Here is a 144,179-nt window from a genome sequence, read left to right as displayed (position 1 = left end):
TTTACACAAATTGTTTCCGTAAGTTAAAAACATTCCTGTTCAAAGAATAGACTTCATCATCAAATGTACTAAACATATTATTATGTAGAACTTGACAAGACTCCACTTTCATAGCTCGTACCTACTAAAGACAAACTCTGTCCAAAATACCTGAGGTATATCCACATTAGGTCGTGCACCTCAGCGATATATCGCAGTGAAGACATTGCAATACGTTTGTTTGTTCCGGACCGTATCTTCCTTTTTATAAGATGTCTCTAGCCCACGAGTTACGACACCGTACACCTTGTAAAGTTCTGACCTGTTTAAGAGCTCTTATATTGGCTTTAACTTCTAGTATATATACTTGGTTTTTATAATACTAGACTACAATATTATTAATGTCAGATGTTAGTAAATAAATAACGCCAAAACTTTAAAAAAGAATATGGTTCACGGATAGATTATGAACTGAATTCAAGCAGTCGACAGCAGAGACAGTTCGGTTGTTATCAATGGAGAATAAAATGCTAAATTTGTGATGCTTTTTACACGATCATACCGAAGCTACTGAACAGGTTTTGTTTGATATATTTGGTTTATAGAGAGCTTATGTATTCGTAACTTGTATTACGATTTTCTGCAATCAGTAGTTAAAGTTTGACATTTAAAATGAACTGCAATAATATTTTCACCCGTGAGAGGCCCTAATCAAATTTCCAACAAAATATTTTGGAAGCTGTTTGTCGAAAGCCGGTAACAGTAGAGAATAGCGCTACTTGAAAAACACATAGGATACTTTTTACCCGGCAGAATCTTGTACAAACGGATATTTTCTTCAAAAATATATCTGAAAAAAGTTACAATCTCTTGCGTCATTTTACAAAAGATTATATTATGAGATACTAAACTCCATAAGATATTATATTTCTTGCCAGTCATTGTTGTAGCATTAGCATTTATCTACACGTGGTTAGTAATAAGTATTATGTCATCTGCGTATTGGTAATATTTTGCGCATTGTAATCATGCATTTTTACCCGTATTTAGATTGTAGATACTAAACTAAACTGCTTTTAGACTTAATTGTCGATTAAAACTAAACGTTTTTGACGTACAGAGGTCTTGCAATCAATAGACATTGTAAAGCGGTAAGACCAATGGACTGAAACTGAAAATTCTTTTTACTCTTAAAATTGTGCAGCTGCTGCTAGAATTTGGTAGATTAAACACTATAGCAATGTTTAAAGTGGGAATTGCTAAGAAAAACCAAAACAAATAAAATATCTATTGCTAAAATCTATACTAATATTATAAAGCTGAAGAGTTTGTTTGTTTGTTTGTTTGAACGCGCTAATCTCAGGAACTACTGGTCCGATTTGAAAAATTCTTTCAGTGTTAGATAGCCCGTTTACCGAGGAAGGTCATAGGCTATACATCATCACGACCAATAGGAGCAGAGCAGCAGCAAAAAATGTTACAAAAACGGGGAAAATTTTGACCCATTCTCTCTTATGTGACGCAAGTGAAGTTGCGCGGGTCAGCTAGTGTATCATAAATACCTTTTAGTCTAATAAATACCTACATAACAACAAAATAATACAAACTAAATGACCCCAACAATATTAGTACGCTTATTTATTGTTAATTGGTCGTAGTTTCAAATAATAATGAACCTCGACAATACTAAGTCCATTCACAAATAATGCATTATGAATCGGTATTAGTACCATTACTGTAGATATTACAGATAATTATACATATGTTTCGTATTTGAATTTTAATGATAGAGATCTTTAAGCCAATTATGATTCTACACTAGCCGCAATTCTCTACTACTATCGACTATCGACTAATCGGCTAACGAGAATTTTTGTATAGAAATCTGATCGGTGCCTCAAGCAGGCGCTGTAAGAACTATTTTTTGCAGTACTTCAGTCCAACTCTCGATTCTCGATAGTACCGACTAGAAAATCACGGTACTGTAGTGCAATTCTTTACCACTATTGACTAGTGACAACCGGCTAGCTTACTCGAATTATCGTATAAAAATCTGATCATATTCTTTTTTAGATAGCGATGCAACAACTGCTGTTTGTCTGTACCGATTTAAAAGAGAACTTTGTCAGAATTTTGATTTTATATTCATACAGTTAATGATCTGATAAAAATAAATAGATACACAACATATTACATTTTCGAAATGAAATACGTAAATAATTTTAACATTTTGGTATGCCAGAAAATAATCTAAATACGAAGATAAAATAAACGTAGCAAAGTAAACTAACGTACTGGACGTTTAGTAAATAACTATAAACATACCGAAGCTCTATCTAAAATTTTATGATCGTGGAGAAGCTTTTATTTACACTGTCAAGGAGACAAAGACATTAAACTATACCCTATGTAGGGACAAATAGAATAAAATTTTATTCCCGTCTGGTGGTGAAATGTCAATAGGGTGATCACGAATCACTTGCAATTCTGCCATCAAAAGAAACAATATTTGGGAAATTTGGAGAGGGAGGGTTTCCTACTATTATTGCCTAGCGAAGATGTATGAAAATGAAGCAAGAGAACATTGCAAGGATTGTACCAAGTGACGTTCTTTGTTTTCTGGTTATAGGAAAAAGGCGTGATTTTGTGTATTTATGAATCGTCTAGCTCGCTATCCAGAGGCTACGTATAAATTTTATGTGTAACATAGATAATCGCCTTTGTGTATTTTGAACTAATATTAAATGTTAAGTACTGGAAACGATTACTCGATGTGATAGAATATCTCACGTAAAGAGCTTATTCTGAATTAAGTTCGAATACACTATTAATTAGCGAGATAAATTATTAATTTACTACACAGATCATAACAACGATGTCTTGCAAAAAGGTCAGGTGCATAGAACTCGTAACCGGCGGTCCTGTTTGACAAAATGTGATGAGGTGAGAGAAGTTTTTTAGAATCGTTCCAAGTGGGGTTCTTTGGTCTCAGCCTACCCCTTAGGGAAAAAGGCGTTATATTATGGCGTAATGACGGTCATTTTATTTTATTCTTCTATAAAGTACTTACGAATCAACTGATATTTAATGATCATCACCGTTTAGAACGTAACACAAGCATTCACATGTAACTAATAGGTACTTTAGATATTATATTCAAGCATTACATTACAATGAAGACATACATATACTACACGTCTACATACATCACTCGCTTCATAGTTCGACGGTACGCTTCCACGATTCCTCACATTGCACTGACAATACCACGAACATGAATTCGAATGACATTCGAACTACAGGTCATTCGCTTCTTCGGTGCAGTTACGACGTTTTACTCCAGTGCATTTTGTACACCCAGGGACAAAAGGCGCAAGTGGAATTAACTCCCTTTAGAGGAAAGCCAAAACACTGTATAATCACATACATTTTTTATGCTTCTGATATTTGATATACGTATATAATTTACGTAGATCAGGTACATTTTAATACTAGTGTACATGTGCCTATTGGTTTATCAAATTCTTTAATTGACAAATTTATGAATTAAGTGACGCAAGTAATCAATTTGTATGAACCCTTTATTTTACGTTAGAATTTAACAAGAAAATGTAATTGTATCTTTACTAGTATTCACTCAAGACTGCAATAAAATAAATGACGTATTTATACTTACGCCCTTTTTACACTGGGTGCACAATTTTATGAACTGCTTTAAAATGCTTAGGGATTTAACATGCATTTGTTTTGACGGTCGTTGAATATAACATGCTAGGTTTTCATTGTTTTGAGTCGTGTAAGTACGTATCTTTATTATTTCTGTCTGGAAAGAAAGATGGACTTTCGAGTGGCATTTAGAGTGAATGAGATACATTCTGGTTTTAAAAAACATGTTGTTAGATGTCTTGTTTTATAGATCTTTTTGTTTTGTATGTTATTACTACTTTAAATTTGTGAAGTGAGCATATTTTCCTACGTTTAATTTACTGCTAATGTTGTGTTTCCTACTACTGATTATGTTGAGTAAAATATCAATAAGTTTTCCTATTATGAGATTCTTAGAAGCGATCGAGGATTTGGAATGTACCAGCAAATGGCTTCCCTTTCTCTTAATGAAATAAGACTTAAACCAAAGGTATATAGAGAAGATTTAATTTTAATATCTGACTCCATCTTGCATGTCACTTCTGAAATTATGAATGTAGAATTATGGATATAAATAAATCATGTTATCTTACCAAATATTTGAGGAGAAAACATGTTGATTTTGAACGTAGATAATAAGATAATGCAAACATTTATAAGTCTGAATAAGTCTAAACAATGACAATAGTAAGAAGCAAATATAAATAAACTCCGGGTAATAATTAACTAGAACTAACTTGATATAACAGAAAATTTCAAACATTACATGAGATACACTCTTTTCACGCTTTTCCTTTGTTTTAAACCTACCAGAATCCAAAATCTTGTGAAGTTATCTTTTTATACGTGGATATTAAAGGTGAACTCGGATCTGAAAAATTGTGACGCATTCTCAGCCAGAATAACTAAATTTTCTGTTATATAGCATGGACTAAAAATAGCGTTGTATACTTACCTCGCATATGTTCAACTAACGCTTACCATCTATACTAGCATTATAAAGCTGAAGAGTTTGTTTGTTTGAACCCGCTAATCTCAGGAACTACTAGTCCGATTTTTTTTTTTTTTTCAGTTTAAGAAAGCCCATTTATTAAGGAAGGCTATAGGCTATATATCATCACGCTAGTACCAATAGGAGCAGAGTACCAGTAAAGAATGTTACAAGAACGGGGAAAATTTTGACCCATTATCTATTACGTGACGCAAGTGAAGTTGCGCGAGTCAGCTAGTCTCATATACATCTCAGGGCAACAAAATCATCACGACGATCAAAACAGTTTACATTATCTTCAAAAATGTTCGTGGATTTTTAATATCTCTTGTATTTCAAGCCTTATAAGAATGCATAAATAGTCGGGCAGGTTGCCGTCGTCCCTTCCATCGCAATAATAGACCTCTTCCCTCACTTGACCGCTGCAGCCTGCGCGGAATAACAAGTAGCTAAGCACATTAATATTATGTTGACCTCTCTCTCCTTCTACGATTTTAAAACAAAAAATGGCTTTGGCTACGATTGTCTGAGCATTTTTGGTATAGCGTATTACAATATTGTTACAAGTATTTATTTTTGCAACAAAATTTCAGGTTTGATTCTGCTGAGGGATAATTTATTTCCTATTTCGTTGTGAGTTTTCGAAAGAAATACTATTGTTACTGGACAGAAAGGCGATATTCTACCACTATCATCTATCGACAATCGAATAATTACGGAAATCTTGTATGAAAATCTGATCAGCGCCTCTAGCGTGCTCCATTGGAACTAATTTGTAAGTAAATTTTTAATATCATACTGCGATAGAACATGCGGTAACATAACGCGAGCAGATAGAAATTTTAAAACATACTTGTACATTGTAATAAAGCGACAATAATCCAGAGTATCAAAAATGATCCAAGTTACTCATAATATGTTGTTAATTTTATTTCTAGTCGAAGATTTTAATATGCAGTACCTACAATTTAAAATAAAAGCAAACAAAATATTTAATAAACAGTGATTGTTTGTGTAATTGTTCAAAGCGCTTGTAATTATCTTTGCAATATACATGACAAATTAACAAAAGCGAATAAAGAAATGAATAAGACCTAAACAAAAAATATAAATACACGAACTAACTATGACCCAAATAGAAAACCTCCCCTTACACATCACATACTCCCAAAAATAATAAGCAATAAATTACAACACTGTCCACTGATTACCAATAAAGAGGCTATTAAGAAAGTAATTTCTGATCGTCTGTCACTCTTGTAAGTGTGACGAGACGATGGGCTCAATGTCACGATAAATAGCCGGTAATATACTTACCGCGACGAGGATACCGTAATAGCTAGGGGCGTAACGTGATTTGCTAGTTCTCTATTACCTTAATGTTCCACAAGTATCCCAACAAAGGAGGGATCTTAATATAATATCGAAGGCTCGTGTGTGCGTAATTTGAATTTGAATGAAGTAACAATTTGTAGGTGTATCGAACAGACTTACACAAGTTTGTGTTCCCCTTCTCTTGTGTTGTGAAGATCAAATTCGCGTTGTAATTTGTGATGTTCGTGAATATGTTACTAAACTACTTAAGATTTGATAGTTGTGTAGATGGTTTTTGACTTCCCCCTGCTTCCTTTTTGATCATGTGGCAACAAGGAAGCCAAGTTCTTCGTGGAAATAAAGTATTTTTGTTGTAGTAAAGTGCCAACAAAAAACTTATTTATTGATCTTGTTTTCTTACCTACCTAAATACAAAAACTTAAATAGCAGAAATCGGCTGCAATTTATAACTTAAGGTTTTACTTTTTGTAAATACAAAAATAATAGTGCTTCATAAACATCATAAATTCATCTGTAGGTACGACTTACGTTTTAAATATTACTTTTATCACTTATCGCATCGGCTTAATACAAGTAAAACTAACTACTGTAAATCTTTTTAACCTCGGTATATGGCTATTCGATATAACAATGGCCATTTACAACATCGTCTGATGGGATTTAACTAACAAGTTATGAGAGGCCAGCTCTTTATAGCTGTATGAAGTTAGTCTTAGCCTTCCAAGTTATACCTCCAGTACATACCTTCTACGTAGTGCTAACTATTGTGAATTCACCCACTCTAGGGTAAAACTAGCAAACTAAGCTAGGTGAATAGCGTTTAATATGAAATGATGACCCTAATTCTAAAGGACTGTAATTTTAGTAATAGTATTATACTATTTGATAACAAAAAACGGAAAGCAATGTTATGAGTAGCATATTTTAATATTTTTAACGTCTGTGACAAATAGTCCATAAAGTATAACTGAGGAGTAGGATTATATGAGTGCGAGAAACGAAATTTAAGACTTCTTCTTCTTCTTATCATATGGTTAGTGGTCAACCTGGTGTCAAAGTTGTTCAAGCCGCCCGAAGGCCTTTGACGTGGCTTAACGACTGTTATCTCAATTGACAATAACCGGGACCGACCGCTTACGTGCCCTCCGAAGCACGGCGACGCCTATTTAAGACTTGTAAAGATAGAAATAATTTTTAGGAAAGATTGCAGGAGTTTATGACCTTTGTTCCATCTGCAAAACCATACTACGGACTTCCACAAGAGTTAGTGACCACAATTCCTATAAAATAGTTTCCAAAAACACGGTCAAATTTAATTGATATCTCGTAAGGCAATGTTTTACCACACTGTACCCACTCTTTTGTATTACTGCCAGAACATATTCTCGGAAAATAATATTAATACAGCCTTCCCAAAGCCTACGTGTGCCTATTTCGACCATTTCATCGGAATATCGAAACAGGCCTTACAGATTGTCCGCCTACGCCACTACGAGGCAATTACAGGTCAGTTATTGATATACTTCACTTGTCTACCTACGTTTTAGTGAATACTCAATTTTATTCACGGAAATAGTATATATTTGAGTCTTTGTATGGATGTAAACTAGAAAATTATAATACAGTTTGCCAAAATGAGATACGCTATGACGTACTTGTACCAAATTTTTTGACAGCACTAAAATCTTTTAAAATATTACGGATAGGCATAGACATTCAACTACCTTAAATTAAACATGCATGCTTCTGAAATAAAAATAAAAATAAATCGCCTTAATTTATTTATTATTTCAGACTAAAATATATATTGTAACCTATGTAATAAGTTACTGGTTCTATATTCTGAATTACCTTAAAATTGCACTCAAAATCTAATTATTTTTTGTTTTCTTAGTCTCATATACGAAATATTTCTATGAAACTTTGATAATGGCAGAAAAAAATCGACCGGGCTTTAGTAGCCACTACTTCCTAAAACAGGCACGCACACATCACCACATATGTACACAGCACATGCTTAGCTTAATATCATGGCTGGATCTATCAGGCGGACGATCGCCGTCTTAAGTGCACTCTACAGCGTCGTCACTCAAAACCATGTAACGCCCCTGATATTGCCACCAAAATGCATTATCGTTATGATACTTGTTATCTACCAAGTACGTTCTAAGGGATTCTGCGGTTGTTAAATTTTAAGGCTCGCTCGTAAATATTTGAGCCAGGTGCCGTATAGATTTGTTGATTGGGATTTTATGGGAAAAATAGTAATGAGATTTCGTGATTGAGACGCGGGAGTAGAGTTATTGAAGTAATTTTGATTCAAATGAATCAAGTCATATCGTCTATGCATTATCAAGAAACGACCCTTATTTTCTTAACCGTAAACCAGAAAAAAATCTTCCGTTATGGATTCTTGGATTCTGTTTTAATCACTAGATTTCAAGGGCTACAAAAGCTGTTTTAGATGAGAGGCCTCTCCTGTCATTTCCTTGAATAACTAAATACCGTGGCCTACATAACAAGTTACAAGATACCGTCACTATACACGGAATGTATATTTCAATATTGATACACGAACTCAATAATATTACATAAAAAGTTCCAACGAAATCAGTGACGTCATACCAAAAGAATTTTTCATATTCCTTGTTTTTCGCACAGTTCATAAAACCGAATGTTATTGTGAAGTTGTGTTCTTCTTATCTCCACATTTGGTACATTACTGTAGGTAATGAATATACAAAATATTGAAACATTACCCTGTAATATTCCATTTCGTTCGAGGAAAGGGTATTAACCCGAGCTACTTAGCACTGAGGATAAAAATTGAAAAAACGAAAACGAAGTACGACTATAATATTATTATATAATAAGTACGAGTATTTTTGTATAACAGAAGATAACTAGGTTTAACCTACAGCTTTATCCGTTTGTTATACTCGCAATTTTGTTCCGCGTTGAAAGATTTCCCGGAATAAAAGTAATCTGTGTGTTACAGACATTTTATGTTAAAATTCTGGTCTGGTAACAAACAATACATCCAATGTACATACCGATACTTTGAAGTTAATATAAAAGTAATACAAGTATTAGTTTAGATCGTTTGTTTGTCACTCTGACTAACTTAAAGTGAGTTGGTAATGCCGTAGGGAGTGGTGTGTAAGAGCTATGAGAGACTGCAGCCGCAAAGGCGATTCTTGACCATTTTGATTGGAGCGTTATTGCTCCATATCTACTAAGTAACGTGGTTTGTAATCTGACTGATATCGAACAGGATTGTTTAAAATTTTTCTGCTAAATTTATTTTTAAAATCATTATCAGGGATTTAATCGTTGTTTGCCTAAAACAACGATTAAATCCCTAATAATGAGCAACGATCTTACCAGATGATATGAATTTAATACAATTAAGTATAGGGTAATCTTATTGTGAAATTACTTCTAGTAATTTTGATTATGTTACATAATTAATCATTATTAGAATTAAGAAAGCTTTAGGTAGTGTATTTTTAGGACATCTAAAAAGAAAAAGTTTTAAGAATTCCTAAAAATAAATTTTAAAGATTTATTAACAAAATTGAAATGACCTTTCAAAGTATATAACCATTACTTTTCAAGTCACATTACTAATTAATGTTGTGAAATACTAAGCTCTATTGAATACTAATTATAAGTTTTAGTTAATTCTAAGTCATGAGACAATTGGAGTATTCATCGCATCACGTCCACCTAACCACGCAACGCAAACAAACTGACCACCCACATAGTTGAGAACCGATCTATTCTAAACGTTACATTTATATGTCAACTAACACTTCCATATACACATGTAGACGAAGTTCATGTATTGACTTGACAGCGGCGCGGACGGGCGGGGCAGTAACGTGATTTCCCAAATCGGACAGCTCTCGCTTTGAGTGCTCTTCAAACGTTCACTCGGTAAAAGGCATATCTCCGATGCGCACTCAGCTACCGCCCCTTGAAAACGTGATACTCGTATGTACACCTATACACAACCTTATAAAGTTAATTACAACCGAAACGTAAAAAGTAAAGGTTTTGGATAGCGGTTTAAATCGAGAGCGTAACGAAAGCGGGTTGCTATATTATTTCTTAGTTTACTAGGAAAGGTTGTTAAATGGAATTAGAAGTCTAAGAAAATATTCTTTGAAAACAAAGTTTATTTATACCTATGTTTTATATGATTACAGCTGTATTCCTTGAAAGGAGCTGAAGATTCAACGTGGATTCTAAGAATACTTCTTAAATTAACCAACATGCTATGGAAGTTTTTGAATTGTTAGTTATGTACCTTAGAAATATAGTCATAGAAAAATGATAGTAAAAAAATACTCGACACCAACCTTCTATGGCGCTGATCTTCATAAATCATGCATTAAATCAATTGCTATGCATGATTGTTTGTTCATTACATTGAAGTTTTAAACTAACTTTCTATCACGGCTTTTCTAAATTGCAAAATAATTAAGCTTAAGTAAACAATATGTGTTATATAGCTCGATAGTAATGATTTTCATTAAGAAAAGTGTACAAAATTTCAAAGACGGATAAGCAGTTTCCTTGTCCTCAATTTATACAGTAGTAGAACGAGATGCAGTATTTTTAGCGAAAAAGGAAATCTTCCGGTTAGGCAAGGATTTACGCTTGACGGATTGCGGTCCAATAAATTGGCAAGTTGCGCGTATATATTTTAGCTCTTTGTAGAAAATCTCGAGAAAGTCAACTGCCACCTTTTAAGGGTATATATTAGTCACCTTATTGCTGGCCAGTATTTTCGAATCAAAATACTCCCCCAGAACCTTAGTTTGATATCATTTTTTAATAGTATCGAATAATGTGCTGTTAAATTTATAGCAACATTTACTCTAATTAAAACTATCTGTTGTTCGAGAATCAATATTTTCCTCTTCTTAACATAAAATTGATTAACAAGCATTTGATGTTTTTAAATTTTCTACTTCAGGCACAGTGTCTTTGTTTGTTACTTTAAGACTGGTGGTCAACTTTGTAACAGAATTGTTAAAGCCGCCTTTGATTTGGCTTGATGGCTGAGCTGTCTTAATTGACAACAACCGCACCGAGGTGCTGGTAGCTGAAATGCGTCTAAGTTTATATATACCTGAAGACAAGATTTCCTACCATTGTAGAGCCTGTTAACAAGATTAGGTATGTAAATTGCATTAGGTATATGCATTCTGAAGTTATTTTAAATGTTAAGTAATTGAGGCGTAGAAGACACTATGACTAAGGAATCGCTTTACTGTAGCCCAATTCTCTATGGTAAGTACTGTCTAGTATCAAGAGTTTGACATTTAAAATGTACTACCAAAATAGTTCCTATGAAGCCCGCTAGAGGCGCTAATCAGATTTTTGCGCAAAATTCGCTAGCCGGTTGTCGATACTTGATAGTTGTACAGAATCGCGCAACGGCTCGTCCGCCAATTTAACTATCGTGCATTGCTTACCTTGCTAATAATTTGCAAATTGACAAATGCAAAACCTATATTACAACAATCAAATTATTACATTTTAGGCTAGAATAAAACTAGCATTGTTTCCACAAAGTAAACACAATTTGTTTTGTTAAATCGACTGTACCGATGCACACTTTAAAACACAAAATGTAAACACTAATCAATTGATAAGCGATAGTAAATGTAAACATAATTATCACGTATTGAAACTAGTTGGTTAATGCAGCTTCCCTTGAATGCAATATTAACAAAAAGCACATCATTACATTGAAACCTGTGTTTACAGTTGCGTCTTATTTAGGTATGTTTCTTTGCAAATAATGAATGCCTCTTTTTTAATCCAGATCAAAACTATCTCTTTGCAAATATTTATCAAAATACTTGAGCAGTTTAGCTATTCTTGCGTACCAGACGTTTACATCTCTAATATCAATAAGAATTACGTTTAATTAATGAATAACCCACACAATTCACCCACCTAAGAACTTCAGTGCCACAGACAGACACACAGACTGACGGACGGATAGACACACGGGCACTCATTGCCGTCAAACATTAAACACCTCTCTTGTTTGCCGAGGCTTTAAAAAGTAGTCCAAATCACACCGGCAATTCCTATCAACAAAGTGTTCAAGTCTTGATACTTTATCTACTCTATCTCCTTAACATAACAAAAGATAGCTTAGTGTTGCGTTAAAGTCTAACCCTCTTATTCATAAACACACTACAAACCTATATTAGTTAAAAAAACTACTACAATAAGCTTTCTCTTTTTCATTTCGCTAAGGAGTGAAAGAAACAAAACACTTTATAAGCTTTTCATAACTACATATATTTTTATGAATAAGAGGCAAGACTGCAGTATTCTGTTGACATTTGAACTATTTTGACTGCAAGCCCAAATAAATGGGTTAATGAAGGAGAAAATGACGTGATCCATCTTATTTGTGTTCCTCCCTGCATCGCTCTGCCGGGCTTAATTCACTTCATTAAAGTATTTTTGTCCCATTTTCTTCTCAAAAAACAAAGATAAGCAAAATTTTCATAAAAGACTTCTGTATTACAATGTATTTGAAATTGTACAATAAAAATATTTTCTTTTGTGAAAAAGTAGATTTATGTTATACTTTATTAGGGCACGAAGTTTCAGACTACTGATAACTATTATCTAAGTCCTAGTTCACAGTCTAGTGGCTTTGAAAAGTTTACTTAGAAAGTAATGAGTGTTAAAAATATATAAAAAATAAGAAAACCCAACTTTTATTTATAGTAAGTTTCTATTGTTTATACTCGTAATGTATCGTAATTCTTGAGTATTGGTTACTGTCCTGACTAATAAAAGTGAGATAGTAATATGGCTCTTACTAATCAGTAGGTATTACAATTATACAGAATAGTAACTATCGTGGGAGCGCTTTACACAAAATCAATGGAAAAATACGTTCTGAAAAACATATGGACACTGATCAGTTTTACAAACAACATTAAAATTTGTTAATAGTCGGTAGTGGTATAAAATTTCCCTTCTGCTTCTTCACATTTCTAAACGATTGATGGCCTGTATTATACTTGTAACTAGAAATGCTTTATGAATATTATAACGTTTTAATTTGTTTTATGTACAATAACAAATAATCTGATAGTCGGTAGGTAAGTGTTTACTACTAGGTAGTAGATAACTTGTAAGTTGTATAACGGGTCGTCTTACGAGAATAGTTACTTAGTTGAAATTCCAAGGAACCTTGCAGAGGTGTTTGTTGCTGTTTGCCGAGTTTCTGATGTGTCTGATCGAATTACTCGAAGGGATTAACATTAACTGATGATAGTACATACTTTGAATACACAGAATAAAACATTTTTCGATATGTTTTACCTTTAGCTTTGTTGCTTTCTGTTATATTTAGATTCAGCGATTATAGATAATTTAATCAACCTCTACTCAATAAAGAGCAGCACCTTACTTAGCTTTAAATTAAAAAATAAATATAGAAAAAATCTTGTTTTGGTTTTCTTATAGGAGATAACATTTACGGAGTAACTTTGTTTCATAACAGTAATTATTTTTTGCCTTTCGTTACAATCGCTGTAATCCATACTAATATTATAAATGCGAAAGTAACTCTGTCTGTCTGTCTGTCTGTCTGTCTGTCTGTCTGTCTGTCTGTCTGCTACTCAATCACGCCTAAACTACTGAACCAATTTGCATGAAATTTGGTATGGAGATATTTTGATACCCGAGAAAGGACATAGGCTACTTTTTACCCCGGGAAAATGACGCATTTCCCGGGAAAATTCAGGTGGCGAACGAAGTCGCGAATATTCAATATTAAAATGACACTGAATTAACAAAATTCCGTTGTCATAGCAACTGTTTTAATGGCGGATATGCCTTAGCGCGATTTCGTCATATTATGAGATATAAATAATTTTGAGAATATTTTTCGTGAAAAAAAAGCGTATTTTATATCATCACGCTACGACCAATGGGAGCAGAGTAACAGTAAAAAGTGTTACAAAAACGTGGAAAATTCTGACCCATTCTCACTTATGTGACGCAAGCGAAGTTGCGCGGGTCAGCTAGTGAAATATAAATACACACGTTGCTTTTATGTCGTTAATAGGCTACGATTTACTTATTAACTTACTGTCTTATACAATAGACTACAGTCATTTCCTATCATTGTCATGAGATCACAAAATCAAGATGCCTCTAACTCAAGCAACGCATAATATTAGCATACCTGATAACTTGTAAAGGCTTACGTTGTTTGAACTTAACGCTTTTGTCATCTGGTTGAATGACAAGCTAACTATTTTGATTAGCAAATGAATCACCTCCTAATATCTGTGAAGGTTTAATAGTGAATAACGTCTGAGAGAGGAGACTGCTCATTTATAATTAAGTTGAGTTTAGTGAATAGGAAGGAAAAGGGTGCTTACGAAGTCTCAGATTCTAAAAATCACTTAAAGACTACTTATAAAAATACTGTTTCGACCAATTAGATTGGTTAGGGACCCCAAAATCATGCGTCACCAATCATGTGCAATTTATTGGGTTAATATAGAATGAATATGGAATAGAAAAGTGGTTTTTCCATGATGTAGCTAATTCTAATCCTTTGAGCTAGTTTGTATTTTACAAATAACCCTGTATAGTTGAAAGAATAACTGTTAATAATCGGCTTTCAAAGTCATACGAATGTAAATATATTGTTGTGTATGGCATTATTTCTAAGCAACTAGCTGACACGCGCAACTTCGCTTGCGTCACCTAAGAGAATGGATCAAAATTTTCCCCGTTTTTGTAACATTCTTCGTTGCTACTCCGCTCCCAATGACCGTAGCGTGATGTTATATAGCCTATAGCCTTCCTCGATAAATGGGCTATCTAACACTGAAAGAATTTTTCAAATCGGACCAGTAGCACCTGAGATTAGCGCGTTCAAACAAACAAACAAACAAACAAACTCTTCAGCTTTATAATATTAGTATAGATTAGTATAGATAAATTATTGATTTGACAGACAAAAACAAACCATTTAATCTGTCATAAAAATAATATTGCGACTGTTTCGTTTAATCTCAGTTCCTAGTAAAACATACTAGTGCATTAACAGACTATTTTCCGCGTCGTGACGTCAACTATTTCTAAATCTACGTAATCAGTTCCGTACCTGTGAAGTCGGCTTAGATTAGCTAAGCCGTGTGGTCTAGTTAAAAATAGAACACTCAGTCAATTACAGCTCGTGTCAGCGCATAGGCTTACAAAAGGAAAATAAGACGAATCGAGAACAGATTGCTTCGTATTGACGTCATTAAGCCAATCACTGAGGTAAGGACTATTTTTTCTCAAATGTGAAGCCTTTCTCAGTGATAAAGCAGTTTGTAGAAAAATAACTCAAATTTAAATATTAATAGTGTAGTTGCCGTGATTAAAACGTGCCTTGATTTTTCATTTATGAACATTATTACGAAACAGTTAGTATGTAAGTTAAACGTAAGTCCTGTGAAATGAAAATATTTCAGAGACAAAAGGTAACGATTTCAATGAAAAAATACTTGACTACCAGTTATTAATTTTTATTCAACAACAAACAACAACAGCTAAAATGCAATAACACTCATTCACTGATTCTCTTCGCGAACTGTAAAAGTACTTCAAACTATTCGTAGAACAATTCATCACATGACCGGTACAAGCAATTCACAACGACATATTCATCAATAGTCGTCCCAAGATCCACAAGGTAGTGCAAGGTGACGGAGCGTGGACGGGACGTAAAGCGACGGTCGGCTATCACGACGTTATATATGGAGGCCTGCTGCGATCACAACACACTAAGGGCGTGGCTTCTCGCAATAAACTGAGTGACCCACACAAGATCTTTGCTACTGTGGACGTTTGCATATGCTTGAGACAACCCTAATAAAAGCCTAGCTGGTGATCGGATATCGTGTGATAGTTTTGATGAGCGAGTGGATTCATTTATGGTACAGCAATATTTATGGATAAAAAAATGTGTGGGCTGCATACTTTTTCATGAAATATTTTTAGAACAAGGGATTTTTTTGGAATATTTTTGTTGTCAGTTGACTGATACATCGTATAGTAATAGAATGTAGAATTTTTAACTTCAGACTAATAAATATGCGATGTGTTCTTCTACTAAACTAAGACAATTCAGTAGAACGCTACTCTCTACTACAGTGTTCTCCATTTTTATAATAAAATCTGATACAAAAGCTCTTCAAACCTGTTCAAAATGCAACAAACATAACATGCATTCCAAGAACACTGTTATTACTTATCAATGAATATTCAACGCGTAAGCTGAACATAGTTCGTTAACGTCCAAACATCTCGGCAAGGCACTTATCCGTACATTCTGACGCCTGCCGCTCGCGTTATCTCACTGGGCATGCAGATGCCAAACTAGTGTTGCCACTTTGCTATGATACCCGCATCCAGATGTGAACATTGTATACAACCAAAAATAGGTAAACATCGGCGGGTTTGTTTTGAACGGTAGCGTGTTTCTGTAGCTCAATTCTCTATTACTATCGAGTACCGACAACAGACCTGTCATCGACAAATTTTGTATGAATTCGGTAGTCGATAGTAATACAGAATTGAGCTACAGTAGCGCGATTCTGTACTGTCGGTACTGTCGAGTATTGAAAGTTTGACATTTAGAATGTACTGCCAAAATAATTCCTAAGACGCTCGTCAGAGGCGCTGATCTGTAGCTCGATTCTCTAGTACTATCGACTACCGACAACCGACCTGTCATCGAGAAATGTTGTATGAAAATCTGTACCTCGATTCTGTTCCACTATCGACTACCGACAACCGGCCAGCTATCGAAATTTTGACATTTGGAATGTACTGCCAAAAGGTTTCCTACGACACCCGTCAGAGGCGCTGATCAGATTTTCATACAAAATTTCTCGATGACAGTTCGGTTGTCGGTAGTCGATAGTAGTAGAGAATCGAGGCACTGATCAGCGCCTCTGACGGGTGTCGTAGGAAACATTTTAGCAGTACATTCTAAATGTCAAATGTCGATAGCTAGCCGGTTGTCGGTAGTCGATAGTGGTAGAGAATCGAGGTACTGGATTTTAATACAAATTTCTCGATGACAAGCCGGTTGTCGGTAAGCGATAGTAGGAGAAAAACGAGTTTCGGATATCATAACATTGTGAACTAATTTGATTGAACATTGACCTACAAAATGTTGCATTTACAACATGTAAAATGTAAAAAAGTGAATACAGGAAATGCCTATGAGATGTAGAGATCTGATAAAAATTTAAAATCATAGTTTTAGGGAAAATTAAAATTGCTATCAAACGTTTTTTTTGTTGAAAACTAGTACTGCTGTACTTACGAAAATATTGCAAAAATTTTAAATGTAGTAATTTTTTTACGTTACTCAATTACCTACGTTTTATCAATTTCATTCTGGTACCTAGTCAATAGTTAGGAAATGGAAAAATATATATATTTTTAATTATTTTAACTAAGCCGGGTACAGTTAAATTTTATGTGTAGGTACTCAAATTCTAATAATAGTTACTAAGTATTTTCATTCATACACAAATTACACAATGATGGTCTTAAAAATAGGTACAAGTTTTTGGCATTGATGTGGGTCTATCGGATTTAAATAGACTGTTATCTGCGCCTATCTAAAAATAAATGTGAAGAAATACCTATTTATGTTCTTGTATTTACTGTTCCCACTTTTTACTGTATACTGCAAAAATAAATTAAAGCGTAGGTTGTTTTCACCAACCTTACTTTGTTTTAAATTGAGTTAAATTGGCCTTGACCAGGTTTCAGAAAACACTCAATAAGACTAACAATGAGTGGAGTAAAGATCAGTTTCTTATGAGAACAAACCCACACTTAATAATGCATGTAATATTAGAAATTCGAGCGTCATCAAAAATTCGGGACATCCCGCGTTGCAGGTAGCACGCTTTGGGTCACAACACCCTTGAATTGGGACGTTTCTGCCTAAAATGGGGCGAACCGACAGCACTATGCAAAACGACCTTTATTTTGCAATCTCTCAACGTTTGGGACGCTAGTTTGTATCAAGAACGCAATATCAAGTTGTATCAGATAGCAAAAATAGTTTCAGCAAGATTTCTAGCTCCATTGGAACTGACGGGTCGTCGGATGTCGAGATAAGTATGTCTATTAGATCTCTTTTTCCATCGACGGTTTTTTTTCAATTAACCTAAAAACCTTTCGCAGACTGAAGCTGCTAAAAAATTTAAAAAATAAATGTAGTGTTACTATAAAGGCAGGTGGAAATAAAAATAGAATATTTCGCATCGTCGGTTTTCCGTAAACTACGCAAATTAACTTGAAATATTTTGAAAACTATTGTTTGGGCAACATACACTCGAGCTAAAATAAAATGTAAAATGGTAAAAATATTACACGCAACGTTTTGAAATCACTTGCAAAAAACCTTTTTAAAGCAATTTATTAATACACCATCTATTACTATTCAATTTCATTCCAACAACTAATACTGGGTAGTCAAATTTACAAAAATAGTGTTGAAACTACAATAAAATACTTTAAAACGCGAACAGTTACACTAAAAACTATTCCGGTACAAAAGTCTGCCGTGAAAGATAATGCTCGGACGATTCTATCACGGTGTATGCCCGATATCGCTAATCCGATTTCAAGGCGTAGCCGTCCGGTCGGAACATTCGTACAAAGAACTTCCATTAACTGACAAAAAACCCTTGAAACGTTTTACCTTAACGCCTTTCGTTGGCACCGCCACATCTCACCTAGTCTGTAACAATAAAGCTTATCGATGCAAGCGCTGTATAACTGAACTGTTATTTTTAAATGCGGTTTTTACGCCACTACTGCCAAAGAAGAATGGAAATATTTTTTACACATGTTTTTGCTATGTTCGGCTGTTGAGACTATAGCGAATAGCGAATGAGTTAGCGTCAACTCATGCTCGTGCATCACAATAATATTTCTTCAGTATGTGTTATGAGTTAGTAAAAATGTCGTTTACCTATCAATACGGTGTAGTGTAGGTACTAATGATTGCCTAGTAGTATATGTGTAACAAAAAATGCAGCTATATTATCGGATGGAAAGATAATTTTCCGATGGAACTTTTCACTTACAGCTAATTATAATAAGATTAAAATATGTATACGACATTTTTCATTAAAGCAGAGAAAAGAAAATTGAACTCATAAACGGCATAATGTAATGAATAGCTACATTTTATACCAGTATTTTGTATCGGAGTATATGATTTTATTTTACACAATGCACGGTAAATTTTAATTAAAAATGCCTTAAATTTTAATTATAATTAAGGCGATTAAAATATGCCCACAAAGGATATTTAAATGTTAATGCAAAATATTCCAAGAAATTTTTATATCAAAAATTTGCAACTGTTAGTACAACAGGTGAACATGTGCGACGTCATAATTGGCTATATTGCTCTTAAATGTATTTGCTTTTAAAAATAGCCGTGATTTCATTTAACAGCTATTTTTATAGGGCTACATGCGATGTTTCCCTGCGTGTGGTCAGTTCAAAAGGGAGATTTTTGACCACTATCAACTACGAAGTACTGCCAAGTAGTTTTCGAGAACTATTGTAAGAAAACCCGATCAGTGACTAGCGTGTCCCGAAGCGACTATACTTTTCAAGTATATTCTACCGGCCAAACTGTCAAAGCGAAAGTAGTACGATAGTAGCAAGTGTACAAAATCGCGCTACGGACACTGTATTTTACGTATTTTTACCAACGATTACTGCAGACTAGAGTCAACGCATGTCGACTTTATACATTTCAGTTTCCTGAATAACTTCTCCATCTTGAGTTTAAGAAACAGAAAATATGTCTGTATATTATGTTCTCTACGTAACGATTAAAACATGCTATGAATTTTATACATGTCGTTATATCAGATCACATCAGATCTCTAAAGCTAGCAAAATACTCTATAGTTTCAGCTGAACTACGCGAAATAGTCCGGTGACAAAAATTCTGGGAACAATTAATCGACATTAAACTTATATCACAAAGGAGCGATCTAAAAATTGAAGTCATTTTATATGAGCTGCGATCATTGTACTGTGCAAGCGGCTGCCGTTCCGAGATTTTCGGATAATATGGATAATCCACGCCGCTCGAAATGAAGCTACCCAGAGATCCTTTGCCGTTCATCCGAGTCGAAAATTATTTATTCATTGCCCTGTTTATGACTATGATTATGTTGTTATATTAATACCATAATAACCGCAATGTTCAGCATGCTTTACCGTTAATGAGAACGAGTTACGTTATTGTTCTTCTGATGTGTACACTTAAGCTTAACTAAGTATAAAACGTAAGTGGAGGTTGCATTGTTGCCGGCTTCCGCGTATTTTCTTCTCGAGAAACAATAACGGAAATAAAGTTTTTGATTACTCTTCAATAAATATTCTCTCGTGGGAACAACTGTTGTGAAGTCTGTGTGGCGGCTAATCGATCTACGGATAAATAATATCGTTGCGGTCAGGATTGAATTGACGATTGTTGTTTATGTAACTCTCTGGGGCTTTAATCAAAATAATAAACAAATGTGGTCGGTACCAAATGCCATTCCAACTTAAGCAAAACTTTATAAACGTTTACAATTATTAATCAATTGTTTTAGTACACAACATTTTGAGAAGATTTAATCAAAAGCCAAATTAAGTTGAAGAAAAATAAAACTCTAAAGTAGCATTGTAGTTTAAACTTTGTAACCAATAGATACAACACACGATTCTCCGCCGAGCTCGATAGCTTCGTCCTACATGACCAATAGCAAAGTACTTGAAAACCCCGAGCACGAAAACACACAGTCACAATTGGAACTCATAATGATAAGTGGGCAAAGCAAACGGATCGAGTCCGCAGCGTTCTATCACGAACAGAAGCAATAATATTGAACTCTCACAAGTACCGATTCACAATATCTACTTATTATATTCCTTTTTGTTCTTGTCTTTGGATCTGAACATTTATTACTGTCTTATTGCTTGTGGAGTGCTTGAGGCCGCGGGGCCAGCAGTCAACAAGAGGTTATTATGTTGGGACTGGCGAAAAATGAGCAAGGAAAAGATTTTTGCATTCTGCACCGCCACGAACATTTTAAATTTCCAATCCGCATAACGATTAAACAAACATTTTTTTCTCGTCTTTAATACCTATTTTCTCTAAAACTGCTGGAGTTTTTTCGTTGCGGATGCCAATTTCCTTTAGTAGTATTCGTAACTGAAATACACCACATGTTTAAGGTTGGCAGAAATTTATTTGATGTCACTTGGCTGTTAGCCAAGGCAATAATAATTGTTGTCATTTATTTTACAATACAGTATGTTAATGTAAGATTGTGTTTAATGGCGCGTAATATTTTGTGCACATGTTTTTTAGAAGTAGTACTGGAATAATGAATGGATCGCGACAGTTGGCACAGAATATACTTGAGGCTGCTAACTAATACTCAAATGGTAAAATATTTCTGCTAACTTTTTCTTATACGCAACTGTTTTGCTTTCGGCTCTCATTTTAAATTGTGAAGCTGGCTAAGTACCGGATTTGCAGCATTGAGCTAACTTTAGAAAACATTAAATTTCTTCCTAGCCTGACAATAATAATTTTATGGGGATTTGTTATATTACATTATATTTGGATATTTTTTTAAGTGTCATGCGTCCATGTACCCCTTAACGATTGGCATAATTGTGTATGACAGCTAATGAAGGAAGCCCTTGACAAGCTGAGGTATGTTTTATATTAAATCACCTATCTATGCCTTACTGCGACTGTTCAACTACGCGAATGCTACAAACTAAACGATCTCTTTGCTTGTCCGCCCGCTAGTGATTTCAAACTAAATATAACTTCGTTAACTGACAAAAGAAACTAAGGATTCTGTTTATATAAATGCCTCAATCGATAGTAGCATTAAAATATTATCTGTGATATTTGCTTCAACGTAATGCCATTTATATATTGGCATTACGTTGAAGCAAAAATGGCTAGCCTAGGCATTTTTATATGTAATTGTAAAATGCAACTTGTTATAGTATATTTTTGTATAATAGATATTTTTGTATAATAGGCTGACAATAAAATAAAATTTAAATAAATATGAAATTCGCTAGAACTCACTCATACGAAAAAATAAAAATTAATTGAATACCTGTAATTTTTTACTAGAGCTCGTATTAGTTTATTTGTAAAGTGTAACTGATTTTTACACAGATTTGATTATATTATCAATAATTTTATTCAATTTTTGCAGAAATATATCAGTTGTGAATAAGTGCACTATCGATAATTCAATATTGAACATCAAAGTAAAACGAATGAGTGATCTTTTATTACGTACACTTTTTAAATAAAATCCAATATCAATTTTGCCAACGACTTACAGCTGATTACCACAAATAATATTTTATAGGCTTTTAAGACACCGCAATAGAAAAAGTATTAAATTATAGAGTTAAAACTGTGTGCTTTAAAAACTGTGTAAATGTTATTCTACAGACATATCGCAAACCACAAACCCAACGTTGAGAATCTGTTCACTTCATCAATTTGCCGACGCAACAAATTTACCGACAAAATGCATCTATTCACAATCACTACATGTAAGGAAACCAATAAACAAGAGGAGATACCATTTATTTGTTTGGTTAAAAAGTATTGTGCGGCAAAAAAGAATCCTCGGTGTTATGGCATAATGCGTACAAAGGTACATTTGGTGTGGATTTATGGAGAAGGCCTCGCTTGGTTTATGATGACAATGCCGCGCCGGAGCGCCGACACCACCACCTCATTTCCTCACTGAAAGTTATAAAAACATATTGAAAATGAGATTCCCGCAGTGGAAGACCTAGCGAATGTTATCTTGTTTTGTGATTTGCCTGTTTTTATGTACGTCTCCGAGGAAAATAAACGTATTTTAGACGAAGACCTTTAGAATGTCGAGTTGCGAGTAAATTTTGCCTTATATGGCCCCACGGTTTTTTGTCCCGCCTTGAAATATGTTGCAGGTGTTTGTTAAGAGTTTTAAGTATACTTTCTGTGTCATTATAATTAATTAAAATTACTCAAGTACGAACGTGAATGTCGTATAATTTAGTTAACAAGTTTGTTACGTGTACTTGCCATTTAGCTAAAGCCCGCCGGAGTCTGGATCTAATTATATCATGTAAGTGAACCAAACTTGTGTAATTTTAGGCTTTTAGCAGCATGCTATCACATTCTGTATCACGAAAATTATGCAGGAAGTTTCGAGCACTTTTAATAACCCTGTAAGTTGCATGCAAGTTCTACGGACATGAAATATTCAGGTGCTAACTCTATCCCTATGGGTCGCACCAGAATAGTTTCAGTTCTTTGAAACTTTGCTATGATAAAAACAATTAAAACTTGGGACACTAAGACCTAAAGTGAAAATGAGAAAGAGATTCTAACTTAATTTAAAAGTGAGAAAAACGGTGCCAATTAACAATATGACACTAGAGTAAGTTAAAAAGAGCGGGCGGAAGACAAAGCTCCCGTTACGCCCGTTATCCGTGTGAAAGCTCACAAGTTGCTGTTGTCTGTTGAGGGCCACTATGTACAGGCAAAGATTGTCTTGTCAAGAGCCGCCGCGCTCAGTGCTACGCGCCCCTTCGCTCTGGGCGGACGCTACGCCGCGTGCGCCCGTAGCGTACCTCTCGTACTCTCGTAGCGCATACGGACACTTCTACGAAAACTTTGGATCTTCAATCATAACTTTCTAAATACATGAACATTAGTTGCCATTTCTAAAGTTAAATTTAGTTTGTTTTGCAACAGTATTCAAGTGATAAATATTATTGAACATATTTTACGCAAGTGGGAACTTTTTTCTATTAGAATTCGTAAGTACTTTTACTATAATTTATAAAATTTTAAAATCAACTTAACGAGATTTATTGAATTAAGTGTATGTTTGATTTTATTTATTTATAAACTAATTTAAGTGTGACCCAGATTTTTTTACCATACCTGTAATCATACGTCTTATCATAATTCGTTAATTAACTACACTATAATAGCTATCCACTAAGTATGTAGGTCGTTATGGTCGATATTTTAATTAAGTAGTTCGGCATAGTCTTAAATGTAAACTAAAACCTGAGGAGGTTATCTTAAATATTTAGGTAACCTACTCGCTTAGTTTCCTTACTAAGTACTTATCACGTTATAATAATTAACAAGATAGTAACAAATCCTAAGAACCTGTATAATAAACAAAGAGAACGTTCGACGGCTCGAGCCGCACAATTTTATTCAAGCATCCTTTGTTGCGTCCCATTCACGTTGCTTTTGTCAAAATCGCTTTACCTCACCAGTTAGTAGGAGATGAAAGGAAAAATAATTAGTACAACGCTTTGTGGACTTAGAAGAATCTGCGTGTATTTTTCAAGGCTTTATGTCGTCGCGTTTCGACAGGCATGAATTATTTGAGTGTAAATAATACTTGAGTACAATGAAGTACTATTGATGGAGTACTATAATGGTCGAATACAATCGGGAACGTCTCGTATGTTTATTCGGGAAGAAAGGCATTGTGAGGCCTTTTCTCCTTGGTTTCGTCGTCACTTAGGTATTCATGGTTATAACGAGAATTGGTTGAACTATATTGATTACTGTTAGTTAGGTAAATTTTGCTGTTTAATAATTTTACCACGAATAACACTCTTAATCATTACAAAACGCTCTGGAAAGTTTTTTTTTTCTACCGTCTAACGTTTAGACCATCCACAGATTTGGTCACAAGCAAGCGGCACTGGCTTTTTTTGTAATACAGATCTTTTTCTCAGTATACTTTGTAGTATACTCGTACTGTCCGTAAAAGTGTATCTTCTATTTGCCTGAAAAATTTAACTTCTTAGTAAAAGTATATTTTTCAGTTAAAATAAATAAAGTAAGATAAAATCATTGTTCCAGCCTAAAAACTAACTACAGTGATATGTGATCAAAACTACCTAATAAGTTTCTATAAAAATATTGTAATAAATAAGATATTCAAATTAAAGTATGAAAAAAATTGAACTTGGAGGGGAGTTGATTGTTAATCCTTTTCTGAGAACCACATCTTAATAGCTCGTATTAATTTTAAAAATCTTTCCAAGCAAAAAATAACTTTGGAAATAGCAAATGAAAATTTCAATATTGAACATAATCCTCTAAACTGACAAACAAATATTAAATTAATGAAAATAATTTACTATATTTAGTGGAATTTCAGCACATAATCAAATTAATTACGAACCACAAACACAGTCATTGGATATTTTTATCTGTAAATGTTTATATTTTGAGTAATTAGAGTGAATTTTGTTAGTAGTTCGTTTGTTATTGAAACTAGTCGGAGTTTTGTTTGTCTGTTTGTAATGTACACAAACCACAAAGGACACTTTGCACATTAATGACTAACGGTTCGCATTTGAAAACTAAATTTTGCATAGAATACAACATTTTACATTCAAATATTAATTAAGCTTTGTAACTTTTATTTGTTTAAAGGATATATGTAAGTAGATATGTTCTGGATTGGAGTAAATTCTGACGTAAATCTGTAAAGATATCGCTAGTTTTATTAGTCTTACACTAAGGTTCACAGTGGAATTTTTTCATGTCACAGAATTTCTATTGAAAGATGAGCAATTTTTAATAATGAATTATGCCATTTTTTTTGTTTGATCCATGACAGTCAAACTGTTACGCATAGATCTCCTTTCTAACGAGAGGCTAGACTTTGAGTCCACCTCACTAACCAAGTGCCTGTTGGGTTAATTCCATTGATTCGAAATACTTTCATTAGGGCTTTAAATATCTATAAGTCCTTATAGTACCCACTAAATTACCCATTATAGATAACCTCAAACTAAAATAAAACTATCGCATAAAATCCCTATCTTCATCAGCAAAAACCGCACACGCCTAACATAACACAGCCGTCATCATAATACATATTATCCAACCATTACTCATCAATTATAACAGTACACTAAATACTACCGAACAGATACAAAAGCTGAATCAGGATTAAAACGACCCGTTACTCATCGTTCTCCCTTAATGCTGACTAAACATGTAAGATATATCTAAAACACCCATTTCAATATGGGCGTAAGTTAGAATACGGCTTCTTTTTCATTGCAGTTGTAAGCTTAGAAGTAAGGATTAATTAAGGTATTTTTTTTTGTTGAATTCTACCACAAAATGAAGGTTTTATATCTTAAAATAATGATACTAGAGAGGTCCCATAATTTTTATATTTTGTCGAGTGAAGAAGTGGATAAATCAACATACGCAAAAAAAACTTTCTTAACGTATAAATATTTGAGTATTTTTTAACACATAACACAGTATCAGAGAATCAAAATCATAAAAGATATATCTTTTTAAACAGTTTCACTACGAGACGAGTTTTTTTCGAGGCGTCCGTTGCTAGTTGCGCTCAGCGGTCGGTAAACGATCTGTGGGTTAAGTGACCCTTGGCGCGGTTATTCTAAAGATGGATGACCACATACTGGTATTTGAGCTGAGCGTCTCCGTGCTTCGAAGGGCACGTAAAAAGTCGGTCCTGGCTGTTGTCTACTAAGATTAGCATTAGATTAACAGCCGTTAAGCCATGTCAAAGGCCTCTCGGCGGCTTGAACAACTTTGACACTAGGTTGACCACTATCCATACGACAAACAAACAACAGTTTTGTTATTCTGTAAAGCGAGTATATTCCACTTATGCCTTTATATCTCATTATGTGCGATAACATTCAAGGTACACACAAAAGTCAACTACCGTCTCAAGAATTAATTACTCTTGCACAAGTCAGGAGCAGGGCTAACGACTTGAAAGTCTATTAATAAAATTTTAATAGTGCGATGCAACTTTATTAAGTTAAAACAATGAAGTGATTGTTGATTACATTATGCTTCAAGATTGATTGTGTTCTATTGAGAAGAATTTCTGAGTAAAAGACAGGCAAAGACACTTGCTTTTATAAACATGAAATCACGCCTGTTATACCTTAAGCTGTGCGCAGAGGTATATACATCCACATTTTGCTAATTAAGAACCTATTGCCATAATTATAATACCGGTCACATGCTTTCATTAAAAAAAAAGATGCTTACCTAAACAGTATCGCGATTACCAACTTTACAAATATCTATTTCAATCTAGCCTCGCACTAATATTGAACATTCTAAAATAGTCCCACTACTATTATATGCCTGTAACGCAATGACAAAGCATTAATCATAATCACAATGGTTCTTAATCGGGGTACTAAAAGCATTAAGCCTATCTTCGACATGTAATAAAAATCACAAGTCAATCCAATATAAAAAACAGTAAATGTAACATAAAAATCTTGATCCCCTACTATTATTGACTATCGACAATCGACTAAAACCGAGAAATTAAAATTAAAGAGTGCCATTGGAATAAATTATGTTCACTACATTTTAAATAACAAATTCTCGATATTCATTAGAACGAAATATAGAAAATCGCGCTACTGCAGCCCGTAAATACATTGCCGTATCGCCATCGAATATATTGAACGCAGGAACACTTTTTTCCTACTAACGTCAGGCACTGGGGACATATTATAAAGTGAATCAACACGTCCGATATCATACAAAAATAGATTAGACAGTTTTATTCTCAGCTGGCCAGTGAATGGTCAAGGTAAAGCCCAACTAGGCCAACACCAATAATAAACTTTTGTAAGAATAGTTTTGATATTATTTTACTGTATATTATTTATCAATGTTTGTTTTACTGCGTATTAAAATTATCGACCAAGTTGTACGTCGCGGGCACCCTCTGTCTGAGATTAAAAATATATGACAGTTATTTAAAACCGTAATGGTATTTATAATGTACATAGTATTCAGAAAACCACTCGAGCACTGTAGCTAAAAAAAATCATTTCACTTCTAAGATTTCCTTTGCAATGCTTATTCTCCGCTTGTTTTAAAACGCTTGAAGTTATTATTTTTTTCAAATAAGTTTTTAGGAGCCATTGGTTTTGACCAAAGCCTGTGAGGAATAATATTCCACTAAGTAAATGCACTAAATTTGGACTTCAAACCGTAGTATGCTTTAATTTTCTAATAATGCAACCCTATATTGTGTAGGGCATTAAAACGGGTTGCCTACGGCTACGCAACTGACTGAGTTGATTAGCCCGACTTATTTGATTTAGAACCAGTAGTCGAACAAAGTTACTTGCTGTATTTCTGATATTATTCGTCCATTTGTACACTAATTAGTGTTTATGCATCTATAAATATGACTTTTGTGAGAGTACAGTAACATAAATAAGGAAGAGGTTTTCATTTCCTTGCGAAATTGTTTTTTATGCAGATGAAGATGTTTATCGATTACTTGAAGACACGTAGACTTATTTTGAAAATTCTTTTGTTTGAATATTTAGAAAAAATGGTGCTATTATCAATTAATGTATACTTTTAATTTTATAACTACAAATGTTCTAATTTACACGTTTATTAACACGTTACTTTTAATTATATACAAGATTTCGCTTTAAATTTCTCCTTCATTTCCAGAGAGCTGGTTCATTATTATTGTACCGAAAAGCTCTCAAAACTCACCACAATTTAGCAGCTGCTCTTTAGCAGTTTAAACTCTCCGTTTAGCGCAGAATCAAAGGGCTCAAGTACAACGCATCGCTGCTTAATTTGCACTGAGTATACTAAACACCGTAGAGTGTTAGCGGTGCATACATTATCTTACCTGTCGTGGCCAGACTTGGGTAAACTTACATGTGAGACACGTGTAACATTATCCATACAAATACAGTCCATACGGGGATGAATAATGTTGACTAAGCTAGCGAATAAAGCTGCCGTGATATGATAACTATGGAAGGAAAAAATATGTTTACTTCAACTTTACATGAGTATACTTTGTAAATGTTAGGAAGCATATTTCTTTTCTATGTCACTTGAGTCCTATTGATGTAGTCATTGACTCGTACTGTTACGCGCGTAGGCTTAAGTTTACTTTGATATATTTGATAGATCGGCATAACCGATAAACCTTTTTATACTATAAATAGAAGAAGAACATGCGTCACAAAAAAATCTATGTGAAAACCGAAATATTTATACACGCATATATGCATATTTAGTCCTTAAATGTCGAAAACTAATAATAACTCTCAAGTCTCACATAATAAGATCCTTAAAAAAACACGTATATAACGGACGGGAATGACAGATTAGTTAAAAACAATATTCGTTATATAAAAATATCGACTGCAATGCGCTTGCAGGTATATTATTATTTGACCAACTATACAAAAGTACTATCTACAGAATATAATGAGAGTACGTAATCATAGTCCACTCGTCAAAGCATAAAGTAATTATTGAGTTCGAGGAAATAATATAAACGCTTATGTTTCTCTGAAGGCTAACATTGTATTAATTTATTGACACAACAAATAGATCGATATAATAAGCAAGTTACGCGTTTCTAAGTAATACACAGAATAAGCATTATTTAGTGCAGGTATTCCATAGATGGGTGACCGGTAAGCTGTATTTTAGCTAAGCGTCTTCTACAACCGAATGCAATAACAGTCGTTTAGAAAAGACCAACATATAATCGGTTTAAAAATCTTTGACAGTGTGAACCAGATTTACCACATATACAAGAAGATATAATTGAGCTGGAACCTTCGAGATTGTTCTAGAAAGTTCATAAAAAACACTGTATTGAGTTATGAGTTTGAAAATCATAAAATATTCGACAATAAAGAGACAAACCGCAAGCTAATGAAATTAATTATGATAATTTTCATCCGAATCTGTTGGTTTAATTTGAGTTTAAAACAATATTTGCTTTAGTAAGCTTTTATCTGATTATGAAACGAGTCATTATTGTTGTAACTTCTATGAAAACGGTATCTTCAGTACTCCAGATTGTACTGGTAAGTCGGAAAACTTAATAATACATTTTATTTCCACCGACCATCTGTAAATTTTTTTGGTTTAATATAAAACAATTACATCCACAAGCGTTGAATGAAATGTATGTATAAATCACGAAACGCCGTAATTCGGATGTATATTTTAAAAATTTAGGCACTATGATATTTTATTGTGCACATATCGAATGAAAGCTTTCATATTTTCAATTATTATTAATCCACAAAAATGTATCACGCAAATTTTATTTTTGTGCGAATAAAACAGTACAACGGGAAATATCAGCAGCGAATCGAACTATAAACTGAATTTATCCATTTATGACGTCATCAATCAAGATTTCAACCAAACTGGTATGTTTTAGCAATAAAACTATGATAATCCGACCGAATAACACAAGTACATCCACAAATCACTTGGCTAACAATTAAATTATAGCATAAAGAAACAAGCAACATGTTACTTTGATTAGTTTCTTGTATGTGTGCATGCGTTTTCTATGTGTGCGATTTTGATTCTGTGATGTGTATGTGTGCGTGTGAATGCGTGTCTTTGTTATGTGTGCAAAAGTGTGCATGCGTTCTGTCTATATGTGTGTACATGTTTGGAGGTGCGTGTGTGCGTTTATATTTGTAGTAAAGTAGTTTGATAATGAGTGTGTGCGTGTCCTGAAAGTTTGCACCCTCGGTTTCTCCTTGAGTAATTACCATACGATCAATTCTTGTTGTGTAGGTGGTTTAGGAAAAAGGTATTTGGTGGTGTTAAGTTTTGGTGATAGTGTTATTGACCTTTATCGATGTGCATTGTTCTTCTTGGTCTTATTTTTATCGTTAAGTGCAGCTTATTAGTCAAAAGAATTCTATAAATACGTTTTTATTATGTTTATTTTGACATAACTTTAAAACAGCGCACTAAGTTAAGGACAGGGTCTAGTATAAAAGCATAATTATTATTAATGCAATAACGGGCAATAAGAATTCATATAAATATACTTAATCTCTCATTTTCAAAAGCCTTAAAAGTCCATGTTTTGCAAAAAAGCAAAGTATATGTACCGAAATAATAAGCAAATATTTTGATTGTATAGAATTTACGTTTTAAATTGAAATAAAATATTCCGCACCGAGGGTTTGTGTTGTCAGCAAATAATAGAATGTCCCATCGCCCCCCATGGGGGTCGTTACAGGCGACTGGGGCCCATCGGGAGGGGCCCACCTGTACACCCGCTAATAACATGTCTTGTCGAACACCGTTATTCGACCCAAAGGAAATGTTTTATGTTATTTATTGAAGAACTCCAAATAAAAACATTTGATGCTGTTTTTAAACGATTATTTTAATTTTTCTGTTGATTTTTTACACTTAAAAATATTCATCATATATAGAGACTAGACTTTGCTTAACACGGATTTGCTTTCATAGAGTGGTATTGGTCTACGTTACAATAACTTCTACTAAACTCAAATTATTTAGCAATTTTATCTTATACCATCATTATGGTTGAATTTCCATATAATACATGTCGATAACAACACTTTTAAACATTTAAATTATACACGCTTCTAAAAAAAATAAGAACTACCCAATAGATATTCAATCCGAACCTCACGATCGGCGGATACGACACTATCAATAAGCAGTCGATAGACGTAACGAACACAGAATAGCAGTATTGTTTATCTTCTAAATAAATCTTCTTTTTTATTATTCTAGTAGCTAACTCTCCTTTCTTAAATCGAGTTTTCTAAAGCCAATTATACTATACAACTCAAGACAACACGGTACAAAGTAAATCAAAACATTTATCTTGGTTATTCCTTACCTGTTTCAATAAGTAAACCTTTCTGTGGCTATATTTTACTATCCGATGTTTTCAGACCGCTGAAGAAAAATACAACGCAAAAAGAAATTTTCCTTAGAACTTACTTCTGGAGAAACAACGTATTTAGATTTAAAATCTAAATCGTACTTTATTTACATGCTTAAGTTATTAATCTCACCAGGAAAATAAGTTGGTAACTATGTGAAAATAACCTGAGTTTTAACATATTTCACAAACAGGTCCTTAATTAAAAAGATCACGTTTATTCTTTCAAAGCTAACATTAGTGTTCAATAACAAAGAGATTTTGAACGAACTTTTTTGGACGTGCATATATTATTTTCAGACTAGCTTAAAAAGATCAAATCAACTGAAACAGTTCGTTGCTCAACGGACATGCATTCAAGGTTTTTTTTGCTCCAAAATTTTAATGTAAACAAAGCATCTCTAGTCTATTTATACAAAGTTAAAAATAAAACCTTTTATAGCTCCTAATGTGTACTTCTCTTCCATATTACTTTTTATATTGTCAATAACCGAATATCAACTTACCTTAACCTTAATAACGGCGAAGACGTTCAACCCAGAGCCACTCGAAAAGCCACACGAGATAAAAAAATAACCCTGAAACGCCGATACAAACATTACACTATACATAAAAGGTTGGATACCCCGGAAGGGACGCGTGCTCAGGGCGGCAGATAAGTGAAGAAAGTGTCGAAGGGCTGTCTATGTCGTCACACTATCTGGCGCGCGCAGTCATTAACGGCGGTGTTGTTGTCCGAACTTATTATCGTTTAATTTATGACCACACATTACCGCTTAAGGCGCCATTAAGCCGCTCCGGGAAAGACCCCGGGAATAAATAAACCGGGAAAGTTCACATGATGAACACCCCTAACTCGTTTCGCTGAGCGCCTCAGCACGTGCAATCGTTAATTTCGCCCGTCACAGATCATAAACTGTTTATTGTTTTCTATTAGCCGTACCAAGTTTCATAATTTATTTTAATGTTTTGTGTTACTTGATGGCTATACAAAGTGCTCTGCTTGACGATTTAATGGAGAAATTAAATTATATTTAGAAACCTTTCATGTTCATTTTTATAGCTCTCTATATATATTTCCTCGTATTTTTCAAAAAATGTTTGATGTCATGTTTCAAAAGGACAATCATAAACCTCTCGCGTCGGAATTATTGAGTCTCCCTCAGTATATTTTTATATGTAAAATTGGTCAACGCCTCTAGTATGTCAAAAGGTGTTTGGCTTAAAGACAATACATTTTTTCGGTTAAGCAAAGGCTTAGACAAAAAATCCAAATGAGGATATCAAACAATACTAAATTAGTACAGAAACAATACACACAATATATTAATCAAAATCGAGTTTTCGATAATATATCATAAATCGATTACAATCGCTAAAAGGTAATTGAGCATCTAATATACATTCAAATTTGAATGTGGAACACAGGATACACGTGTTCATGAAAATCCGATACCGATTCGACTCACAAACTCGAAACTCGAATAGTCTTTCAACATTAAGAAAAATACGTACGTTTATATACTTTTTTGTACAAATACGTGTTTACGAAGCACGTAGCAGCCAGTAACAATATCATTGAGCTGAGAAGCTGAGATCCACAAAAAGTTAGGACAAACGATGCCGAGGCGCCCCTTAATAGGAAGTTAATTGAATTTGTTACTGCTTATAGGAAAGGGATCTTCGTTTGCCGGGCGCTTATTGGTAGTGTTGCGACTATAATCAATAAGAGTGTAGTGGGGCGTTTATTTTTTAATAGATTTGCGTTCTAGCAATACTGTCGTTTATTGTATCTGATAATATATCTTGGTAATAAATAGCTCGACATGACAGTAGTGAATGAAAAATGAGGCAAATCGATTGTGCAATTCTAAGATATCTTTAAACGTGCATCCATCTTCTTAACCCTGTTATACAAACAATCGTGTATTTAATCAATAAATCTACACACACACACACTATATACTATTTACATCCACCGGCGTGGATAAAGTCATAGCGCCGTGACCATGCGAATGAAATACAAAACGCAATACCCACAGGAGACACTGCCAGACGCCAGCGCACTGTGACGATACATACATACATACATACATACATAGATACATAATACACATATGTAAAGGTCCTACAGTTCTACACACTTTCCGAACAAAACTCGTCTGATTCTACAATTTTAACAATCCTATTTTGCATCAGAAAGTGTCTCATTTGAGATGGAACGGTTTTTGCTCCCTTTTTAAATTGTTTCAGCTAGTGTAACGATCACAAATCGCTTGAACTCGAGTAGTTTTATCTTCGATTTTTTAATGGGAATGTTCCTCTAGTGTGTGTAGTTGGAACTATTTAATGAAGGATTCTGAATTTAACTATAATGTTTTACATCTTAACGGTTTTATTACTTCACTAGCTGACCCGCGCAACTTCGCTTGCGTCACATGAGAGAGAATGGGTAAACATTTTCCCCGTTTTGGTAAAAAAATTAACTGGTACTCTGCTCCTATTCGTCGTAGCGTGATGATATAACCTTCCTCAATAAAGGGGCTATCTAACACTGAAAGAATTTTTCAAATCTGACCCGTAGTTCCTGAGATTAGCGCGTTCAAAGAAACAAACAAACAAACAAGCTCTTCAGCTTTATAATATTAGTATAGATGTATTGGTTAATGGATATTTTTTTTTATTGTATCCAAATATTTGCTCATACAAATAGCATTATATTGTTTGTGTGTTTGTTTTACGCTGTCTATAGGTAAAGTCCATAAAGTCTAGACAGACAAGCAATGCTGTCTGGACTTTAGAGTAGTTGAAGAATTTATCACGTTACCTGATATACATTACTAACTACCTATGTGCATTCAAAGCACATTACTAGTTCATCAGCGCAATGTATCTATCCATCATATCATTCAACACGCTATATAAATAGTTCGTCCATATTTTGAAAACAAATATCGTAATAAAAGTTGATGTTTCTAACTATTCTGGGAAATGTTTCAATAAAACTGTTTTTGGATTTGATGTTGTACTATATAAACCGCAATGCAGTGATGTTTCCAAAGTATTCTGGGAAAAAAGTTCTAAAAAAACAACTTTTCTAAATGCAAAAATGATATTCCTATAAAACTTTAATTTGCTATAAGATTTTTGTAACGGTGACTCATGTATGTTATATTGCTTAGTCTATGTTCAGCTTTAGCTTCTGTTTTTGACTATTCTTGTTGGTCTGGTTTACCAATTTGCTAAACCGGCTTATAAATCACATATTATTAAAATATATGTGTGCGCCCAATACACAAATCCGTTTCATAATACTTGTGTAAAAAGAGTTATAGTAAGCATCATTGTATGTCTTCGCATTAGCACTGTACTTATAGTCGTAATAAAACTGGATCAGCAGTTTCCGAGATACAAGGAGAAAGGAATATATAATCGCTACAAACACAAAACCATCGCTAAATCCTTTAAACAATTCAAAACTCACAGCCACGTTTCAATTTTCAAACATAAATAAATTGTAAAGATAGTTTCTCCGCGAAGCATACGAGCCTTTGGCATACATAACAAGCCAACTGCTGCCAAAATTTAAAAGCCACACTTTGAATGAAACGTACGATATAAATCTCCCAATAATATTTCCATTCTTTCTTATGTTGGGACGCAATTACTGAAGAAGTTTATGATAATTTGTAGTTGCGTAAATTATTGCGACGGACAGATATTTTGTCTCTTGAGACGGTTTCTATAATAACTGTCATCAATAATTGACTTGAAAATTGTACAGCGCCTCTAGCGTGTGAATCAGGAACTAATTTGACGTGAAAATCCAAAAAAAAGTAAAAAATAATATTTGATTGATACTCAGTTGAAAATAATTGTGCTATCGCATAGTGTTGAGTCCACTCTTTAGTTTTAAAAGTAAAAAAGTTTCCTCTAATAAATTCTAATTGAACGTCAAAGTGAAATTGTCAGGGTACTCTGAACTTTATAAAAGTTTGTAATTAATTTTTCGTCACTAAAGGCCCAACACTATCCGAAAGCAATTTAGTTGACAAACAAGGTCTTAGTTTAGCCTTAGAACGTATTTCGGAGAATACCTTAACATAGTTTGACAAACAATTTTGTATTGGGAGCGAAGGACAAAATGCTACAACACTTCCTCAACCGTTTCTTATGGTATAGACTCGAGACCCTCATACGCATGTTTGCGGGACCCGTATACATATTGTTACGCTGGAGGTCGAGACCCTCGGTTTAAAGTGAACCCCCTCGCGCAAACATCACATGATGAGTTGACTCATTTTCAGAAGTTTCGTATACGAATGTAGGACGTTCGCTCTATATTTTGAAGCAAAATATATTTACGTAAAAAATCGAATAGGTTTGGATAAATACTGTCTAACACACTGGCTAAACACAATCTGTGACACGGCGATTTTTATTTTGTATGAAACAAAAAAAAAATCATCGTGTCACAGATACCTAACAACAATATCATAATATCACGCAAGTTTGTGTACGATTCTCTTTTGCTACTTAGATTAAAAAAATCCTAAACAGTGCACTTATAATAATTGTAGCAAAACACAAAACTAATTATTAAACGTTCATTACCAATACTTAATTTCATCCCTTTAAACAAAGCAGATAATGAGTGAAACAAACAAAAGATGAGTTGATATATTGTTCGCGATAAAAACCAAACTAAAAAAGTATTCACAGTGTGGAACGGAATCGCTAATGCATTCGCCTGTTTTCTTTTTACTCCTAGCGTTTTTTACTTTCAAAATGTACTATTTTTTCCGGCGGCGCTTGATAATAAATTGTTTGCGATTAACCGCAGTACATTCTAAGCCTTAAATAAACTCGCAAGCCTTAATAATGAGCTCTTGAGTCAGACTATCAAGAATTTAAAGACTTTATTCATTTAATGAATTGAGTGTCAAGTCTGTCTCGTATTCAACAATGTCGCTTGCTGCTATTAGAACAAACGTTTGTGATTATAATTTTTCTGGGCAACGAAAAACAGCAGTGTATAGTAAAGTTAAGTCATACCCGCAGCACACGATCAATTGTAAGTTTGCTGAAATGGAATTTAAAGAACTCCTAGGCTAGCAATTTCCTCGCAATGTTTGCCATCATCGTAAAAGTATGTAATGTCTATATTTTATTCGACTAACCCGTTCACGATCGTAAATAAAACCCACTGAAGCATGTTTCCGAAGTATTTGCTTAGGCATTATGGATTATTTTCGTTTTACTGTAGAGTCGCACCAAAACTTACGACGTCATGAAATAGTGGAAAAAATTTAGATTCCATAGTCATATCAGACATTAAATATGATTATTTGACATGTTTCAATTTATTCATCATACTCATACACAGCAAAATGCACTTTCCCTTACACACTTAAGTTATTTTTGCAAAATATTCAAAACGCATGAAGAAGTAAATTACATAACACAGAAAAATATGCCCTATGAGACATGTTATTAAGATCCGATTTCGTCTGTCAGGATCGGTGATCAGGTACTTACCCAAAGAGAGTCCGATACAGAGTAGAATTTCTTCCGTGGGCAGTAGGGCGCAATTTGGCGCGTTAAGGTAGGGAAGATTACCTAGACAAGCGGGGGACGATAAGCGGCCTGTCGTTACAGAGGTTGTCGTAGACCCTCAAAATATAAACATGGTCCAGATGTTGTAGATAAGCGACGAGAGCTTTTTGGCCTAATGGCAGATTACTTGAGTCGAATATGTTGCGTGCCTACCCCCTGATGTCATGACTTATTGAATGGAAAATATCTTAAGATCTGATAAAGCTAAAGAGGTTCGCGTTCGCCGCGTGTCATGGAAATTGACAGCGATTGCGATGCTCATACGTGTAAATATGGGGCGCTATTTATACCACCTTCGAAAGGGAACTTTTGAATTGAGTTATTATATTTTGTTGTACATTTACATATCTTTGAATCTCTTTTGCATCATCCAAAAGAGTTTGTTTATTCTTTAAATGCAGTAGAACTGAATCAAAGTATTGATATGATAGTACATTTATTTAAAGTCTATAACACCGCATAACCAAAAAACTAAACTTTCTAAAATCAAAATGTACTGTACATTCCTTATTAAATAAAGAAATAAAAATTAAAATACCAAGATTTTAACAGTTGTAATTAATAAAATCGGGTACTGGTTGAGTATAAAAAATATGAAGATGTATACTAAGCAAGTTTCTGAAGAATTGTCTTTATTCGTAATCGTTTCTTCTACGAAAATATTAATTAAACTTCAATATAAATGTTCACCGTTGCATTCATTTATTCGCCTCATCAAAGACCACTATTGAATAAGGATTGTTCTTCCCAGAACCACTAACTACGAAACTTTCTAAGGCGATTACTTCCTTGATCACCTTTCTTGGAAGGTGAAGCAGTTATGCAGTTTGTAGCGCATCAACATTACTAATGAAGTTCATTGATCTATTACGAATTTACAATTGATGATGACATTGCAGAACGCATGGATTTTAGTCTGTTTAACGCAAGCCTTGTCCCGACGGTTACAAACATATTGAAAAAAGATTTATCCTATTTACTAAACTTTAACCAAATAACCTATTATTATGCGCTTATGTTCAAAATCAAATCATTTATTCATATAGGTTAAGTATTATTAAGTAAGTACTGACACATAGGATAGTCACAGAGAGAATTTACCGCCATTTGAAAGGTAAGGATTTTTATATTAATTCCGTTTAAATAAGAATACCTCAAACAAATAAGAGTACCTACCTGACAAAAACATAATTTTGGCGAAAAAAAACCAAAACCATTAATTTAATTTAAAAACTAGCATCCTATTTACTCAAAAGCCATGTCCATTTCACAAACATGCATGACATTTCCACAAAAATACAGAGAAAATGCATTAAAAATTACAAGTAACTGTGTTACATCAAATTAAAAGTCCATTTTTATCTCGACGGTGCTTGTAGCACTTCATTGTTATGCATACACCCATCCAGTGACGTCATATCCGCTACAGACATCGTGTCGGACATTGCTTGTCTAAAACAATGTAAAACATATTTTTTGTACTTTCCTTCATTATTTTATTCATGAAGGCCTGTTTACGCTGTAAATCGATTGTTTACATTCGTTTAATTACTTGATATAGGTTTATGGAAAGGGCGATTGTTATTTTTTATTGTTTCAGTTAACTGAAAGGGTTATCCATGAAACTTGTATTTGATGAATCTTGTTGAATTCTATTTTTTCGTAGCTACGCTCAATACAATATGTTTTGTTTAGAGCCTATGTGAATAAAAATTCTGTACAGAGAACGAAAAACGAAACAATATCTCTATGAAATAAAATGGTCTTTCAATTTCGATAGTAAGGTTAACATACGTAAATAATAGGTACGAGATATGTGGATGTATAGATGTATGTATGTTTGTTACTCTTACACGAAAACACCACTGAACGGATTTTAATTAATTTTGGTTCAATGATAGTTTTTTGCCCGGTTTAAGATATAGGATATTTTTTATCCCGGGAAATATTTTCAGCTAGTCGATGAATATTTATAAAAGGTTCATATATGTACATTCGATAGATTTAAACCAAGTAAGCATCAAACAGAGTAAATTAGCTCGTTCCCGCAAACTTCCTGATTCCGTTATCAGACCGCATTAATCACGAACATAACGAGATTCTTTGAATCTCGCCTATTGACAACTGAAACTAGCTTATTCAGAATTAACTCGGTAGTAACGGTTCTCTCTAGGACATTTTTATATTAGAAATGTATGTTGAATAAATGTAAACCGGGTATTTACATCCTAAAAAAACTCAGAAGAACCTCAGTTATGAATCCAACAAGGCCTTGGTTTCAATGTTGTCTGAGCTTCTCATTAAATATTTTTTGTAGTTTGTTTTAATCTCGCCCTAAATAAGCTTTATTCCTGTTCGTATCTAGACCTTCAATTCCTAAAACTTTAACGTAAATTAGTCAACAACGATCAAACAATCTTTTATCCACAAAAACACCTTTCATGTAGTAACAACGACAAATAACTTGTTCCCACTTAGCCCCAACCCTTACAATACGGACAAGATGTTAACGACCTATCCTTATTACAAACAACCACTAATCCGAAAAGAAAGTGCTCATACTTGTAATCCAGGCAGTTTTCCCAAACATTCTTCGGGCATAGTCTGCATAACTCACACTCCGTCGGCACGCGTCCGCGTATTTTTTGTAACGTTGAAACTCTTGGTATGTACTACTTGCCTGGTACACAAAGATTTGGCACGGAGTACTTTAGCTTGAAACCCGAGCAATGGCGTCTCATTGCAATTCTTCGTAGAGCCTGTTTTTTTAGCTTAGCTTATGCAATTGTTTACTATGGCGTTTAGTAGAATCTCTAGCTAAATTTCTGTTATTTAGTTAGTGAGAGACTTTATGATTGCAATTGTTCTTTTCAATAAGTCTTAGCTTCGAAATAAAGAATATACATAGGATATGTAGGTTTAACTTTTTAGCCTAACTTAACTGAACTGGGCCAAAGTATTCTGAAAAACAAGAGTTTTGGTGGTGTGAAATAAAAATAAAAGGATTTTCGTACGTAATCTACTTTTACATGTATCTGTTCTGACCGTAACAACATTACGTATACGAGCTAAAACTCCAACTAATGATAGTGTTAAGCCGAAAAGCTACTAAACAATTATAGGGATTAAGGCACTACCCCTGCCTTCACCGAAGCGATAAAAAGCAACGATAAGTAATACTTATTATCGAGATTAATCAAGCGTTTAACAGTATAGTTTTAAAGCCCAAACACATTAATTAGCCATATCACATTACCATAATTTAATCGAATATTATAATTTCCTCCGTAAAATAAACTTCGTGTTTCGAAATAACTTAAAAAATCTTTTTCAATCTCCACAATTCAAATTACGAAACATTTTCTTCAGCCGCTTATGGGACAGATAAAAAATTCTCAGCCAACATAACAAGTTGAAAATCAGCCACGAATTAAAAATAACGACGCCTTGCAAACTTCCAAGACTGCGGTGGCAAACTAAATATTTCTCATTTCTTTGTTGGAGAAAAAAAGGAAATACAAACGGGAACTAGGAACGCAAATCTTTTAGTTAGTAAAAGCAACAAGATACTGCATTCAATACGGTTGACAAAGAATTCGTAGTTCTCGCGCTAGTCGCACGGGTTTTCTGTACTAATTAGGTTGGCTAATGAATACAGGGGGTTCATCCGTAGTTGTCTGGGTAATTAACAGTTGAGATAGGAAATATTAATATTTATAAGGGCGGTCGAGAGCTGAAAATTTTCTCTATACGTTCAGTTGAGTCAAAGTGTCGTGTTGAATTTTACATGCTGATTACACACACCTAATCAACAGGGTGTTTGTATTCCATTTTCGTGTTTCGCCTGATAAAAGTGTGTGTTTAATTCACTTGATTAACGGCCCCCTGATCTTAGCTACAAGGTAAAATAATTCTGATTTACTACGGCCCTTACGATTTACCTTCCTAATTACAGTAAATTATTAATTATCTCGGTATACACGTTTTGGACAGTAATTTCGAGGGAAAGTATATTAAGGGGCTAGGCAACTGCTACTTACTCGTAGATGCTACACAAAATTATAAGAAATAAACAATGTTTTTATGGAAGTATCCTTAGTACTTTATTATTGTTTATTACCTATAATTAATTTGATTTGCGGCAAATTGTTAAGGTATATCCAGGAAGCTCTTGAGTAAAGTCAGTCTCAGTATATTTATGATATCTATACGTACTTAATTTCTAAAGAAGACGGTTTGATGATTTAGCTTTTGTTATATTATGATGCTTAAGTAATATTATCTTCAACCATTTTTACGATTCCATGATAATTTGCGAAACCAGCTCAAAAATAGTTCCATTTAAACTATCGTAAATGTTGTAAAATTCTTAAGCAAACAGAAATAAAGCAAAACGAGATGCAGCTAGCGGCAAGCAGCAACGTATTCCAATTTCCAATTCCAATCGAACTAAATATGCTATCAATGAGTGTGCCTCACAATGGTTCAAAGAGGTGGTATTGGACCGTAATCCTTTAAACGGTAGTCAATGCCCTGTCAATATCCCTAGACGATATACTCGCAGCTCTGAGTACGATTGCATTCACACAAGTACGTAATGCGGTATGCTTAATGTACCACGTAGCGAAGGTATGTGATAAAGGAAGGTATGCCTTTAAAATTTTCAGTGTAGAGTAATTCCTTGCGATATATTTTAAAACAATCTGTATTTAATTTATTTGTCTGATTGAGTATTGTTGTTTTTCTTTATTTAGGAAACTCTTCTTATTGGTTAAAATTATTATGTTTAAAAAACCAAATAAAGCTTTAATTCCCATAAAATCGAAAGAATTGAATCTGGGCTGACTTGGTAATAAAGATAAAATTAAATAATGACACAATTAAACCCGGTTTGGGGAGTTATATTTCAATTGAATCTGCAGACATATGCACAAAAAGTATCTGTTCAGAATTTACAATTGTTATTTTTAGAACGGACAATTAAAAAGAGTCTATTAAGGTAGCAATTAACCCAAAATACGAAATCCTATACACAAAGTAAACCGCACACCGCATGGAAATCAAAATAAAACAAACCGCCACCTAATAATTAAGCTAAGTACGCATAATTATTGAATAATATGTTTAATTAAAAATAATGGCCACCGCTCCATTATGAAAATCAAAGGGTTGTAAACATCAAACGGCATCGAGTTCGATTTTATCAAAAAGTATTGTCTGCTCAGCTGTAAATGAAATCATTTTTAATTGTACCATTTTTTGATTCGCAGACGATTTTTTATTTAATAAACCAGTCTCTGTCCGCGACTTTGCCCGCGTGGAAAGATTTTTGGAGAAAAAGTATCGTGAGTAATCTCAGTTTACGCCTGAATCTATAAATTTCTTTCGTATTTTCCACATTAAAAATGTTAGTATGATAAATTCCTGTTTTAAACTCATTGTTCGTTTTGCCATCTAATTTAAGATAATTATAAAATACTTTCACTATTATTGTTGATCTTAGGCAGTCTAGATTTTCTCTTTGATTGAGAATAAGAATAAAAAAAAAGTTTTTAATCATGAATCAAATACAAAACACGATAGCCCATACATTTTATTAGATATTCTAGCAGATACTCAGAAAATAATTCCACAAACCAAACCTTCAATAAAACTATTGAAAACCGGACTGTATAGTACAGATATTCATATGACAATCCGGTTGGGCAGCTTAACGAGCTGTACGAAGCACGGAACATCCTCCTGTACATACGTAATCAGCGGTAAAGCAACTAAAGCCCGGTCGTGGTAGCGATGCTTAACCGCAACCGATCGATCAAACCAGAGGCATGATCATAAACCACTTGTGATATTGTTATCTACAGTTTTATACAAAAAATGGATTTTTAAAATGAGAAATGCTCTTAGTTCGCTCGCAATCACATCAACTCAAAATTTTGCAGTACGCCGCGTGGCATTACGGGCTTCTGGAAAAAAAAACAAATAACACTAAATTTTGATACACAAATTTGTAAGATAGCGACTTTTTACCTATGTGAAACTTACCTATAATTTTATGTGAAACATTTTTGAGGGCCTTATTCTTTATAATAATGAAATTATAATATACATCGCAATGAGAGCGACGATTTCCTACTACTGTCGACAAAAGCTCGATACTCGATAGTACCAAATGTAGGAAATTACGCTACAGTTCCACACGTACATACCTACGTGCTATTATATTATCTACCCAGACAGTAGTCGCCGGCTTTCAATGAGCCACATTTATTTACCTTGATTAAGGTCAAAACCAAATACCTGAAAATACCGTCATTAATATCTCCTACACGTGGAATAAAATGCCAGAAAATAAAAACATTTTTCCGACATTTGTAACAGTTTACAGCCCAGAGGTCAGGGGTCTCGAACCGTTGGTAAACAATAAACGCGGAATAAGCCGTAAAGGTGATTATTTGATCATAAATTATAATAGCATAAATATCACAATGAGCTTTTAAAATAAGGTTACAATTTTGTGTGTGATCGTGCAATTTTCCGAGCGTAATAATGTTTGCGATATTTGTAATTTTTTTTTCGATATCAATGTTACTATAAATGTGGATGGGATGAACATTTTGACAAAATAATGTCGTCGGGAATAAAACTTTTTTTCGAAAAGATACATAAAAATATGAATAAGGCTAAGATGTAAAACATAATCGTACCTTAGTACAATTACGATAAACCTAACTACTTCTTTTAGTAACCTTTTAATAATAATCATATTCTGCTTTTACTTTTACGCATTAACGTGTCTAACACCCACATACAGCCTTTAGAATACTTAATGCTTACGGATTTTTCCAAAGAATAAATGAACTATTTGAATAAAAAATATTCCGAATATTTAATTTTCAATTATGTTGGCACAACTTCATTTCCAGTTCTGTTTGTCACCTCAAAAATAAGGCCGTGTTTTTCAACTCCCACGCGGATAAAGTTTTGCGTATAAAGTAGTTTAAATTAAATGACGGACTCGGACCAAATAATAAAGAATTGTATTATCAGGTTGATATTAAAATAATCTTTTATAACAGCTTTATCTGAATGTAAGGTATGCGATATAAATGAAGCTATATCGTACAAGAATAAATACACTTATGAAACTGAACAGTACGCATAAACTCCGCGTTGTTAAATCTGATTTTATTTTTATTGCGTCAACAAAAACAAATCGCTTTATGTTCAGATTTAAATTTCAGTGTTCCGCCGAGGGCTGAATATCCCTAGTGTAATAAGGCGATGTTTTTATTACAGTGGGCCCTTCTAATAAGCGGACACTCGCTGTTTGTGAACAAACAATCTCATCCCATTTCGTAATTTTACACCTATATCCGCTAGCAAACGAAACAAAATTACACGGACTAAATAAGTTGAAAAAACAAGGTACTGCTGCGAACGCCCTGGGTATATCATAATTGAGTTCTTCCCGCAATACCCTCAATATACTCCTGGAATTAAGATATAATGAAAATATTTATAACGGTAATGGTTTCCAAACATACTATGTGGCGAAAAGGAAATTAATATAGCAATAATTGAAAAGTACAGGAAAATTGTTGAAAATTGTAGAAAAATACTCAAATTATGAGGTGCTTGGCAAAATAGCAATAATATTCCCAGTTTAGATATTTTTGTGCACGTAAGCTTACAACTTGACAGTTGACTGACAGAAAAATCACATTCGGTGACTGTGCGGAAACACCCGAGTAATCCCGACGGGCACTTGCGTTGATTCACTGCTAGATTGATTGTATACGCATTTCCAACGACCTAGCAACAGCTGTGGACAGTCTTGACATCTTGAAAGACAACATGACTGAATAGTTTCCTTTGTTGTCTAAACTAGGGGCCTAGAAACCATGACAAAATAATGTATCTATGTGAAACAAAAATACGATAGAAAATGTCAAATAGCATACATACCTTATACTTAAATCGACAGCCATATCTTTTTATACTGTCTATTGATGCATAAACACATTCAAATCAAATACTATACCCATGTATTTATCATAGGCCACTATCCGTCCTCAACATACCTAAAAGTAAATCTGCGAACAAAAAAAGTCTTTTAATACACCATTGTACCAAAATTCTACCTCTCATACAACAAATAAGACAAAATCCCTTGATCATCAAACATAAAGCTGGGAATTTCCCAAATCTTCCATTTTAATACGCCTACGTATCTCTTTCATTTAATCAACAGTCGCATCTCAACTGTCGGGAATCCGGCAGCAAAGATCCAAGAAATTAGGCGTCAAGTAATTAAGCGAGACATTTATATAGAGTGAGGAATGTATTATAACTGCATTATCTATTACATATTCATGAGAGAAACTTCAGAGTGCGACTGGTGACGAATTTTGCGACTTATCCGGCGCATCGAGTTTGCTCCATGAATATGTAGCCACATGAAGCTAACTTGATAACAAGAGATGTTTAATTAATCGTAAGTTGATAACAATACGCGATCTTTTTATTCAATATTGATAATGAAATCTTTTTTGTTTTTTATTTTGAATAGACACATATTCTTGCTTTAAAATTTGAGGATCGAGTGGTAAAAATAGGTATGGTATGTTACTTTTGATCTGAACTTATATTAGACTAACATTATCGCGGCGAAAGGTAGATCTGGGGGCACGGAAGTGCCCCCGCAAGTCGAGCAAAAAAAAGCGGCACGGCCGTAACATCCTTTTCTCGAAGCAATTCGGGCTATTTTTGACACCCCTATAATTTCGTTGTGGATAAAACAGGAAGCCTGGATTTTCAGCAACTAATCAGTCATTGTATAAACACGGTATATTTAAAATTTCAGTCAATTTGAACCAGTAGTTTAAGAATGACAACTTGTTAAAATTTTGAATTTTGTCACTCACTGATTCACTGACTCACTGACTCACTGACTCACCGATCATCAAAAGTCTAAGGTACTTCTAGCAGACTTAGAAGCTTAAAATTTAGAATACAAATAGGGTTTAGTGTCTTAATCATGGAAAAAGTTTAATATTTTCTAATTTCGGTCCAGTTTTCTAAATACACCAACTGCAACAATAACTTTGTAATCCCATATAAATGTATAAGATTACAAGGTTACATTTGCAGTTAATGAATTATTATTACTGTAGAAAATAAAATAAATAGGTGTAAATAGGTACCTACTATATGAGGCATAACGGGAGGGCGTAAAGGGTGGGTAAGGGTGTTTAGCCCATGAAACTGAACAACATTCCCATAAGAAAATATGTTGAATTATGAAAAAAAAAAACGTCTTTCCATACAAATTGGAGTTATGTTCGCTCTACAAAAAGAAGTGAGATGCCATCAAAAACATTCTGTAAAAACCTCAAGTCTCGCCGTAAAAAGTTGTGAGATCTATATAATACCAAGTCGATTAATCTATTTAGTCTCTACTTAAAGGACCTTCTGTCTTAAGTTATTACGTATGTTATTATCATGCCAATTTTAAAAAAATACCTTTAAAACAAATAGATCGACTTGGTCATCGCAAGAAAACACAAATTCGCCATTATTAACATTTCAGGAGCATTAACTTCTTGTCGTGCTGTGTAGTGTGATACATACTAATAATCAAATCATGCGATGGCCAGGTCGGTCTATTTGTTTTAAAGGTATTTTTTTAAAATTGGCATGATAATAACATACGTAATAACTTAAGACAGAAGGTCCTTTAAGTAGAGACTAAATAGATTAATCGACTTGGTATTATATAGATCTCACAACTTTTTACGGCGAGACTCGAGGTTTTTACAGAATGTTTTTGATGGCATTTCAGTTTACACCTACGGGCATAGATATAAAAAAATAAGAACATCTAATATAGTAAATCCTTAAAAGGATTACAAAACAGAGGAAAATCTATAAAATAAATGATATTACAACCAATGCAATCGTTTTATATCTATTACAACAACCCTACAAGGAAGAAGCAAAAAGAAACTACAAATGATTTCATGCATGAAATATGAAAGGTCAGCTTATCTAAATGGACAAGGAAATCGATTACACATTAAATATCCGATTATTCTTAGCCGTATTGGCAACTCATTAAACATTGATGTAGTAAGTAGATAATAATACAATTTCCTAGTACAGACACAAATAGCTTTCACAAAGCCATAAGTACACCGCTTAATGACGTATGCAGCACCCGCAGAAAAAGATTAAGCGGTCTCAGCTGAGCTGTCTTCTAAATAAAAATCAATATCACAATCGGTTGCGAGTTTCATCCTCACAGTCCATTTGCTCTAAGAACGTAGTGCTTTCTTAAAGGGATCTCCTCGGCCCTTATTTCGAGATCCTTTAGGACCACACTTGAAGAACGGCATGCCGCCTTTAGGGCCCCGCTTCCGCCCCTCCGAGAAATGCCCGAGATAAGAGAGACGTTTTGGCGCCATTCATGTTTATGGCAGGGCAAATGGCCCTAGAATACTGCGTACTTATTATAAACAAGTACCTACACACAATATATTTAAAAGGGCTTCGAGAGATATTGAAAAATGTCATTTGTTCAAAGCGAGTGCACTGCGTGGCTGTTGTGGTGGGAGCATTTTTATTTGAATTAAATGGTCAAAAGATCAAATAATATTCTCTGATTATATTTTTTCTTTGGTTTGCTATATTTATTATATTTTTCATGAACTATATACGAAAATGCACGCTTTACAAATATTTAACAGAACTCTGTAACAACATCATGTAAAAGCACTATGAATCGCTTTTAAGTAACACTAAACTACATATTCTATATGATATCGTTAACGCTGAAGCCAAAAAGAAAATACTTTCCTATTCTACGATTCTTAAAATGCTAATAGAATCTGAGGTCACAAAACTAGAGTTGTCAACGCAAAAGCCGTTGTCATTCCGAGTGTAAAGGGATGGAACGTGGCGGTATTACTTAATTTTACAAAATGTAGTCTTCGTAAAATTTTATAGGGACCGTTTTTGGAGGGGAACGCTAAGCAACGGTCATTAACAGAGTACCTATACGAAGCAGCCTGATACGTCGCTAAAGCCCCGTCCTAGCCGTTGATTCCAATTACTGCCTTAACGATTAGTATTGTTCTATTAGACGCCATATTTTCTAATTCCGTCGCAAGTGTAACGATATTAAAATCCTCGACGACCAGGCACTCCCTAATTGTAATATAAAAGACGTCAATATTTCGTTGCTAAATGAAAAAATAATCTTGTTGGACAATAACAAAAAGAAAACCGAACCCTCATCATCCGACGGCATGACATTTTTAGAATGTAACAACTATGAACGCAAACGTCACGGGAAAAATAAAACAATAGGAAAAGTATAGGCATTCATCAAAAATGATGGGAATGGAAACATCGTTAACAGTCAACGCATAGTACACGGAACTAACTGAAATAACAAACCACATTGAACATGTCCGAAACATACAAAAAGTAGAAATTGGAATAGAGGTGGATGCCTGTAGGCCGTAACAGGCAGAGTTTAGGCGCGTCCTCTGGGGCACTTGCCAAACAAAGTTTTTGTTTTATCAAACTGGTAATTTTCATTTTTTGTTTTATTGCCCTAAAGCTCTGGAGATTTATAGCTAACCACTTTGCATTAATTTCGCATTCATTACAGATCTCTTGAATATTGGGCGTTATTTTTTGCAGCGGGATGGAGTGTAAATTACAGTAAAATTATGTACAATGTTTATTCAGACTGCGTTCAAAATGTTGTTATAAATTAATCCGTTCACAATTTTATAGCGGCCCTTGCATTGAAGTTTTGTTTTCAAACAATAAAATTATACAAATTACTCAAACGCGAGAGGAAGAAAGAAATTTTGTTTACACCGTGTTCTGCTTAAAAATTAAGTAGCAAGTTTTGAAAACTTTTTAATATTACGGCATGCAATTTAAGTAAAATTATACTTAAATGGGCTCAAACCACATTAAATGTTCTCTCGTTTTAAGTAAAGCGTGAATAAATATTAAAGGCTTGTTAAGAGTCTACTTAATTCTAATTTGTTAGGACATTAAAATAGTTTAAAGTTGAGTTAAACAAAGGAGTTAAGGTCACGAACATGCCGTATTCTCTGGAGTTCGGCGCAAACCGCACATAGCTTAAGTGAACCATTAATGAAGATTAATGTAGACGACGACACAACTAGCGCCGTACAAGCATACACTACGTAAATGTTTGAATAGATACCTATGTGTCACAGCTGAGAAAATTACATTGAGTATAAAATTATTTTGATCCATTTATCATCATCACTGTTTCCCCAAAGAGGCTTGTAAAAGCATGGCGCAACACATTACGTCCATTTAACAAGAAAGGTGACCGCTCCGACTGTCATACGTCATATGATTTATCATTAAATTTTTATTTTTGTACAAAAGCAAACCGTTGTCCCGCCACAGGTGCTAAAGGGGAGCATTGTTGACTGAATCACTACGCTCATTGCACTCTGCGTTATTTCATAATGGACGTGCATTGAAATCAATTCATCAAATAACACATTACAGAGCGAGGTGGTCGGCCATTTCATTTGTTAAATTAATGTTTAGAATGCTGAATATATTCATTTGGCAATGCATTCCATTAAATTTTATGCGGGCTTTGATGTTAATATTTTGAACGAATGGTTTGATTGTAATAATGAAAGGTGTTAATGGAATGTGGCCAGCAATTATTGATGGCAAAGGTAAGCAAGGTTGTCGCGTCGTCATGTATTCAGTAGAACGTCTGTTCAAATATCATTGATGCCTCTTATACTCAACACAAAAAGTTGGTGCCCTATAACCTCTCAAGCGCCCGGCCACCGTGTCACGGTTGAATGTGCTACCCCCGTCAAGCGTCCCGCCACCGTGGTACGGCAAAACGATCTTACATTAAAAAAACGTAGAATTTAAATGCTAAAACTATGTTTATCCCTTTCAAACATATTTGACATTGAAGCTGATGAAACGAGACGACGATCTAATGCACACACTTGAATAAGAGGTTGATATAGGCCAGAGAGCACCTTAAACAACATCTGACCCAACGACATGTTCCTTTATGACCAATATTGTAAATACTTTTTTTAACTAATTTTAAAGATTTGAGTATATTTGGACCGAGTTATGCCAAAATGTACCAACCCACAAATCGTCAAAAAATGAGTTATTGACACCAAAGTAATCAGAATGTGAGATATTACTACTCAGCCAAAACAGTCCATCTTATATTCACATTTGACAGAAAAAAAAGTATGTATGAACCAAGCCACACATATGGACTATGATTAAAACAATTCTACTATAATGATCCAAAAACATATGATGCACACGTGATAATATAAAAATATAAACCAAATGACTCTGGTTCAATTAATTAAATAAAATATATTTTGTATAAATGTCTCAAACCATTTTGGTTCTTGTAAGCAATTTAAAATTGAATTATCTAAGTCAACCAAAATGAATGTTTGTGGTGTGTGTGTGTGTAAGTGAGTGAATGTTTAAGGAGTAAATATACGTTTCTTGTGCATTATTATTGTTTCATTTTTATTACAGAATCATTAAAAATACTTCATCCTCTTCGTTAAATAAAATATGTATTATAGTTCATTGAAAATAAATGCTCTTTTTGTATTATTTTAAACAAAATAAATATGGTACATTTTGGCATATCTAATTTATGTCCGATTACTTGAAAAATCCATTTTTGCCAAAACATACCAAGTACATATATTTACAAATAAATAAATTAAAATGAGTTTATACAGAATCTACTTATATGTGTACCCAAGCTCTTTAGCAAAGGCACAAATTGGTAATAATAACAAATTAATACAGATAGTTTAACCATTCGTAATTACAAATCTAACTTTAAACACCATTTTCTCGAAATCAATTTTATGCAGTTGGTACATTTTGGCATAACTCGGTCCATTTTACAGTTGGATTTTAATGTCATTATTCATTAACTACACGATAAGACCTTCCGTCATATTATTTTTTATGCCTAAAAATATTTTTTTGACTTTCTTCAAACACATGCCTAAAACACACAATATTCAGATTAAACCGACTATTGTACCACCACTATCAAATATTATTTGTGGTTTATTTTTTTAATATATAGCAAATTTTACGTAGATTTCAAATATATAAGGTATGACTAGGGTGTTAGTATCAAAATATGACGGAATCGGCGCTTAAACGCCAACCGCCAATTCAATTTCGCGCGCCATTTTTGGCCTGGACGCTTAACGGTATATTTGAATTTTGACGTGGGGCGCTCGAGAGGATAATATGCTATCAACAAAGTCGAACTCATAAATGTCAAAACGAGTCTACATTTTGAGACATAGTAGCAAACGGTACAATATACTGACTTATAATTTTGTCGTTAACTTTACCTAACCTTAATGTAACAAAGAGAAAAACAAAAGTTCCTATGTGTCTTCTACTCCAAATTTAAAACTTTATTTCTTAGAAAAGTTATTAAAATCTTCACCTGTTCCAAATCAGAAGTAACATGTCTACGAGAAATATTTCCAAGGAAATAAAAGCGTTTCAAATTTGTACAGTTGGACGGGAAAGAATGTGAAATAAACTGTTACCGGGTCTCGTCTCGAAATATGAGACATATCTAACATGACTGGCATAATACAATCGATTTGAAGGATTTCGGTCAGTTTCAGATATAAAATCTTTTTCTCAATCCTTATATCGAATGTGGGTCGTGGTTTTATTTTTCGCTGGATATTTAAATGGTATTTTACTGTAGATGTCGTAATATAGTACCACAATAAATAAATATATCTACTCGAACGCTGACTTAGATTTTTGTTAAAATATAATGACTATTTCTGTGATCACACGGTAGCGTACTTTATCGATCGATAAAGTTACAAAAACGTCTCTTCGAAATCGATTACTAATACTTAACTAAAACTAGTGTACTTATTCGGCACACTACGAACGCAACCGATCGACATCAAGTGACTTCGGTCGACCAAACCAAACATCCTGTATATGTAGATAATGAGATGTAGCCCGTAGATCTCATTATCTACAGCGTGTTTGGTTTTGTCTATGTCAGTGAACGCGGACGCCTAGCGTGGACCGATGGCGTACGACCACAGGTTACCAGAGGGACAAACACACAAATTTTCGATAGTATAAAATCGTCCATGTGTTGCACATAGCAGGAATATTATTCATAAATGATCTGAGATTCTTGTTACTCTGCGGGCATATTATTTGCCAAAAACAGGCATATATTTTTTCTATGCAATCACAAAAACTTTTCACGTGAGCACATACAGTACAGTGTGCGGATCGCCTAAATCCCCCCTCCCACGCAGTTTCTCCTACATACTACATAATATGTACATTACTTGCCAAATACGAAGCACATACTCATGTACCTGAGACTAAATCTAAATGTAATAAAAATATTATCAAATATCATTTAAGGTAACAGGATTATTTTTGTTGTGAATCCTTTTGAAGCACATACTCGTGAGACCTAACATAACATGGCCCAATGTGTTTTGAAATACTCCTGTCAAAGCATTTCGTCAAAGTGAACTTAACACGAAAAATATACGAGTGAATACTAAATCTTGTGTGTGGTCTTGGTTAATAAGGGTCTGCTAGAAACCACTTGCTGCGATACCGTACTTCTTTTGTTTTAATCAGATTCATGACTTCCTTGCTAGTTGCAAATATTCGATAGGTACTTGACACGATGACGAGCTTTTGATATAATCCTACTTTTCGGATTCTATAACAGGCGTGGTTATTTTATTTATTGGCGCTGGCTGTTGGCGTTATATTTATTTCTAAATTTAGTTTCTTCAAATACGCTAGAGGCACTGATTTAGTTGCCAAATGTTTTGGTAGTAGTTCAAAATATCTTCTTTTGAAATAGCAGGATAGCAGTTAAGATTTTTTACACATCTTTTGTATTATAATAAAATTTCTCATATGCCGAAATTTCTAAGCAATTTAGGTACAAGATTTATCCGTCGACTACATAACGTGAAACGTTCTGTTATCGCAAGGATATGTCGTGTAGTTCCTATTGTATCCGTAATAGTCGTAATCGACTGCTGAGCCCGCGGCTAACGACTCTTTGATTAGAACTAAGCATTAACACATTTTGCTCTTGGCACGAATTGCTTGCAAACGTTTTGATCATAGTTATGTGTTCACAAACTCTAATCAAGTTTGTCACAATGTATTGATTTATTACTGTTATCTAATTTTGTGATAGTTTTGATGTACCTATTATGAATATTTATAAAATAAAATCATATATAATAAGTGTGATAAATAAAAAGTAAATTCTTCTACTTATACTATAATGTTCGTTACTAGTACTGCTAAGGAGACATTATTTTTCCTGCATTTTAAAAACAATTACACGTCTGAAATGTCCATCTAATCAGCTAATTTTGATTTCCGTTTTTCAAAACTTCATAACCCTCTTTTAATATTCTTATCGTGTTTATGCTCTCCTAGAAATTGTAATATCTAATATAACAAGCCAAAATTCAATGAGAAATAAAAAGATAATTCTAATACTATAAAAATCTGCAACAACTGCAAAATAAAGTAATCTTCAAACCTGTATTGTAATACTTTTTGTAAAGCTTCCGCTTAATGTAAAAGAGGAGACGATACATTTCCCGTTTCAAATGTATTCATGCGGCATATCGTTTGAAAAGGCGTTTGAATTTACTTTAAATATTTGCGTTTCAGGCTGCAACTATATTTTCTTCGTTACACTCTTGGCCTGTATTTTTGATTTCAATGAAAAGGCATAAATCGTACTGTAAAAGTTTGATTTCTATAGTAGTTTCTTTTTAACCTCAAGTAACAAACAAAGTAAATATTTACGTAACCAAACATTTCGCGATAAAATCTGATAACTTTTCACAGATTCACATATGTACGATTGTAGATAAATGATGAATTTTAGCCACTATAAAAACCATGTAACAACTGACGCATGAATAAATAAAGACGAATGTAAAAATAGCTGCCATGTGTTCATTATAAGAGCTAGACTTTACCGCAGAAGTCTATAACAAGCTAAAATAAAGTCATAAAGCGAATTAAAAATTAGTATGCAGTACAATATATTTTAAACTCGGTGACTTCCATGCGTTTCGCCAGATTTTCCACCGATACAGGATTATGCGGTAACTGGCAACTCATATCAAAATCTACTGTCCATATAAGCTTGAAATTTTGGAGATAAAATATTATTCAGAGAGTGCTTCGGTGCAGTATTTTATAGATTTTATTTAAAATCAACGTATTGATGGAGTAGAATGGATTGTTGGGATTTATTAGGAAAATTGACGCTGTACTTAGAGCTAGACCACAATACTATTTATGTATGTCAATTGTCTATGCCATCAAAAACATTCTGTAAAAACCTCAAGTCTCGCCGTAAAAAGTTGTGAGATCTATATAATACCAAGTCGATTAATCTATTTAGTCTCTACTTAAAGGACCTTCTGTCTTAAGTAATTACGTATGTTATTATCATGCCAATTTAAAAAAAAATACCTCTAAAACAAATAGACCGACCTGGCCATCGCATGATTTGATTATTAGTATGTTTCACACTACACAGCACGACGAGAAGTTAATGCTCCTGAAATGTTAATGGCGAATTTGTGTTTTCTTGCGATGACCAAGTCGATCTATTTGTTTTAAAGGATTTTTTTTTTAAATTGGCATGATAATAACATACGTAATAACTTAAGACAGAAGGTCCTTTAAGTAGAGACTAAATAGATTAATCGACTTGGTATTATATAGATCTCACAACTTTTTACGGCGAGACTTGAGGTTTTTACAGAATGTTTTTGATGGCATCTCACTTCTTTTTGTAGAGCGAATAGAGCAAACATAATTCCAATTTGTATGGAAAGCCGTATTTTTTTCATAATTCAACATATTTTCCTATGGGAATGTTGTTCAGTTTCATGGGCTAAACACCCTTACCCACCCTATACCCCCTCCCGTTATGTCTCATATAGTAGATACATACTTACACCTATTTATTTTATTTTCTACAGAAATAATAATTTAATTCATTAACTGCAAATGTAACCTTGTAATCCTATACATTTATATGGGATTACAAAGTTATTGCTGCAGTTAGTGTATTTAGAAAACTTGACCGAAATTAGAAAATATTGAATTTTTCCCATGATTAAGACACTAAACCCTATTTGTATTCTAAATTTTAAGCTTCTAAGTCTGCTAGAAGTACCTTAGACTTTTGATGATCGGTGAGTCAGTGAGTCAGTGAATCAGTGAGTGACAAAATTCAAAATTTTAACAAGTTGTCATTCTTAAACTACTGGTTCAAATTGACTGAAATTTTAAATATACCGTGTTTATACAATGACTGATTAGTTGCTGAAAAACCAGGCTTCTTGTTTTATCCACTACGAATTTATAGGGGTGTCAAAAATAGCCCGAATTGCTTCGAGAAAAGGATGTTACGGCCGTGCCGCTTTTTTTTTGCTCGACTTGCGGGGGCACTTCCGTGCCCCCAGATTCGAGAAAAGGATGTTACGGCCGTGCCGCTTTTTTTTTGCTCGACTTGCGGGGGCACTTCCGTGCCCCCAGATGAATCTCGTATTGATAAGAGACGTCGTTCGAACGGTGCGTCGACGCAACTCTGTGATGTGGCTTCGTACCAACTCATACAAGCTAATGAGATGAGTTCAAAATTAAGCGTTTTATCGAAAGCACACGGCTGACCAGTCAAATCGAAGGTTTAATTTCAACTAATTCCATATTTAGCTAATCCGTAATGACGCCAAAGAAAGAGCAATTGTTATTATTTAAAATATATAATTTTATTAACACGAATCTTCCAATTAAATATAGTACTAGAACTGTAGTAAGTATAGTTGGTAGAGTGTACACCGCCGGATCATCAGTAACAGGTAGCTAGTTTCAACCCCGGAGGCTACGTTCACACTTTCACAAAGTGCACTAAATGAAATTCACCTTTCAGCAAAACGAGAAAAAACAACTCCCGAGCATTTTCGTTGGCCTGCATTTGTAAATTTTAGGAGCAGAAAATTCTGGGTAATAACGCTGTTTAATGTTTTTACACCTTTCTTTTAATTCATAAAGTTTGTTAAAACAAACATTAATGAATTCATTTTAGTAGTGCTAGTGAGATAAAAAAGCATTTCGTAAATATAACAAAGTTTTTTAACCTCACCGAGTGACACTTCAATAGATGTTTCAATTTAATTTAGCTGCAAAATTTAAAGTGCTATTACTACATTAAGTTAATTAAAATCAACGTTTTTCTTATCTACAATTAATACAAATCCCAAACCGGCAAAAAAATCTTCAGTGCTAACATAATTTGACTAACAAATAACCTAGAACAAAACATTTACACACACATTACACACGACACTTCACATTACAAAACCTAACTCAACATTCCATTCAAAGCACATAAATAAAATCTTACAACCCCAATTTAAAAAACAAGCCTCATAAATACCGATACGAATTAATTCATTGTCTGTTTATCCTCTTGTACACACGCCACGATTACATTGTAAAAAGGTTTTATTCATACAACGATTACCGAATAAAATTAATGATGTGTTTACGTGAAAAGGGCGTGTCGTGACAGATTTCCTTTATAGATTAAAGTAACTACGTTGAAATTATAAAAGCAATTTATTTGACACAACACAATGAAATCTGTTTGTAGCACGTTTGTTTTTTATTATGTAAATGTTTTTAAAACGAATGCTCCTTTTTTCGAACAGTGAACAGATTTTTGCCAGTGCTTTTATGTTGTGGGAGAGAATTAGCAAAACGGGAGTTTTATGGTACTCGTAGAATGTATTACAGTGTACTGAATGTATTTGTAATTTAAATGTTTATACTGCTGTTTAATTAAAGAAATAACCAAAATCTAGACTAGTTAGTGCATAAGTTTAACTGTGTAGATAGCGGACACAAACGTTTATCGAAAATATTTAAACGCGTAAATTCTAAGTTGTATACTATGAAACCTTAATTACGTCCACGACAGTAGACTGTTCTTGAAGTATAATTAACTATTGTCAATTCAAGAACAACAAAGCCGATGTAATATACTTTATACAAGATATTCTAGCTCATCACAAGTATATATTTGGTTTTGGTTTCCTCGCCTTAAATCGTACACAGTAGTCACATTACGTAAAGCAAACGCTTCAATTTATCTCCATCCCAAACGTAAAAGATAAACAAACATCAAGTAATTACTTACTTTGAAGTGCTAAATGTAAATTCGACAAGCGCATGAGTACTAATAAACACGGGTACCTAAACCCAGCTGCCGCTACGAGCAATAATATCTAATCCACTTAAACGTCCCTTACAGATGAAACCCATTTCATTACGTCCCTTATAAACGCTGCATCGAACAAACCACACCTATAAACTAAAACATTGTTGCAAATCCTCAGTACCAAATCACTTCTCAGTCTAGTGGGGCTCGTGGAAATCATTTATCTAAAAGCTGCTCCCTTCCGCCATCAAAACTAAATCAAGTAGGGCGAGGAACATAAACTCGACCGCCCTTGCAGTTAGATAAAATGTAAAGGGAAGTTTGATTCACTCGGCTCGTGTGACACACCACACGTCGCAGCGGGCTCGGCCACCTCTCCAGCCCTGCGTAACGACCTCTTTATACCCAGATATCTCTATTTGACTACGATTCATATCTCAGAGTGGAGGGCACTTAGTGGAACATTATTGGAAAACTCAAACCTAGACTGTGTTCCATTCGATACCTAATATCAAGACGACTCGAATTTTTATTCGATCTTGTAAGTATCTACTATACATAGCCCATTTTTAAGTTAAATTTTGTAGTAGATACTTGAGCTCTTGATGTTTTTAGTACATTTTTATGAATCTCAATAAACAAAATCTTTCATGCCTACTTTAGTAGCGCGAAAGAAGTTTGACGTTTTCGTCTTACATTAATTACTATCTGTATCCCGCAAATGGGTACTGCGTAATTGCCACTTATACTTCTGCTGAGAGGTATAATCATTTGTGACGATTCTTAATTACTTAATTCCCGATTAACTTCTTAATTACCAGCGGCGGCGGCATGCGAATGGAGCTCTGAAAAAAGTCATTTAAGCACGTCTTAGCGGGCAAATATTGTCGGTGGCCTCCTCTTTGGAGGTTCATCTAGAGATAAGCGGCGGTGAGACGAGGCGGCCAGCATCTGGCTCGGTAATTAAGCGCATCTGCCTACGTTCAATTTTGAAACGCGCTGGATGAGTTGCCCCGCGCTCCTTCGGGTCCATTCGGGAGGGTAAGAGCAAATTGCTAAACTTTCAATTAAAGAGTTGTTATTCAAACCGCTCTCGGTTCCTCGATGGAATTATATTTTATTTCACAACGAAAACTCTTATTGGTACTTGTGGTACTTATTTTCTGCTCTACTTGGCCACAGTTCTACATTTCTCGAAAGGAAATTGTTGGAATTTATTAACCATTGTGTATTTAATATAAATTTCCATACCAGCGTCGGAGAGCGGCTTAAAGATTATATGCGATGATCTCTTAATTTAACCCTCGAATCCGAATTGTTACAAGTCGATTTCCAGACCATGTATTGTTGGATTTGAAACAAGCCTTCCGTCTTACGTAATATTGTTATGTTTGTGTGTCTTATAATCAATGTTTGCAATACGAATACATTGCAATAAACGTTTTCATCTTGGGAAGAGTCTTGTAAGTAAGTTATATTATTATTTTTGTTGGAATTTTATATGATAGAATATGGTTAGACATATACTGGCATAACAGCATTAAGTGCCAACAGCCAAAGATATCAAAGAAATCTCTTACACAACATTAATTGGTAAATCGAATTACAGCAAATAATTTATCTTCATTAAGAGTTGCATTATTCTATTTGGACTGCGGGCCTAAACTGCTTTAGAATCGTATCTGTAGATACGGTATTTTTTGCAAACTTAGGAATAACAATTACATTGTTTTCTCGTCTCATTTCGATAAAATTTGACATTAGGATAGCAAGCAAACATTGTAATAAAAAGCGCCATTAACATCTTCACAATAAACACTACTCTACTACTATTCTATCCAGTTCTATCGACTAATAATAATAGCAAAGTTTTGTATAAGCTGTCCTAGAAACATAAGCTTGAAACAACAAATACACAGCTTAAGTTATAATTACAAACAATTGTTCACTATTGATATCAAAATTGAGTTATTCCTTACCAAGAATTTCAGTGGCGTCTACCGATTTTCCATTAAAGTTCTAGGTTAGACTAATGCTGGCGTCGTCTTAATGTGCCCGACGAATATTGACCATAGCATGCAACGTTGATTGGACTGGAAGGGCTTTATTAAGTTTGCGATTGTAGATTTGTGTTCAATTCTATTTTTGGTATATTGTACTCCTAACTCAAGCAAAAGAATAATTTATAAGATTATATTCGTGGAGAGTTTAGTTTGTTAGTGCAAGACCACAAAATTATTCAGATGACGTATATGATAGCCGTATTTGTTTAGATACTGAATGCAATTTCCAATAAATAAAATTTTGAATAGGCGGAGTAATTGCGTATTGATGAACAATAACCATACCAAAAAACAAAGATAATGAACAGTCAAACTGATAACCTCATTTCCTTTGGAGTCGGTTAAAAATCTCGCTTATTTTAGTTTCTCCAAGTAGTGAGCTACTCCTTAGTGTAAAACATCTGTATTGAACCATTGATTGAACCAATAACTTTGAAAACAAAATAACTACAGTTTTCATTTCTATCAATTTACCGTGTCATGAATATTCAAAATTAAATGAAATACTATTTATCCTATTACTAGTTTTATCAGAATTTCAAAATAATCCGAACATGTATTCAAATGAACTAGTTTATTTGTTTCACTTTCACGGCTTAGTGAATTCGCCGGCTTCCATGAATTCTATATATTATTACATTATTTTATACTTTTAGTTTCTATTTGATAAAATTTGATATTTTCCATTGCGCGTTCAATGAAATTACTCGTTAAAAGTATGTGTCGTTTGAAGCATTAAATTAATAATAAAATCGATAAATGATTGACTTGAGACTTTTGCCTAACAATTATTAATGCACAAATATCAATGACAGTGAGGGAGTGTTGTTAATGTCAGCTAATTATTATTTTTATCGAACGATTACATAATTATTAGAGAAGAAACAATTTATAACGTTGTTGGTAAAATATTAGTATTTTGTAATTTAGACATTTGAAATGATACGAACTGTTTTGTTTCAGTTGTGTTTAGCCGCGGGGCAATTTCGGCTCGATGTGCGTCCGCCGCGCGAGGAGGGAGCATGCTGGTGCATCTCTTGATACTTAGCACCGCCCTCGCGGCAGCCAACACTGGGAAACACGGTGAGTCACCAAAAAAGCTATTACGCATTTCATCGATTGATACAGTCTAAAATTGTATACGTATAGAGTGACGTGTCAGTGTAGAAAGTGCAAATGATAATAGTAATACTACTACTATCGACTACCGACAAGCGGCCTGTCATCGAGAAATTTTGTACGAAAATCTGATCAGCGCCTCCGACGAGCGTCGTAGGAACTATTTGGCAGTACATTCTAAATGTCAAAATTTCGATACTCGACAGTACCAACTGTACAAAATCGCACTACAGATACTATATATCTAGAACCGACTACACTAAAATACGACAATCAAAATGCTAAGATTCTAAATAATAATAATATAATACTATGAACGGAAAGCCAAACCCGATATTAGTTACGTGTATCGAGAGAACACAAAACTGAGATAAAAAAAAACAAAGGTCCAAACATATATAACACTCACGTAACGACTATTATAACAAGCAATGTAAATACTTATGATTCTGCGAATCACGCACCTCACTTGGAATCTCGGCATCTTGCGTGGCGGAGTAATACATATTTCTAGGAACCTCATAAACCGCAAAGGATGTACACGAGGCAAAGAAGCCTTACTGAAGCAAGATTCTCTGCCATTGGTACCAACGAAAAAAAAATATCGCTATCCAACCTTTTTTTCTACGCCTATGGTTGTCCAACGTAGCCGATAGTAGTAGAGATTCGCGTTAAAGCGGGGCCAGCTTTCGACAAATTTCTATTTAAATTTGAACAGCGCTTCTAGCGGGCGCCATAAGAACTACGCTGGCAGTACATTTAAATTTCAAACTCTCGATTGTCAATAGAACGGACTATGAACAAACTGTAGCGCGATTCCCTAAAGTCGGTATTGTCGAGTACTGTCAGATTGTCACCTAAAATGTACTGGGAAAACAGTACCTACGGCGCCCGCTAGCGGCGCTGTTCATCAGATTTTCATACATCAATTCAATTTCAATTCAATTTTATCCAAAATTATTGGGAGTACAATGCTTAACTTACGTCTTATAATTGAACTACATAGTACTAGAACATCATTTCTCAATAGTCAACCAGTTTTCGATAGTGGTACAGAATCGCGCAACTGAACACAAACAGAAGTCATAACAAAAATCAAACCTAAATTTCTGGCTCAATACGGGAATTGGAGACGACCGTGAGGTGCCATTTCTGTCGTCAATTACCGCCGGTGCGATGTTAGAGGCAGATTCACCCACATTTGCCACAACAAAATGGTCTCAATCTCATAACGGTAAGCTTCTTTTCACTGGCGGATACTGTTGCACACTCGGGAATATACAGATTGTTAAGACCGCAGATATGTCACGGAAAACATGCGTTGTTACTTTAAATAATCCTTGTAAATTTTTGCGGGTCATTATATTTGAACCTCGTTTTAAGTTTCTAGTTCAGTTTTTAACAAAAACCACTATGTAGTTTATACTATCACAAAGCTTTCTGATAAAATCATATTATACTCTAAATTTTAAAGAGAATAAGAGAATTACATAATTTATGAAGATATAAACAGCACTGTCGCAAAATATCGGTAAATTTTCCACAAACTATTATAATTTTCCTTTGAATAAAGGTCAATCCTATGTTAGTCTAGTTAGTAGTTACAAAGCGTAAGCCTACATAAAAAAATCAATTGTTAACATTGAATACGTTCTTCACGTATAACGATCAAAATTCGGGTCACCGCTCCACGAAGACTGCATAGAACTTTTAAGTTTTGTTGTATCAGTTTTGAAAGCGAAACGTTTCCGGTGCGCCACAACTTTCTTTAACTATTAAGTAACTTGGCCGAACTTAGCTTTGCTAAGCGAAAGAAATAGAATACACAACAACCTATATAAAGTTGGATTAAGTAAAACGAAATACATATACGTGAGACGTGGATTTAAAGGTGATATTTTTCTTGATGTTTACACGTTGAAAGGAGGGAACTATGATGTTTCGTGGCGGTAGATATCGGTATTCAGTTTGCTTAAGCGGTTCGTTCGCCGGTAACTTGTTAAGTTTCCTTTTTGATCAGAATATCGTCTAGGTGATTGTTAGCGTGATAGGAACTTTTCTTTGCTAGTGAAGTATCGAAAATGGCTGCATAAAGTTACAACGAAATAGACTACAAAATTCAATTATTGCTTTATACACTTGATACAAAAAAATACAATGGAATCTTGTCGGTTATGTTGATAAAATTTCTGTCATATTTTAACAAACAATGGATAAAGAGTGACCACTGTAATTAGCCCAGGTGTTCGACAGTCTCGACTGTTTATTGCACTTAATTAATACAATGTAACAACAGCTTTACCCACTTTACCACCAGACCACTCATAAAGTTGAAGAACAAACCACTTCTATACGACACGTAAACGTACACACGAGAAGCCATTTTATTTTACTATGTAACGTTACGATCAGTACTACAAAGCAAAGTGCTAAACGCATCAAAATGCACACATGACACGTATCACAGAATGTACGGGATCTGTGAGCGCACATCAGCACGTGTAACATGCATTATCGCGTCGTAAGCTGAGCATATCCAATATCGCATATTCCATCTATGTACTAGATCTAAGCTGAGTGACACAACGACTCAAGGGTCGCCGTATACCGAAGACGTCGTTATCAAAGTGTCAAAGCGTATTATAAGCTTGTTTACGCTAGTGTCTTCGCCATAAATACACACAAACTTCTTACTACCGTCTTGATACAATTACGTCTTCATGGCCCAAGTTTAGTACTCGGATTATACTATTCAAAAACATCTTTAAGGCCAAACAGAATAACATTAAGACTCAGCCGCCGTTGTTTGCAAATAATAAGAAAACAGACTTGGTAAGTTAAAAAATTTCGCGTAAAATTTGCATAAACCTCGCGAAGCCCTGTTCACTTTTCTCTACTTTCGTTTTTTATATCATCTCTTTATACCGTTCGTCCCTAACTCATTTTATAACAATATCTTATTAAGTGATTCATAAAATACTTTGGAACAAGAAGTTGTACAACTGTTAATAATGTTAGCGGATGTAGCAAAAGTATTTTAGTGGCGGTGGAAAATTCTCGGTTCTTACCAATCTGTCAGTACTTTTCCGATTTCTCGACATCCCTACTTTTCGCTTCGCACATTTATCTACGTATAAAAAATCCTAGTGAAAATCTCCCGTCCGAAGTCACCCTCATATATATTATGTAGGTAGTTTATATATGTTTGTTGAACACGTGTTATTCCGCCGTGAGCCCGTCAGATCAAACATAACGGTGATATATACGAGTACCTTATTTCAGTTGACTTCCAAATACAACTTTGTTACGTCTGAATAAGGGGTGACTTTATCACCACGGCTAATAGAATGTATTATGTTATGTTTGTCTTATTTACGCCTGCCTTACAAAAATGTGATATTATGTGGTAGCTAATATTTTGATTAAAATATAATATATCATTATTTTAACTCGCAACACTGGCAAAACAGGCGTGATGGATGTCTAAAACATCATGGCAACAGATTATTAGATAGATAAAAGTTAACGGACAACTTTCATAAAAGAAAACTTCGCTATTACAGCTGACGTCGCACTACGTACTCGCGGAAAAAAGCCTCTATTCATATAAAAGACAAATAAACATAAAACTGAGCCGCTATTAATCGAAGGTTATAAAAACCGCAATATTAAAACAATCGCCAATAGAAGGATACATAACTGGCTAAAAGGAAAAAATATATGTAGGCGAGCTAACGGAGCATTGCCTTTGTGAACTTAGAACTGAATCCCCAGAGGTTTATGTCTTTTCGGATCAGGAGGCTTACCGGAGGACGCGAGGAAAACTCCTTTCCTTCATAAATATTTACTTTATGAAATAACGCGCCCCAAGCTCAGCTTAGTCTTACACACTGGCTGGTACCAGGTGATAACTGCCAAATGACAAAAAACACTCTTTTTACTCGCGAGCTTTCTATTAGAAAAAAATAATACGTAAATATTTTACCGAGAAATTTTTCTCTTGACATGTTTGCTGAAGAAACGGGACAATATTATTAGAAATTCTCATCGTTTTAAAAGCATTATGCGTTAATAAATCAATCTCGTAAATATGTTAAAGTAATAGGTTCCTTTGCGGTATGCAAGTCATTCGACCGTGCAATTTGCTTAAGTAGGATCCTCGGTTCGTTATTACATGTTATTTATGTATTGTATAACTGTCTGCTTTCATGTTAATTTTGAATTTATACGTACTTAATAGGTTTATGGCAAGATTTCAATTAACTTTGCGTATATGTTACGAGTATTACATTAGGCAGAAATTGTACAAGATCATATTGAATAGTATATGAAGTTATAGCGCGTATTTATATTCGTATTTTAATTATAGTTACTATCATTAACAAGGTTATAATTATATGTGATAGTTCTATATTTTGCCCTAGTGGTGTTTCTTAGCACTACCAAAAGTATTCCAAAACTGTTTTACTTTTAAAATTAATTTGAAATCCTTTTGCAATAATAATATATTGCTCGTTATAGAGTTTAATAATTTCTTAACCACGACATGGTTTTACATAATCCACGATTACACTATCGGAATTCACGCTGATATGAACTGTTGGTTTACACTAATACGTCATAAGCAAGCATTGACCACAATTAAGCACGCTTGATTAGGCACCCACAGTGTGTGATCTTAGCTTGCGATAGGCGACTGAACATCTGCCAAAAATAAATAAACCGTATATCTTTTTTACTCTTTGATGTTTAAGGCTGATTGCCTCACTAAAAGGTTAACAAACTGAAGGTTAAGCAACTGCGGCGCGGATATTGTATAGATGGGTGGCAATTTCGTATTTAAGCATTTGCATATTTCGGGGAGCACGTTAAAAGTAGGTCTTGGTTGTTATGTCAAATGTTTTCTCATGGCTCAAACGTTTTTGACTCCAGATAGAGCACTTGTAATGGGAAAGAAGCAAAAGCTATTTTTTTAAATAATAAGTTACGCAGATTGTTTTAATCCATGCTTTTCTTTAAATGGGGCTGGAAAAGTACTGTGATCCACTGTTTCCCGTTTGGAAAATCATGTAAGATACGCAAATATATTTGAGACTGTTTGTCTTTTTCTCGTGACCTAAGCCCTGCCATCAATCGAATAATGTCAAGAAAATTGTAACGAAGTACAAGAATCGAGACACGGCCTACTTCCTGTTTTATTGGTTAACAAAATGTAACTTCTTGTAATTTTGACAAAATACTTGTGCCTTTTCTCGGAATTCCTTGACGTTTGGTCTCCGGTCCTCATTGAAGCGCTGCGTCAACAGTTATTTAGAATTGATAAAATGCCGGGTAAATAAATATAAAGACCTTCGTAGCGAAATGGTGGTGGCTTGATCAATATTGCTAGGGTCAAGTAAGATGAGAAAATAATTATTTTACTTTACAAAATTTGTTGACATTGAAGTAAATAACACCTTTTCACTCTTGTAAACAACTCACATTCATTTATTCTACAAGTCCGTCGCGCTCGACCTAAAAAGATTATGAATTAAAAATCGTTCACCACATTTCCACACACAGCGCAAATCCATTCAAGCTCAACCCACGTACGAATTTAAATCTGCAAATCCGCCACGAAAAGCGTTTCGAATCGAAACAAAAAATTAATTGTGCGATCATCAGCTATGAGTTAATACAATATTCAACGAATGCGGCGTGAACGATGGAGGGCTAGCGGCGTGTGAAACATTCACACAGTTGAGCGCGGCCGACGTGCGCGCGGCATCCATCCACATCCATCCATGGACATTGCAATACGCCACTGAAAAGTTACATCCAATTAGCAGAAACCGATGACGCGCGAACCTCATCCACCCGACTGAATTTGACAACCGCTGTCATAGTTTAAAATGCCAAATTCAAAATACCTTACGAGCTACGACCCATTCATTTTTAAACGCAAATAACTAACCGAAAGCGAACTGCAATGGTAGGTTTACTTTTTTGTTTTGTGTTAGCGAAACCAGGTACGGCGATTGTTTGCATAACTAATAAGGTATTACAACAAAAGCTCGACGAATTGGATTTTTCTTCTATTACGGTACATTTAGTAAATGTAGGAATTTGAATTATTTCTTATATTTATGTTAAACGGTGGTTAAATTAAGTAGTAAGATTAGCAATTAAGTCAAACATAAAATCGTTTTTCTAGAGTCTAGTATGTTATGTACTTTAATAGAATAAACACATTAACTGTTTGCCATCTACCGGACAGAACTCTTATTTCGTAAACCCTGGCTTTCTATGTATTCTGAACTGCAATAGGTCACCAAATTCAGTTATCCAAATTTGCATTATTTCACCACTCACATAAGAGCTAATGATTTAAGCGCCTTCTATTTAGAAGTGCAAATACAATAATAAAAGTTGGTCTTAAAACTAGAGTAAAATCTCACTCAATATTGTTTCACTACAACATTTACTATTGTCTAAAATTTCAAACAGTGCTGACGCATTTAAAGTTTTCTGCTACTACCGAGTGCGCTCAATTTTGTGCCAAAATACTTTTGTAGGAAATGTGGATGACGTATTTAGGTGGAAATGCTTAGACTTCAATCTTTATGTTTTTAAATTTCTTCGAGGTTAAGCCCTGTATGTGTCTTTTATTGTTAACACGCTTTGTGGCATATATGTGACGACAAAACATGACAAGACATGGTGACTATGCCGTTTTCAATGATTTGACAGACTGCTGCAAAAATTGAATTTCAGTTATAGCATAGCTTTATCTCTATTTAAACAGACTAATATCAATTCTCAGTTTCTTCCCAATTTCAATTTTGAGTCAACATTCGTTTTAAATACTAGGTATATAGTTTTTTTTAATATTTCATAGCCGTCTACAACCATTGTCATAAAAATCTAGATTTTATCAAAAAATATCAATATTTGAAAGTGATTCACAGGCAACGTTATCTTTTATGATATAGAATGTTCGAGACGGTCGACTCATGAGAAAAATACCCAGTTATCAGTAAAAATGTCTTGCGATCTAAGTGACTTGTTTTTTCTACGTCGTTAAGTGCCGATGAGCAAAAACTGAGTGAAAAAGAAAAACTTATAGTCTAACATTATAGTTGAAAAACTATGTACTGAAACGTAAAATTCTATTTTTTATGAAGCCGGTGCTTGAAAATGATGATACTAATTTAGCATTTGATTTGGTGGTAATGTAATGGCTTTTTTAAACAATTGGGTGTTTCCAAAAGTTTTACTACAATGCACAACAATGAACTAGATTAGCTCTACGATACATTTTTTAAATTTATGTATTAATTACATAGAACAAACCACTTCATGCTCTTATCCTAGCTATAATAATACTAAATTTTTAAAGAAAAGCTTTGAAAATACTCCATTCTACAGAAAACACAGGAATGCAAAAGCAATCTTCTAACAAGATTTACCGTATTTTTCTAACATCCAGAGTTCTTATAAAGATCCGTAAACCTTTATAAAAAGTAGATCACGACGTGTAACAAGTTGTTCATTCCGTTACAACAAAAGGAAGTAGAAGCAAGTAAATTAAACCCACTAAAATAAAGACAATAACGCTCTCTATTGCGGGGAAACAATACAAAGTATAAAAGAAAGAAAATGTCAATAATTATAGTGGACATTACGCTACTGCTATTGAAAGCACGTCCCTGCCCCCCGCATTTATATCCTTATCTCTTTCTCACCTTGATGACTGTCTCGGACCTCTCACTCACACATGAGGTATGGTGTGAGACTAGATTTCATTGTTCTTTTAGCAAAGTCGCACATTTCCAGAATAAACTAGAATTTATGATTGAGAGTTGCAATAGTGATAAACATGAGCTCGATACATTGATTTTTTACTCGTGTTGTTGTAATACGCTTGTAACACGTAAACAACCTAGATTCCAGTATTTTATAGCAAACGTGTTCTTTTTTAAATATTTATTGGTCTTTTAATTTTCTGCAGAGTTATGAAACAAAATCATGTGCGTAGCAACATTATTTTATATTATTATTAAGGCAAATTCAAATATCAAACTGTAGCCTAAAATAACACAATAGTTTCAATATTAAACAGCCGAAGTTATCAATCGCGCTAGGGACACACATTATATATAGCTACAAATATAATGTACAAATAAATTGCTACATTACGAACAAAATATCTATACCGAAATATAATCGATGGACTCCGAGGACTTACGTTACCTATTTCTTTTAAAAACCTTTGGTCGTTTCTGATAACGTGCGACCGGGCTTATATCTAAACCTACAGGAATAACATTGGGGACCACAATCGACTAGTTAAAACGCTTTTTTCTTTTATATTTAAGCTTTAGAAGAGAAACAGCAAGGATTTTATTCCTTATTTAATTACGTTGCGCATTTTACAAGATAGTTACGTTTGAACTAATTGGTTTGTTTAAAAACGTTTTAAATGTAGTTATAGGGAATTATTCTTATAATTTTTCTTTTTCATAGCGTTTTTTTTTTGTGAAAATGGCCTATTACTTATCATATCATGTAGGTACCCGTGTAGACACCACTTCTAGATTTCGAGTTATTTCGTCAAGAGACGAAATTTTGACATTGTTTTCATTCATTTGCTGTCACTCTATAAAACAGATAGGTTATCTGACATTTAAATATAAACGGTGGCAGAGTAACCGGACCTTATTATTTTAAGTAAATCGAAAGATGATCACACATTACTTAGAGTAATGTCTTCCGAAGAACTAGACCAGTATAATCTATCCTAAACCACAAGAAAACCGAGGTAAATAAACACGAATAAAATCTCCTTCTCTCTAAAATTTATTAGGGTTTAACTGGATTACGGACATCTTATTTAATATTTAAAGTTTTATCCAAAATAATAAAAGTCTAATACTAATTAATTTCATAATCTCCACTACAATTTATTTTTTTGGTTCGTAAATAATGGATAAACAATTTCCATTATGAAAATCTCGACAATATTCAGCTATTCTTTTTTATTAACTTTGTTTTATCTCGCCAGTATTCCAGACAGATTTAATAATGATCCAGTAGTTTGAAAGTCTAATAGTATTCCCAAATCCTAATTGTACAAACATTATGAATACAAATTCAGTCGGTACAATATTTTCAAGAATATTCTCACACGAAGCTCGTAATCCTTTACAGCTAAAGTACACAAAACAGAGCTCCGGGCCAAATGTTATTACACTGTGTATTACAGAAAAAATATTATACTTTATTGAATATAAACTGCCTCCATGGCTGAAGAGGTTATATGACTGTTAATTGTGTGGAGTTAATTTTGATTTCTAGATCAGTACCTCGATTCTCTACCACTATCGACTACCGATGACCGGCTAGCTATCGAAATTTTGACATTTAGTATGTACTGCCAAAAAAGTTTCTACGACGCTCGTCAGAGGCGCTAATCAGACTTTCATACAAAATTTATCGATACCTATCTGGTTTTCGATAATCAATAGTGGTAGAAAATAGAACAGTAGCTCTATTCTCTACTACTATCGACTACCGGCAACCGAACTGTCATCGAGAAATTTTGTATGAAAATCTGATCAGCGCCTCTGACGGGTGTCGTAGGAAACATTTGGCAGTATATTCTAAATGTCAAAATTCGATAGCTAGCCGGTTGTCGGTAGTCGATAGTGGTAGAGAATCGAGGTACTGCTGTTCAATTTCTGATAGGGTTAAAATACTACATTTCTACAACATATGAAAGGTTTAATTAAAAAGTTATATAGTTGATATCGTCGTTCATTTAGTCGGTGAGTTGCACTCAACTGAACTTGGAAACTGCTCGAACAATTTGAATCAAAGTAATATCAAGTGAAGCTTTGTTTGTTGCAAGTTCATCAACTGTGACTTATTTTAGCAAATTAATTCATATTTGTATGAAATTAAATGTATGTATAGAATACAAGCTGAAATGTCTGTTTTTTTGAGAACTATGTATGACTTCAGGTCTTCTACTTACTCTATTAAATTTGTTCTTGGTTTTTTTGTTCCAATTCCCACACTAAAAAATGTTCTTGTGTTGCGGGGACTTACACACAAAAAACGGACACAAAGCACAACCAGACCCGTAACAATTATTTGTGGATCGCACAAATAATTGCTCCGTGTCGGAATCAAACCCACGACCTCCCGACACGATAGTATCGGCGTGGCGACCTAAACCACTGCGCCAGGAGCCTGTGTGCCTACGGAGGTACTATTCCATTGCCGAATAAAGATGTAGAATGGAAGCAGGGGTCAGAAATTTACATTTTCTACATGCTAAATCCTATTAATCCTAATCTATAGAGCAGTTAAGAAGTGAAAACACTACAGACAGACGAACAGATTCATGCATTTATAATGTAAAGTATGTATTTTATTTTGGGAAACAGTGGTATTTTGGTGCAACTCATTACAATAGGTCTTTTGTGGCACAATGACATGAAAAAGGAATAACAGTACAGAATACATTTAAATCCTGTTTTTTTCTGACGAAATTCATACACAGAAGAATAAAACCGTTATTTAACCGAACCGAACTTTTATTGTATGTTATTATATCAGTTATTTCGATACTGATTGTGCATTTTATTATTCTGCAATACACGGAAAAAGCCATCCAAGTAATTCGTAGAATATACCCGGATGAAGTCTCGAAACTTCGCTAGTTTAAACATGCTCCTTCGCTTACATGATATGAGCAGTTTAGTAAAAATCCTTTGTGCTCAAAGGTTCCCGTCATTTCCACGTAATTAGCGCGGAATGGGCCTAGAGTAACTTATTTGTCTTTTAGCTGCGCATCAACATGGAGACAACATTGTCATATTTTGTATTATGTGTTTATGTATATTAGAGAATTTTCTACCATTATGCGCGTGTCTTGCGTTATTTTAATACATTTTCTCATTTCTTCAGAAATATCTTTATAAGCTTTGAGAGGTTTTCGAATACGCAACAATCTTTAGAACTTTTAAAATCCGCGACATTCACTTTGTACTGAATTTTACATCTATTTGTTAGTTATTATTTCAATTCGGTGATGCAGTGCAAAGAAATATGGACTATGAGGTTTACAAAAATACCTACTTATTACCTCAATATATTATGAGTCCCTGTCCATGCATTTACACGTGTAAACTGATTGCATTCAAAACCATACTGATAATATTGGTAATTTTTTCAAGTTTTATCCCTATTTTGTTATTATACCCACTTCTCCGCAAGGTAGAGAAAAAAGATAATTTTCCGTGGCTGCTAGACAAGCACAATCTGTATTTTTAATAAAAACGAACAAAAAGCCTACACAGCATCGTTTCCTAGAAACAATCTGGCAGGTTCACAGCCGTGTATAAATATAAAACATCAGTGGCGCGATGATCTTCGACGCAAATTAAAACTTTGAGCCGTGAAGGGGCAAAGATGTGGCCCCCAACGAATTGTGCCGTTTCTGTCTCGCTTTAATTGCGTCTGCTAGGGCTCGTTTACATTTATTACGACCATTGAAAAACTCGCTTCTAACGTCGATGAATACTTTGCGCTGAGTAAAATATAAAATATTTTTAAACTAACCTTGTTCTGACCTATTAAGATAACGGATTTTTTGTTCGACTTATTTTCCTCACGATAATGTTGTAACTTCGATGTTGTAAGGACTTTGTTAATTTTTAGCATCGATTATTTTGATGAAGTTGTTAGGCAACTCTTTTTTACTCTTTTCCTTGCCTGACTCGCCAGGAGGATAGTTAATGACTTAACCGAGATCGCTTACATAAATTTGAGCTTCAAAAATGATTCTTTTTTGCACGAAAAAACATAATTTAGCGAAATCTTTTCAGGAAAGTCTTTATTTAGTCACGGTATCATTGTTCACAGCATTCCTTTCCTTAAGAACCCCTCACAAAGCAATTATGCATAATTATTTATGAAGCAATTTTCTAAATTATTACGTTCAGCATTTGCATCGTTCGCAAGACGGAAACATAGAACAACTTAACCTTAAATCAAATTATGCCGATCGATGGTAACAAATACTATTAAGAATATTCCGTAGAAGGTTTGCAAAGGAAGCAATCCCAGTAGAAAGGAAAAACGGGCCGCGTTATTCTGCAAACAAAACGGAGGCCAGAAGGTTTAATCTCTATGAGGTACAAATCGCTCGTTATGTAAATTGAATCTCTTGCAAATTTGAATAGCTTTCATAAGCCAATTCCCTCTGAATAAAAACAATAGAAATACTCTTTCAACGTTTTAGATATTTCTCGACGAAGAAATTTATCTCGGATCATTAATTATTCAGCTTCGTAGATACGAAGCTACTAACTACTACGTAACTAGATAGTTACGATGAGATAACATCGGGTTTTTCGATTGAATCCCTCTTGAACTTGCCCACTTTTGGCCTGAAGTAATTTGAGTGAAGGGAGGGGCGACACACGAACACGCTACTTCCTAATTCAATTGCCTCCTGAGATCTTTGAGCACTTTACTCGTATCTTTTACAGTTCAGATTTCGTACGAATTGAAGATAGAAAATTAGGCTTTAACACAATGAAATTTTCTTGGGTCGCCACTTAACAGAACGAATTTGAAGGTGGCACTTAAATCTAGATAGATTTTCTAAATGCTTTTAGTTGAAATGATCAATCTAAAACACGTGTTAAATATACATTATTCCATGCAATGCGCATTAAACAAACTCCATACTAACAAATAAATATTGAGGTTAGAGTTTAATAGGGCGTAAAACAACATGCACATTACGTAGGTACGAATATTATCAGCGGTCACATTTGTTCAATTATTATAATTTAATTTTCTATCTCGCATACAATCTGTTAATTTAGGAGTATGAAAAAATACTTTAGTAGGTCGGTTTACTGCTGTATTATATGAAATGGGTAGTTCATCTGAAGAATATCTTGTCATGTATTACGGTTAATGATTGGAAATTGCACGTTGTTACAGCTTTGCGCAGGCTAACGCTAAAGTTAATTATATAATACTTAATTCTGGCCAGGACATAGTGCGCGTGAAGAGATTAACCTAAGTAAAAAGCATTCCAAGCGTTAATCTAGATTAAAAACTATCTATAAATCGTACATTAAAATCCGTTACGAATTTTTTTCAAGAGTAACAAACATAGATACCTGATACATCCATCCATCCATTCTCACAAACTTTCGCATTAATAATATCAGTAGGATAGTAGAATCTTACTATTGAATTTTCATGTTCTTCTTTTTAATGAAATTTCATCAACAACATTCATTACTGTTATGCCAGTATTTTAGTGAGTTGAACAGTCTGATTTCGTATACATTCAGCGGCAAACTGTCACCAAATTGGTCCCATTCATCGTTGAATGAAGGATCAAGTGAGCCTTAGTACTTTCACTCGTTTCACTGCAATTATAAAGTGCAGCATTCTTGCAACTTGAAATTTGCGTTTCGCTTTGAAGCTTTTACAAATGAAGGCAAGAAGAAATGCATCACATTGTTCTAATGACATAAATGTGCGAATTTGAAAGTGACTGGTCTTTGAATATATGTTCTTTTTCCTACACCAAGCGGCGTTCTATGTTAGCTTTTAACCTCATAATATCTATCCAACATTTCTTAAATTAGGTACATTTGATTAACAATACAAAAAAAAAACAAATCTTAAATAATCAGAATGGCCACTTTTACTCCGATCGGTATCGACGATTCTTGTATTAAAATCTGATTTACAGCCACTATTTTTTTAAGAAGACCGTACTGAATGTTGGAAATCGTACGACTGATTATACCACTATCGACTAACGGCTATAGACTCTAACGACTAATCTCGTGATATACTAGAACTCCAGAGTAATTAAAACCTCATCAGTGAAATCTTACATACATCTACTTCGTAAAATATTCTAGTTGCAGATTATTTTCAGCGCTGAAAAGTTTTTAAAATAAACCTCTAAACATAAAGAATATTTAAAACAAACAATGGCTCACATACACCGTCTTGTGCATGTGTGTGTTGTTCAAAGGACCCTACAACTCCGACGATGTTTTGCGCTCATTAGTTTACAAAATTACCTGCTGACTAATTGTTATATATGGTTGAAACAGCTCTGTTAGACCTTTATATTGTAAACAACTATGTTTTAGTCATAAAGGAATAGCGATACACGTTACAATAGGTTCAATATTAATATTAATATCCGTGTTTAAGGCAGATATAATATTTTGTTCTACTAAGTAAATAAAATACTAATTGAATCAAAATCAAATCATTTATTTATATAGGTCAAGTACTGACACTTATGATAGTCAATGAAACAGAGAGTGAATATACTGCACGTTTGGAAGGTAAGGCCAATGAGAAGAGCTGGCAAGAATCTCTTGGCACCGATTTAAAAATTGAACCTACTCAGGCTGTATAAAACAACTTTGGTTTAATTTTATTTATTACTATCTACTTTAAAATTTTAATACTTTTAGAGTTTTAGCAAATGTTGCAATATTTTCGCAAAATTAGACTTATGTATGTCCGAAATGTTTGTACCATTTGATTATTATTTGTGCAATAATTGATTGATATTTTAAATAACTATGGTTTATTCACTACTGCTTAAACATTAATATAAACTTATAGTAAGTTATAGAAGTGTACTACATATTGGAGTTTGGTTTCTTCGAAGACCTCTTTTCGTGGAAAGCCTTTTTTGTCACTGTATCTACGTACTGAACATGATAACTCTTCAAAGGGCAAAGCTTTACGTGACTCTATTTTAATTTAATGAGATAAAATACTTACTAACATTTTAGTACCAGTACTAATAATTACCAATTTAATTTAAATAGTACGAAAACATGTCTTCCAAAACCAATTCTAAAAGATTTTCTGGCAAATATAAAGTTGTTTTTCACAATTTGAAAAACATTTCCTTCCTGGCACACTTCTTTGAAATGAAAAAACGTACTTCAAAAGCCATACAAATTCCTATTCAAGATTAACAACTCATAAAAATGAGACAACAATTTAAATCTAAGAGAGGCTCGGAATTACGACGCCACTTCATTACAGCTCACAATAAGACCACAGTAACTGTTGTCTCAAGATACAAGCAACTGCAATAAAAATGAACAAAACAGAGTAGTTGACTTACACAATGACGGGGCAGACACCGTGTCAAGTGCAGAAAATTATGTCCATTCATCCGCCGCTCGCGAGGATTACGAAACGGGGTCGCATCTTCAGCATCTGAGTTCCACTGACGACAACTTTAAGCTGTATGACGTAAGCCTACTAATTAATGTTTGTTACTATTATGACGCTTTCTGCTTTAATGTGGTCGCGTTTTGAATTGCTGTTTATTGGTGGCTGTAATCGTCGCGCAATTTCCTACAATCGGTACTATCGTTCACAAAATTCAAGATTTAAGTTTCTTGCAAAATAGTACCTACGGTGCCCGCTAGAGGCGCTGATAAGATTTTCATATACAATTTGTCGACAGCGATCCGAATGGCAATTTGATAGTTCATAATAATACGAATTCGCCCCGCAGTACCGCCGTCCGACATTGATAAGTATGTAATAAATGTCTTGTATTGCCATCTTCCTTTGATATTTGTCTAATTTCTAACTAATTATTTTTTACTTTAAAGACAATGAGCACGTGTAGGGAAGTCTTATTAAAGCTGTAAAGAACAGGACTAATTGGAGATCTCTATGTTCAATTAAGTTTCATCCTCTTATACTCTTGATAAAATTTTGTAAGAGAATATTCAGCAAGTAAAGGGAATGAAAATATACACATAGCTTTATTTAAAGGGAGCAGCAAACTGCTCTATTTCACCATGTCGATACATAAGATCATAACACGAAGGCACCCCGAACAAAAAGGTAACGTTACAAAATGTACCCTTAAGATCAGATCAACTCATCCCTACGCATCGATAAGGCACATCGCCTTTTCACCTAAACTTGATAACCAAACCCACCGTTTATACCTTTCCTCAGAAACAATAGATAACCAAAATATATGTGAAGAACGATGGATAGATAAAAGATTTGTCGATAGCGTCAAACTCGGAAAAAGTTAATTCGCATTAAAAGTAAAATCGGATCAGAAAAGGAGCGAGTAGCGTAGAAGTAGGAAGAGTCTGGATAATGTCCTCTGGCACTAATTAAAACTTTGGAAACCGGCGAGAAAAAGGGTTGAGAAATATGGCATTTGGCGGATAGTAATGGCGCTGTGGTCTTATTTAATACGCCCAGTTTTTCTTTCAGCGGTCTCGAATTAGAATATTAAAACTGTCTCAGATCCCCAGATGTCCACTGTTTATAGTTCTCTTATAACATTGTGGTTCCGCCCACCGTCGTCTGGACATTTATGAATTATATTTCTTTATCTATTATTTTATGCGTGGGAAGAATCTTTTAGACTTCAAACCATAGGTATTTGTTTTAAATGAAATGTCCTTTCTTTATATTGACATAAAAGAAGAATCTATTAACGTAATCTCTGTTTTGTTTTTCTAAAAGGTCAAGTAAAAGAACATGTAATTTATTCTGCATCATGTCAAAATCTGTGTTCAATCAAAGCGAAACTAGCGAAGTGGTATTTACGCCGTGAGCTGCTGATTTTGTTTTTTTTCTCCACCAAAAGGAAGTGGCGTATTAATTAATTCCCCTCATCAATCATTGCCGCTTTCTCTCTGAACCCAACGTCATTCACATTGTTACAAGTCGACAGGACCACGCAAAATAAAAGTGCCTACCTACAACACTTCTTAAATAGATGTTTTGTCTCGCTACAGACACACTGAAGTGTAAAGTCGTTAATAATCGCAGTAATTGAAGATATAAATGTTTGTTTTATTTCTATTTATGTGCAAGTACACTTTGGAAATCCTACTCAATATTATTTCAATAACTATCAGCACTCCAAATCCCTATAATCGATACTGTTAAAACGATTTAAACTATGTAATGCTCTCAATTAGTACCTGTCGCAAACTCATGAGGTTATTTCTGCGTGATTCCTGACACAAAACTTGATCATAATGAAAGAGTTTAATGTCAATATTGTCAATACTCAGATTGACGTTGAAGGCAGGTTCAACCACGCGCGAGTTAATTTACTGACGGCTTGATCAATGACGTTGAAAGCTTGACGATAGCTTCGATCAAATTAAAGCGAAACGATTTAATGAAAATTATAAGTACTATTATTTATTACCGTAAGAGGGCGTCAGGTTAATTTACATCAGTGTTTTAGCCTACCTATTTATTATTCCGTAAGCGAAACTTGCTCAAAGCGACTCGTGTATATTTTCTGTTTATAAATAACGACATTATTCAGTAATATTTTTTGTTGTCTCGCAATTGAAAAGAAATAGAAAACAATTTCGTCTATTCGGCCATTTGCAATAACAAGACGGGAGTTCGCTATTTGAACGCAATCTTTCGACTTCCCGTCGAGTCGCCATCGACGCAATTAAGCACAGGAAGAAAGCTAATGACGTACAGTCCCAATCTTTTCGTTTACACTTGTAGACACCCGCTGTGCACTCTCACAATACATAGCAGTACGTAATATATTTCATTCTGTCTACTAATTGGATATTTAGAAGAACAAGAAGGTTTTTACTACTTTATCTACACGACTATTGTTGTTATAGTTCAATTGGCGTCTTAATCCAAAACAAGTAATTTTATAGCAATAAAAAAGCAAATTTTTAAATTTATAATTAAATTATTATTGTCTCATGGCATCTCATGGGTTCGTCTGAACTATATAGTCAAGGAAAAGCGGCTTTTAATTAGTAACAAAACGTCGAAAATAAAAAAAAAATGTATCGACCATTTGTAAGCGAAATACACCAATGGAAGTAATAAATGCCACCTATTTTAAGCGGCTTAATAGCTAGAACTCCTAAAACTGTATCTTACTAAAATACGAGCGAGCTATTCATTAAAACAAGCTTTATTTAAAACCAAACAAATACTGAAATAGTAGCGTTTTTTATAGTGAAATTGAAACGAATAGTCTTGTTTGAAAATACTAAAGAAAAAAGAACTTTATTGCACATACAGGGTTGTTTACGTACATCGTGTGCGGCGCTACATTAACTAAGGCCGTATCGTGAATACCGGTACTTACATGCAATTAATTTGCAGTCTCGTACAAAGCAATATAACTTGTTAGATGCAAACATGTTTATAATAGAAATAATAAGGGCGTGAATGCATGTTTGTGTTCGTAATGGAATTAAGTTTTTACTTTGTTAGTCAGTGGCCATCACGAACTTTCGATATTATCGTATCGAATATTTCAGGTTTTATCGTCACCTACTTCACTTTTTTTATTCAAACTACATCACTAGGATATTCAAATCCTTTTTGATAGATATTTTGATGTCAATTTATGTGGACATAAATGAGACAAAATGAAAAGGTTTCTAATACATCCGTTTTATAATTGTATCATTTTGCTTGATAAGTATGCTTAGTAACAGACACACCTTAATAAACTATCTGAAAGCAAATAATAAATATTTTCCGGTTAGTAACAGAATACCATTAAATCGGCAAAGAAAAAATGAAGATACTCCAATACCAAATACCCGAACTTCAAAGCGTAAAGCGACAAATTAAGATCACAAAACAAATTTTAGCTCAATTACCAAATCTGCTATACAACACGGTTGACACGACTCTAATTAAAGCAGACAGTCTGCTAACTTGGAGAATAATTCAATTAACTCTAACAAATTGGGCAAAAAATGAGCACGATTATACGAGTATTATTTTACCTGGTTTCCGAGACAGTTTTAGACTTAAGATTGTTGAATACAAAAGGGCCGTGATAAAGGGAAAGTATTTACGATCTGGGGGCACGGAAGTGCCCCCGCAAGTCGAGCAAAAAAAAGGCGGCACGGCCGTAACATCCTTTTCTCGAAGCAATTCGGACTATTTTTGACACCCCTATAATTTCGTAGTGGATAAAACACGAAGCCTGGATTTTCAGCAACTAATCAGTCATTGTATAAACACGGTATATTTAAAATTTCAGTCAATTTGAATCAGTAGTTTAAGAATGACAACTTGTTAAAATTTTGAATTTTGTCACTCACTGATTCACTGACTCACTGACTCACCGATCATCAAAAGTCTAAGGTACTTCTAGCAGACTTAGAAGCTTAAAATTTAGAATACAAATAGGGTTTAGTGTCTTAATCATGGGAAAAATTCAATATTTTCTAATTTCGGTCAAGTTTTCTAAATACACTAACTGCAACAATAACTTTGTAATCCCATATAAATGTATAAGATTACAAGGTTACATTTGCAGTTAATGAATTAAATTATTATTTCTGTAGAAAATAAAATAAATAGGTGTAAATATGTATCTACTATATGAGACATAACGGGAGGGGGTATAGGGTGGGTAAGGGTGTTTAGCCCATGAAACTGAACAACATTCCCATAGGAAAATATGTTGAATTATGAAAAAAATACGGCTTTCCATACAAATTGGACTTATGTTTGCTCTATTCGCTCTACAAAAAGAAGTGAGATGCCATCAAAAACATTCTGTAAAAACCTCAAGTCTCGCCGTAAAAAGTTGTGAGATCTATATAATACCAAGTCGATTAATCTATTTAGTCTCTACTTAAAGGACCTTCTGTCTTAAGTTATTACGTATGTTATTATCATGCCAATTAAAAAAAAATACCTTTAAAACAAATAGATCGACTTGGTCATCGCAAGAAAACACAAATTCGCCATTAACATTTCGGGAGCATTAACTTCTCGTCGTGCTGTGTAGTGTGATACATACTAATAATATCAAATCATGCGATGGTCAGGTCGGTCTATTTGTTTTAGAGGTATTTTTTTTTTTAATTGGCATGATAATAACATACGTAATAACTTAAGACAGAAGGTCCTTTAAGTAGAGACTAAATAGATTAATCGACTTGGTATTATATAGATCTCACAACTTTTTACGGCGAGACTTGAGGTTTTTACAGAATGTTTTTGATGGCATTTAATGATTTCAAGCACTGGAAAATGTCTTTGTAAATCGATTTTACTAAATGTTTCTAGAAATCAAAGCTCATGAATAATGTTTTGAATTACTAACGATTAATGAACTTGCTCTTCTTTATGTAATAAAAAAATGCTCAACTTCTAACGAGCAGTATTGTAACGACGAGAATACTCAATCACAAAATTGTACAATTAAAGAACATAATATATTCACTGCTCTATTAGATACAACACAAAAGAAAGCATTACTACTCCTAGTTCAAACAAGAATCTCAAAGTATACAAAACAAATGTGCTGTACATTTTTGTTATTCAAGACTCCTTTATAGAGTCGACATTAACAATATTCTCCTAAAGATACTCCGTAATGATGAACAGTAACTCTGAAAGCCGTTTCTTTTTTACTTTCAAACAGTGTAATAATACTCAAAGTTTCAGCGAGGGTTATTGAAATAAAAGAACGGAGTGGGATCGTCTTATGCGAAGTTTATTACCGACAGAGGTGATGCATTGCACTAGACTTCCCTTGTTTAGAAAGGGCGTATCTCCCTCAGATTTATTATTACTCCCGAGACATTTTGCCGCTGTTTAAGACATTTAAAAATACATGGGCAGCGTTATTACTTCTTCGTTTCGCTTACTGTCGTCCCAACTATTTGTGAGGGTTGATATTTTGTTCAAGGCTGTATTGCCTCCAAACGGCCACCCGAATTTCCTGTCCCGTTCAAAATTGTGTTTTTATGGGTACGAATGTGCCCTTTAAAATGATATTTATTTTGGTTGTAGGTTTTCAGTGGATAATATAGAAGTCTGTTTATGTGTTGCTATATTGAGTTTTTCGAGTGACGAAAATAAAATTTGCTTAACATTATTTCAATCGAGTCTATTTTTTTAAACTCTGTGTTGAGTTTTAAACCAATTAATTTTAAATACATTTTTTTATAATTTCGTCACGAAACTCATAAAAGACATTTTAATGGAGATTAAAGAAGCCTTTTTTAATTTGTATGGAGCATAATGAATAAACGTGTCTTGCATTTAAAACATTGCGCTCTCTATGACTATGAACTCTTGTGTGAGGTGAGGTTTATTCACTGACTTTGAAATTAGTTCATTATTAAATGCAAATTACTAAACTAAATGTTATAAATATACATTCCACGTCAACGTATGAAGACCTCAGATATTTAAAATTAAAAGCGAGTTTGTATTTGAAAATTTTAAATAATAGTCTTTTATCAAGGCACATTGCAGCACAGCATGCAGCATTTATATATCGGCATTATTTATTTGTCTCAGGCGTCGCAGCAGCGCACAAATTCTGTAAACTTTTTATGTTCCGAAGAGTTCACTAACACGTTTATTGTGTGCAGGTTTGATTGAAAATAATTATTATAAAATCGATCGATAGGAGTGAACGAGTTCCACAGAAGTAGGTATCCTCGAGCTCATTACGGCGCAGATTGATTCGCCAACAAATAGGCTCAACCAACATTAAGACATGAAAAAGGGTAATGCGTTTGATACAACCATCAAAACAAATTATATTAAGGCGAGAAAGTGCGATTCTTCGTCACGCGATCTCTAATGGCGTAATAAAGTTACGAGAAAGAAAACTTGGCTGCTCCGCTTCGCTCTTTTGCGTATTTATTAACCCCGCCACTATAGCGGGAGCCTCGAGGCGTTATTTCTATGAGTACTCTTTTGTAGAAAGCCTGCGAGTCGTTAGAGGCCTGCTGTTAGTGGTCGTGTTGTGAAATCTGTTTGTGCTAAAGTCGTCACGCGCACCCGCTGATGAGCCGTAGACGTGATATCACTCACTCGAACGTGACTCTCGTTTTATTTGAGATAACGCCTAAAGCTTAGTTCTACCACTAAAATATAAATACTCGGGATTTTAGAACCATTTTCCTGGTCGTTTGTATTCCGCAACGATGGTTTTAGCCGGTGCTCCTTCTTAATAGCTAATTATATGCTGTCTTCCCAAAATTATTTCTGAACTCTTCAAACCAGACCAAACAATTATAGTAAAACTCCTACTCCTAATATGACGTAAACTCATAAGTAGTTTTCGGCGTTAAAATATAAAATTTTAAGACTATTTCTTATATTATTAAGTACAGTGATAAAACATACCGTATCATTATTAGATTATATTATTTACAACAGAAAGTACATCGGCAAATGAAAAACATCTTACAGAACGTTTTTAATCCCAAGCGCCAATCAAGCGAAGTGACTTCTTAACTTAATTTTCTTTCAAAACCATCTAATTTCTCGTGAAGACGTTTACATATTAACAATATAATATTAATAAAATAATGAATTCCAGTAATGTGAGTACACCAGTATAACAAAACATAAATGTAATAAAACAAAAAGTATTTGCTACAAAGCATTACCTCGTAAAGTTTATATAAAATTAGCTAAAACTTTTTTATTTGCGGTTCCATTAAATTTATTGTTTAATAATTCCAATCATTTTAGTTTAAGCGGTCGCTACCCACTTCACGTTTTCTTCAATTAGGAGATTTAAGAGTAATTACGAAAATGAGAAATGGGAAAAGTTCATTCTTGCGGCCATCGAGTTTTGGCCAAAAATTTTTTAATGAAGTCCGAAACGGCTGCCTCTTTTTGTCATGAAAAATTAATTTGCCGTCTTAATTCTAAATACAAAAAGCTCTTTGAAGCGAATTTGTTAATAAGTGAGCATCGTAATTCAGTTGACGTAAACTTTTTTTTTTATTGTTATTTGTAACAAAAATCGAGTATTTGCACCTAATTAACATTTTAAAAATATCTATACGACTTGAGGAGGTCTATTCTTTTACCTATAAAAATCTCCGGTTACTTTATTACCTTCTTTAGTTTCTAACCCAACTATACTATAAGTATGCCCAACCCCTTCTGACCATTATTCCACGAAATGGCCCAATCATATTTTAATAGGAAATTGAAGTAGATTCTCTGAGATACATACATATCATATTACCAAATAACTACTAATCAGCACTAGCTGATCTAGTGATTAATTATCAAGACAAAAATGTAATAAAATTCACCAGTCGTCAGCAATACTATCAGTGAGGTAAGCAACCTTATCGCGGATATTACATTGATGGGTGGTCGCTTAGTGGAAATTGAGTTTAACGTCTCCGTGCTTTGGAAGGCACGTAAAAAGTAGGTCCTGGTTCTTGTCAATTAAGATAGCAGCAGTTACGCTATCAAAGACTTTCGGGCGGCTTAAGCAATTTTAACACCAGGATACGGTAAAAAAATAAACAATGATAAAATATTCTTCTGAATAACTCACGTGGTTTAATATTAATTGGAGTACGCCTATATTTATAATGTACTTCAAAGGCTTATTACGTAAGAGATAATTAAGTTAATCTGAACTTCAATTTTCACGTACAAATCCATAATACCGAAGGGAAATGAGGACCCCTTCGGACTATTACGTTTACAAACTATATGATATGTTATTGAGCCTGAAATTGGACAAAACAAACACTACCGATTCTGTTTACAGATACTACGTTTGTTCAAGTAATATTCTAACTGAAATAGGTACAGACGCGTATTATTATTAAATTCGTATATTGTTATTTTGCTATTCTAATTTTGGTAGTAGATAAATTGCTTTAATATTTGTTTGTTTCAAGATTACCTACATAATATTAGTCGATATTTGTGTTAAGAACACGACTGAAACGTCGAAAGCGAATACGTCCGCATGGACTATAGTGACCTATATGGTTTATTTAGGAATAACGGACAAAACCGCGAACAAAACTAAGGGTATTACTGCCTATTACTGTAGTACGTAAACTACCGTACTGCTTAGTTTTTCATGATTGAGAAACAAACATCTATACAAACACTGCATTTTTAATATAAGAATAACTTTAATTGCATTCTTAAAACGAAAGCCAATGCACACTTAAAAAGCTAATTGGACGACAAATTCTTGAACAAAGCAACACTTCATCAATCATGTAAACAGCTTCCAATTTGAACGCAACACTAAACGAAATTGGTATTACCACGAAATCCAAATAATAGAGATCATGTGAACAAGTAGCCCTAGTTAATAAACGCGGAATATGACTGTGTCACTATAGAACGTTACGTCCTTTTGAATTTGAAATGCGATTCGTATTATGCACTAAGCGGTATACAGACAATATGATCCATTTCTAAACAGCTGTTTCGAAGCGTTTACGAGTAAATTACTATTTCATGTGAAGATTAGGAGTATAATACATGCACTTTACAGGCTGTATTATACTGAATGTATAAGTTAATCCTAGATTGTAATAATATTTTCAGTTTACCCGACGTTCCGATCGAGTTTCGCCGATTGTGGACGCTGAACCTATAATTTTCAATTGCGCTTAACACCGTTTCATGATAATATTTGGAGTACCTGCAAGTTGCGGTAGTTCTCGAATATTTCCGAATAATAGAGACATCAATAAGACTTTTAAACCTAGATTTAACGGATCGTATACATTTTAAACTCCAAATTAACTAATCTTTTGTTATCTTTTCCAACTATGTGGGCAACTATATCTCGATCTAGAGCTTGTAAAGCCAATCTATAAAGTCAAGCTGAACTTTCTTTAGAAAACACTGTAACAACAAAAACTAGTAGTGTAAAATTTACATATATTACAATCGGCCAAAAAGCTGAAATAACTGTGATAGACGGACAACGGTTAGACAACAAAGCAAGATTAATAGGACCCCCGGCTAAAGACCTAGATACGCTAAAACTATATAAATTATGCATAGACTACCAACCCTTTTTCATCACTTAGATTCAGGTAACAGAAATATAACATTCACAAAGAATTCCGCTGCTACAGGAAAATTATTACGAAAATGCTTTTTAATGTTTTATAAGCTCCGGATCGAAAGTGACTCGGTTTTCGGTAAAAAATGTCCTTATAAAGGTTTCAAATTAATAAGATAATTATTTTTTGCCACAAAAGAGATGTTTGAGTTTTTCATTTTTGGGGATGCCATTTTGCTGGCGGAAGACTCACAAAAATGTATGGGTGATGCTTGGTGTTCACAATTTAGCGCAGAATACACACACAGAGCAGATAACTAGGTCCAATCGGAGTAGCAATAATGAGGTTTCGTCGCGTATTTCAAATGATATTATTATATATATTTTTCTCATACTTTTCTTCCATTTTAGTTTCAAATAATAGTTCACGCTAACAGAAATACTTTAATCGTTTCGTTTCTCAGCTTATAAAAGCAGGTTACGATCTCCCTGCATAATGCATTGAGTCGTAAAACAGCATTAAAACTTACCTCTCAGTAATACATCAGCTTAATGTATAATAAAATACGGGAATTAACGCGAACACGCATTTTACCTTAAAATGCCTAACGTTTCGGCGCAGGTTGCACTCGCCGTGGTCCCAGCCAGTCTGCCTGGGACCACGGCGAGTGCAACCTGCGCCGAAACGTTAGGCATTTTAAGGTAAAATGCGTGTTCGCGTTAATTCCCGTATTTTATTATACATTAAACATGCAACGCGAGAGTTTAAAAGTTATGAATACATCAGCTCTCATAATGCATTCTGACCGTTTAATATTTAAGGCATGCAAAACCCCAAATTAACTTTATTACTTTACCAGATGCTCGGTAACAGACTACACGTGGGTCTGCTGTAATATAATTAAAGTTTTTGCCATCAAAATGCGAAGATCAAAGGTCTATAGCGACGTTAATAAATAACTTTCCTGTCTAGACAAGAAGCCAAATAATGTGCTAGGAAATAAAAAACTGAACGACTACACACCTATTTACAAAATTAAAAAATATGTTTTCTATTTAATAAGTATCAAGGAAAATAATTTGTGGAAGCCTTACAAAACGCCGTAAAAGTAAATCAATTAGACGAATTCGAACGCGACGCTCAGAGGAAGCTCAATAGAACGTCGACACTCGGTACCGCAAAATATCTATCTTTTAAAGTAGAAAGTAATTTATGATGGTGACCAAAAGTGCACAGTAACAGGCTGCAATGCTGAAAATTGCATCCGAGACATTCAGCTTCATGATAAATGGTTCTGTCTGTCTTTAAAAATGTTGCCAGACCGTTAGACTATGGACGGGACAAGTCATCCATCGTAATAATGTGACGTATCTAACTATTCATTCCCTGTTCGCTCTCGTGATGGTACACTGAATACTTTGAATAATATATTATTATACTTTGCATCGTCTCGTACGTTTTGAATTGTACCCATCGTGAGCTTGACTGAGTAATATTTTTAAGTAGTTACTGTGTACTTTGCGAATGATTTAGATAATGTTAGTACGGATTCTTATTTTGTTATGAAGGGAGAAGAATAATGAGAGGTTGTAAAGAGTCTCATACTTTAATTACTAAGATAAGATGATCGAAATTATAAACCATTTTTAACAAGATTCTGGTACTAAAAATAATAAAGCTGTTAAGGAAAATCAGAATCTTAAGGTCAAATCGGTAGATTGCGTATCTTTCTGAATCCTGAAAAAAAAAATTATGATGACACGAGTACTAATAAACTAGAGGCTATAGCGTTTACTTGCACCACAAATTTACATTATAAAATGCACTCTGAATTTTGTAGCACAGTGGGTTTATTACAGTACAATGAGGCCATCAATTAAGTACATTAGTCTGCCGAAAACACATGTAAGCGAATGTTGTTGAAAAAAACCGGTCACAAAACACAAGCTGGGCTGCGACCACATTAATAATTTATCAGCCACATGACGGCTGTTTGCTAATAAAGCGCGGATTCGCTGGAAATATTAATAAAAGCAGCTTGCAGCCGGAACTCGGACGGTCGGAACCGGCGCGCGCCGCCGCACGCCCAATGACAAATGACCAGTTGAAACTTTCATTTAGTTTACCATTTGAATTAAGCGACCAAAAATCATTCAGGATGACCTGATTTTAGTATTATATTTATCAGCTAGAGATAAAAACATAAACATAGCAAATTAGTCAGTCTTTGAACAGCAAATCATAAAATGAAATATTTCGCTCAGTCTTATTTCTGGAAAATATCTGAGACGCATTTTCCTGAACTTTTCTTCATTTTGCAATATTAGAATATAGAAATATATCCATCTATTAATTAGAAAAATAAAAGTAAAGAAATAAAATATAATTTACTTTTAAACTCCTTAGTGAATATGGTTTCTATTTGTGGTAAATGAATGATATACCTGCCAACTCCTTTGTAGATCTTCTTGGGCATAATAATACATTTCTTTCATTTCGGACAGCAGAGAGAAATGGCTGTAGTAATATTATTACATATTTGTTCCACATCTTTGTAAGGTTTCTATCAGATGTTTCCTGGTACGAAATGAAAAATCCACCGACCCACCCGCTCACTTTACGTAATTAAAGTGTTCTAATATTACACGTTTTTAATTTAAAATTTATATTTAGTCTTTGGTGTTTCTTAGTGAGATACCTTTCTAGTAAATACGAGTTCTTTTGCGATTTTTCCAAACACAACATGCATCGTTATTAATTATTCAGTTTTAAAAACATTTCGATAATAGATACCTATTTTTGCATCTCTAAAATGAATATCACAGGCAATTATTTTAAAATAACGTAAATTTAATCCCGAATGAAGCTAGTATTTTTACATAGTTAACGGGAAAGGAGCAAGTAATTGCATCCCAGTGTTTTCTAACAGCATATTCCACAGGTAAATGTTGTTGCGCCGTATTTCCGATAGCTGTCGCCGGTCCATTCTTAGCCCGACCACGGCGAGTGCACCAATAACCTAGTGGGAAATAACTCTATTGTATAGCCCGCATAGGCCAACGTTACTGAGGAAATATTCCCAGACTGCTTTAGAAATTTTACGCTTTTGAATTTATGTTTGCCACATACATTTTCGTTGGTTTATCTGTTTCGAGGACCAAACGAGTGCCATCTGAAAGGCAAACTGGTGTCGTTATTTCGGCACGAAAAGTATTTACGAGTATGGGTAACTTTTATAGATGTACAGTTATTGTCCCACCAATCAACGGAGAGGAGAGAACAGTTGGTATTTAAGTTGACTAATTCCTAAATGGTGAATGCGTACCCTTAAGAAGTGTAGCAAGTTTTAAGGAGTAACGTTTTTAAGCTTATAATGCATCTTAACATATTATTATGCCGTTTGATGCCATGAATTGTTGGTTTACTAAAACGTGCAAGCATCGTTTAATGCTTTGGTTGGTTTATTAAATATAGCCCTTACACCCGAGCATTAGCAAACCTGCAGCCTCTTCCGATTACGCCCGGATAAATACACACATTGTTATTCTTTCATCAAGCTCTCCGTCCCATTTTAATATTTTAACTTTAAAAATTCACGCCAACAATATTTTCGGTTAATACCACACCATACTGATTTATCATTCGCTTGATGGTCGACATAGCAAGGAGCTGTCGCCACCGGGAAATATATGACCTCTTTGAAGCGCAGAAAGATGGGTAATTTCATTGAATTTATGTACGTAACACCGTTCATATTGCTATGTTGAAATTTCGGACGTAAAATTGTTATAAACATTGTATTTAATGTTGAACTACAGTAATGTGCATATTAATTTGTAGCACCTTTTTACTTTGTTGTAGGAATATGGACTTTGTATAGTGAGGTAGGGTATTTAAATTGCGACTAAAATTGCTTGTTAGTGGAGAGAGAGGTTACTTAATTGTGGTAAGCTTTCAGTGCCCTCATACGCTGTAACGTCCAGCTGTCTGGCTAGCTGTTAAGGCGACAGGCTACGTTAGTCCCTGAGCACTCGTACAGTACAAGTTACTCCACTATTACAATGCTACGCTAGGGATCTTTCCTGTGTCTCTAACGGCTTTACTGCCATAACCTAGATCTAGTCCTGGAACTACTAGATTCAAAAATAAAGTTACATAGTTAGAGGCAAGTCACATAAACATTCCGAGGATAATTGAAAAAACAGAACAATACACACGACATTCCATAAATAGAAGTAATTATAAAGGGTGAGTAAATAAAGTATCTTATACCGCAAATGTACGCCATGCGCCATACAACTTCTTTAAAAATATGACTTTTCTAAATAAACGCTTAATACTTTTAAAATAATAGAGGTATAGTGTGTACATTACTTGTTCATTTATTTATTCAGCTAAGTAAGTGTACATAGTTGTAGGAAATACGCTCAAATCAATTCAAAGTAAATATTGCTACACTACTCCGTGTAAGCGATTCTAAAATGCTAAAAACATTTTTCAAAGACTTTTCTTGGAAAACGCTCTCAGAGTTTTTATAGGGTTAAGCGAGGTCAGTATGTTGTCATGGCTTATACATAATTATGTCCGGGCAATATCTCATTATCCTTAATCGATATGTTAACGTCAATTACCTTTCGATTTAATCAGCACCCTTACTTTGAGCTTGTATTTACAGAACTACAGTGCCGATAGTGTAGAAAGTTAACATAGTTCATATTGCGTTCTATTTTACTATACGTTTTTTCGGTTCGTATTTTTTTTCTAACAATGAAATAAACGAAGACAATTTTACATACCTTTTTGTTATAAAATTACCCAAAACAAAAACTTATCATGTTAATCAAATTAAAGAAAATACAGATAAATAAATATTATAATATCACTAATCTTTTATATATCAAAGCGTAAAGTGAATTTGCTATTGTGTAGACGTGCGCCTAGCGAATAAACGCTACTATCGTAGGTATCGATTACATAGAATTGACATGGTAGTAGATCTACGGACGCCTAATAATTGATAACTTTCTTCGTTACTCGGATAAAGTAATTAATATCTAACAAACGTAATAACTAACGCACGTATAATCAACCTAATATAATTACAGAAATATTAATTTGATTAGCCCCTCTTAAGTGTCAGTTAAGATATAAAGTTTGGTAAAACTTAGGCACTGATCCCGTAAACTTAATTAAGAACATTTTGCAATATTACGAACAGAAGAATATATGGTTTGTAAACTTTTGGATGATATTAATGATTTATTTGTGAGAGTATTAATATGAATTACTGTAATCCAGAGTTTGAGGCCACTAAGTTTTATTCGTCGAAGTTAGTCGATTCTACACGTATTATCGATTTCGATAAAAACAAATCATAGGGGAATATTGTTATAGCTTTGAGAATGGTTTTTAGTATTGAGTCTTAGTATGTTGGTACCTAACAGGGTGGTTTTCTGTTCATGATATGAAGAATAAAATAAAAATATCTTGTATAAAGATGCGATCTTTGAGAGTCGATATTGCCATATACGATTTGCCGTTTTTCGTCGCTACGAAGGTGCTTTGTTGAATTTTCAGTGGTCCCAATTCTATTTTATCCTCGTAACTGAATATTTTAAAGTAACTACGTGTATTTTTTACACTAAAATGTAGACGGACTACACCCATAAAACTCAAATTAATTCATCATTCCGTCGCTGTCGTAACGTTGGTACCTTACATAAAACATGGTAAAAGAAAAGATATAAAGGTGAACATTTTAATTTATATACTTCGTATGTAAAGACGATAAATAATGAAAATTGTGTTTAAGTATGCATAAGTTTTAGTTTGGTTCTGAAAATATAAAAATAACTTTACCGCTGCTTGTAAGCATACGTCTTAAAAAAGTAAGCTCTCACCTAACGCAATAGTAAGAACATAACACGGGTCATGAATAGAGATGTTACATAGAAGAAGGTACAAGTGCTCCCGAAAATAGAGCGATTACCGCAGCTGCAGGAAAATGGCCGACAGAGTTTACGCTAAAACGGTAATACAAAAGCAATATCCAACACTTCTAGTGGCACCCACAACAAAAGCAGGATATTTTGTAAACATTTTACTGCGTCCCAGTCTGTGACGATATTGTGGACGCTGTCGTTGCAAAATGGCAGTTTTTACTGCCTTCACCGAGACCGTTCGGTAACGTTACATCCCTCCATAGTTGCCGTTATACAGAGAAACGCTTTTTAAAAGTAAGAATTTTACTCATACACTTTGCCTTCGGTCCTCCTGAAAAAAAGCAATAACAAACTTCTTTAGTTTTATACGTAAACGGTGAATCAAAAGTGTGAAAGGAAATAAACTTTTGAATATTATAAAAGTGTGGTTATTTTTACGACGTAGTATTTCAACAGAGGTAAAAATTTAAGATGCTTTCCTTGGTGTTAAAAATTCGTTTTGTGACGGCGAACAGTAAGTGAGTGTAATATAAGGAATGGAAAAAGCAAAATGATGTTTTGAATGTTAGCAGGCGAGCTTTCACATTTTGCAGCCTCCTGCCGCTCGTTAAGGTGACAAAACATCGTTTTTAGTTTCCTCTAACGCACAGTATCTCTGGCCCAACTGCAATTTTCTCACTTAGGTACCACGGCTATTTGCAAAACGTGTGAAACTTGGGCACTAAAGTTGCGCTACTGTTCTGTCTTGTTTGTATTTATAGTTTATGTAAATTACAAACATTACTTTGAAAACTAAATACGTACCACCCTAATTAACCTACTTGAAAAAGGGAGGTTCTCTTACCGTTAATAATTCTAACCGCAAACACAGATAGTCCTGTATACCAGTTGGTTTACAACAACCCAGATATTTAGATTAGATTTGGGCTTGTATTTAGGCTGTTCGAAGTTGTGTGTATATTAGAAATGTCACTGACTATTACTAAATGGAGATAGGTAGAAAATGAAATTCCATTACGACCTTAGAATGTTTGTATTTTTAGTATTGCGTCACATAGAAGTTATATACAGGTATTCCGTGGAGAAACTTAGGCAGAGCTGGTAAATATTTTAGATCCTTACCGTAACGGAAATCGTTGCATAAAAAAATACAGAATTCAAAAGGTTTATTAACAACTATGTATACCACAAGAGGGAACTGACGCAAGCAAAAATAATATTCAAAAACATCACAACAAAAACATGTTTTTTTTTATAAAAGATATCGTGTCCTCTCCGTGTAAGGGTTTAGAGCTTGCGTTCTGTGCGGAGATGGGACCACTCGACCGTGACAAAATTGGTTATGATGATCGGATGCTGCCCGATTTTATTCCCGGATATTTTGCCTTCCTTGATAACATTATCAGTGACTCCAGTAAAATCTGAAAATGTACCTACGCATTTTTGCTTGAAATGTTTATTTTTAAATAACAGGAAGATTTTTCTGTAAAAATGAATATCTCGGTCTTAAAATAGCTTTTTATAATTATATCTAGGCTCTAAATATAAAGGCTCTTAAAAATGACTTGTTTTGTTTAGCTATGTAAAATTGGATAAGTCATTAGGTACTTAACGTTTTTTTTTTTTGTCCAAGAGTTATACCCGATAATCTACAACTTTTAAAAACTAGCTACAAAGTAACATCAATTCTACTTTTTAATTATTTTTATATAATGATCCTGTCAACTAGTTTTACCTTTACCAGAAGCCATTGGCACAATAAACTTCATACAAATCAATCTCAATACAAATATCGTATTCACGTAGTTGATGCATGAATTCATGTCAGTTGCGCAATTGTCCTAAACAGCGCGGGCGCAACGTGGTCTACCCAGTTACTATCACTTGGCAAAGTTATTCGTGTCAGTTCACGTTTCTGAAGTTAGAACCGCGAATAACGGAACAAGTTGAAGTGGTTAGTTGACACTTTGTTGCAAGGTCTAGCTAGGTGCAACTGTCGGAGACAGTATCGCCAACTTTGTGGAAACATTTGTGATAAGCTACCAACATGCCGACGCTAAATAATGCCAAGTTGCACGCTCATCAGTTAACTTGGCTACCTGGTACGAAATGTACGGACGTACGAATGTCGTTCCACTTTTATTTTTAACTGATAGTGGTTACTGTCTAAGTTAAGTGAAGTGACACACATTTTTCTACATACTGTTTAATCGTCTCAACAGTTGCAATTCACTCCTCAGCTTTCTGTTTATCATATATCATAATACTTGTTCTATTACTTATAATTACACAGTATTGCAATAAAAAACGACAAATTATCTCAAATTTGTTTTAATAAATTAATCTTTATTGTTAATACAGTCATTTAACAAAATGACATTTAAAAATAGTTCACGAAACAGAATAAAATTAACAATGATTTGCTTACACCTCTTTGATACGGATTATTAGTTTTCAGAAAACATATTGTTCTATTAAGTAAATTTGTTTATGTATTTTATATGTTTTGTCACCAGGAGGTGTGGAGGTGCCGGAGTTCGGTGAACCCATCACGAACTTGACGGCTCCTATCGGCCGTGACGCCACCTTCGAATGTATCGTTGTCAATCTTGGCAACTACCGGGTAAGACATTTTACACTATATACGTAGATAAACAGAATTATCGTAATCTTACTCTCCTGTTACTCGATCATTCCAACTGGACACGTGTAGAAACCAAATAAATGGATTATTTTTCACATTGATTGAAAACTAAACCCGACTCTAAGGCTACTAATTTAATTTTAGAAGCAGTATAAAGTAATGAGGAAAACGATAGACAAATTAAATTAATAGCGAATATTGGTAATTAGAAATCAATTTGAAAATGTAACCTACAGTTACTTCCACATGAACAACAAATACACAGTAATTTGAGAACCGAGCAAACAACGCCAAAAAAGGACTAAGTACAAGTACATAGGACGATTTCCTTCTAGTATTGACTACCGACAATCGGCTAGCTACCGAAAAATTTAAAATGAAATTATGGATGAAACTCTGATTAGCGCCTCCAACTAAAATTATTTGTCTGATTCTAACTATTCTTGCCGTACATAAAAAAAATGCTTATCAGATCTGTATAAAATCGCATCATGCAAAAATATCTCTATCTTCAACTAGATAATAATATAAAGACAGGAAGCCTGAATATTAATTAAGTGAGTTAAGGTAGATTAGCTAAGAGTTTTAGTCTACGAATAAACTGCAAGGCAACACTGAAATTACGAAGTTGAAAAGTTTGACTACTGAACATGAATGACGAGCTGAAACGCCAAACTAGACACTCTAAACATGTCTTAGATAACAGAGTTTAAACATACTAGATGATGTGTTTATTCAAGAGTATTACTCTCAATATAAGCCAGGAAAATCTATGTATATAATAGAAATATATAATACGACAAACGGTTAGCAGCCTAGATAGAGCCTACGTCTATAGGGACTATAGGACATGTGACAACTTTTATGGCTCAAACGTACCTATATTTAAGTTGCAATTATTGTAACTGTAAATATTATTTATTATCCAACATAATAAGGGAATTAAAACATGTACTATCGAACCAACTGAATCATGACCCATTTTGCCGATAATTCGCTTGACACCGTCAAAACAGTAAGAATTTCATCTTTATCGTCAAAGTTGCACTTAGGACATTTTAAACACGCATACGACTGTGTAATGATGTATTACGACTACAGTCAACTTTGACCTTTGTTATTACAGTACGTAGATACGTTTTCGATAAATCACTCTTAATTTGAATCTAGAATGTAAATAGTCTAAACTCTTTTCACTACGAAAAAACCTATTTGTGTCAAATATCAAATAGCACGTCATTTAGAAATCTGTGAAGCGATTAGGGTAACCACTACAGTCATTGCCCATCATACAGTGATTGCCAATGTTAAGGAATAATACGTTTATTTTAATTTCTAAAGTAACTACTTAGTTCAAATTAATTGCGATATATGTCACTTTTAGAATATTGGTAACATTTTTATTTTATAGAACTCATGTCCGACGTTTGTGCGACAGGTGTGTAGTTCGAAAAGGAAAAGTAAGTTTGTTGCAATATTTGTTAAGGATAACACATTTGAATTAACAGTATTCGCTAGTATTTCTGGTTTATAAGTGTTTTATATTGAATAAGTATAAAGTTATTGAAACAAAGGACTGATGTTCTTTTAGAAAGAATATTTAAGTTGCGTTTATAATAGAGTTTATGTCAATGTTTTACTAAATAAAGATACTATTGACCAAAATTGTGTATCAATTCCTTAACCGGGTAATAACTATGCTGGTTACCCTATATTATTTGAATTTTTATAGTTACATTATTTCCTATAATGGCCGAATAAACCATGTCCTGAGTGGGTATCGAACCTGTGTGTGTGTGTAACATCAACCTACTACGCCACGGAGCCTGTTGAAAACGGTAGCAAAGCATTATTGTATTGTCGCACAAATATTTGTCGCAATAATGTCAGATAACAAATTCATCACCAAGGAAACGTAGGTTCAAGCGAATTTCGACCTACGTGTATATAGACGTGTTTTAGAAAATGAGCACATGGTGGGTCATGATTCAGTTTGTTCGATAGTACATTGCTTGACGTTATAGCGACAAGTGACAGTGACTCGAAACATTAATTCCCGTATAATATTGGCTCAGGGTGAGACCAAAGCCCTTTAGACGTCGCTACACGTGGCCACGTTAACCACCACAAATGTCGCTGGTCAATCTAACCATGCAATCAAACGCCTCTGCATACTAGATGCCTGCGCGTGACCGGTTATAGCCTATTAATTATAACGAACATATCAAGAGTATAACAACTGCATACTAACTGTATGTTAAGTATAGTGTGCTTCTGCGTTTTACGCGGTAGTAAACATGACCGCTGATCTCGAAAAAGTGCTATAATTCTGTCCTTTTAAATTGACATTAGAATATTTCTTAATAAAAGCCTGGAGTTTGGTAACGTCCCTGGCATTCAAATTCAAAATCATTTGTTTAATTTATTACTACCCATAGATGAATCTTAACCTAAGTATAAACATTAATTATAACTAAAACGTAGTGCAAAAAAGATCTTGCACTACGTTTTAGTGCGTCCGGTGGGAATTTGTCCGCGAAAGTGACGGAACACCACGTCCTAAAGAATAGGCTTACATGCTACATATGGAACTAGAATTATAAATGGCTAACCGTGAGTGCATTTCATTCACCACTCTCTAAACCTTCGCGAATAACAAGCATGCTATTACAAAAAACGATTAAATGATAGAAAACGTAAATAAACTTAGCTCTTATTCATTTCAGAGTTCATAGGACATTGGCTATGTTTAAACACTCCACTTTCCATCAGCCGGAAAAGTTTTGCGTCAAGTTATTTTGGACGCCTGTGGTTTCAATCGTACCTTTAGATACCGAACTCAATCCATCTAAGTGGTATAAATACTTCGATGAAACGGCTCTACGAAAAGTGAAATAGAATATTTATTCAAATCACCAGAGTTTAGTAAATATAATATTCATAACATACGAAAACGATATAATATTTTTTTATAAACTCTACTCAGAACTCCGATTATCTGTTTAATACTTATACAATTAAATCTTATGATGTTTTTATAATTATTTCTGTGAATCATTACTTCTTGTTACTTCTTAAAAAAAATCTGGTGCATTGTTTATTTTACGCTAACGGCTCATTCACGTCCTTGCCGCTATGTGAGGATTTGATTGTGCGGGGCAGCTAAAGATAAAATCAAATTAATGAAAATGTTAGAAGCATGCCACAAGACGCCGCTGAGTTCGTCACTACCACGTTTCTGTGTCGTTCTAAGTAGTCGTACCATTTTGAATAGGACTCGGTCGAATTTACTTTTATTTCTACCCCTCTCTGCAACTCTCGCCAAAGACGGAAGCCATGACCAACCCGTGAAGTAAAAAAAAACTCCATAACAAGCCACATTATCATTAGGAGATTTTTGTTTTTTTTCGAAAAAAAAAACCCGGGTCTTTTACGAACATAAAAATAATGGACAAAAGGAACAACCATATGCCCAATGGTAGGAGCGTGGCGACCTTAACTGCGCCACTGCAGTTGAGATCTTTTCATAGTACTAATCTTCTTCGTCACCTTGCAGGTTGGCTGGGTGAAGGCGGACACGAAGGCGATCCAGGCGATCCACGAGCACGTGATCACACATAACCCTCGCGTGTCCGTGTCTCACAGCGATCACTCCACGTGGTACCTGCACATCAAGAACGTGCAGGAAGAAGACAGGGGACAGTACATGTGTCAAATCAATACTGATCCGATGAAGAGTCAGGTATACTATTTTATCAAACTTTTTTCTTCTTGTTTTCCTTAGGACAATTGTTTCTACCATCATGTAACTTTATTCAAATAATACTATTGACAGTCAGATTATGACAAATTCACCATTCTCTGTTCTGTCAATTACGCTTAATTATTCCCCGAATTTATCTGTCTAATTGCACATTTATTACAAAAGTACAAATTCTATGGACTTTTTCTCGTTCTGTTCCTTTCATTCTAAATATTGGGATACTATACCGAAAACATGTTAGGACTGTAATCTCATACAAAATATCTGCCGCTATTATTACAATTAATCTGTCAATGTACATATTCTAGAGGTAAAATAAGTTTAGGAACCCTGAAAAAGTTCAAAAGCCTAAAAACTATATTCAATCAAAAAACGCGCTGGGTCCTCTTTCCCGGAATTATATCATATAAATGTCATTCTACATGTCACCTAGATAACGAGAATAAAATAAAAGTCATTTCGCAGAACAGTACAAATCTGCCTACACTCGTTGACAACAGTCATAACTCCAACCCACTCCATTAAGAGTGTACATGTAAATGTAGGCTTTTCTCATAGAGACCATTATCATAACAGTTAGCAGAAGAAATAACAGACTGAAAGGAACTGAAGGTCTGTACCAATTACACGTTTGTAGCATTTCTAAGAACACGTTAAACTAACGTTATTTTTCGGATCACTGGTCTTATCTTTGAACTAATGTGTTATGTCATCACAAGTATTTATTTTAAGAGAAAATATAACGTATTTTTAGAAATATATAGAGTAATTTCTGATATATAAGTATTAGGTACCGCTATAACAGTTCCTATTAAAATGACTAAATATTAGAGCTAGGTATTCAATGCCAAAAAATGTTTAGAAATTTACGCATCTCAAAGTGACCACATTCAACTGGTATTACTTTATCCTTAAATCCCGGTAATATCCCAACAACAAAGCAAGTTCACCCAAACAAAGCTCCTATTAGTATGATTTGAATAGAAGGCCTCTCAAACCGTTTTATTCGTGCACAAATGACTTCAAAAAGTGCTACCAATGATCCATAACAGGGTTACTATTCAGTCGCGCTGACGGATAATTGCCACTTTTGCTTATTTAGTATCCAACGCTTCCGTCCGATTCATCGAACGCAAATCTGAAAAGGCTTCAATTTACTACCAAAATGTGATTATGGAGTCTCACTTAGCAATTTTGAGTAAATATTTTCTCATCGCGCCGATCGGAAAACCGCACGATTCTGATTTAATTTCATCAACAATGTGAACTATGTTAGGTTTCACGATAATTAAATCATCCTGTTTGCACTTTCGATGGGCTATTGATTTGTAGTCTCATATCTGCGTTCTGATTATACTACACTACTATAGACAGTATGTTATCAAACTGTTATAACTTTGAAAACATTAAATATTGATGTACGGGTAAGACTTATAACATCCGTACCATTCATTTATACTGTATCTAGACAATGGTTTAGTTTCAATGTTCTATTTAACTCAAAGCATAATAGATTTTGTGTATTAACTAGTGTTTTCCTTGCAGATGGGCTTCCTAGACGTGGTGATACCACCGGACTTTATTCCCGAAGAGACTTCGGGCGACACGATGGTCCCCGAAGGTGGCACGGCGAGGGTGTCGTGTAGAGCTCGGGGAGTTCCGCCTCCGAGGGTCATGTGGAAACGGGAGGACGGACAAGATATTGTCGTACGGGACCAAACTGGAGCGAAGAGTAAAGGTAAGCTGTTGTATTATTTAAGCACAATTCTCGGAATACTTAACTTAGCAAAGCAATAACAAACACAAATGTTTGATTTTTTTCTTAAAAACTTATGCCTAGAAACCAATTTACATTATGCATGTCTATCTATCGTTTATCATTAATATTTTTTAATATTTAGTGCCCTATGCCTACTCATATTCCGTTATAGGGTATTTGGTATTTACTTGTATACCTCGAAGTAATCACATAGAAGTGTGATTGAAACCAGAATGAAATACATACTACTTTATTTATTCTGGAAAGTGCGATAAATGTGTCAGGACACTCTCACACTTGTCACGCGTCTGCGTGTAGTGCTTTCAAATATAAGATAGCCAGCCTTTATAGGTTCTGGCCAAGATATATTTATAGGCCCAGTATCTAAGTAACTTAAGGATACTAAAATGTAGTATCACCGCGATAATATTCTTGTAGTAAATTGTGGCAAAGTGGTAAAATTTATAGATAGTAAAATTAAATGGTATTCGAATAATCGAATAGTAGTACAGGGAAAAAGCCAGCTGGTAATACGGTTTGGGTATTATTTATTGTAGAAGTTGCAGTTTTTCAAAATAGTACGTCCAAAAAAACGATATCATACTTAGTATACATAAGATATCTGTATTTTGAACCAGGAATCGAACTTGCAACCAAGCTACATACATTATTACTTGGACTTATTAACGAGCAGTGTCAGAATCGGTTATTAAAATCATCAGTAACAGTAAATCATTGCAAATTCATTCCTGAGTCGCATAAACATCAAATAAAACTCCTTTCAAAAAAAGGTGTTAATTATTCACATAAACAGCGATTACGTCGCAGCTCATATGTTTCGTTAAAACCGTTGAAAGGGAAACGCTTTATAATAGCGGCCCTAGTTTGAATGTTCTAAGACCGTAATAAACTGTGTTTTGATCACAATATACGTAATATGTATGAAATTGGCCCTGTGCGTGTTGGAACGACGTTAACACATGCTTCACCTGTTTTGGTAAATTTTTTCGTAGTAATATCGTCTTTGTTTGGGTAAACAGTTGCACGATTCTCTACCACTATCGAACCGGATAAACTTTTGTATCCAAAGTTAATCAGCACCTCTAGCGGGCGCCTCAGGAACTATTTTTGTAGTAAATTTAAAGTATCAAACTCTCGATACTCGATAGTATCGACTGTACAGAATCGGGCTACAATATTGAGTAAACATTATCGTATTCCTTTTAGGAAAATCTATGTCAGCTAGAATAACACGAAGCGTTTTACAGACATCCAAATGAAAATAGAAAAATAAGGACGAGCTCGATATACAACTTAATGTGATAATCCCGGGATTGAATAATAGTATGAGTATTAAGGTCTAATCTGACGACCCAGTTATATTTTTTGAAGTACTATTTTGGAGCAAATTACCAAAAACCTCTTTTAAAAGATACTAATTCCTAGCCCAGATAATATTGTTATTTGTCGTTGGTAATTTTTTTCGAGAAAACGTCTTTAGCGGCGAAAAACTATCGCTAAAACCGCATACGGCGTAATAACCTGAAAATTTGTTTTAAGTATAGGTTACATTCGTACATAAGTCACGCAAACGTGAACTACGAATGTAATTGCAAAACCGTCATTAGTTCCTAATAACAGCTTGACCAGTGAAGTTGCACATTCAAAAAAACAAACACAGGTCTGTTGTTCATATCTCCGATTTCTTGTGCATTCGACATGGCAAGGAACTGGCGCAATAGGCGTGACAAGTGATCTGCAGTGTAAAAAAAAGTTGTCCATGATGATGTTAACATACAGCTTTTTTTACAAGCTTTTGAAACAACTGGACACTGTAATACACAATTTGTGCTCCACTATTTGATGACTGATTAATACAATGTCTATTAGCCATGTATTTTAGGCACAATTATGTACTTTAGGCCACAATAAATTCACTCCTAAGTAGTTGCGATGGAACTGGCCGCTGTGGGCTACACAAATCTTCGCTATGTAACTTCTACTGTGTCGATATCTATTTGTTAATAATAAATGCCATCAAAAACATTCTGTAAAAACCTCAAGTCTCGCCGTAAAAAGTGGTGAGATCTATATAATACCAAGTCGATTAATCTATTTAGTCTCTACTTAAAGGACCTTCTGTCTTAAGTTATTACGTATGTTATTATCATGCCAATTAAAAAAAAAATACCTTTAAAACAAATAGACCGACCTGGTCATCGCATGATTTGATTATTAGTATGTATCACACTACACAGCACGACGAGAAGTTAATGCTCCTGAAATGTTAATGGCGAATTTGTGTTTTCTTGCGATGACCAAGTCGATCTATTTGTTTTAAAGGTTTTTTTTTTAAATTGGCATGATAATAACATACGTAATAACTTAAGACAGAAGGTCCTTTAAGTAGAGACTAAATAGATTAATCGACTTGGTATTATATAGATCTCACCACTTTTTACGGCGAGACTTGAGGTTTTTACAGAATGTTTTTGATGGCATCTCACTTCTTTTTGTAGAGCGAACATAAGTCCAATTTGTATGGAAAGACGTTTTTTTTTCATAATTCAACATATTTTCCTATGGGAATGTTGTTCAGTTTCATGAGCTAAACACCCTTACCCACCCTATACCCCCCTCTCGTTATGCCTTATATAGTAGGTACCTATTTATTTTATTTTCTACAGTAATCATAATTCATTAACTGCAAATGTAACCTTGTAATCTTATATATTTATATGGGATTACAAAGTTATTGTTGCAGTTGGTGTATTTAAAAAACTGGATCGAAATTAAAAAATATTTGATTTTTCCCATGATAAAGACACTAAACCCTATTTGTATTCTAAATTTTAAGCTTCTAAGTCTGCTAGAAGTACCTTAGACTTTTGATGATCGGTGAGTCAGTGAGTCAGTGAATCAGTGAGTGACAAAATTCAAAATTTTAACAAGTTGTCATTCTTAAACTACTGGTTCAAATTGACTGAAATTTTAAATATACCGTATTTATACAATTACTGATTAGTTGCTGAATCCAGGCATCTTGTTTTATCCACAACGAAATTATAGGGGTGTCAAAAATAGCCCGAATTGCTTCGAGAAAAGGATGTTACGGCCGTGCCGCTTTTTTTTTGCTCGACTTGCGGGGGCACTTCCGTGCCCCCAGATGTCACATTAACTTCAAAATACCTAACTGCCATAAAGTTCTACGGACATCTTAACAAAGTGCGCGGCGATGACGTGAGAGTACAAACAAAGATGCACCTAGCAGCTTTTCACGAGAATGTTGCAAGTACCGACGTTGACCGTCCTGGATATTGCCTCGTTCAGGTCTTTCCGAGTGCAGGTGGATGTTTACAATGGACGGACTCGCCAGCGCCACATTCTTTATTCAACACTTCCTGCAAAAACATTTCACCGGAATAATGTTAAGGGTTTTGTACCAGTCAACTTTAGATGCTACAAAGTTTTATAACATTTTCAGTCTTTTTTCCCGACTTCAAAAAATTTGAATTCCACTTTTTTCAATGGTTTCTTACATCAAAGATATATTGAAATTAATTATATACTTGTTATATTAAATGATGTAAGCGACGCGACAGTATCGTGAGTTCGGTGTCGCACTGCACCGACATGAATAATGCTATAAAAGTTAAACTTTAACATGAAACATACTGACATGCTTTTACTGCAAACTAATGTAAACATTTCGGAAAAAAATGAAACGTCAAATATTTCTTGAAGCATGTATGATATCCCATAAAATTCGTGTAAATAACGACATGAAACCGTTTTAATGTTTACATACAGTATTTTTCTTTTTGTACTGAACTCGTATTGCATATTTTCATATTTGAACTTTTGGACTTTTATAAAAGGATTTCGCTTTTGATTTTTGGGAACACGTGTTTTTCATCTAATGCGTATTTTTTGACTAACGTAGTGAAGTAGAAAAACGTACCGATTTTTGTTCTGATAGTTAAGAGGTTAATCTTTTTCCGATTTCCACCAAGAGCTGTAACTGTTGTGTTCAAACTATTGACATGCCTTGTCTTAACAAACAGACAATAAAACAGAAACGGACTGCCAGAAACAAATGACAACAAACATTGGTGTTATGAATTACTTTAACTTAAACATTACCTGATCGCTCATGGATGGGACAATGTGTTAGAATAAATTAATATCAAGTAAAATTCAAGAAAGCACAATAATCTAAATTTATCTCTGTCCAAATATCAGCACAATAACAATCTAAGCTTTGATCGCGAACAATTTAACTAAATAATTAACCGAAGATCAAATTTAAGACTTGATTACATCTAAAAGGGAGTTGGGGAATCTCTTCGGTGTAGGTGTTATTATTCCGTTTATTATTACGATGCTTAGGGTGAACGCCGAAAAGGTATTGTTTCACAAATTACCGGTGTAGAAGGCAATAGGACTCCCCTCAAACAACGAAATAACCGGGCGATAAAATCAACATTCGGCCACGCTACCTGCAAATAGTGATTGAATGCTCGTTCCTTGTTGTACACTATGCGGGATGTTTTAAAAGATTTAGCATTTTTCGGGTGGTGGACCCCGATAGGGAAAAAAACCCAAAATCACTTTTGCGTTGCGTTTTTATAGGAACTGTTTGATGTAGAGATTTAGCAACCTCTATAGGAAGAGATCCGTCAAAATAATATGTAGTTTTGCATGTTTTTCTATACATAAAAATCTATGATTGAAGTAGATAAGCAAAAGAAGTACTGTTAACTTAACTGTAAACATAATTTTAATGGGTTGTATTAATAAGTAAAAGGTTTATGCCATTGTTATATATCCCATTACCCATATTTTAATGAAAACTACGTGGAGATTACCTAAATATTTTATGTGAAGGCATAGCTAAATAATTATGCTAAAAACAAATCGATAGTTCACTAGAGTTTTAGTATGCACCTGCTACATACATATTTGATCAATTATAAAACACGAACTAAATGTTACAAAATAAACTCGTGTGATGAAATCGTTGTGGTCAAATATATCGGATCGAAAACAAATACATGAGAGCTGATTGTGGTTTTAACAATTTACCAAATAAATAGTACAATATTTTTATTAATCTCACGCAGTTGTTAACACTAACAGCGGTCTTGATATGACAGTAGGGATATTTGATTGGCTAAATTGATAACTGTGATGAGGTGATGGATGATAAAAATAAACAATTTATTTCAAATTTTATGAAGCCAATGTTTAAGTTGTTTTTTTTTTCATCTTTCGATACGTGTTTGGTCTTTCTTGAGTAGCGTTCTACACGCTACTCAAGTCTTCGATAGTCAATAATTCCACCGCGTTACAAATCCAGTCGCGAAATAAATTTCGGCGGCGCGACTTGTGTACGAACCTAAATGTCTACAATGTTTCAGTGTAATTATCTGCACAGTCAATTATTAGTCTAAAATATTTATACCTAGGTAAACTGAACTATAATAAGATAATTCTTAGTTTCGTTTTTATTTCGTATCTTATGCAAGTGATCCTGTTAACTGTTGATCGACCTTGTGCTCATGTTAAAAGCGGATCGAATCTGAGATTCGAACCAAAAACTTTTCGACTTCATGACATAGACGCCTTAGCTATTACCTCGCTTTCTTTATTTAAAGTAAAAAAATATAGCGTTTTGGTCACTGATTACCCCTAACTAAAAGACTTTATTTACCTAGCCGCGGTCTAGACTTTCCACTCACTCAAGTGATTTCAGTTTCTGTTGTTCTTTCTCTGGTTTAGGTAGTTTGTGTTTCGAAATTAAATACTGAAATAGAATGAGTAGAAATCCTTTTTAAACGGTTTTTCAGATTATAAATTATTATTAGGGTAAGTACGCAAAACGAATATATACGTATTAGATTTAATAGTTTTAAAGACAATTCTTGAGATGGAACCTTTCATTTAGTTTCGAAACTGAACGCAAGCTCAAATAGTTAAATTATTGATAGAGCAAATATTCCAGCATGACACGGTATAAGGTATAGATTTAGGTGTTTATGTAAGTGACTAGTAAGAAGTCAGGCTAGAGTAAATATATATTATAATATACATTGATTATTTTGTAAAACTCAAAGATACATAATAATAAACTAGAATTTGAAATTGTGTATGTTGTACAGTGATTGGTGATTGTATGTATCTTTCGTTGTGAATGGTGTACGTAACAATACTAGTATATAGTGGTTAATTAGCCCGTTAATCCCAAAAATATTTTCGGTAATGGCTGCAAAAATATTTCATTTGTCTTAGTACATTTGAATGGCGCAAGGACGCCATTGTTTTTCTGAATATGTATAATACGAAAGTCTGTGTGACCGCATTTGTGGCACCACAATGAGCCGCGCGGCGACTATTCTCGGGATGAGTTTCGCGTCCAGTATTGTTTAAAGTTTGTCGTAATTAGTAGAGTTCTGCCGTTGAATACACTTCTAGGTCTCATTATTACGAATGCTGAATAACGTTTGAATAATTTATTGAAACCCCTGCATCGTACTTGAATTTTGAAATGTGTTGTGTTTTGCTGTAACCGACGGTTAGTTTGTGTTTATCTTACGCTTTGTAAAACACGTGCAGTACTTATTATAAATTTTCATTAAACTTTCTGTGCGAAATAAAATTGAAATAAGATAAAAAACAAATAGAGTTTCATCTATCCCAGTATTTCTTTTACAGGTATAGTAATATAATAATAGTATACTATTAAAAAATCTGCTTAATTACTGCATCTGTGCAAAGTTCTTCGTGTATTTTCTTCGTTTTGTACCTGAGAAATAATTCCTACTGTACATTAAGGAAACTAATATAAAATATACTCAGTCACAAAGATTAGAGACCCTCTGTAATAATAAACTCAAACAATTACATACAAAATAAAAGCGAGTGCGTCAACAAACAGCCAGCCATTATACTTCATGTAGTTGAACGGTGCAGTATATTTCCTACAATGGTTTCCGAGGACACAAAGCTACACGATTAATGTAATTAAATTTTACTGCACATTTAAAGAATTTCAAACGTAACAAGTATAAATTCAGTGCACGATAACGTTGGCAGTTATTTTCGCTTAAATGTCGCTTAAGCGGCTTCTTTAAAAATATTTACTGTTTATAGTCCGCTGTCGCTTGATAGTAGACGTTCTTAATAGAGCAGAGGAATAGTTCAACTTGGGAATAATATTATGAACTTGTTTGGAAACTAAAAATACTGGAATTGTATTATTTTTTATAAATATTATGCTCTGCTCCTATTGCATAGAACTGACATTGTAAATGATGAAACGTACACTCCTAATTCTGTAACAAGGCTTATCTTCAATAAATTACGCACTGTCCATTTGAAATATCAATTTTCCCTAATTATAATTATAAATCAGATCAATAATAAATAACTAAATCGAAATAACCAGTAGCGCGATTCCCTACAGTCACGCGCGTCGTATCAAGAATCGAGAGTTTAACATTTAAAATGTACTGCAAAAATATTTCTTATAACATCCCTTTTACAGGGTGATCAGATTTTCATAGGGGAGAAGTGCCATGAAAGGGACACGTATTGAAAGGGACATTTCAAGTCACAGCTAAAATAAAAACCGATTCAGATCAACATTATTGTTGTTGTATGGCAGCACCAACGGACATTCGATCGCACCTAACTTCATGCTTCTGTCACTTCAAAGGTGGCCACCACGTGTGAGTGTTCGTATTACGGTAGAAAAGTATTTTTTTAGCTATTTTTGTAAAACGTTTTTTCAAGTGAAGTGAATTGATTATTTATTATTTTTCATAAGATTAGTATCTCCTTGTCGTACACGAATATTAAAACAAAAGGTAAGTACACTTTTATTTACAATTGTAGATTTTGTGGTTATGTTTTCATTTTGACTATGATATTTATGAAAGGGACACAACAAATCGTTATGAACGGGACGTCCCTTTCATGACTGCTTATATCACTGTGATCAATTATTATTTATCATTGCAGATAAAATGTCACCAAAAAAGAGAACCCGGGTGTTGATGCCAAATAGATTGAAGAGGCAGTGAATGATATGCACCAAATGGGCAAACGAAACCTGTGGCATTAAAGGCATTTTCAATTTGTCACTAAAAATATTTTTCAGATAATACCTAACCAAACTTAAAGAAGACAGTTAATTAGTATTTAAGATGTTTATGAAACTATGTAATGTACCTAGGTATTGATCTCTATTTCAATTACATGTTATATAATAACTTGTTATGTTCTAATAATAGCAATAGTAAGACTACACATAACAATTCCTTTACTTTAAAATCTGATCGTAAACTTTCTTAAAATTATCTATTGTAATGGTGGTTCCTCTATTATGTTTGTTTTTTACTTGATTTGACCTGATTATTTTAGATATTTTGTACTGTCCCTTTCATAAATGATCATGTCCCTTTCAAAACAGGCCATTTATGAAAGGGACAAAACACACATTTTTGAAAAATGCAAAAATAAATGACTCAACAGCTAGAATTAATAATAACTGTATTTTATTTCAATAGTTAATTAATGAAGGCTTCCCATTCAACTCCAACCTAATAAAAATAATATTTTATATACTTATTAGAGGCTCCACAACATAAATGTCCCTTTCATGGCACCTCTCCCCTATAACATTTCTAGTAGTAGAGAATTGCGCTACAGAATACGTGTCAACATGTTCGAATACATTAAACCTTTATTTACGAACTAGATTAATTTAACATAGTAGTTTAATACAAAATTAACCTGTTAACCTCCTTTGTTCATATTTCATACAAAATATCAAACTTTAGCTAATATACCATCATTTATGTCCAAAATATATAAACTTATATAAATATAGTTACTATAATGGAATACTAATGACCTCTCCCCGAGGACTTTGTTGGCTTTGTTTCGTTATTACAATATATTGTATAGCAATTTGGACGATAGGTGAATTGGCTCCTAAAATAATAATGAATGATTAATTTTATCGTTTGAGCCCGTTTGACATGGACTTAATACACATGTCATCATTGTGCTTTATTATTTACTAAATAGTTTATTATTTTGTACATTAGTTTCCGATGATCCGCTGACGCTAATTCCTATGTTGTTATTGGTTTATTCGGAATTAAATTTACGTACTAAACCTACTAGTGAATATTATAAATAAAGGCAAATATTGCTTATGGTTCTTTTTTATATTTTTTAGGTGCATTATTTATTATTGAGTCGAGTTAAAAGGTTCTTACTCTAATAGAAGTTTAGTGAAACCTTAGAGGAATATCACAGAAAATACATTTTTAGATATACCTTATTTAGTTTCAAACGTAATTAGTAAAGTCGCAGGCATTTTTATTCATTTCCATAACTGATCGTGCCACCGTTACCTTTCATAACAAAATTTTATCTTAAGCAAAATAAAATGTGAAAAAAATATAAGTTACAAAAAATGTACAAGCTCGCTGAGTTTCTTCCGGCGGATCTGTTCAAACGAGGTCGCAATTCCGATTCAATCGTAGTTTAAAAATGTATGACGCATTTTTAGAGCAATTTATTTTGTATCTACGATGTATATACTTTAATAAGGACTAAACGTTACTGACATCGAACGGTAGGTACGTAAGTCAAGTTAAAAATTTTTGTTTTCGTCTATGTGTTTGTGAAAATTTGGAGATTTTATGAGTTCTATCAAAACCCTAATCAGCGTAAATTACTGTAGACTCGCCTTGTAACTGTTTTACCCATCGTTGAGTTGATAAAATGCATAGATTTGCTTATGCGTTTATAAAGTTTTCAGTCTTAAGTGTATTATTGCAGCCTTCATATAGTGGACGATATTCATGAGCACATCCAAGCAGTTCTATATCGAACAAACGACTCTCAACTCTCAGCCTAAAGTGGATCCGTGTCCTTTCTCCACGAGTGCCTTTATCACGGTCTTTTGTATAAAACCGATATAATTCGATATGTTTGTTCGCAGTTCAAACATACCAGGGTGAAGTGTTGAAGCTGACGAAAATCTCCCGCTCCGAGATGGGCACATACTTATGTATTGCGGGCAATGGCGTCCCGCCCACAGTCAGTAAACGTATCCACATCAGTGTACATTGTAAGTCGATATTTATGATGTTTCACATTTTCTCTGCCAAAAAGCAATTAAGCCTAATGAAGCCTTAAAAAATAAGAAGAAATATCCATTACGCAGAATCGTGTGGTAATTCAAACAGGTCACGAAGGTAATTAAATTAATTTAATATTTTTGAGAAAATAAAAGGCATGGATGATACAAGATATACCTAATTAATTGATACGTCTTGAAAGAAGTCCTACGCAATATAAAGACAATCTCGTATTATATACCTACTTGATTAAAGTTCTTTTTACGGTTTTGTTCTAAGATTAGAACTGACAATGAACGCGTGATCAAACATAAAAGGTTTCCATTTTTCTTTTATACAGTTCACCCGGTGATTCAGGTGCCTAATCAGTTGGTAGGCGCTCCGCTGGGCACTGACGTCACGATCGAGTGCTACGTCGAGTCTTCACCCAAGTCTATCAACTACTGGGTTAAAGATCCAGGTAAGTTCAATAAAAGAACCGAATTTATTTTCCAACCACTAGAAATACAATCCAAAAGATATGAATTCCGAACAATCTTTTTTCAGAAGCTTTACGTAAATTATTCTCGCGCAATAAGCATAAAATTTCCAATGATCCTCCATATCCCGGATTGAATTTAAATACACTTTAAAAGTTCAACATTCGAATTTTAATACCGTTTGATTAGCTCGGCTGGCAGGTACAGCATCCGCGATAAAAGCGAAACAAATTATAAGGCAGCCATAAAACTCCTAGGTGTCTGCACGAACTTTTTACATTTTTCATAAAACTTCCGCCGAGGAAAGATGAAATTCTAATATTGAATTTGAAAACAAGTGTGTTTTAAGTAATAAATTGTTCTGCAGGTGAGCTGATCATACCTTCGGAGCACCACGTGATGTCAGTCAGGCAGAAGTCCATGTTCGAGGCGGAGATGACGATGACCATTAAGAATATTCGCAGGGAGGACTTGGGCAGTTACATCTGCGTCGCCAAGAATTCCTTAGGGGACGTCGAGAGCAAGATAAGATTATACGGTACAGTACTTAGCTTTCTATTCAAGGAAAATTCATTGAATTTTCCGTAATTATCTTAATCAAATAAAATGTGATTCAATTTCCTCGCGGAGTAAAGAATTTAAATATTTATCATCCTTTGTTCGTCCAAATATACATAAATGCTGGCGGTAACAGAACGTATGCAATATTTAATCTACATACATGTCAATCAACGAAAACTTTTTAATAAAGGCCAAATAAAATTTTGGAATATTGGATTTCCGGTGAGTACACCGTTGATCGCTTTTATATAAATATTTCAATCGTGTCACAGAGATACCGGGCAACGATAGGCACGCATACCAGTACCCGGACGTGCGGATAACCTCGGACGACGAGTACGGCAGCAACGCTTACGAGGACGAGGACGAGGAGATCGATAGTGTGAAGAGTAACAGAGTGCCGGACCGCGCCAACAAATGGTACTCCAACGACGGTAAAGCGATACTGACCACCACCGGCGGTGCCTCCACCTCCATGCTCACAACCACCACAATCTTCCTGTGTCTAATCAAAAGTCTGCTATAATTACTGTAACCGCTACAATCAATGTATTTTTGTTGTCGTTAGCCCGTCGATGTTGATGATAATTCAAGAAAATTGTCAACAATCACAGCCTGTAATTACGTTTGATTGGAATATTTTCTGTAGGAATTTATTTATTTTTAGAGCCAGCGAACTTTGTTCACTAGTTTATTATTCCATCAGCGTGTAACGTGATAATAACTAGTCTTATAAAGTTGTATATAGTTTGTAATAGGCGAATATCTGAACTGTTTGTAAGAATATAAATATTAGTAATTCATCTCTGATACTTACTGTTAATACATTTAATACGAGATATTGTATAATTTAAGCAAATGTTTATAAATGAATGTGCCATGTATATTGCTATAATCTTGAATAGAGACATTTATATTAAAGTTTTTATTGGGCATGGTAAATTTAATTGTAAATAAATCGAAATGGTAAGCGATAGAGGACATATTTACTTGACGACTTGTTTGAGACATATAAAACAGTTAATAGTTGCCGAGTATTTACAACTTAAAAGTTACAGTTTCCAGTGCTTACTCTCCAGTTGCAACTTTAGCGAATACGATCGTACTTTTACTCCTAATAGATTTAGTATCTGCAGTCTTTGAATAGTGCCCCAAGTGTGCGGTTCCGCCGCGACATTTAGACAACGCTTTATATAAAATTAATAAACATTTCTAAAGTTGCAGCTGGAGCAATTTCCGCGTGTATCTAAATAATGTAGTCAAATAAATAATGTAACTTCTTCCAAACAATGTACGTTAATATCCTGATCGTTACAAAAAATAATAAAATCAAAGACATGTCGCATTGCCTCTTAATTTGATCCGAAACCTTCGTATCTCGGGGACTTTAATACCTAATTGAATATTTCACGGCGCTCTATGCTAATGTTGCGAGGGTGATAAATGGTAATGATATTCTTCGTTATTCGCGCTAAAATTCATACGTTTTACAAAATAGAACCATTTAACAATACTAATTGTATTCCAAGTTTCTTTGTATCTCTAGTTTTGAGTACAGTTTTGTGGGAGCAATTAGCAAATTCCAAGCAGTGAGAACTCGCAAACTTTTGTCGTTATTTTCTCTTTAGCAATTTTGTCAAACATTTAAATCTTATTTTATATTGCTAGTTTTATATGGATAGTGGTCAGTACTGCGATTCTGTATCAATATCAACTTTTGGCGACCGGTTAGCTATCGATAAATTTTATATCAACAATCGGTTCCGCGCCTCTAGTGGGCGTCGCAGGAACTATTTTGGCAGTACATTTTAAATGTCAAACTATCGATACTCGACAGTACCGACTGTAGAAAATCGTGCTACTGGTCAAGTGGTCAATGATGTTAGGTCAATCCAATTAGTCTATTATAAGTATTGACAAATCACCGATTTTAGTATACTTGCAGCCATTTTAGCATATTAAAACAATTTCCTGCGAGTGTCAACAATCGCTCACTTAGCCTCAGCATAATATTGGTGCGATATTCTTGGTATTTGTTTCTTCTTCAATCGATAAGTCTAGCCTCAGATGACGACATAAAGTAAGTATTAATTTTTTTACAGAGATGATTGTATTCAAGTTGATGTTATCTTCAAAGTGTATTAAAATTTGCCACACTTCGGAGGGTTAAAGGTAAGTCTTAAAGTTTTTTACAGGTACGTACATATTATATTTTGCTATTCAGCCTCTAAACCATTTATTTAAATAAACGTGTATTGTGAATAGGAATTCAGATTTATTTTAAGGCTAACAATGTAGGTAATATGATTATTATTTTGAAACAGATTGGTATTTGTATTACCTAATTAATAAATGTTAGCAGTACATGAAAATTGATGGAGCTGTGTTCGAAAACTGATCATTTTGATAACAGTTTGCACAATATATTCATTTTAGAATTAGTTGTTCTGAGAATTTTCCGTTTTGGTTTGTAAGTGAATTATTCATGTGGCTCCAATTAACTTGCTCATATATTGAAAAAAGTGTATAAATCATCTTAATAATATTTTCATTTATTCTGCCGTCCATATTTTTTTGTGTTTTGAAGACCGTAAGCAACTAAAGTAATTTCACTTTCATTTTAAGTAGAGCTCCAGAGAGGAGTCTCAAGATAATAATATGTTGATGTTGATAATAATCGGAAGGCTGTTCATTAAAAACCATTTAATTATTTTCTATATTGTTACAAATTTTATAGGATGCAAACGCTTCTAAATTCCGTGAACGAATAGAAATATACCATGAGCCAATCAACAAATTATTGGGTCACGCGAATATATTTTATTTAAGTAACCTGTACCCACTATACTTGTAACACGAGCTAACCCACTGCGCTATTCACTTCGTCTCCATGGAAAAGCTTTGGATAATCACGTCATAAACAGGCCATAACCAGCCTACAGTTACTAATGAGTTTCACCCAAGGGAGAGACCCATCTACTGCATACATAGAACCAGTGGGCCTGCGGTTATTTGTTGCGTTTTGAGTTCGTAACGTGTACGGTTTTTATGAAAGTATCCTTACGGGAATGTGCTAGCGGTGTGCTATATCAAAGTTTGGTAATTAGAGGGTATTTTTTAGCGAACTATACAGAAGAGACGATGTGTTTTCTACTGCTGTCGACTATCCATTACCAGCTAGCTATATACAAACTTTGCTTGAAAACATGATCAGCGCCCCTAGTGGATGCCAGAAAAACTAATATCTAGGAACATTTTAAATGTCAAACTCGCGGTAATTGATGATTCCAATTGTAGAAAATCGCGCTACGGTTCATATGGAAGCCGTGTAACGAAGATAATATTTCTCTGCAAAGATTACTTATGTTTATTTTACCGACAGAAAAATACAAAGCAGTCTGAATCTATGTACCGCTCAACATACCTTTACGAAAAGTGACATATCCGGTTTCCGCCTAGCTCCGGTCTCAGCCCTATTTCTGCCAGACAATTTGCGTAAAACTAAATATTCAAGTTGCATGCATGCACAATGCACATGACATATTTATTTTTATCCAGTAAGCAATTTAATAATGATTGCGCGTATCGAATAGTTTTTAGAATTTGTTACTACATACTAATAACTGATAAAATATCGCTACACTTAGAAACCGGTTTATTTATCTACCAACCGTTTGTGTTATTACACTTCGCATTAATGTTGCAGTCTTTGATCTGAGAGCCCATCACATCCTAGTTAAAATCATTCAAGTTATTTGATAACTGATTTCCCCGTTGCAAAAATATATCACAAAACAAGAAGGGAAGGGTTACAAAATGGCCAAAAATGCTTAGAGAAACGTGACGGAGGGCGTTGTTAACTGTGTTTATACACTTAGTTGCCGTATCACACCTATGGGAGTGATGGAAGGGCTGCATAATGATGTGTCAACTTTAAACCATAATAATTACGCCAAATGTGGACTAACTTTTACACTTACACATACTTTTAAGCAATTTTCTTAATAGGATTCCGGGGACTGTGGTAGGTTTAGTGATTTTGTCAACGTTGAGGCTTTTTAGTACATGTATAAAGCAGGTCTTTTTTGTTCAATTGTAGTCTGTCTGCGCACCGATTGATTTAAAACCTATGGAATGTGTATGTCTGTTATACTGCTGGGTAAAGCGTGCAATGGAATTATGTTAACATACACATATCTAGAAAAATAGACGGTTCTATAAATACACAACTAGGTTATTATAAAATAAATCAGACATCAAGCATTACTTATAATTATTAGTTTCATTAATGTGGTAAAAAGTAGTGGTTTAGAGTGATCTAATCACAATATGATTACTCCAGGTTCTTCTAACTCTTTAGATTTGAGTAATAAGAAAACAAGAAACTGTTAAGGAAAATAGATCTTATAATTTGCATCTGAAGCATTCTGATAACAAACAGGCGAAGTAGTTGTGAACATGGCCGCCGGCGTCTACGTCGTATGCATATAATACTATAACTTTGTTATTTTGCACTCCTTTAAATAAAATAGTAAGTAATAAATTAGTGCAAAATGTGTATTGGCAAGTTTGACTTTGGATTAAAAAGTTCAGACACTTCTGAACTTGTTAAGTCTTAGATGTTATGATGATATTTGTAAATGTTTTTTTTTTACTTTCTAATATACTTTTGGAAACAATTTAGTCCTGGCAGTCAATTTGTTAATAAATATCGATTTATTATGAAAATATTATCATCGACATAAATAAATAACATGATTTTGATTACTAACTTACGATTCTGTATTTCGGTTGAGAAAGTAACAAGCGTTATTCTACGTAATATTACAAGGAAATGAAGATTCGCATCAACAGTTTCCTTACGTGCTAGGAAAAGGAAAAGCCAATAAACTCATATCCTACATAATTGGATTCCCTTATCTATATAAGAACATACAATTTATCGCTTCAATCATTTGTTCAACAAAGAATTACATTTAAAACCGAACCGGATTCTTTTCCGATACTGTTCCGTGCTTCAACACTGAATGCATTACGCCAGTAATAATTAATTCAATTAACTCATTTACTGGCAAATGCATAAATTTACGTCATCCAATTAAGTGATGATTTAATTTTAGTATCAAATAAACAGTAGAATTTCCGCTGTTCAATTTATCGGTGAATAATTGAGGGTTGACAAAAAGTTATCAAGTATTGACAGGTGGGCTAATCCAATTCGAACAGCATGGAACGATGTATTGTCCTGATGAAAGGGAACTTTCCAATATACGGGTGAATACACTCGATTAGTTTTTAGCATGCTCTATACCTCTATATAAACGGAGGATAAGTTATTTTTTATTCAAACTTTCAACGTTATTCTCATTCAGCTGTTAAATAAAACGCATGTATCATATAAAAAATATTCTAATCATTATAAAAGCAATTTTTCAACATCACATTCATTAAATTCGAAAAGTTTTTTTACCACTTATAATACCATGGAAGTAAAGAAGTTTTAGCTCAAAAACATAATAAAGTTTCACATAAAAAACTTTCCTGTATATTATTTAATATTTTAAAAATAAACACGAAACTACGCAAGTCTTCAAAAGATATGGCTCATACATCATGTAATTAAGTTTGGTGAGTAACTTTATCCCGGCACACTGCATTGCACCCAAACTGACCTCATTATGTTATTGCTCTTTATTAATTGGGCGGCAAATTAGTGAAGCCTAAACTGTCAATCACTATAACCCACTTACTATATACGAACGAAACCCTCAGATTATACTATCAGTAAATTGGTGCTGAAACAATTTGCCGGCCTTCCAAAGGGATGTTGAGTCATCTTTGCTATCGAATAAAAGCTAGTTTGTTCGATGATGTCGAAAAACAAGAAAGTAACCGTTTTCTCGAGTATAGAAACTCGGATATTTCTAAACATCGATTGCAGAGTCCGGTGAAAGTTGATCTACAGAAACCAATTGATTTACCCTTTGGCAAAAGTAAGCGCGAAATATTCGGCAATATTAACATTATTTAAAATTATTTTATTTTATACAGTGAACATAAAATAACTATATTTCAAATTCAATATCGAAAAAACTTTAAGAAAGTCTCCATTATTAAAAAAGCACGAGTCATGTATCCAATCTTATCTTCAAAAATATATTTTACAAACTTTTGTTCACGAAAAAGAATATGTTTAGAGATTCTTCGATACGACCACAATCCATCAATATAAAATCACAAAAGGCTTATGAACATAATTGAATGTGCCTTCAAAGAATACAAACAAGTATTACAAGAGAAGAGTTGAATAATCACCATTATTTTTCGTCGAGACAAGAGGGAACTCACAGACGGCCTTAATTTGGCCAATCTAAACATAGCAAAGCAAAAGTGATTGATGGCAGCCGCCTCTCGCTTCGTCTGTGTAACAAGTGTTTTTACGTGACTTTAATCAAGAAGAATCTCGTGATTTCTGTTACGGGAAATTGGTAAATCAATTTGAATTTATGAGTGATACTGGTTATAAGTGCGAGTATCGTGTTTCTAAGTTTGTTGCTCTCACTCTGTGAAATAGGGTCGAGTTCCTTACCTTCCAGTAAGAACTAAGCATCTGAGGCATTCGTGCGATCTCTTGTTATATTTTTACATATATTAAAGCAACAAAAAAATTGGTACACATAACTGAAAATTAATATAGGTTCAACACACAACTATTCGACAAATTTTATGTGAATTCAAAATAACAACGTAAACGCAAGACAATGTATAAGACAAATAAATGCTCACCTATCCATTGAATATCGGCAATGTAACCTCACCGATCGATTGATGTGCTCGGTCACCACTCGGTCACAGACCTCATTTCAATTCACACCATCAACTTACAATATCAGTATTATATAACAGATCGATTACAAAAAGTAAAGAAGCAATAAATCAACGCTCTAAGTACCTCCTTAAAACAAGAGCAAAACCTGAAATTCTTAATAAGTTCAACGACCCGCTGGTATCGGACTCATGCCTAATACAACTTCGTTTCAGCCTCAGACAAATTGAAATAAGTAGAAATAGCTCAACGTTATAAGATTCAACAACTTCCAGTCCTAAATCAAATTCAACCTCAAATATTTCAACAATAAGTACTGATATTTCTTACTTAAATATAAAATCTATTGTGCTCGAAATAAAGTTGGGATTGCGAGCGCAAAATGAGTTCGTACAAACTAATTCGAACTATCAAACAGATAAACTATATTTACTTTCGCCGCGCTAATTGTTTTTATAGTGCTCATGAAAATGCAAACAAGCTGTTCAGGTGAATAGAGGAAAACAAAACTGTGAAACGCTACTAGTTTCATTCTATCACATAGTCATTAACTGTGCCCGAGTATTATTCAACAAACACTAGAACAATTTTACGTTCATACACACAAAGAGGTTTGATATCTACAAGTGCAGTTGAAGTTTCTTTGTGAGCAAATGTACGTGTAAATACAGGGTGTAATTATGAAAATGAACTTTAGCGTTGCTTTAGAGCTTGTACAGATTAGGCGGGTTTATTTGAGAACGCGCGGTTAAGGAACCAAGACGACAGGTAGAAATATGAACTAGTGCACGAATGTACGTATTGTGCGGACAACAATTTCAATACCAAACGCGCTGACACTTCATAGATGCAACCGCGCGTCGAAAGCGGTGCAACGCCAAGTGTGTACGAACTCTATACGAACGGCAAACTATTCGAATATTCAACAAAACTCCGCTAGTTGTTTTAGACCAAATCCGTAGAAATGTTCTCGGATTGCGTACCTCTCAACTAAACCGTTCTGGATAATGTCCGGCCTAATAGAACTCGGATATCGTGCAGTGCGCGATTACGGTTTCAATTCGCACTACTGTGTTTCAATTGCTTAGCTCCCATTTGAAATGAGACTGATAGTAATTATAACTTAAATACTATTACGATTCTGTAACGGTGTAGTTAACAAACACAAGATTGCGTCTCCAAACTTAGCTGTTAGACCAATTAAGATACTACATTGTTATTATTGTTCGGTATTACTTTGAACTTGACATTTTCGTGTTTCTAATTCTAAATAACCTTTATTGTTTTAATTAGTTGAATAACTTATATTAGAACTTTAAAATTAAAGTTAAAAAGGGCAAGTTTAGCATCGGTACTATAGTAGTGTCCAACTACTATACTTGGACTATGGGTCAACCAAAACTAGGTACCTATTGTAAGATAATGATTTCTTAGTATTACTATCATATAATCTAGCTTCAGAAACACTTCAAGGAAGAAACAAAGTCTTGTATAAAGTAAACAAAACACAGCCAATCGGAAGCCGTGAGCTCATCTCTGTACAACTCCACAAACGTGTTTCCGCTTTCCTTTACAACCCTCGCTCGAGATTTATAGAATCTACTAATCAAGTGTACCGATAGATCAGTGTTCGATGAATGGCCTCACAAAATGTACTAACACCTGCTCTAGTACGATATTCCTTATGCTTTGTGTTCTAGAAAAGACACAAGAATACATTTTGGATAAATGTGTTGTGGCCATTTTCATTATGGATTTTGGTCACAATAATGGTTAAAAAAAAAATATAACGTTTTTTTACCTCTTAAGAACTTGTCGATTTTTATTAATATACCTAACGTTTTATAACTTTACATTAAACAAATACTTTAAATACTAATTTTATATGTATAAACGAAAAAAAACATATTCATATAATAAAAAATCTAGAATTTAAACTTCTCATAGAAGAAATGGGACTGTTTTAATACTCAATCTGTTGTCCAGCACGGCAATGACGAATAAAATCGTTTAAGTAGAAATCGATGGCTTTATCAAATTAGTGGTTAGGTTATTTCTTTTGTCAATCCTAGTTAGAAGCGTTGTACATATTACCGTCAATAAAAAACGTTAAAGTATCTATAGGAAATCTCAATCAAAAGAGGTACTCTGTTTTCTATTATATTGTTATAAAAGTTTAGTTGAAATCCTGAACAAGTCATATAGGATAATATGGCTACCGGCAAAGCCACATGCAACAGTTCCCCAAGAGAAACCAAACTTCACACGGTGCCTGAGGCGCAAACCACTGTTGCACTGAAGTATATTATGTAAAACATAGTTACTGGTGTAATTATTAGTATGCAGGTATAATTGCAGGTATTTAACCATTTTTAAAGTTATTCTCTATTTTTATTAGAAATAATTATCACTTATACCAACGGTGAAGGAAAACATCGTGATGCAATCTGAGCCTGTGAGTTCTTTAGAACTGTTGTCTTCAGTCTCCAACGCGGTATTGTCCAGCGTGGTGGACTCAAGGCCCTAAACCCTCCTTCGTTACGGGATGAGACCCTTGCCCAGCAGTGGGATATGGTGGGTTAAATTTATATTTGAAAATGTGAAATACATAAAACATAAACTTGCTAAAATGTAATAACGAAGTCCAATTTTCTAACATTATTGATACGACTACGGTACTACGTAGCAACTGGCAAAACAATCTCTTACACGTGAGTCGTACTACGAGAGTAAATATACAAAAAATAACAGAGAGGAGAATTATTACGAACCTCTTGAGAATACACTTTAGGTTGCTATGGACAATTTTTTGTAGGAAAATTACCTACACTCCATATCAAGACCGAGCTCAACGCTATAAAAAGTTCGTAATTGTTCCACAAGCTGTGTACAGTCGCTTAAGCACTGATTGCGAAAGTTCAGAAGTGAATCATTGTTTACTATTTAGTTTCGCTTTTATCTTAGGGCCTTATTTTTTTTATTCTTTGTATTATTGCCTTGGCTTGTATTTTATATCCATATAATTTTAATTCTTCTCTAAGATTCTCGAAGATTGAATTACGAGGAAGACTTCTATACATACGTCTAAACACTACTAAACAGTATCCAGTTTAGAGCAGTGGGCAAATATTGTGTAAAACAATATTTTACATAACATTTTTCTACAGCGCCCCTAGTTAATTCCGAGGGAACTAATTTGACAAGTAGATTTCAAATGACAAACTCTCGATGCTTAACATTACCGAGTATAAAATTCACGCTACGGCTTTCCCTATTACAAGAAAACAACGTGCATTCTGCCTTTAGAAATAGTGTTGGTATCCCTACAGCGGTTTATTTTATCGACGTATTCATAGCACATGCATAGAGGTTAATGTACTTGTCAATGTCAGAATGTAACACGTTTCAGCCTATCGGGCCGTGTCTGTGCACCGCTAGTTGGTTGAAAAATATACAACGGACCCATTGTTCGGGTTTTTTGTCCAATACTTTGTTAGGGGATGTGTGCATCCCTTCGCAGACGTATTGTGTAAGAAGTTCTCTTTTTACGTGGTTTTGTAAATTTATACAATACATGAATATGAATTATGGTTCTGTTTTGTACAGGTTACTGGCGGTTCGAAATATCAATTGTATCTCATTCAATGGAAAATGTAATTCTGTTTTGAATTTGAATATTGTTGGAATTATTTTATTTTAAACACGACTGAATTGCTGCGGAAAGCGATAATAGCTTAAAATTAAATTATAGGAATAATGTTAATAATTCTATAACGTTACCCATTTCATTTTATAGCACCGGGTAAATACTGAGCTTTTTTATTTGCTGGTAGTTTGAAATATAAATACTTTCGCATTTATAACATGAAGTAGGAAAAAGACAAACAACATCAGCGCTAAATATATTCAATTTTATTTACTACTCTGTCAGCTAAAAGTGGGTAAACACAAAACCGAGTAAAGTTGAAACAAATTTCCTACGAACACCGACACCCGAAACATTCTATACGTTATGCGAAACTTTTAATCGAAATGAACTGAAACGCGTTAGAACGAACACACCGAACACACCTGCGTAACGAGATATCAACTTAGAATACAAAGTTTATTTGCAAAAATATGGTACAAATCTGGGATGTGGTGAACTGTGGTGAACCATTGAATATTCAGCGAAGACGCATATGGTGCTAGGTCCTGGTGTAGCAGGAGTATTGATACAGTGAGTATGGCAGATTCAGAGTCCTGTGTTTGAGAGAAGGTTGACTTCTGTTCACTTAGAGGATCCCTTCAGTCTTAGAGAATTTAATACGTCTCAAACGTATGAGATTTACAATTCGTAACTTTTTAAAGTTTATGCTGTTTTGCTACACTGTAGATAGTTACAGTATAGCAAAATAAAAATTAGCTCGAAAGTCCAATAACAATTATTACGTCACCCTATTTTTTAATAATGGGAAGAATAGATTTAACAAACAAAGAATCTTGACGAATCCTTTAGATTATTTCTAAGGCTTCTTCGTATAAATTATCTCTCAACACTATTGAGTAAGTAAACTTTCATGTTAATTTCGATCGGCACTTGTCGTTCCATACGTCGCCGCGGTGCCGGCAAAACGCCAACAATTCGACATGGTTTTTTCTCCACCACAACATCCGTGCGGATAGATTTACCGACCACGATTTTCTAAACCACTTTTGTCATGTGCCTAAATAAACTACCAAAGCAAAGAACAAATAAAATACTAATGCAAAAGATAACTAAGGTAATCGTTTACAATTGGTCTATCCAAATCCTATTAGTATGTATAGACTTACTGATAAAAATATCAAGAATTATTTGCATCTTTTTACTGCCATTGTAATGTAAGGCATTTTCTTGTCGACAGGGGTTTGGTTGACGTCTAATTTAAGATGATAACGCCTACGTAATCAGTTTAAATTATTTAATTCTTGGCAAAAAGGTGCTACTCCGAGTTATGCTTACAAAGCGCTCAAGGAAAATCTCGGAACGACACTCGTTCTCGGTGTAATTTGTATTAAATATACAGGTATTTGCAGAGTTCCGTATACAGAGTTGGTAAGGAAACGTTCTATAAAATTCTAAAGGCTAGTACCGTCGGCTAGTACACCCGTCTTAAGCTTCTCCATAGTTTATGATGATGCATTCTCCGCATTAGAGAGCTCGAAGTACCATAGACTTTACCAAACTTTATTACGTTATCAAACATCAGTCTCCTTTGGTAATAAAAATTCAGAATAACTGCTCATTTTGTAGCCTGCTGAACTTGGATACAAGTAGAATAATGTTACTATAAAAACATGGGATTTAGATGAAATAAAAGTCTGCATTCCAGCTTATTTAACCTCAGTCAACTTTCATCACAATAGCTTTAAAACTGGTGCAGTAAAATTGTATGAACATGAAATAAAGTATAATTCAGTGTTACGTGCCTGACGTACAATAGGTTCACGTAACTAGCGAGATAGAACACATAATATATTTCTAGCAGATTTGAAAGAATTCCTAGCATAATAACCAAGAGAGCATATCATCAGGCTTAAAATGTTTTTTATGGGGATAGTGAAATTCAACATTTTATTATAAAAAAGAGCATATGTAGTGCTTGTGTTAATACTGGTTATGTTATAGGTAGATTTGAGCTAAATTATGGTAACCGCATAGTTAAGCAAAACAAATATTAACTAACAAACAATATCTAATATTTACACTACCGAAGTAAACAGTTTTCCGATTTTGTTTGATACCAGTTAAAAACTATGACTAATTCCATAAATAAATAAAATTAATTGCAGTATTTATTTAATAAATAATAGTTACTAAATGCATTTTTTTTCAGAACGGCAAACGGCTTGTGCGACATTATGAGTAGCATTTTCGTAATAAAAGTTATAAAACACATCCGAGCTTGTAAAAAAAATAGTGATACCACAGTCTCTACTATAACGTGGTATTGAAAGTAAGATTTACTTGAACGTAGTAAAGAGTCTAATTTAGCCCCATATTTTTCAGCACCTACAGTTTGAAGCACGGTTTCAACACATCCTCTAAATAACCAAGGTAAGGTCCTGAAACCAAAATTGTTGCTGAAAGAGAAACATTGCCAAATCTTAATTTTGGCCTCAAGTTTTAAAGACGCTGTTTGTCACAGCTTACAAAGTACCTGTATAATATGTTACACTACAAGTACGTATAGTAAAGTATCGGCTAGAAGTTTGTTGACTCAGGCAGTACGGCGAGGGATCGAACGGCGACCTCTGCGGTCTATTGCTCACAAAACTAACAACACACAGTGTTATGTTGACTTGTGCTGACCATACCTTTGTTGTTTGAATGCAAGCCAATGATTTCACAGGCTCGCTTTCAATCAGGATTAAAACTAACTGGGTATTCAATCTGCAACGGTTTTCAGTTTTCGATGTACTTTTTAAAGTGAAAGGCTGCAACAAAACAAATACGTAAAAAAATTTCAAATCAAAGTTCACTGACAGTATTGCAGTTAAGATTTGAATCGAGTGGTCGTGCGTGTAAATTCTACTTCTAACCCACTCAACGTAACACCTGAATCGATTCAAAATGTACTGCAAAAATAGTTTGCACGGCGCCCGCTTGAGGCACTGATAATTTTTTTATACGAAATGTGTGTGTGTTGGCTAGCTGTCGATAGTGATAAAGAATCGCGCTCCTGACACAAGCTCTAAGCTAAGCTAACAAAATAGTATTATTCTAACTTATAGGGTATAAATTTTATAAAAAAATATCTTAAAACTGAATCTTGTCGAGCCTCTTAGTTCGGCTATACCAATGTCTTCAGGATCCGCCATATTATTTAAAGTCAAAGATTAACACAAACAAGAATTATTTACCTTAGCTTGCTTAACGTTTCGGCCGTTACATTGTAAGTAAATAAAAATTACAATTACAATTATTCTTAAATAATATTGTATATTATGTAATACACAAAGCCCAATAACCGCAAGTCACAATATAAAATGCGTTCAATACTTAAGCGATAATGTATTCGAGGTGCTGTGTAACGCAATAAGCCGATTACTGCGTGCATTACAGTGATGAAAGGCTCTTCATAATTAATTGAAATCTACGTATAATATGTTCATTCAATACGTTTTTGATCGAGTACATTAAATATATTAACGAATGGACGAAGAATTATCGCACACTAGTTGATTGTCCTGTGCTACTTGTACGATTAAATTGTTTTAAAGTAACGCGGAGTTAACGCGGTTTTAAATTCGACCGATACCTCGTGGAACTTGCTTTTAATTCCGTGCTTTTATTGAGTTTTTATGCGGAGAAAGTTTATGGTTTATTTCAAAGATTATTATTTAGGATAGCATTTTAAGTATAGTCACCTAGAAAAGAATATATAGTTATCTAAGACACAAAAACAAAAGATTGTGTAATAATACACAATCTTTTGTAGTGATTGCGCTAGTAGTTTATATTCATAAAAGTTCCCATCATCCGTTTGTTTGCGGTAAAATAATTGCACATCAACAGGAACGTCGTTAGTTAAAATTGCAATTAGATATATTTGATCACACCACAACACTATATTTGGAAAACATAATCATAATCCATAAAATGATTAAAGCAATCACTTTCATAAATTAATTCAACACAAAATTAAAATCAAAATGAAACCCAACACCAATAACTGTACATTCAAAGCAATTTATTCGCACAATCTTAAAAGCTTTAATTAAAACTATTAGGCCGTACGAAGTTGTCTACGTGTGAACCCCTAAATCGATGTTATAAGATGCGGGGTAGATAATTAACATTCTAGAAAGACGAGGCCCATCCCTATCTTACTGATTAGGAACATATTCACCAAGGCGACTGGAATGCGTTATTGCTAATTGAATAAACTTCAATGATTTGTGTTTTGTGGGGTTAATGACCCTGTGTCCGTGTAGTAAACTCATGCTCCTGTGACTAAAGGCCTGTATACATCATAGGTAGTGAATAATTGCTTGCTGCGGTCTTGCGTACAAGTTGGTCAAACGTTCCTTGCAGGACGTTTCTGGGAATTGTAGCCTTGTAACTGGGTATAACATTAGCATCAATGTTGTTCTTCAAAGCCTGTACTTGCCGATACTGGAATTGCTTGTGAGAGGAGCTATCTGAATAAAATAATTATCCATTTATATATAGCAGCAGAAGAAGGTATTCTTTGTCTACTATGAACAAGACAAGATTTTAATTTGAGTTTGTTATAATAACAAATCTCATACCTCCATAAGATCACACATATCTATACGTATAAATAATCGCAAAAATTGTCCCTAATGAAGTGTATTTCATACTTTATGAAATCAATTCGAATTAGCATAATTAACTCATACAGCGGAAATATTCCACTATCATGAATGTCAATACTACAGTGTTATGAAACTAAGACAGGATTTTAATTAAGGATGAAATGTAGTAATTTAACGATCGGTACCGTGTATCAAGGTGACGTTAAGAGAAATTGGGGCTATTTTTAACATGAATTAAAAACTTCCCCCAAAAACCTAGAGACGATATAAACTATCCGGTACTCAATAATAAAATATCAATAAGAATAACATTGTATCACTTAAATAGGATAATAAATTGTCCTGAAACGTATCCATTTCTTAAAATTTTAGTTAGTATCTCCTCTATTCAATAGTAGCCCTTTTTCACCACCACAGTTTTCTGCAAACCCAGTACGATTGCACATATTCACCACAAGGAACTTTGTGTCCGCTACAAAAATAAAGATTGTGGTTCTAGTCGCCATTTCCACTCGGGAGTAGGTAGTAAGTCAGTATGGTCGGGAGCAGTCGCGCGTATATTGAATCTTACAAAAACAAAACAACCGAATACTCTCTTCCACATTCGTAACCATATCTGCCTTTAATTGCGCAAAAACAAAAGAAAAATGCAAATACAAGCAAATGAAAACAAAACAAAGAAATGTAATGTCGTATTTAATTTCCGTCTTCTTTGTAAAACAACCCTCCCGCATAATTGAAAATCAAAAGTAATGGTTCATATATTCGATAAAACCGCTTTCGGTTCGAAACAACGGCTGACCATTTATATTGGCAATTATGATATTTTTCAATTTTGTAACACATTTCCGTATCACCAATAGCGGGTCAAATAAATGTGGTTTGAACGTGGTGGTGATATGAATTGCTTACAATTGATTGACCGTGTTCATGAACAAACATTTGTTTAAAAATTATGACTTGTTTAGACTGAGTTAGGACTGAATTCATATACGTGCGATAAAGAATTAGTCATGCTACCTGAGGAAAGACTACTGGTGTAAGAAATAGTGGCTTTGTACTTGATGACTTTTGATGATTTCTGGTACGAGAGCAATCCAGAAATATAAACCACATCTTACCACCACCTTTATTATTATTTATTTATCTCTGAAGACCATGCCACACATATGTAAATTTGACCGCTAGTCGACAGTTCGCTGACAGACATGATTTATTCCATTGTGTCTGTGAATAACATGAAAACTTTGGTAAATCGAAAAAAAAATTTGCAGTAAGTACGATTTTATATTTTAATGTATAAAGGTCAGTGAAGCGGACGCAAAAATCGCGTAGGAATTGCCACCTACGTTATAACTGGGTACGTAGGCTCGGATCGACTTCTATAAGATATTAAAAGATACCACGCAATTATGAAGCTCTCGCTCCGCTGACGATTTGATCGCGTAGGTTGAACAGCCTAGATTACGCGATCCAAAAATAAATATATCTATCGTCAGAATTATAGAGCAGAAATTAAATCTACTTAATATTATTTTAAAAATTAAGGAAGCACAGGATAATATTCCAAGTGATAAAATCATTCCTTTTAAAATGACATGATCTAATGATGACCTAATCGTCCGAGGGGATGTAATTTTTTTATCTATCAAATGTCGTGTCACATTTTGCAAAACTTGCTTCTGTAAGAATCGTACAAAGCATTCCTTGGTCTCTGGCAACCACTATGGGAAAATACGTGATTATATGTATGTATAAGAAAAATGCTTACCTAAAAGCGTAAGAATTACTACTTACAAAACAGTTTCGTTTCCCACTCAAACAATCGACTGCTAAGAATGTATTTTAAGCCACGATCAGCATTCAAAATACAAGCCAAAGATACAAGTAACAATTCGTAGCAAAACAAATAGTGTTCAATGTTCTCAGTTGACTCTCAAAAGTTCAGCCGGCAAGTTAATTCCCAGATCAACTTGGGAAACCCTCAAGTCTTACTGTTCTATTCTCTTTCAAAGAGAATAAGAAAGAAGCGGAAACCGCTTAAGTTCAGCCATGGCCGATATAATTGCAGCTAAACTTATAATATTGCATAAGTTAAAAATAATATCTGAAGCGATTACCAGTGTTTTATACTATCGCCTTTCGTATCGAACGGTAGACATTTATAAGAAAACTGTGCTTTCGGAATGCGTTAGAGGTGCTATTCTTTGAATTATTGATAGCTACACAATATTCCTTGTTGACATAAATAGTATTTTTGAACGTCAGAATTAAACTAAATATAACCTCTGTAATGATAAGAACAAAAGCGTTAAAATAAACTTAACAATATAAATAACCTGCTTCTGCGAAACCCTTAAAACTAAGCGTTGGCAAGTTCGTCACACGTCAACCCACACCCGCGGGAACACCGAACAAATCCTATTTATAATAAAATCATCGAACTTGTATGGCACAAGTTGGGAATTCGAAAAGCTAGATACATAGAAGACACGCTGAACACAGTTGAATGTGGCAGCATTATCAATTCAATGCGGCGAGGTGAGAGTTTCCTGTATCAACATTTACATTAGCTTCTCTTCAACTTTTGCTTTTAGCCAGAACGGGTAACTTCGCCCATCGTTTTGTTCAACCATGAATGAATGATCCGCAAATGTTGACATATCGGAGATATGAGAGTATTCTTTGAGACGTGTTAGCCGTAATGGGAACATTGCTAACTCAAATACGGTTTTAGTGATTCACGCAAACATTCTCAGGGTTGGGGAAGTCTTGGACTTTTTTACATGAACAGTACAATGACCCCATTTTTATTCATATTTTCGTTACTCTGGACCGCTTAAGAGAACAAAAGCGATTAGATACCTAAAAATCATTTGATTGAAAAAATCGTCTGTATTTGCACCAAAATAACCATAAAATACAAAGTAGAGACTACACTTTAATTATATCTAAATGGTTCAATCTGCATTCATGATCCTAAATGGTATCTGATTTTCTACATTTTAATTCAGCTCTGAAAATGTTAGTAAACAATGTAATTGGTCGGGGCAGTACACTCGATTGAAGCTGGAAATGCAGACGCGTGTAATTAAGTCTGTCTCGGTCGCAGGCCTTTCGAATCACAATGAGTCCGATGCTCGAAGGTCCCACACAAAGGCGTGAACGGAACTAATGGCGCGTACGTAATCCGCGCAAGTCTCTCCATTCACGAGTAACTGGCAAATTTTTGAACGATGATTTACGAACCTCGTCTATCTGACGCTGAACATTTGACAGCCAAATTGTTATATGCGAAGGGTTGATTTATTTTTTCACAATGATATTTTTAGACCAAAGTTCCATCCACAATGTTAATGAAAAAACTTTTGAAACGCTCATTTTTAGACGACTACTTTTTATGTTTATCTTTAGTGACGATAAAATTAAATGTTGTGGAAAATATTGCTCTGAAATATTCTAGATTTCTTGCATCACTAGAGATAATAGACGACAAAGAAAATACATTACAACTTGGATGGAAATGTGCGAGTAGCGAATGCCTGCCAAAGTTATAATTGATGTGTAAATCTGTTATCGCAAAGCCTTCAGATATTGAGTTATAAAAACAAGTTGTTAACATAAATTGGAAAAAATATTGTTGCATGATTTTTTTATTACCTGTCATAAGCTCTTTATTATTATTTGAACGTTGAAGATAAATAATAAAATTTTAAAGGCTATTTTCTGTGAAGTAATCTGGCGAAATTACACGATATAAAACTGGATTCATATCGGAATAAATGGAGTCCAGTAAAATGAATACGTTAATAAAGGCGGCGGCACACGTGTCGGTGTACTGTCCAGCTTGTAGGATGATTGACGGATAGAGGATGCACGGGCTCGTGAACGATAACAAGAATACTATGAAAAACTATTTTTGGCATGAAACTTGAACGTGTATGGAAGCAATGTCGTTAATACCATCATCTATCAGGCGGGTGAGACACGCATTGTTGCGGGACCGTGCTTGTACCGCGATTTTGGGTAACGCTTTTGTTTAGTTTTTGTACATTTTGCATTGCATAACTGAACATTGGCTAAAAAGCAATCAATTCATGTTCAACTTTAATAATCACCAGGTTGGCAGTTCGTTCAGCAGGGAACATTCCATACATGGCGGTTCACTCATTTTAATTAATAAACAGTTAAAGTACAAGGAACGCCATGATATTGTTTCTCTCTCTGTTGAACGGACTGCCGAAATAGCTTGTGTAGAAGTAGAACAGTTTATTGTATTGAGTGTATACCGGCCTCCTTCAGCATTGTATGATAGTTTTGAGAGTATTATGGAAGATGTTTTAAATAAAGTAACTAAGTTGAACAAAAACCTAATTATTTCAGGTGATTTTAATATTAATTTATTGGAAGAATCTAGTTTATCTATTCAATTTAAAGCTCTTTTTCAATCATACAATCTGAAGTACTTGTTTCTGGAGCCAACAAGAATAACTGCCACTACAGCCACATGTTTGGATAATGTTTTTACTGATATGATAGTTAATGATAAGAAAGTAATAAATCAATTAGATTCAGATCACTGTGGTCAATTTATTTCATTTACCTATAAGAATAAACACGTGGCTAAAAGTAAAATCACAATTGTACCCAAAACCGCAAATCGTTTTGAAAGTTTTAGAAATAAACTTGCTTGTAGTATACCATTTTTAAATCACCACAGTAATCCTAATGAGATATATAATAATTTTTTTAAAATATTTTGTACTGAATTTGATTCAGTATTTACTTCCAGAACGGTTACGGTCCAAGATAACGCTACCTTTAGTGAATGGGCTACTATAGGTATATATAAGAGTAGAAGAAAACTTTTTGAGCTCTATGAGGAGAGGAATTACAACAGATGTGAACAATTTCAAGAATATGTGAAAAATTACGCAAAGTTATTTAGACACGTCTGTAAATTAGCTAAGTCTCGTTACTTGAGTTCAAAGATTAAAAATAGTAATAACAAAATTAAAACGACTTGGAGAATAATAAATAGTGAGACTGGAAATGTAAAGGGCCAAGATCGTGAGTTCCGCTTGAATGTTGGTGACAAAACCATCTCGACGGACTCCGATGTGGTCACAGCTTTTGAAGCGTTTTTCACTGACATTCCAGTCTCGACTACCAAATCTTTGAACTCGTCACCTACTGTTGCTGAATCAATATTAAAAGAAAATGTTAATCCCTGTAACGCTATTTTTAGGTTTGACTATGTCTCGCATGTAGACATTATAAAAGTTTTTAATGCTATAAATGTAAAAAATACTGCAGATCTTTGGGGAAATTCCGTAGTTATTACAAAATCGATTATTGACATAGTTGCACCCCAATTAGCTGTAGTATTTAACGCGTGTATAGATAGCGGTGTGTTTCCTGATCTAATGAAGAATAGTAAAGTGATACCATTATTCAAGTCAGGCAGTACATCAGATCCCACTAACTTTAGACCTATTTCTGTGCTGCCAACATTCAGTAAAATTTTTGAAAAATTAATGTTTGATCAGTTGCTTTATTTCTTCAGTAAACACAAGTTATTACACAGCAAACAATTTGGTTTTACTAGGGGTCGCTCCACTATCGATGCCGGTGTTGAGCTTGTAAACCATATCTTCAACGCCTGGGAAAACTCACATGATGCTCTAGGCATATTCTGTGATTTATCCAAGGCGTTTGATTGTGTCCCGCATGAAACTCTAATCAGGAAACTACGTCACTATGGTGTCAAAAATAAGGCTCTGAATCTTCTTATCTCCTATTTAGATAATAGGATTCAGAAAGTCGAAGTGAATGGCAAACGATCGGCGGGGTCGGTAGTCAAAATGGGGGTGCCACAAGGTTCAATACTTGGTCCTTTTTTATTTTTAATTTACATTAATGATCTGCCTCATCTAGTTAAAAATAGCCACGAGATAGTACTATTCGCAGATGATACTTCACTCTTATTCAAACTAAAACGCCAACAAATCAATCTTGACGATGTGAATAGTGCTATCTCTAAAGTGGTACATTGGTTTGACGTTAACAATCTGCTTTTAAACGAGCAAAAAACTAAATGTATTAAATTTGTAACACCTAATGTCAAACCAGTGAAAACTTTGATAAAGATTAAGGAAGATGAGCTGGACCTTGTGGACACAGCCAAATTTCTAGGTATAACAATAGACTCGAAATTACAGTGGGGACCACATATATCACAATTGTCGAATAGACTTAGTTCTGCAGCCTTTGCGGTTAGAAAAATTCGCCAACTCACTGACATTGAAACAGCTAGGTTAGTTTACTTCAGTTACTTCCATAGTGTCATGTCCTATGGAATTTTGCTCTGGGGTAACGCTGCCGACATCCAAACCATCTTTGTGCTGCAGAAGAGGGCTATTCGTGCAATTTATGAATTAGGCAGTAGACATTCACTAGGGGAAAAATTTAAGGAAATTAATATATTGACGGTGGCAGGTCAATATATTTATGAAAACCTAATTTATGTACACAAAAATATCGCACTTTTCAAGAAACATAGCGATATACATGACATTAATACACGAAACAAAAATAAACTCGTTATTCCAACCACTAGGCTTCAAAAAATAAACAAATCCTTTAGAGGTCAATGTGTGCGTTTCTACAATAAAATCCCAAGCGAAATTCAAAATTTAAGTTTCAATAAATTTAAATTAGTGATTAAACGAAATTTATGCCTAAAAGGCTATTATACTGTTAAAGATTATTTGGACGATAATAAAGCTTGGGACTGTGCTGCTTCTACCAAGCTTGTTTCAAAACTGTTATAATACTCTAATGTACGATGTTTTACTGTGTCCTACCTATAAATATCCGCTTTACTTTTTTTTATTATTACAACTAGTTTTGTTTTAGGATATGTGACTGTTTTATTAACTGCACACAGTAAATCATCAATAGAAAATCTGTAATAATTATATTGACATTTTAAAAGAGCAAGCCGTGAGTTTCTTGCCGTTTCTTCTCACGAGCAACCAGCTTTCTCGAAACGGACAAAAAAACTACTGACTGTTTCAAATACTTTGTGAAAAGTTTACGAAATAAAGAATATTTTGAATTTGAATATTTTGAATACGAGTTAAGTGAATCGCAACCTGATGTTTTTTTTTTGTAGTTCTACCATTATTTTCATATATCGGCTTTATTATTGCAAATATTATATTTCATACTAAGCAACTAATAAAAAAAAGCTTATTCGTGTTGTGTTCACTATTTATCTATATTTGTTTAAATCTCTTTATTAGACAATTTCTGTATTAAGAATTGCTCTTTTATCGCGGGGTATTTTATAAATATACAAACAGCGGACACAGAGTAAAAACAGACCCGAAACTATTATTATTTGTGGACCGCACAAATAAATTGTTCCGTGTGGAGATCGAACTCACGACCTCCCGACGCAATGGCCACGACCTCCCGCGTGACAACATAAACCACTGCATCACGGAGACAGTCAAAGTAACTATCAAAAAGATTTTTCTCACAATTGTAAACTTGGATAACTAGCCATTAATAAAACAGCCGGCGTTGAAAACGCACACAATATTGTTATTTATTTTGTTTATAAACCGTTAAAGAGAAATCATGTCATATAAAAAATTTAAAGTTATAAAACATAAACTAATTTATCTAGTTATTGGTCTCAACAGGTCACTAAATAATCTAGTTTCGATAGTGGAAGGAACTTTGCAAATAAATATCTCTCACCAGTTAGTCATTAACCAAGGGACGCGTTCTGATAAACACGTGCCAACTTATTTATCTTAGTTTTAGCTATTGAAGAACTTGTTTAAAATATTTAAGAACGTTTAAAGAATTTTGAATGGTTGACTTAAGGTCAACTTGGGTAACTTTGAATCATTTGGGTAACATTGAACGTGGGAATTTGAACTAGTTTCGATTATTTTTTCATCTGAAACCAACACAATTGATAAAGATTGATTTTAGTTTTGCAAACTTTTATCAATTGTGTTGGTTTCATAAATGAAACTAAAAAAATAATCGAAACTAGTTCGAATTCCCACGTTCAATGTTACCCAAATGATTCAAAGGCGTTCATAAAAAGCAATAGATTACTTTGACAAATATTTTGAAACTGACAGGAAGGATAGGTATTATTTATTTTTTTGACAATTAAATCAAATGCCTTCACGATTCTTTCGTTTCGCAGATTAATATTATTTATTTACTTTTGAAACGTCTAAACTTGAAAAATCATATAATCAAATATTTCAAAAGGTAATAATAAACATAAAAACAACTTAAAGCTACCAAAGAACTCACCGAATACCTAATTACATAATATACCTCGCATTAACTCGCATAACGGCACAACTTAGTTACAATAAAGTTAATAATACCTTGAAACGGTGCACATAAGTGAGAACGTAATTTTCATTGAAAGTTAGAACACTGTTTACGTATGTCTTGTAAGCATAAGTTAGTGCATCAAGTTAACTTGTATGAACTGGTTAGCCGTACATTGTATACAGCTGTTATCTATTGTTTAACATCAAGTTGCTATTTGTAAACCATGCTTGTGGTTAGGTTGGTTTTACTTTTATATGGTAGTTGTTCAATGGGACGTTTTTGTTTAGGTTTTGTAGAAGAGTTCATGAATATAAGACACAGAATACATAACTGTACGTAAATACGTGCACTAGATACCGAAGTAACAAGAAGAGTGAATAGTATCGTAAAATGTTTTACAATATTGATTAAATTGAATCCTATGCTTGTTATGAACCGTTAAAAATGACGTTGAAGTGGTAATTAAACCATTTTGGTTACAAAACTCATTTTAAAAAATCCCCTCATATAATCGCCTTTCTTCCGCAGATCGCAACAGCGAGGCGAGAACTACTAACTCTCGTCATACCTTTCACTAAACCATTAAAATATAGTAATCTGTGTTACAAACTCACTACAGATATCTAACGCTTAAAACATTACAACTGAAATACCTATAGAACAATTAAAATACCAAAGTCCGTTCCACGATCCTAACTTGTATACTTCCTAAAAGCTTAAGAGCAGGAATAGACGTGGACGTGCCCAACATTTAGTGGAGTAATGCCAGCAGATGGTAAGACTATTGTGGGTGGACTAATTACTTCGAGTTTGAACTTTACTTCAAACTTCATTCTGAAGGTATCGGTGCTTTCCGAGTGTTTGAAAGCGTTTGTCGTTCTATTGTGGAATGTATAGGTTACTCTGTAAGAGCTAAATAAAAAGAAACATTAAAATACCTCCTCGATACCTCCCACGCAAGTGGTCACAGGTTCGAATCCGAGGCAACACACCAATGACTTTTAGAAGGTATTTGTGTATTAGAAATAATTATCACATGCTCCAACGGTGAAGGATAACATCGTGAGGAAACCTTGCATGCCTAAAATTTGTTTAATATATTTATTGAGGGCATGCAAAATCCCCAACCTGCACTTAGCCAGCGTGGTGGACTCAAGGGGTTAGCCCCTCCCTCATTAAGGGAGGAGATCCTTGCCCAGCATTGAGACATTAAAAATAAATAAAAATAATTTTTTACCCATTACTGTTACTGTGTGTACTGGGTTAAATTTATTTATTTACACAATAATATTCTTAAAAGGTAATTAATTGTTTAACACATTTCTTGAGGACATGTAAGTCCACAACACTCACTTGGGCAGCTTGATCTTTAAGCTCAACCGCTCCCTCGTTCGGTAGGCAATTGCCCAGCAATGAGACAGCTGGATACTAAAAGACCTAAATTGAGTCAAACTCTATTTAACGAGATTTGTTAAAAAAGAAGCATATTATTCAAAATTTCTGTTTATTCAATCAATAGTAACAAATTTTGGAACTCAATTAATCTTAATCACAGTTTAAAAATATTTCGGCCCATTTAAATTTCGTGGAAACGGGAAATGTTGAATAAAAATATGGCTATAAAATCATTTAAATTTAACAAACGGAAAATAGAATTTATATCTTGAACGGACATTTTGTTCGGCATTTCTAAGAACAGTATAATTATTCTTTAGATCGAGTAACAGAATGAACAATTTCTCTGAACCTATTTACTTGAATTAACTAGACTAGATACAACAATAAGGTCCAAAATATCTTTAATGTGTAAGATTTTGATTCCTAGAAATAGTTACACTACTCTTTTCATGAGGAAACTGTTATTTTATTATTTAAATATGAAGTTTTTATTTAGTTGCTCTTAGGATCGTTCACAAACTTGCCTTTCTTTTATTATAAGAGGGATTCATTATTGCTATTACAAAAAGAAAGGCGCCTAATCGCATATCTAACGTAAACATAAAGTTTAAGAAGACTACTCTGAGAAGAAACAATAAGAGTAAGGAAGTATCCACGGTAACTGGTTCAAATGTTTGTTTGGTTCTCTCAGTATCGACTGGTTTATCAGGTGGAATTTTGTCACACAATTTCATCTTACTAACATTTTATCTATGAGATAGATTATCCTAAACTTATACATAACCCGAGAAACTAGCCTATTGTTTCATAAAAATATGGTGCTACTCACAAAAGCTGCAAATAGTCAAAAAATACGCTAACATTAGAGTATTTAAATAAATAAATATCGTGGGACAACTCACACACGGTCATTTGATTCCAAAGCAAAGCTTGTACTATGGTAACCAAATAACTGATAAACATACTTAACTTATTTAATTAAAAGTATATAAAAATCCTACTCATAAACACGTCAAAAAACTAAATAAAATGCTTTCATCAGAGTATTTAAGTGTTAATTCTATCGTGTGAAAATGCGAGCATCACTTCTGACCGTAGCGCGTCGCGTAAAGCCAGCGCCACCGCTGTCCTGCCGTCGCCAACTTTTAATAGAGTTCAAGCGCACAATCCAATCCCAAACTCGGATAATATGTGATAACACACATACAGGGTAAACTCATTGATGTGTAAAACTTATGCCATGGATTTTGTTTGTAAAAGGTGTAATTTACTTTTTTATTCCATACACACATGTATGAAATAAAAAAGTAAATTGCATGTGTGCATGGAATAAAAAAAAGATTACACCATACGCAGTATACGCACTTGTATGGAATTCAATAGTAAATTGCATCTTGTATTATTTGATTAAATACATACGATTTAATAGAAAAAATAATAAGATTAAAAAGCCTTTTCAATAAAAGGCACAAAAAGATGCCCATATGTCATAACTGTTGTCTTACTGTTCATAATCATTTTAATGCACAAGTAACACTGTCAATCTGTTTGTTACGCGTTCGCGGTTGAACGGCTTAACAGATTAAGAGGAATTCAGACAGGATTATAAATGATATCTCGAGAACGCAATTAAACAGAATAAGTAAACACGGAAAAAGCAACACTTCTTTTAAATAAGTGGGTTTTTTAATAAATATAGCAGACTACTATTGTTTTTATTTCACAATGCCTAATTTAATTTTCCACCTCAACACCAAGTAATAAAACTAAAACATTTCAAAACGTGACGCCCCACTGAAAATAGTAAATTCAGCGAGGAGCTTTAACTTTGTGCCCACTTGTGCTTGTTCAAACCCTTGAGATAGTTCCATTGCTCCTTGCTTCACTGAGCTCTACAAGCCTCCGCGACATCTTCCACTAAGGCTGTAAAGCCCATTTGAGGTCAACACCGACCCTCCAAACTTATATTTTACTGGAGCAAAATACGAAATAGCGACAAAAAATACAACACAATTCAGCACTAACGCAACATGAATAATTTAATCGAATAAAGCTACACAGAAAACACATTCATGATAATATGATTTCATTATAATTTCAGATCAATTTTCCCTTTTACAATGTTTACAGATTACGATACACCGGCTTCAGAACAACACTTTTCATTAGCTACATAATTCTAAATTAATTGTAAATAACGCGCTTTGTTCCGCCGCTTATAAATCTCTTAAAATATGCTTAAGCATCCCAGTCCGTTACGTTGTTCCTATTTGCTTTATTAAATTTTACCCGTAACAGTCTTCAGGAGGGAAATTTATTTAGGTGTCTGTGAGTGCGGGTGTGTTTCATTATTCTTCAGCTAAGCCGCGGATTAGATTAGCAGCCTCTCACGGCGCTTGTTGTCAAGCAATGCATATTACATTAAGTGTAAACTAGACTCGTTTCTTTATTTAGATTGCGAACATTAATATAACAGTGTAGTTGCTCTTAGGTTTTAATTTTCCTTGGTGCTATTTCGAGTAGAAAATTATCTTCGTTGACGTTTACGGTTATATCTCAGAATAAAATACTTAAAGCATTCTGAAACATTGTTCAGAAACATTAAGCAAAATATCAAACATTGATAAGATTACATAGGCCTGGGCTTGACGTACAAAGTCCATTCGTAAAAACGTAATATTCTGTTTCAATTATCTTCACGGATTTGCGACATCGAAATGCTGTCACGAAATGACGACTGAGAAACGAAACAAATAACTCAGAAAGGAGGAATAGGTACAAGTCCGAGGCTCAAGGTCCCTCGACACATGACGAATATGGGCCAGAGAGGATTATGATAACAAATACACCACGAATGAAGGGGTCGTACTCACATTATTTATCGAACCGTGGATGATATTGAATTTGATATCTAGGAAAGTTTTCTACGCACCTTTACATTTCGGATAAGTAAAGTGTTTGAAGTATTACACAGATTTCGAAGCTGCTTATTTCGGAATTGCCTTAAATCCTATCGCATTCATTAATTTTTAAAGAATAAAAATAGACACTCGGAACCTATCCCTATATCCAAGAGTATATACGTAATGAAAAATACATCAAAACTTAAAATATTCTCGCGTGGATCTAACATTTCATCATCAGTATTTCAACTAGGCCAACCACGCACATAAACGTCAATTGTTTAGCCGAACAAATATGAGTTCTATGCAACAAAAAGTCTTCACAAATATGCTCAAAAGGATCGTGTGTCACATGAAAAAAAGACAACAGAAATTGCAACTAAATTGGCGATAGTAAAAGTCATAAAACAACGAGGTAGATAGTGGGGAAACAGAACGGGTGGCAGACGAGTGCAGTTTGCGGCGATAAAATGCTCCAGAATTATTCCAGGCTGCCATCTGTCGCAGTTGGATTCTACCGCCGACGTGATACCTGTCCGACTAACCTGTGTACCTATATCCACGTACAATTATATTTTCTACTCGTATGCCACGAAACTTTCACGTGCAAACTATAAATTTTACGTTTTGCACATTCGTGTTTGGTATTTGTATTATCTGTGCAAGTCACGAGCATAAATAAGTATACACTGATACATTATGAAAGTAATATTAAAACTGGTAACTATACACAGGATTTGAAAAGTATAACGATCTCGATAACGCATACTTTTTATCTAATAGTTAAAGATTAAACATTTATCACGATAGTTACGTATATTACTATTGTTGCAAAAGACAATACTGTAACAAACTTAGTACGTTATGTTAAGGATTAAGACTTAATCGTAATTGTTAATCTTTATTTGTTGCACGTTCTATGTTCTATTATTTACCTCGTAGGTCGTTGCAAACTTGATAATAAAAGATGTACTGTACACATGTAGATAAATGTATAATGTTATTCAGAAAGAATACAAGTATTTATGTCGGCGTCGTGTATAGGCGGCACCGCGTATTAGAAATACCACCTCGCAGTGTAAAGCACTTTTGAGAGCATCAAAGCAAAATTATGTATATTTATTCAATAAACTCTCGAAAAATATTCTGTAAGGTTGCGTGGGAGTAACTGATGCGATTTTCCTCTGTGTTCTCATTTTCCGTCCCATATTTTTGTTTTCAACTCCACTGAATATTTTTATTACGTTTTCTTGTCTTTCAACACATGAGTTATTTTCGCGGTTTTAACACTGCTACCGTACGCGTTCGGTTGCAAAAAGTTATGGACTATAGATACTATATGTGCGACCCGTATAAGTAAGACTACTAGAAGAACCGTGAACACGATTAAGGCTCATTGTGCATTACATCACTGTGGTCACCTTGAAGCGTATTACTATACGCTAAAGACTTTTATCTCTTCAATATCCTGAAAAACGTTTTTAATACAATTCAACGCGGAACATATCATACACAGTAACAAAACTATCCCTCAAATCTACTCACCCGTACTGACAACGGCTATCCCATCTATATTTTGAGAATAGCCAAAGAGCAGTACAATCTAATAATACCCTGCGTTACATATCTGAATCGCCTCCGATTACTAACCGTAAAATCCTTGTATAAAGGCTCAAAGGAAATGCCTAGCGATATTGACGAATACGCGTAGATAATCATCTACATTTCACACGCGTTAATACGATGTAAGCATAAGAATGTAGGAAAAGGAATCTAGGCTTACGGAAATCATTAAAAGTGTAACATTACTTTTGTATTGGAAGTTCTAGTTTTTTTTTTATAGCTGTTTTTGTGTTGTTTGTTGGCTGTAAGCAAGAAATGCTGTATCAATTCTGATGACATTTTCTAATTTATTTCAAATTCTCACATCTTGGAAGCAACTTTGTGGTATAAGTTTTTAAGCTACCCACAAGCCTTTATGAAGACAAATGCCACTGAATTACCTACCCATGCAATAATTTAAAATTAATTACATTGTTGACTAATCATTCACTAATTAGAGCTGCTATCTAAACGCCATCCAATATATTTTATTATATTAAAAGTATCAATACAATCTTAAAATGCGATCCAGAAATAGATTCCTCAAGAACTAAAATATAAATTACTAGCTGACCCGCGCGCAACTTCACTTGCGTCACATAAAAGAGAATGGGTCATTTTTTTCCCCGTTTTTGTAACATTTTTTACTGGTACTCTGCTCCTACTGGTCGTAGCGTGATGACATATAGCCTATAACCTTCCTTAATAAATGGGCAATCTAACACTGAAATAATTTTTCAAATCGGATCAGTAGTTTCTGAGTTTAGCGCGTTCAAACAAACAAACAAACTCTTCAGCTTTATAATATTATATTAGTATAGATTTTTGGTTAAAATTGCCCAAGAGCTTTCCATGTTCTTCACACATTTTTCCTTTTTTCCACGTTCCAGTGCATATTGTGTATCTATACTCGAGATTCTAATTTCCTGAAGTGAACACGTCGCCCCTTCGCAGACATGAAAAAAACACCTGTAAATCGAATGTTGTTACTAGAGAAAGGGCGAGGTTGGAACATCGTACAATGCTGGTTACTCACACATGGGACTGTGCGATAGTTTCAATTTAACATGAGTAAAGTTCAATGTATGTAATGCAAAACTCGAGAAAAAAAAGTATCGATTGAACAATCACTTCGGGTAAAACACGGTTCGATTAAATAATACAGTTTGTGAGGGCGGATTGTTTAAGCTATTGGGCAATAGAAAATGAATGATTTCTGATTTTGAGACTGGAAAAAAAATAAAGAAAACTTTTGAAGACCGTAGAGATAATGGTCTTCAAAAAGGAAGAAAGGCGTGAAAGGCACAAAGCATAAGTACATGTAAATTATAGAATTTGTTTAACTATTGAATATTAGGTATACTTACTTGTTATACTATATCAAATAGTATAGTTCAATTATTTAGTAAATCTCATACTGTACACGATACAGCGAAAGTATTAAGATACAAAAGTAATAAACTTTGAAAGCTTTTCCAGAAACATGTTCGTTATTTTCTCAGTGCTTTCACAAAACATACAACATTTGACTCGTTCCTCGTAAATTCTACTTTATATACGTAATTTTTCGTGCTATTTGAAATTTCTTCAAAACTCGACATCATTTTAAGTCTATTTCAGTGTAATTTAATAAAAATATTGTACTCCGCTACCCTATTCAGAACCACGTAACGAAGTGGCGTTGTTTCAATTTATTAATTGAAAGCCGCACTTCGTTAGAATAACCATCTTATTTGCAAACTAAAATATACTTCAGTTATGCGAAGAAGCCGTGCTATGATACTCCTTGATACTTTACGTAAATTTATACTATTTGATACTTTACATTTGTTACTTACGATTTTTTTTCAAAGTTCCACCTTCCCAAATAAAGATACTGTTTTTTTTGCCTGCGTGCCCGTACTTGTCCGTGTGGAAAGAATTTTCGAAGTACAAAGTATTATATGTGTTAAATAAGGCTACAAACTATCTCTGTACTATATACAAAAATCTGTTCAGTAATATTAGTGTGATTAAGTAACATCCAAACTTTTGCATTTATACTTTTGTATCTAAAAAAATTGTAAGTATTCCAGATAAAGAAGTACAAGTACTAAATATTAATAATTATTGCTAATTAACACACTGTTCAGAACCAACATACAATTGGCATACAAATGGCTGTAAACAGGAAGTGGGGCATGTGTGTTCAAATCGACCGCTCAAGGAGTATATTCCTAGCTTCAGCCATCAGAACTGTAAGACTTATCTATCTATACGAGATACAAAATAACAAACTTCTACAGAAATCAATGTTGGAAACCAGACTTGTGACCTTTAGTCGTATGTTCAAATATACTAGAGTTTGAAGAATATTTTTTGTTTGAATAAATACCTCGTAGGAAAGGGGTTAGGGGCAGTGACGCGAGGTATCACCTTAAGCAGGTTAGACCCTTATCGGACCTTCCGATTAGGTTTGGGTTCATGTAACATAACATTATACTTATATTTGCCTAAGAAGCTTAACAAGATTTTGTATGAAATACGCAATTGTTTGTCGTCTTAATGAAGTTAATTGCCGCGGCCAGTGTAACTTGCGCCGAAACGTCAGGCATTTCGACATAAAATGCGTGTTCGCTTTAATCTCCGCTTTCTATTATATAGTTAATACTCATTCAACGATAAAGTTTAATAGGTAATATTGTAATATTTTCCTAATCTAATTATACCGTGAACTGTAGGCAAACCGACTCCCATTTTATAAAAATGAAGATATTTTATGTTATACACTTCTAGGACACTTTATTGTCTAAAATATTCTAAAGAAGGCTTCATCCCTACATTTTCAAATCATTCTATGTAAGTATGTAATCTCGTTAGCTAATTAATTAATCTTAACTGTAGGAAAACCTAATCATAATGTTAATATCATTTGACAATCCGAGCATCCACAAAAACAAAATAACCGCGTAAATCTCAACCATTCCATCCAACCAAGAGAATTCTTAACATGAATTTTTCAAATATAATTTGAGACAGAGGTAGCGAGGTATCTCACCTAAGGTGGGGCGACCCTTATCACACGGCATCCGATTAGGCCCGGATTAACCGGACAAATGGAATGTGTAATTATCTCCACCTAACTAATCGCATTTGACTGTACATGTATTGTAACAGGGTGTGACGTTATATTGATGGGTAGTAGCGTGTTAAGATCTGGTTTGTTGTAGCCTCGGGGTATTGTTAACTAGTACCGAGTGAGACTTGTTATAGGCAACGGTAGAACAATAGGGTTTTCATTTAGAATGCATCTACAGTATTCTCAAATTAATAACAATATGTTCTATGGATGAAATAGATTCATATAAGGTTCCGTTGATTTAAAAATAGATAGAGATTTCAGTTATTTGTGACTTTACGTGAGGTTTATGTTATTTTGTGTATTTATATCCGATCAATGCAGGATAAAAACATATAAATGAGTTGACTGGGAAATTCCAATCGTGTTTACATTGAGGAAAATAATATAAAATATTTGCGTTAAGAATTATTTTCAAGATTAGCTTAATAGGTTTCTAAAAATAAGATGGC

The 144,179-nt window shown here is 34.1% G+C and overlaps 1 protein-coding gene across 1 annotated transcript; it reads left to right on the top strand.

Moving 5' to 3' along the window:
- Positions 1-23,656: 23,656 nt before the first annotated feature.
- Positions 23,657-112,502, top strand: LOC142972969 (lachesin-like). Its single transcript, XM_076114479.1, has 9 exons — positions 23,657-23,893; positions 60,871-60,990; positions 94,357-94,463; positions 98,041-98,226; positions 99,793-99,985; positions 110,025-110,153; positions 110,504-110,623; positions 111,010-111,180; positions 111,476-112,502. Exons 2-9 carry the CDS (start codon positions 60,930-60,932, stop codon positions 111,727-111,729), a joined length of 1,221 nt encoding a protein of 406 aa, XP_075970594.1. The 5' UTR covers positions 23,657-23,893; positions 60,871-60,929; the 3' UTR covers positions 111,730-112,502.
- Positions 112,503-144,179: the final 31,677 nt, after the last annotated feature.

The sequence above is a fragment of the Anticarsia gemmatalis genome, chromosome 1 (genome assembly GCF_050436995.1).
Source record: "Anticarsia gemmatalis isolate Benzon Research Colony breed Stoneville strain chromosome 1, ilAntGemm2 primary, whole genome shotgun sequence".
Taxonomy (NCBI): Eukaryota; Metazoa; Arthropoda; class Insecta; order Lepidoptera; family Erebidae; genus Anticarsia; species Anticarsia gemmatalis.
Note: the sequence above shows the minus strand (reverse complement) of the source record. Positions and strands in the feature narration are given on the sequence as shown.

Excerpts from the sequence above, each read along its gene's own strand:
- LOC142972969 (XM_076114479.1), top strand. The coding sequence starts at position 60,930 with ATGCTGGTGCATCTCTTGATACTTAGCACCGCCCTCGCGGCAGCCAAC. Across the intron at positions 94,464-98,040 it reads TCAATCTTGGCAACTACCGG|GTTGGCTGGGTGAAGGCGGA; the intron begins GTAAGACATTTT and ends GTCACCTTGCAG. Across the intron at positions 98,227-99,792 it reads CTGATCCGATGAAGAGTCAG|ATGGGCTTCCTAGACGTGGT; the intron begins GTATACTATTTT and ends TTTTCCTTGCAG.